Source organism: Lacerta agilis, chromosome 12 (assembly GCF_009819535.1).
Source record: "Lacerta agilis isolate rLacAgi1 chromosome 12, rLacAgi1.pri, whole genome shotgun sequence".
Lineage (NCBI taxonomy): Eukaryota > Metazoa > Chordata > Lepidosauria > Squamata > Lacertidae > Lacerta > Lacerta agilis.
The window spans coordinates 26,730,907-26,875,085 of record NC_046323.1 but is presented as its reverse complement, the minus strand read 5'-3'; positions in this window follow the sequence as shown (position 1 = coordinate 26,875,085).

The following is a 144,179-nucleotide window of genomic DNA, read 5'->3' as shown; positions in this document are numbered from 1 at the left end:
ATGATCAGGGTGTATAATCCTAAATACATTCTCTCAGGCGTAGGTGTGTGAGAGCTGAGATAATTAAATCTCTTACTTTCCGTTAGTACTGAGTCAATGTTGTTTTGGTTTTCTTTTCAGGTTTCCTTGACTAGATTCTTGATCTCATAAACAGTGCTTAGAGTTACCTCATCTGAAGAGATTAAATGTACCAGACTCGATATCTGGCCAGCTGCTTTTGAAAGCAGAATGCTGGACTAGATGCAGCCTGGTTTGAGTCTAGGGCTGGGGAAGAATTTCAATTTAGTTGCATTCGAAGGTAAATTTACCCAATCCACACTTACTTAAACAAGGCACGAACCAAAATTGCAGCCACCACCCGAAATTCACACTTCTCAGGATTATTCAGTGCATTCGCCAGCAAAGTAAAGGTAAAGGGACCCCTGACCATTAGGTCCAGTTGCGGACAACTCTGGGGTTGCGGCGCTCATCTCGCTTTATTGGCCAAGGGAGCCGGCGTACAGCTTCCGGGTCATGTGGCCAGCATGACTAAGCCGCTTCTGGCAAACCAGAGCAGCGCACGGAAACACCGTTTACCTTCCCGCCAGAGCGGTACCTATTTATCTACTTGCACTTTGACGTGCTTTCGAACTGCTAGGTTGGCAGGAGCAGGGACCAAGCGATGGGAGCTCACCCTGTGATGGGGATTTGAACCGCCGACCTTCTGATCGGCAAGCCCTAGGCTCTGTGGTTTAACCCACAGCGTCACCTGCGTCCCAGAGAAGTAAGGTGTACCAAAATGCATATATTTCTATTCCTGTGTCTGGATTTTGTTTTAACTATTTTCAATGCTGAACTTTAAGTTGTGTAACCTGCTTGTGAAACTAGGGTAATAATAACAAATAACAAATATAATGCGAAGTGCTGCACATTAAATATGCATGTATTCATGAATATATAGGGAAATTGCTTTGCAAAAATGTGTATATTAGGAGAAATCCACATTAGAATGCTGATGACTTTTCATGAAGACTTTTTTTTTAATGCAAATTGACATGGAAATGTGAAGAACTGAAGACTGGGAAAACAAAATCAAAAATTCTTTCCAGTAGCACCTCAGAGACCAACTGAGTTTGTTCCTGGTATGAGCTTTCGTGTGCATGCACACTTCTTCAGATACATGCACACGAAAGCTCATACCAGGAACAAACTCAGTTGGTCTCTAAGGTGCTACTGGAAAGAATTTTTGATTTTGTTTTGACTATGGCAGACCAACACGGCCACCCACCTGTAACTGAAGACTGGGAAAATGAGCAACTGAGAGAAACCTAAAATGGCGGATTTGCACATCCCTGTTTGAACCAGCAAGGCAATTATTAACTATTCCTTGCTTTCAGGCCAAATATGGAATAGGTTAGGTTGGATTTCGGTGGCTGATCCACTAGCAAATTTGACCCCAGTTTCTCTCCCTGCCTCTCAACTCAATTTTGGAATTTTGGAAAGTGCATGACTTTGCAGAATGCTTAGCACACAGTGAAAGAAAAGCATGTGCTCCATACCATTGACGTCAGTTAGCCTATATTAAATATATACACAGGGTGTCTACGGCATAGCTTGGGAAACTAGGCCAGGCTGATGCCTGCCTACTCTGGCTTGGCCTATGTGCATGAGAGGGGACTGCATGGAGATATGGAAGCAGGAAACTTCTGATGGGATTGAAGGCTGAGGCAAGGAAAGGTTAGCTGGGCTGCAGAAGTTAGAAGCACTCATTTGAGGGAAAGGAGTGGGGAATGGTTAAAAGAGAGACCACAGCACAAAGACAGAGAAATAATGGAGGGAAATTGCAAAGCTGTTGAATAAACAATGGGAAATTATTTCCTTGACAGTAGAGGTATTGAACTTGAGGGCTGACTAAGGGGACCTGAGAGAAGCCTGAATAAATTGTTGACTGGGGCTAGGCTTGCCAAATAGCAACTCTAGGTAACACTATGTATGGGCTGCTTCAAACTAAGCTACAGTTTAGTGTTTTGAGAAAGAGCCAAGCTTCCTAGGGGCTTGTGCACTCCCTATGCAGCACAGCCATTCGTTTTGCTTCATTTTTTATGTACATCACCAGTCGCCATGTTGTCCAAACTCAATGAACTGTGCTGCATGGTAAACATAGTTTGTTAAAACAAGCCATTTTAAAAGTATAGCTTATGACTTGTTTCAACAAAACTATTTCCAAACCATGACTTATGGTTTGTTTCCCATAATGCTAAACCCATGGTTTGTGTGTGAATCATAACAATGTATCTATGCTGGCTGTTGACAATAGTTCTAGGCAGGTGCTGCACATTAAAAGAAGAATGGAAGGGTTTCTTTCCAATGTTTTCACCAGCCCCTGTTCTTCAGCTTTTTAACATCAGCATGCTCTGCAGTTGTCAGTCAGTAGCAAAAACGATCTTTATGCTCTGAGAGGCTTCCACCTTCTGATTTAGTCAGATTATACTGCTGTTAGAGGCACAAGAACAGGGTGTGCAAGTTTTTGTTGTTGTGCTCTTGATAACTGGGCCCAAGCTAAGTTTTCAGTTTGCAATCTGAACAATACAAACATCCACCAAATGAGAATGCTTGTAAAAGAAAAGGAATAAAACTTGTTTTTCTTACAGATATGGGATATGTTGTGGTCTGTGACTTCAGCAGTTTTAAAAATTCACTAAGTTTTTAAGAGTGCAATCCTTTGTTTCTTCTCAGAGGTAAGTCACACTGAGTTAAATGGGTCAGTATTGGATTTAGGCCCTAGGCTTCCATACACTTTCATGACCTTGAAGACAGCTTAGCAAACACTGAAAGAAGTATACCATATTGGATCCAGTGCGACTTATGTCTGAATCAGCCTGCATAGGATCAGGCTGTCCATAAAGCAGTGCTACTAAGAAGCCTCATGGAAGTCAATACAATTCACTTCTGAGTAAACATGATTGCGGAATGTTAGGCAAACAAAAATGTATCTATGGAAAAGGGAAGACCATCCTGTCATAATGCAACATTGACATGAATTGTGATGGTGTGATTCACACAGGGCTGCCCTTGAAGACAGTTCAGAAACCTCAGATGGTACAGAATGTTGTGGCTCATCATCTGAGTGGAACATGTCATTAGGAACATAGTAGTCATAAAGGTAAAGGGACCCCTTACCGTTAGGTCCAGTCGTGGACGACTCTGGAGTTGCGGCGCTCATCTTGCTTTACTGGCCGAGGGAGCCGGCATACAGCTTCTGGGTCATGTGGCCAGCATGACTAAGCCGCTTCTGGCGAACCAGAACAGCGCACAGAAACGCCGTTTACCTTTCTGCCAGAGCGGTACCTATTTATCTACTTGCACTTTGACGTGTGAAATGGACTGCTTTCCTATTTGTTATGTACTAAGTCTGGATCCTAGAACAATAGGCAGGTAGGATCCTAGAATGCAACAACCCGATTGGCTTGCAGGAGCAGCCCAATCAGATCCCAGGAGGAAGTTAATCAGCCTATTAGGCCAGTAGGACCCTAGATCACAACAACTGCTTGGCCTGCAGTAGCAGCCCAATCAGGCTCCAGGAGGGAAACATAATCAACCAATCAGACGGGACTCATTATGTAAATCATGTATATAAAGCCTGAGGTTTTGGGGAAAATTCATTCACTGTTTTTTGAGCTGCAATAAAGAGCATGAAATCACTACACAACTCCAAGTATATTTCACTATTGAAACCTGGCTTTTTAGGATGGCATTTTGTATTAGCTGAAGGTGTTTGGTATTAACAAATACAATGAGTCTTTAAAACATCCTGAATGTACAATAAAACAAACACAAATAATAATAAGAGTTTGGATTTGATATCCCGCTTTATCACTCCCCAAAGGAGTCTCAAAGCGGCTAACATTCTCCTTTCCCTTCCTCCCCCACAACAAACACTCTGTGAGGTGAGTGGGGCTGAGAGATTTCAAAGAAGTGTGACTAGCCCAAGGTCACCCAGCAGCTGCATGTGGAGGAGCGGAGACGCGAACCCGGTTCACCAGATTACGAGTCTACCGCTCTTAACAACTACGCTACACTGGCTCTCAAAACAGTTAGAACAATACAATCAGAGTTCATCCCAGGGGAATGCATGTGTATACTGTATACTGCTTCAGCAGGACATTACTTTTCTTTTCTTGAATTAGCTATAGGTCTACATAAGGAACCCCCTCGTCCACCACCATCGAAAAATGTTTTACAAGCAGACAAGCTTATAAAATGCCAAAGAAGGGGGAAAGTGTTCTAATAGTACAGCTGATTTCTGAAGAATAAAACACAAAAGCATCCTTATGTCCTTCATAGCCTAAGGCTACCAGGGACATAAACAATAAAATATAACAACATTCTGCAAAAGAAGAATCCCCAAAATTGGTTAGGGTCTCAGGTCATAAGTGAAGTAGCTGCTTCCCCAGGGCAAACGTAGAACTGATCGCTCTTTGATCTTTGCAAGTGGACTACTGTGTTTTGTTCCAGGGCCTTGTCTATTCTATTTTAAAGCAATAAACCAACCGAGCACCTTCTACAAATATAACTTTTGCACCTAATAGGGAAGACAGTTCGACAATACAATGTGATTTTGTATTGCATTGTGCTGCATTGTATGGTGCTGTTCTGTGCTGTCAGAGGCTATACACCTCTGAATGCCAGTTGCTGGGAATCGCAGATGAAGAGAGCACTGTTGCGCTCAGGTCCTGCTTGCAGGGTTCCCGCAGGAATCTGATCGACCACTGTTAAAACAGGATGCTGGACTAGGTGAGCTTTGGGGCTGATGCCATGAGCTTCTTATGTTATTAAATCTCTGAGCATTGGGTTGTTTATTTTGCCAGGGGTATGATTCTAAGTTGGAAAGTGCATTTAGAGCACGATGGAAAGGTGTCACAGCAACACATTAATTGAGAATATTGCTCATGGTCCCATGACTTTTCAGTCCCATTGGCATGTGCTTAACATTTGCTGGATCATTGTTAAATATTCATTTTGATTTTGCTCTGTTTTAAATTCGCCTACTTAACGTTGTGCTGATGAGAGTTTTGAGTTATGGGGAAATACTAGGGATGCATCCAAATGAGATCTACTCAGAGGAGACCTATTAAAATGAACAGCCTAAGTTCGTAATGTTCATTAATTTCAGTGGGTCTACTCTAAGTATGACTAACAGTGGATGCACAATCTACAGAAAGAATAATCTGTGAATTAGAAGAGTAATGCAATAGGCGATCATGTGATGATGGAACTAGCATTTCAGAATGTAAACTATGGGTGAAGACAGATGCCAAATGAAGAGGGTGCTCTCAGTGCATCACTCAGCCTGGCTTCCTCCCAGTTCTGAAAGCGAAATGATAGATGTGAGTCAAATGCTGGATCAGCTGTCAGCCTTGCCCATTCATTCCCCTGTACTGCCTGCCTTTTTAAAAAAGTGTGGCATGAATGTCAATGTGTTTATCAGATCTTTCGTCACCTTATTAATAAATGCACAAAGAAGGGAGGGGAGTTTACTTGGTGACATCACAGAGGGCTTAGCTGATCAACCTTAAAGCTGCACACAAGCAACATCAATCTTTGAGTAGAATATAGGCATTATTGAGCACAGGGAAGGTTCCTACAATGTGGCACCACTGCTGTAAAAATAGCCAGGAAGTTTCACCCAGAAACTCAGTGCACAGTTCTTGGATCAAGAGATGAATCATTGTGCCCAAGCCGCTCATTGGAGCTCTTCATGCATTTTCTCTCTTGAATGTACTGTATGCGCAGAGGTTCCCATCCCAACCTCCCATCCCAAAGCTGCAGGTCCTAATGTGCCTTTGAAGATGTGATAGCAGATGATGGAGTTGGAGAACAGGCAGATATTGTGATGGGGCCAGTGGGTGCCATCCTGCTGCTGTAGCTATTCTCTCTCTCTCTCTCTCTCTCTCTCTCTCTCTCTCTCTCTCTCTCTCTCTCCCCTTCTCTCCCCACCCCCACACTATGCACAGGAAGACCAGACATGAGAAAAGCTCAATTATTGCAATTTTGCTCCCAGCCCTTTCACACTCCTGGTTAGCTTTCATCATTTCAGCAACCAGTTTTTTTTATTTTTTTATTTTTAGGGGAGCGTTATTTTATTGTTGTTGTTGTTAAACAATTGGGAGTCAAACCCCCTTGCTGATCTACTTCAAATGACCCAGAGATCTTCCAGAAGATGCCAGTTTGTTTTCTACCCAACCTCGCACTAAAGGATAAAAAAGTAAGGGTATGCTCTTAAATATAAAATACTAGCAAAAAACTGTTGCCTGGGAATTCTATGGCTTTGGTGCAAATTTGCATTATATTAGGAAATTTTTCTCTGCAGAAAAAGTGTGTGTGTTCACTAGGCATAATTAAAAAAAGTGTTTATTGGGGAAAGTTTGCACTAAATTGCTGATAAATTTTCACAAGGAACAAAAAACAAAAGAGAACTCAAATTGCTGCAGAAATGTGGAGGAACTCATTTTAAGATTAGGAAAACGAGAAACCGAGAGAACCAGAACTGGCAGATCCTTCTATCCCTTACATGGAGATGTTGAAGACTGAACCTGCATTCAAATCAGATGATCTACCACTGAGCTGTGCACCTTTCCCAAACGAATTTATTTATTCTAATGTAAAGTGAGAATGATTTGGCTCTCAGTACAAAATTCTTAATAGCATTGGGGCCAAAGTGTCAGATCTGGAGACTACTTGGCAGAGAAGCCAGCAATTATGTTTACATGAGGGGACTTAGTTTTCTGCTGATGTCCCTCTGTCCCCTAAGCTGCTGAAGCCACACATGCCACATCCCATGCCATCCTTGAAGGCTCACATCACTACTAGAGATGGTTTGGGCAGCATTGGAAGAAGCCGCCCTTTCCAAGTTTGCTAATGCAATGATATCTGTTTTAACTGTCTAGGTAATTTATTCAAGATGAAATGATTTACTTGCTCTGACTTGCTGGCAACTTAAATCTTCGGGGGGGGGGGGGGGTGTTGCAGCAGTGGGGTATGTTGCCAGGTCCAGACTCTAAAGGGCAGGTTCACACACAGTCAAAAATCAGGTGCTCTCCCATTGCATTCAGTCCCAACGCACAGGTTTCCGTGGGAAGAAGAAAAAAAGCCCTTTGGGCACACTGATGGCACACGTGCTCACTCTATGATCATTTCTGCTACCACAGAAGGCTTGTCTACATTTTCAGAAAAGAACATCTTAACAGGTGTGACTTCTACCATCGTGGTGGGAGAAGCTGCACTGGATCAAATTCTTCCTTTGTTGCAACACTTAAAAGGTACAGGAGTCCTCTGAGAGCTAGGAAACCTGGAACACATTCACACCACACATTTCAGGCACCATTATGTCACTTGAACAGAGTTTATTGCTAACAAATTTATTGTTAAATCACTCTGGGAATTGTAGTTTTGTGAGAGGAATAGGGGTCCCATAACAACTCTGAGCACCCTTAGCAAACTACCGTTCCCTAGATTCTTTAGCGGAAGCCATAGCTGTTAAAGTGGTATAATAGTGCTTGAAAGGTAATGAGGCAGATGTGACCCTAGATATTAGTGTTTGTACATAGTGCCTTAGCATCCAAGCAAGAGACCAGCCACATGGATATGAACCTGCTTTGCATTGCATTTTCCACTCCAGTATTGCAGTTTCCCAAAGGGTAAGGTCTTGCTTAGCTCTTTCTACCTAATTCAGTACAGTGGTATCTGAAGAAGTGTGCATGCACACGAAAGCTCATACCAAGAACAAACTTAGTTGGTCTCTAAGGTGCTACTGGAAGAATTTTTTAATTTTGTTTTTACCTAATACCCTGTTCAGGTGGGACCATAAATCAGTGGTGGAGCCCGTGTCTTGTATGGAGAATGCCCAAAGTTAAAAAGATCTGGAAGGAGGTAATGAGAACTACCTCCCCCCACCCCCTGAGACTCTAGCAAGCCACTGCCGGTCAGAGTAGACAATACTGAGCTAGATGAACAAAGGGCTCCTCCAGGCAACCTGTTTGTTCAGCATTCATCCTGATCCACTTGCACAAAGCTCATACAGTGGTTTGACAATGTTTGATCTTTATTGAGTATCCATTCTGATTTATTTACATCCATCCTGCTGTATTCCCATCTAACATTCCTTTATACCATCTTTCTCAGGGCATTTCCCTGCCAACTTCCTAAGCACAGAAAGCCCATTTTCTTTTATTTAAAGAGCAACGGAGTGCTTTACTCCACCTTGACGGCACACACCTACATTATGCCTGAATCCCTCCTGCAAAAAGGTGACATCGTGGAGGCACCCAAAGAGCATGAATGGAGACAGTGGCTCCCATGCTCCTGAATGGAGACAGTGGCATTTAAAAAAAATGAAATTAATTTTTATTTGATTTTCCAAAATATAAACATACAACAAAAACAATTCCAAATGTAATTATCGAGATTACTTGGAATCTCCTAACTTCCCCCCATCCCTTCCATGGGTCCTATTGATTCTATTTTAAATTGCATATCAATACTTCTCCATTTTTACAGCTTCCAAATTTTCTCTACTTTCTGTTACATTACAAGTGTGTTTAAAATCCTGTTTTGATCTGTTTACAATGATTTTGTATATACATTATAAACATTTCCCATTCTTTAAAATAAATAAATTCTGGTCTTCTTGATTCCTGAGCTTCCCAGTTGGTTTTGCCATTTCGGCATGTCCATCAACTTGCCTTAGCCTTAGCCTGGCATTCTTCTCTGGTTGGGGTTGCTTCTTCCTTCCATCTTTGGGCAAGACAGTGGCACTTGAACATATCACCTGCTGCATGCAAAATGTGGTTCCAGCTGTGATGTATGCCCCTCCCCAAATAAACCACTGCTGCTGCCAAAGCCTGATTTGGCACATCAACGTAAGAGTTTATGACTTAAGTGGTGGTGTACAAAATTTGTGCTAGTGGCAAGTGGCTCGGCTGGCCTGTTTGCCCGGTGCCCGGTGCAATCCAGTCCTCTTCTGTTCAGCATACCCGTGTGAAACTGGCACACATTTCCTAAGCAAATAAATCAGCTTTGTTTTTCTGGAGATCCAGTGTAAGGGAGGGCGGAGGGAAGAATCACAATGTGCTCACAGTGCTCCCTAATCAGCTGCTGTTGACGGATTATTTTGCTTCCCAAGACAAATGTTGGTTTTGCTGTTGACTTTGCCCTGAGCGCTGTTGGAAAGGAGAATAACTAAACATGGTAGGTTTGGCCACAATCCCGAGGCAATAGTCTGGCTTGAGTCGCTCAACTTGGGGATCCCTTTAGTAGCTGATATTACCGGTAAATACCAACCTGGGAGACATGTAGCCCCTTGCTGATATTAATATCCACTTGCATGGACCCTGTTCAGTGGGTATTCATTAAAGCAGCAGGTCATTTCCCCTGGAGAGTTAATGTGCTTTGGAACATTTCTGAACTGCATGATCAAAGCGTATACGGTCTTGGCTCAGAATTTTTGCAACGCTAAGACATGTTTATTAAACTACGTCTTGGCACTGCTTCTTTTGCAAAGTGCTGAGTCTGTAAAATGGGGGAGGGGAATATTCCATGTCAGGTGCATGAGTAGGTTCAGTTTCATGCCTCCGTTTGAAACCACCAATGTGAGCATAAAAATGTGCATGAATAATGGACTGTGATGTGGTCTCTTTACAGCTACAGGGGAAATTGAAAGTTACGAGAGAAGCGTCACCTAGGACGCTTGTCTGCATGATTGTGGTTTGTGTGTATTGCTTTGAGTCATCAAAGGTCTGTGGTTTTCTGGCTCTATATCTATATCTATATCTATATCTATAGCTAATCATCTATATTTATATCTAATACACCTCCTAAAATCAATATCCCACTTTGCTCATTTGAAAACTGCCATGTTTCTCTTTTCTGGTGCTTTCTTCCTAATAAAGAACCTGTGCAGTTCGCTTAAGGCGAGAGACAGATCTGGGTAACTGCTGGGTGTTAAGAGTTTCAAACATGGCAGAACCAGCCATTGGCCCAGTTTACATGCCTTAGCATACCATAGCTGAGCAATTGGCAGACTGCCTCCGATACTGGAGGTAATATAGCCATTGTCACCTTTATCCTTCATGGATTTGTCTAATTCCCTTTTAAAGCTGTTCAAGTTGGTAGCCCTCACTACATATTGTGGCGGTGAGTTCCATAGTTTAACTGTGTGATGTGTGAAGAAGAGCTACCTTTAGTCTGTCCTGAATCTCCCACAATTCACATTCATTGGACGACCTTGGGGTTTAGTATTATGAGAGATGGAGGAAAGCCTCTATCCATGTTCCCATGCCGTGCATAATTTTATACATTTCTACAAATGTATAAAATGTGCGCTGCTGTGGTTCGCCAGAAGCGGCTTAGTCATGCTGGCCACATGACCTGGAAGCTGTCTGCAGACAAACGCCAGCTCACTCCCCCCCTTAAATTAACCCCCACCCCATCTATGTGTCCATCTATCTATTATTTCCTGTTACATTGTTTTCAAAAGTTGTTTGTTGTGGTGCTCAGGCCAACAGACAATGCGGGTAGAAACTTGCTTTTAATTTCTGAGCTCTTTGGAGGGAGAGAACAAATAGGCTCAGAAAAGAATAGTGAGGCGTTTGAGGCTTCCCTTGGCCTTAACAAGTTTGCAGATGTCAAAAACGGTCTTCACAGGTGATTCACACAGGCATTGACTCACCAAACCACTTGGGCACATTAAAAGAGGGGGAAGGCAGGCAAACAAGTTGCAGAGACTTGGTGCGAAACTTCTCCTGTCAAAAGCTCAGCATGTGTTGTTTTTGGGGTTTTTTGCTGGAAGTATTAAAAATGAAGGGCAAATTTGCAAATGTGATTCATAGAGCATGAAAACTTCCGACGTGGGCATCGTCTCAGGAGGTGGGATTGGGGGGGGGAGTCATAACAACTCAGTGGCAAGACACAAGCTTTGAATGCAGAAGATTCAGGGCTCAATTGCTGGCAAATCCAAAATGCTTGGGGAGCTGGACAAGATGCCCATGTATGTACCACCATTCCATACACAGAAGCCAATCAAACTGGCAGCTACTCCCCTCTGCCTAATGGCAGGGCCAGCCTAGAGCATATCCAGTTAAAGCAGCAGTAGGCAACGTGGTGCCCTCCAAATTTTGTTGGACTACAATTCTCATCAGTCTCAGCCTACATGGCTAATGGTCAGGGATGATGCAAGTTATGGCACAGCCGTATCTGGAGGAAACAATGCCGGCTACCCCTGAATGAAAAGGATATGGGAGCATTGCTGGGAATGAACTCTGTCTGCACAAGTTCTGGAGAACCACTGCAGGTCATAAGAGTCTGAGTTGCAGCAGCCATTGTGGTGCAGCTTCTCTGGGGAGTGAGATGGTGCTGTTGCACTTCTTCCTTGCCAGAAAACAGCCAGCCCCTTTGTAGCCTGAAAATAGATTGTTTTCATTTATTTGTTATATATATTACCGGTAATTACCAACCCTTCCTCCAAGTAGTTCCAAGTTTTACTCTCACAACAAGCCTGCGAGGTAGGCTGGCTCAGAGTCAGCGGCGGCCCAAGGTAGGTAAACCAAGGGAGCTTCATGTCCGAGTGGGGACAGTGACACTGGCATCAGATCAAAGTAACTCTCTTGTTATCAGTGTGGCCCCACCAGGAATTGTCTTTGTTTTAGTCATTGTTACATTTGTATGCCACTTTTCCTCAAAGGAGTTCTAAGTGGTGCACATGTCTACCTCTCTCTCTGTTTTTCCTCACTCTGGGAGGACCGTGAGGCAATGACACGCAAAACCAGCTGTCTGAGGCAGTTGCCCCAATCTGCCTAACTGTAGGATGAGACTCGACAGAAATTCAGGTCAATGGCCCACCTAATCCAACGTCCTGTTCTCACAGCGGCCACATACCTATGGGGAACCCGCAAGCAGGACTTGCGTCACTACATCTTGTGGGAGCAAATTTCATAGTTTAACTGAAGATAAACTAAAAAGGTTTGCCGTTCCAAGCATGGTTTTCCACACCTGCTCCCAAGCTTGCACAAGCCTTCCTCTGTTTCCAAAGACTCCTTTCTGTCCTATGATTTTCCTAAATCATCTTAGCATCACCTTACCTGACCCTCCACTAACACCTGACTCCCTGTTCCTAATGATGACACAACTCATTTGGCAACCGACCTTTCATTTCACTCTTGTTTTGTTTGTCTACTGTAGATTGTACTGTACTAAATGGGAAGGAATGGGCTCAGTTTCTCAACCACCGACCTTTTTCCTTTTCGTTTGTTTGTAACGCTTCCAACATCCTTAACAAACTACAGTTCCCATTATCATTTAGGAAGAAGTCACATGCTTTAAACATGCAGTGTGTGTGCTTTAAATGCAGGGAAAGATCTATCCTCCGCCTCTTTGCACCTGGTTCTGATTGGTAGATCCTGCGGTTCTCATAAAAAACAACAACCCGCCAAGTAGATCTGGCAATCCTAAACTCTGCCCTCCCAACAGAATTTGGAGAAGTACTGTAATGATTTATTTTACCCCTCCCAAGGGAGTGGTCTGCTGATAAATAAGAAGTGTTCCATTTTCAGAATAATGAGGGCTACATTTCTGCCAATACAGGTATAAGTAATTAAATGAGGTGGAGTTTTTTGTGTTTTTTTTTTAGGAGGAAAGAGGAAGCAGAACTCTAAAGTGTTTGTGAATGCATCCTAGCACACACTGCATGTGTGGGCTTGCTGAATCCTTTTCTGTTTTCCATTCCCCACTGCAATGGAAATAGAGCTCCTAAATGGTCAGTCACACCCTTCTCTCCAGAAATAGCAATTCTGTTTTCTGGGATCGCAATGCAATTCATGAAAGTGCTACACTTGGGAAATGGATCTCCAGATAATGAAGGATGCGCCATCCCTAAATCAAAGAAACCTATAAATAAGCACTAACAAAGAGCTCATTGTCTTGGCAGACCAGGGGGCACCTCGCTCTATTCTGTTGTTTGAGGGAAAGCAATTAGGCACCAGGGATCTTCTTACACTGCCTTTCCCTTCATTGACAGGCTTCCTGGCTGATTTCTATTAGTACAACTTGAGGCATGTTACACCCAGAGAAAATGGTATAGTGCTGGGCACTCTACTCAGCAACCGGATTCCTCCGCCAAGGTGCACCAAGGAGCCTGAATGCCTTGGCTGGCTGGCCAGAGCAGCAGAGACGTAGCCAGACTGCAGCAGAGGGCTATGTGACCATGAAAATGATGCCTCTACCATACAAAATTCAGCTTGCACCTACAAGCTGAAATTTCTGTGTATATGACTAATACTTTGTGGCAGTGAGTTAACAAGCACCAGCCATTCATTGTTGGCTACCAGTAAAAGCACCGCCAATGACCAGAGTGCCATAGAACAATTTATTATTTGTTACCACAGAAAACAAGTGCAACACAGCTACTCTTCTGGAGTAATATAATTGTAGAGTTGGAAAGGGACCCCTAGGACCACCTTGTCCAACCTCCTATGAAGCTATCCCATACAGGGATCGAACCTGCAACCCTTGGCGTTATCAGCAACATGCTTTAAGCAACTGAGCTATCCATGCAATGAAATGGAACTTGATTAGCTTATTTTATTGCCAAGCCAACATACGCTTTGCATTCTGTGCGCAACTCATTGTTTTGTTTATCGTTTTATGACCCCACTTGATTGCATCACCTTTCTAGGCTAAGCAATTATGGGCTTCAAAACAATCCTTGCTGTGGAAGCTCAGGCATGTTGCATGGATCCAAGCCTGTTGTTTTGCTAGCAGTTTTTAACCTACCTATCTGCGTGTGGCATGAAAGACAGGTGAAATTAGGATCCTTACAAAGCCAGAGATGTTTCAATCTTTGGCTTTAGCTGAAACAAAGATTTAACACAGCATCTAAGATAAACGTGTGGAGTCTGTTTACATTGCTGCTGCATTCCAGTACTTTCACAATATTTATGCAATTCAATCTCTTTAATCTCTTTTTATGGAAACGAAGGCATTTTGCAAGAAGAAGAAATGTTCTCACTCCTCTCAACTCTTCCCCCACCTGGTAGATAACCCAAAATGACTAGCTCAAATTTTCAATGCTTTTGGGTTTCTTATGTAACACAGCTTTTACTAGAACCTTTTCTACTTTAATGTTTTTCCCCACTCCTAATTAAAATTTGTAAATCAAAGCCTAATGATACAGCCCATAGCTATGCATACAGTGTGGCAGAGACGGGGAGGAGGAGCAGGAGAGAATAAGGAGTTTGCGTTTGGGATGGGTTGCTGCAAACCCAAATAAAATGCTTTGCAATGGTGGAAAATATCTGCATGGGGGATTTGCTCTGTTGAGATGTATTATCCACAGCCATTTTACACATAATCACTCTTGCTGATTGCATGAGTAGATAGTAAAATAGAGAGGACCATTGCATATTATGAGGAACACTATAGGCGGTATACAAAATATTTAAGTGCATTCCATCAGTTTGCATTGGGGGTGAAACATCTTTTAGTTCACATACTGTCCCATCTGCTGGTAGTTGGGTGTTGTTTTTTTAAGTATGTAGTGGACATCCAATGACAGCTTTCCCTGCTGCTTCTGCTTCAGCACAATAGCACAATAGGGGAGGACTTGGAAAAAAGAAGATACATTGTCTGCTAGGAAACTCTCAGTGGTGCTAGCCAGCAATGGAAGCATGAGCCTGCCTTGGTCCTGCAGTCAACCTGATCAGAATTGTGGGTGGGCAGGAGACTAAGGAAAGCTGAAACTCTCCATGATTGCAATGAATGGTAGTCCAATGCACTAAAAAACACAAGAGAGTACCTTATACTGAGTCAGCAGCAAAGTGCTACCCAGATGTTGTTCTCAGCCAGTATGACCAGTGGTTGGGATGATGAGGGTTATAGTCCAAGAACACCTAAAAACCACTGGAGGTCATTCTGGAGGACCACTACCAGTCAGAGGTTTAGGCAATCTGGTTGGCTGCATTCCCATCCCAGTTTATTCCATAACCCCAACATTCCCCTAACTGTTAATGTCTGCATTATATTTGACCTGTCACGCAATGTAAAAGCCACTTCCAGAAAAAAGAAAGCATGTTTAGCATCCAGTTCCCGGTGGTGGGGGGTGGGAAATGCAACCTCAAAAATTGTGGAAATAAAGTGATGAAATGTGAGGCAGTATGCCAGCATACAGTTCTTTCCTGTTGTTTGCATAGGAGACCAGAAATGTGCACATGTGGAAAGGTTGTGGCAGTAGCCACATTGTTCTATGACATTGGTTGTTGTGTCAGACCACATCCACTGGTTTGAATGAAGTTTTGTGCAACATGTTGATATGTCCACCAGAAATCTACAGTTCCATAAGACATCAGGTACTGCAGTGTGAATAAAAAAAACACATAAAAAATGGGACAGAAGCACTGATATTATAATCAGGAAAACTGATGCAATATTACACACGTCTGAATGCACCCTATTTGTCTCCCAATCTGACTGGCGTAGGTTCTCCAGGTTTGCAGACGTGGGACTTCCCCAGCCATCACTGGAGATGTCAGGGTGCAAACCTTTGCATGGAGAGCTCTACTGCTCAGCTCCATCCAATTCCATTTTGGTTCATGCCAGGTTGGGAAGGAAGGAGATCCAGTCAATTTCCTGGAGCACCTTTGTGGTTCCATGCAATTGTTGTCAAGGGGAGAGCGGTGCCCAAGCAAGGGTTAGTTTGAAAGGGAGGAAGGGAGCCATTCCAGTTGAGTAGACCAGATCAAAAGAAACAGTCTGGCCAGTTCCCGTTTCCCTCCCAAGTTGGCAGATTGCTGGCAATTCTTCTAGGGCCTGATTTACCACCCTCAGAGACAAAAGCTGTAGATTGCAAAGCCCTCCTTGGCACAAATACAGGATGAACAGCCATTGACAATCAACAGGAATGTATGGTTTGCACAACAAAGGGACAGTTATGATCTTTCTAAATATTTGCAATAGCTCCATTCCCAGGCGGTGTGTGTCTGTGTGTGAGAGAGGGGAGGAGGGGGGGGGGCTCATATTTGCAGAGACCATCAGCGCGAAAGCTTGCAGCAGTAAAACTCTGTACATCAAAGATGAGATTCCTCCCTATATAATGTTATTGCGTGTGCCAAAGGAAAACATCTGGCTCCTCTGATATACAGTTTGCAACAAATGCCTTTTCACGGAGGGCCGCCTCTCCCTTTCTAATAAGAGCGAGCCCATTAGTATCATTAAGTGTGGCGTGCGTAATCCCAGCAATCAAAAGAAAAACAAAACAGGTGCAAGAGCAGCTCCAGCAAAATGAAAAGAAGAAGGACATCTGAATTTGTTTTGATTCACTGAACAACAATGCCTCATTTTCTATGCATAGTAAAGAAAAAAGAAAGAAAGAAAGTCGTAATTGTAGTGTTTTAAATGGGAGGCAGGGGTCTTTCCAGAAATCCAGAAATACCAACTTGCTGTTGATTTTGTTGCAAGGGAAGGTTGGGGGGGGGAGGGGAGAGAGGGAGAGAGGTTGCTTTCTTTCCATTCGTTCACAGTTGACTTGCTGTGTTTGAACAAACCATTTTTGGGGCCTGATTTTGAATCTAATCCAAGGAAATGTCTGTCCCTCCCCGGTGCTAATTAACTAATGCAACTTCAATAGGGATTTTGCACTTAAAAGTAAATAATTGTTTTATGGCTGGCTAGGCTCATCCCTTCTGCTTTGATAGTTCCCAATAAAAATCCAATGGGAAATCATGGCGTTCTTCCACCACTGGGGAGAGATTGGCTTTTATCACAGGACTCAATCTGTCTCACGAAATGCAAATATATTCTAGAGTTGAAAGGCACCAAAGATAACAGTTTGCTTTTGCCAACTCCCAGGATTGTTGCACCGAGATCACTGTGCATAGTGTACCTAGTAGGGATTTGATGCATCTGCAAAGTTTGGTTTCTCTTCTTCCCCCCCCCGTTTTTCCAATCTTAATTTTGCACGAAAATTCACGCTCATTTCTTTGTGTGCATTTTTAGATATGTTTTTGCCCAGACAATTTTTGCAAGTAATTTTCAATATATAAAATGCATTTCCATTATGTTATTTTCACCAGCACATGCTTTTTAATGTGCTTTTCACTCATATTCGTAGACACTCTTTGGTTGGAGAAATGCACCGCAAAATTTGGAGAAGTACGAATTTCAAGAGAGCTGAACAAATTTATCACCCATCCCTAGGGGTGGAATTCTTCCTTCCTTCCTTGCTTTGCTTTTCAGTGGGTTTCTCACACTACACTTTGAAGCTGCTGAATCAAGGCTTGTTCCCTGGATTGTTTTGCAATTTCATAACATCGCCTTCGGCTCAAAGTAGCAGTGACATGCCTGACTTGGAATAATGATGACCTTCTTGGCTGTGTCGAGATGAACAAGTCTGAAATGGATGCCAACCAGGTGGGACTGCATGCAAGGCTTCCTCTGATGATATACTCAGGTGCAGAGTGCCAACAGGACTGAAGCCAAAACAGGGCCACTGAAAAACAACCCCTGCATAAGTTGCGGACCTAGTGTATAGTTTTGGTGTGCAAATAGTGCACCACTCTCAATCTTAATTGCTCCAAGGCATTCAATCTGGCCCTGGCTGTCTGATTCCTCCTCCTTATTCTAAATTTTGACCTTGTAGAACGCAGCAGGGAGGGGAAAAACCTATAATTAGTTGTCTCTGACTGACATTAGCTCTGGCTCCACCTACTGTTGGCCTCCCAACCTTCTGCCCTTCAATCCCCATGGGCACCAGCCACCATTGGATGAAATCACATTTTAAAGCATAATCTGTGTCACTTGCTGCACTGTATAAACAACAAATAAAAAAGCAAAAATTCAAAACCTTTGTCTTCAGAGAAATGTGTTTTTTTTTTATAGAAATATTGTAACTTGATCTTGTTCCCAGATCAGCTTTTTCATTGATCACACTCTTGCATAAAACTTTGGTCATAATTAGGTGGATGTGTGGTTTACATCCTATGACCTCAAGCTTGCCACTTACAACTTAAAGGCCAATATCTTTAGGTTTTCTTACTGAAACATGTTCTACCATTTGTGGCAGGTTCTTCAAACTAAAACCCGCAATCCATGGTGTCTGTGTGAATTTTTTTCGTAAAGATATACAAAGCATGAAAGAACGCTTGAAGCAGTTGCTTGCTAACTGGCTAGCACCCCCTTCATTGATATCTATGTGCAGAAAGAAATGCTAGCCCAGGGGTCAGCAAACTTTTTCAGCAGGGGGCCGGTCCACTGTCCCTCAGACCTTGTGGGGGGCCGGACTATTTTTTTTTGGGGGGGGATGAACACATAACCCTAAGGTGCATTTTAAATAAAAGGACACATTCTACTCATGTAAAAACATGCTGATTCCTGGAGCGTCCGCAGGCCGGATTTAGAAGGCAATTGGGCCGGATCCAACCCCAGGCCTTAGTTTGCCTACCCATGTGCTACCCTGTGAGCTACCATGTGCTTCAGTGCTTCTGATTCAAATGCTGCTTACCTCCCAATAATTATCAGCAAGGGTGAATTTTCTCCTTCACCCCTCAATCATATAAACGACATCTCTGGCAGCTGCTGAAATAAGCAGCGCATTTCAAATAACCAACATCAATCTGTCAATAGGTGGTTTGAGTGTGAAACTGTGTGCCTTGTCAAGTTTGCTGATATTGGGTGTTTAAAAATCAGCGTTTATTTGATGGGTGCTCCTCGTGTATGCATATATATATATTTGCAGTGTCCACATGATGACATTGTTATCAATAGGCCAGTCTCTCATTTAAGCCAGATTTACCCTTTCTAGGAAAAATCCAACAAATAATAATAAAAAACAACAACCATAGTGCCATGGCCTATTTGCAACATCTGACTGACCCTTTACAATATTAACCTTCCCCCATTAGGAAGTTCTCGTTACTGTTGCACTTTCAATGCGTTAATTTTTTTGGGGTGCTTTTTGTTATATTACTGATATCATGGTTGTATTTTTCTATTGTGGATTTTAATTGATGCAAGCCACATATTGTAGCATACGTTGATTAGAAGGGTGTGGTATCAATGTGTGCACGCGGATCTCTCTCTCTCTCTAATTATTTAGTGCTAGCCAAAATATCCAACAATATTCAGATTTAATGTATGCCATTTTGCTGAACTGATGCCCATTACAAAATCTATAAGGTCACATTTCCACTATACATTTAAAGTAGTATCATGCCACTCTAAACAGTCATGGCTTTCCCTCAAAGAATCATGGGAACTGTAGTTTGTTAAGGGTGTAAAGAGTTGTTAAGAGATTCCTATTCCCCCACCCTACCCCACTCACCCAGAGATCAATCCCTCTTTCCCAGGAAATTGGGAATGGCCTTGGTCTGGACATCTGCCCCAAAGTCCTGCTCTGATGGTACCACCATTTATTACCAGGCAAGAAAAGGGTCTACTTGTTATCAGACTCAGCCAATCAGTTATTTCATGTGCAAATTACTTGATTAGATCCCGGACACAGCTTTTGTTTCAATATGAAAAATATAAGAGGCCAGAATGAGGCATGTACCCAAGATATGAATGTGCTAAGTGTGACATGAACTTTCCCCCACTTGAGGATGTGAAGGGGCAGATTCTGACATTCTCACAGCTGGCTGACAAAGGATGGCTGTGTTTTTGCAAAGTGGCTGGAATCACAAACGGTGGCGATTTGAATCGAAGAATTAAATTAGGCTGCCCAAAAGCACAGGATATTGCTGACCTCACTATCCAATGAGTGAAATAGTACAACACGCAACGTTGCAGTAGCTCTCCGTTAATGATCCCGTTATTAAGATTTGGCCGGCGTCCTGGAATAAGGACAATGGCTTGGCAATAACAGAATGATTTTGAAACAGCAGGTGTGAGCTGCAGAGTGTGAAAGCCAAGAGGTTGGTTGGGGAATCTAAAAAACAGGCATTGTGAAGCACTGCATATTGACAAGTCTTTAACAGACTGATAAGGTCTTTTTTTTTTTTGTCTTTAGGAAGAAAAAGGCTGTCAAGTATCAGACAAGTGTCGGTCACCAGATGTCGTTCCCATTTCTGTCTTCATCAGCTTTCTTCTGACTATTGATGGGTGGAAAGAAAAACAAACCTTGTGTGTGTGGGTGCTACAAACCTAAGATCCCTCGCTGGAAACCAAACAGGACCACTGCTCATTGTTTACCTTTTTGTGTCTGATTGCTGGTGATCCAATGGAAGCTGAAGGTCGACAGCACCAAAGTAGATTGTGTTAGAAAATAGTTTCCTGTGTAGGGATGTCAGAGAACAGGGATGAAGACAGGAAAGGAAGTGGACATTACTGGAGTTTGTGTCTTCTGTGGTCAGGAACAGAAACCAGTCGAGCAAATACAATTGATATCCATTCACAGCAATGTTTCTAAGCCTGCAAGCGAGATCGTTTTAACATTTCCTTCACATTGAAACAAGTTACGTAAAATTTTATAAGTAGCTATAAATAGCGGACAGTGAGGCAAATAACATAGTTTGGTGGAATCCAAACTGCAGCAGAATAGAAGCATTGCTGATTGCGACAAATACAGTCAGAATGGAATAGAAGCCACTGACTTCTTATGTGTATGGAGTAGCAATGGCTAGCCTAAGTGTAGTTCAGTGTCATTCAGTTTGTTATATTTGGCACGCCAGGTTTTAGCAGTAGAAGGGAGTACTTGTCAAGAATGCCAGCTCTTAAGCGACCTTGCATTTGGATGAAGATGTAGCAACTCCCATCTATGAGATTACTCCCCACAGCCTTCCACGCACAGTTCAATGTGCTTTTAATTGTGTTTTTAACATACCTAAATGGACTGATATATGCAACAAGCATTAAGCCAATGGTCAATATGGCACCCATGCTCCGGCAGAGGTCTTCCCTGGTGCCCACAGGGTCTTTTCACCACCTCTCCCTTCTCTGATAAAAGGAAAGAAGCATTCCTTTGTTGTCACCGTTTCTTTGGTTTGCAGATGTACCCAAAGGCCCAAAAGGTTAGCAATCTATGTGCTAGGCACTGTATAAAAAACAGAAGACACAAGTCCGTGCCTTTAGGTTTACAATCTACCTGTAAAATAAAGATGCAATCAAAGTAGGGAGTTGGAAGGAAGGGAAACTTTACGTAAGATGGAAGCTAATACCAGAAGGAAAAGAGCAATAATTAACCTCAGAATATAAAGAAACAAAGTCAAATATTACCCCAAGAAAGAATGGCAAGAAAGAAAAGATGTCTTATTCAACATCTTCATCAATGACTTGGATGATGGGCTTGAGGGTATCCTGATCAAGTTTGCAGATGACACCAAATTAGGAGGGGTGGCTAATACCCCAGAGGACAGGATCACACTTCAAAATGACCTTAACAGACTAGAGAACTGGGCCAAAGCAAACAAGATGAATTTTAACAGGGAGAAATGTAAAGTACTACACTTGGGCAAAAAAAATGAAAGACACAAATACAGGATGGGTGACACCTGGCTTGAGAGCAGTACATGTGAAAAGGATCTAGGAGTCTTGGTAGACCATAAACTTGACATGAGTCAACAGTGTGATGCAGCAGCTAAAAAAGCCAATGCAATTCTGGGCTGCATCAATAGGAGTATAGCATCTAGATCAAGGGAAGTAATAGTAGCACTATATTCTGCTCTGGTCAGACCTCACCTGGAATACTGTGTACAGTTCTGGGCACCACAGTTCAAGAAGGATACTGACAAGCTGGAACGTGTCCAGAGGAGGGCAACCAAAATGGTCAAAGGCCTGGAAACGATGCCTTATGAGGAACAGCTTAGGGAGCTGGGTATGTTTAGCCTGGAGAAGAGAAGGTTAAGGGGTGATCTGATAGCCATGTTCAAATATATAAAAGGATGTCATATAGAGGAGGGCGAAAGGTTGTTTTCTGCTGCACCAGAGAAGCGGACACGGGGCAATGGATTCAAACTACAAGAAAGAAGATTCCACCTAAACATTAGGAAGAACTTCCTGACAGTAAGAGCTGTTCGACAGTGGAATTTGCTGCCAAGGAGTGTGGTGGAGTCTCCTTCTTTGGAGGTCTTTAAGTAGAGGCTTGACAGCCATCTGTCAGGAATGCTTTGATGGTGTTTCCTGCTTGGCAGGGGGTTGGACTGGATGGCCCTTGTGGTCTCTTCCAACTCTATGATTCTATGATTCTATTCTATGATTCTATGTGCTAGAGCAAGTCACCAGAAATACCCACCATCTGCCTTCCTGCACTTTCTTTGTTTATGGCCTCAGTTTGAAATTCACCCTAGCTTATAAAGACACTTTCAATGACTTTCAAGGATTCTTTCCACTAAGATACTCCAACTCCATGGTCCCTTGGAGACTAAATAGATTATTGTGTGGTAGTCAACAGCCTACTTCATCAGACTAATAGTGTCTGTGCATTTGAGAGATGGAGAAGTGGTGTGGAGCCCAGTGACTGTTGATGTTTCCTTTTGGTATTTTCTTCCTTTACATGCTGGTTTCAAGGGCTTTTTGCTACCTCCCCAGGAAGCAAGCCTACTCAATCATTTATAGTGCTGCTGCTCCCCACAGGTCATCAAGCAGCCTCCTAACAATAAACAGCATCTGTTGCTTCCCTCCTGGAGATTGAGTCAGGTGTTTGCATCCCACCATCATTCTTCTTGTCTGGCCTCTCAAGGACCAAGTTGGTTCCTAAATTAGCTGCTCCAGAGCGGACACTTAGCAATACAGTTGGCCATACAAATAGGCATCTTCAGTAGCAGGAAGGATTCATTTACCCAAATGGCTCCGCTTAGGAAGCTTATGTTGCTTGAGTGCTACTGAGAACCTTAAAGAATAAGCTAAACATTCTTCTTCATGACACTTAATCTCCCACTCAAAAGCACATCTGATCAACAGGAAAAGGGGAAAGACCACTATGGTGTAAATGGTGCTTTAAATCACAAATCTAAAGGATAATTGCAATTAAAGGTGGACAGATCAGTCTACTTATGTTCCACGTCAGTTTCACCTGCGCTTAATCATAGGTTCTGTCTCCTTTTCTATGGATTTGTTTTTTAAAAGCACAAAATTGGTTGGCACCCAACTGTCTCGGGAGACAATGGAAGAGTGCACCCTTGGGGAGTGAACTCAAACCATTGGAGAGTTACAGCACCTGCAGTGGCTGAAGAGCCCAATATAGGAGAGACATTTTTTGTTGCAGCTGGGGCAGATGAAGGCACCTGGTTGTGCTGATGCAGGTGTACCGTGGCGTTTCTTCTTTCTGAGCTCCTCCTAGCAGTCATTCCTCCTCTGGTCACTGCTGTAGATACACAACCTGACTGATTATCTCCAGACACTGCGGTTGTCCGCAAGTGATTCCCACAAAGTGGGGTCGATGCTGCCAGCCTTCATGTCACATTTGCAGACATCTTTATAACACAGAATTGTTGGTCTGCCAAGGGGCCTGGTTCCTTATAACACGGAATCGATCAACTCCCCATAGAAATTGTCCTTGGGGATCCTGCCATCTTCCATTCTGTGCACATGACCAAGCCAGTGTAGATGTTGCTAAGACAGGAGTGCGAACATGCTGGGAATGTGGACTTGGGAAAGCACATCTTTTGTTTCAGATGCTGTCCTGCCATGTGATGCAGTGAGGAGTTGCTCCTGGCAGGTGTATGTTGCTCATGTATCGCAAAATATTGCATTTTATTGTATGCCTTTTATACACATTTCCCTCTTGAGGCACACATTTTTATATGCTTTTCAGTGCGCCTCCCTCCATATAGTAAACATTTTTTTGCATACTTTTCTTTTACATGAAATATGTATTTTTGTACCAAAACTGCATTACAAAATTCAGAGAAGTGTGTCATCCAGTTGATAGCCATGTTCTGATCTGCATGTAAGTCCAGAACAGGTACATCAGGTTGGTTCACTTTAAGAAGTGGACTGAATGAATTTCTCCTCTGTCCCTAAATGCAATGTGGCAAGTTTATGGTTTCAGATCTCGGGAAAGGTTAACGGGAAGGAATGTGTGGAGGCTATGGAATGATGACATAGACAATGGTATCTTTAAAAGGCATTTGAACAACTTGCATTTGTGAAAGGTCACCCGATTGGGTCTGGATTTATGAGGCTATGAATAATTTTAAAAGAGATTATGCTGGAGTTTGTCTGTATAGATTGCGGCCACAGCAGGAACAACAGCTGTGATCATTTATACATGCTATTTTCTCTTCTGGGTGGGAGTTTAAGAGAAATTGGGAAATAGAGGGGTTTTCACTAAGCTTTCATTCCGTACCTGAGATTTCCCCAAGTACTGTGGGTACAACCATAGTTATCCATCTAGGAAGGCACAATGTATCACCAGGATGGGAGACCTTTTGCCGTCTGAGGGCTGCATGCCTCATGGGCAAGTTTCTGGGGGCCAAATGCTATTGGTGGGTGTGGCCACCAGTCATGGCCAATCATGGTACGATTGAATGATGTTTGCTTGGGAAAACTTTAACCACAGTCACAATCACTTTGGACCCCTCCCAGCATCTTTTTTATTGTTCATTCATGATCATTTGTGCTCATGATGGCAGACCCGCCAAGTGTCCCTATTTCCCAGGGGCAGTCCCAGATTTACAGAAGCCATCCTGGTTTCTGATTTGATCCCAGAATGTCCCACTTTTCCTTAGGGCCTCCCTATTTTTATTGGAGAAATGTTGCAACCGCCGAGACAAAGACATAAGTAACTATACAACCTAAAGACATCTGAAGGCAACCCTGTATAGGGTAGTTTAAAAAAAAGTTTAATGTTTTCTTATGCTTTTATATATGTTGGAAGCTACCCAGAGTGGCTGGGGAAACCCAGCCATATGGGTGGGATATAAATAGTGAAATTATCATTATGGAATGGGACATCCCTGTTTTCGTTGGAGGGTATGTGCTGGTATCAGAGTGGTTACACACAATCCCACATTCTATACTGTTTGTGCCTGCAAGAATTTTGGAGTAGAATGCTTCATTTCCTATCAGTTCCTCTCCTGTAACTTCCTACTGAAATCATGTAAGGTTTGATACTGCAAATGTTCTAAGGTAGCTGTTTTCTCTGCTGCCTTTGTTGTGGTGCTGTGCAAGACAGTCCAGACAGCGATGAGGTGATAATGTTGAGAAAGCATTGCAGAACAATAAGAAATGCTCATGCACTATTATTATTTCAATAACATGTCGCAGAAGCACCCATGAAAAGACCGCCAGTCAGGATTGGCCCTTTGTTATTTATAGATTACTTGAAAGCAAGTGTCCCTGCTGTGTCCTGTGAGGACTGGATATGTAGCCACTTGACTTGACAACCATGTGCAAAAGCCAGTATGGCAGAGTGGCTAGCACGCTGGACTAGGACCTGGGAGACCAGAGTTCAAATCCCACTCAGCTTCGTCTGTCACCAGGGCCGTCTTAACCATAGGCACCGGGGGTGTGGGGCACCCAGGTGCCGGGCTCTCAGGGGCACCAGGCCGAGAGTCTGGGACCCAAGAGTCTGTGGCCCGAGAGTTGGAGTCTGCGGAAGAGCCCGCCAGTCGGTCCGAGCGCCACAGCGGACTCTTCTGCTGTGCGTGGCTCAGGGGCGAGCGAGGCGCTGAGGTGGCCAGCCGGCTCCGTCCTCCTGTGTGCTTGGGATTGGCATAGGGCCGTGGAGAGGCCTGCCCAACACACACTGCTTACACCCTAAAAAAAGGTTAACAACTCTGGGCGACCTGGGGGGGAGGGGAATCTTTGCACCCTGGCACCGCATATGCTTAAGATGGCCCTGTCTGTCACTATCAGTCTAAATGGTAGTCTAATCACAGAGTTGTTGTGAGGATAAAACATGGAGCCATGTACACAACGCTGAGTTCCTTGGATGGGATATGGGATATAAATCAAACAAAAAGAATGGAAACGTTGCAGAACTATTGGTGCTGCCAATGCAAACAGCAGCCCCCTGTTGAATTCCTTCTGTTCTGTTGTAAAGTGTTGTTCAACTTGCCTTGCATCCTGTTGACCTGGTGACACTGCTTCCTCGCCCCATTCCACAGCTCTTGCTGCTCTTCTTTAGGGCTGGGGATGGTAAACAGGGCAAGAATTTGAACTGCACATTGCAGACGAGGAGGAGGGGAACTCAGCACTGGGCAAGCACTGGAAAAATGTGTCGTTTTTGTAAGGTGTAGGTCCTGCCCTTACAAGGAAAAATCCTGAGGAACGCTCACCTAACAAGTGAAATCTGTTAGTCTTTAATTCCTGTATTTGCACATTACAAACCATTTTATACCTCTGCTCTGATTGGTAGTGATTCATAGTCAAATTAAACCTTAATACAAAGGATTATCAAGTAATTTAATGACAATTACTATGACAGTGTGAAGATTGAATGCAACGAGTAGCAATTTTATTTCAGCTTGAGATGTGGAGTTCTGCGGAATTGCTCCTATGAATAATGTGACAAGAAGATGAAGAATCTCAACTGGCTGGCATCCGTCTGTCTCAGGAGACAATGAAGGAGTGCCCTTCGGGGGTGAAGTTAAACTTTTGGAACCTGCTGTTGGCTGTAGAGACCAATACAGGAGAGACATGTTTTGTTGCAGCTGGGGCAGATGAAGGTGTCCAGTTGTGCTGTTGCAGATGCACCATGGCATTTCTTCTCTCTCTGCTCTTCCCAGTAGTCATTCCTCCCCTGGTCTCTGCTATGTCTGACAGTGTGCACCTAAGTGACCTCTCCAGGGCACAATTCCTTCCCTGGGGGGGAGGAATTTCCATGCATTGAAAAATGGAAATTGGCATCTTTGAAAGATGTGACTTATTCACCAACTCTCTGTGTCAGCATTTGTTTCATTTAATCAACAATTTTTTGAAACAAAAGTATTTGCAGAATGAACGTAGTGGTTACTAACCAAAGGAAAACAGCATTTAAAAAACAACAACAACAATCCACCCTTGTATTATGAACAAGTGTATGATTGACCTCTGTATAGTATTACTGTAATAATCCACATCACAGAGACTTCATCGCTTCAAATCACTCCAGCATGGCAGACAATTACTTTCAGCTTGAAACTTTCAGAAAGTTTCTTGTGGGAGAGTACTGAAGGGCACTGAAGGAAGTCATTAAATCACCCTGGAAACGTTACACCTTTGATTTATAATGATTTATAATGTCACAGGGAGAGATCAAAGGAAGGCAGGTGCTTTGTGCTACAGAAGTGCTGGTGTGGACTGAGAGATACAAATTTGGAATTTGGGGTGGTGTGAGTTTAGAGGTTATAGGTCTAGCAATCCAATGCAGCAAAGTAGGGTTTTAATTAGCCATTCCTAACTGAGGAAATAATTTTTAAAGTTCAAACAAGATGGCGCCATAGTGCTGTCAATCTCATAATTGAGTTTTTCGATTAAGATGGAAGTCCTATTGAGTAGACACAGTAAAGGCTCCTGTGTAGTTGCCAAGCTGCAAGCTGGAAAATGAGAATTTACCTTTAAGCAGGCTAATAAAGCCAGTGGTGCAGAAACCACGGCTACTCCCAGCTGTTCCTTCCCTTTTGTTCAGCTCAACTGACTTCATTTTGTGTTTGCAGCATTTGCGACTTTTGGGTTTAGGTCAGGGTTGATGAGATTTGTAGTCCAAAAACAGCTGGAGACCCAAGTTTGGGAAACCCTGATTTAGAGAAAAGGCAAGTAAGAAATGACATGACAGAAGTTTGTAAAACTACGCAAGGCATGGAGAAAGTGGCTAAAGGTTAAGTTTCTCTCCTTCTCTCATGACAGAAGAACTTGTGGGCATGGCATGAGACTGAATGATGGGAGATTCAGGATAGATAAAAGAAAGTATTTCTTCACTCAGTGCATAGTTAAGCTATAAAAGTTGCTCCCACAGGAGTTAGTGTTGGCCACCAGCTTGGATGGCTTTAAACGATGATTAGACAAATTAATGCATGACAAGGCTATCAATGGCTATTCGCCACAGTGGCCATGTTCCACCTCTACACTCAGTTGCTGGAAATCTTAGTTGGGAAGAGTGCTGCTGCTGTCAGGCATCAGGTTGGCCACTGGTTGCCGGACCAGCTGGGCCATTGGCCTGATCCAACAAGCTCTTCTCATGTTCTTCTCAGGCCTGAGTGATGGGGCAGGGATATAAGGGGTCAGACAGTCTCCGAAGTATACTGGACCCAATTTGTTATGGGCCTTGTAAATTAACACACACGAGGTTGTTCCAGGGGTGCACACTGCATCTGCCTCCCTCCCGCTGCCCCCATTTTTCATTTCAAACTTTTAAAACAGGGCACCTAGCCACCCACACAGCCTGTGGTACCATGGGGTCTGCTTGCCACTTCACACCTTAAATGCACATACAGCAAGACTACCTGGGAGTGGCAAGTCTTGATGACATCCTGTCACTTTCCAGGGGAATTGTATGGAAAAAGACATGGCTGCAGTCACAGGGGACTTGCTGCATGTGCACACAGTGACCAGGGTACAAAGGTGGACTGGAAATAGCACTCAACCCTCAGACCACCTCGTAAAGGAATCCCCTGGACAGCAGATTCTGAACTGAAGCATTGATCTGATGCAGGTCATGATCCATCTGGATTGAAACAGGTTTTCTTTGAAATCAGAGTAAGGTGGATTCCCCTCCCCTCCATCTTTATTTGCAACCGGGCAAATGTGGAGTCCTGCTGACTAACGCAGGAGGTAGGCAACTTTGGCAGAGGAATGCACCAGGAAACATTTAATATCCAGCTTTATCTGCATAGTTAAAGGTAAACACAACCTACAGATTTTATGGCTCACAACCTGACAACTCTATATAGGAATGTTATTGGTCTGTAAAAAGAATGGATTGCCTGGAATGTCCACTTGAGCAAGGGCTTTGCCCTGTCACATATAAACTGCCTGCACCCCAGCCCTTATTTTGACACCATTTCACTCGACTATAAGTATCCCAGAGCATACAGATTTATTGATTGAGAAGTGGAGTGGAGCCCCAGTCAGAACATGACTGCCAGCATGGAAAAATTAGATATTTGAAGCAGAATCAGTGAATATAAATGGCTTTAGTTATAAGATGTTAGAGTAAAATAGTATATTAGAAGTAATGTTGATGAAAGATGTATGTTTAATTGTGGTAATAAGTTAGGTAATATGAAGTAAGTTAGTTATTTGAAATTGTAATAAGAATAATGATGATAGAAATTAGTTACAAAGTTACTAAAGTAAATTTAAACTGAACGCTGTTAAGAGAACGGGGGAAGTCCCCCAGTTAAGACTTAAACTAGATTCAAGCATTAAGCAATAAGTATTTGAGTGTTTGTGTGTTGGTATGTGTAAGTTTTTATTATTTTTAATTTTTATGTCTATATTTAGTTTGATGTTGTATTTGATGTGTTTTTATTGTGTTTCTATGTTTGTGATTTGTTTAATGTGAAAACCAATAAAATCTTTATATAAAAAAAGAACATGACTGCCAGCATGACCCAATGGTAAGGGTTGATGGGAGCTATAGATGGTTTTTGGAGAAATAATTTGTTTCGCACAAAAATTGGTTTTTGGAGAAATAATTTGTTTCGCACAAAAACCTTAAAAAAATAACTCATGTGAATCCCTGCAGCTTTGAGCAAGGTTCTTTTTCTGTGCTCTGAAACAGGGGCAGGGAACCTGCAGGTCAGACTTCCTCAAACTCAGCCCTCCAGATGTTTTGAGACTACAATTCCCATCATCCCTGACCACTAGTCCTGCTAGCTAGGGATCATGGGAGTTGTAGGCCAAAAAATCTGGAGGGCCGAGTTTGAGGAAACCTGCTCCAGGTGTTACTGCACTTCTCCTTCCATTCAGCCCCAGCCATCATGGCCCATGGCCAGAGGGATGGTGGGAGTTGTAGTCCTGCAACATCTGGAAGCCACCAGGTGTCTGCCTCCTGAACTAAAAGATATGGATTCATATTAAATTATAAATTTATATTATTATGAAATTATAAAAGGTTTGATAAAGGGTTTTTGCATATACTGGGAGCCCAAATGATTTTATTTTTTTAAAAAAGATTCACCAACACCAACGGAGCCAACATTAAAAGAAAATCAAACAGCTCCCCCTTTTCTTTCATGTGACTGCATTATTACCATTGCTTGCCAGAAAAAATGCAGATCAAAGAATCCCAGCTAATTTTGCATTCAGATTCACAGCCGGAATTATAATTCACTCATTGACATTCAATGTGGGTGCCATATGGACTCTCAAGTGTTCCAGCAAGTACAGATTGGTTCAGAAGTAGCAAATGGCATCTTTAAAACGATTACCATAATCAATACCAGTCGGGCCTGCTCAGCACCACTCCCATCCTTACGTGATTCTGATTGCCACCATCTGCAAATCAAAACCTAATTAGGAATACCAATTAAAATGCTGTTTCACAAACAGAGAGGGTAGGTGGCAGGTTAAGAAGGGTTCCAACTCTTATGGGGAAGAGACATGTAGAAATCTCTCTGAATATTACGTTGGAAAAGGGTGGCTGTTTTTCATTCTGCAGACACGTTCATTGGATGGCTTCCTATCTGGCCAGCACAATCCACTAGATAGGTGGAATTTGATGTGGGGAAATAGGGTGGGAGTCCTACCTTGGACACCAGTTTGAAATATAATGTGGGTAATGCTGAGGATGTGGGGTCTGCTGAAGGAGAAATGCATTTGCTGAGTTCTCTCAACTCTGTAAGATCTGTAATTCAAATCCCATCAATGTGTGGCCCCCCCAAGTCCTTCTACCTGGCCCTTGGGAGTCTCCCCAGGTCACACCCCTTTATGGTCATACCCTCACTCTCCAGGCCACACCCACACTTGCCTTACTTCAAACCTTTCTTGATTATTTTTTGCTTGGCTGGGATGTGTCCTTGAATGGTGATAATGATGCTTGGTTGGCCAGATAGTAGAGAGGGGCGAGTGTTTGTGTAGAAAGTAGCCTAGGAGATGTTAAGAAACCCCTATTCCCCTTACAGAGCTGCAATTCCCAGAGCGGTTTAAATCAAATCCTTTTCACAGGGAACTCTTGAGACTTGTAGCTCTGTGAGGGGAATAATGGGCCACATGTCAACTCTCTATACCCTTAACAAACTGCAGCTCCCATAATCCTTTGGGGGAAGCCATGGCTGTTTAACACGGTATCATGGTGCTTTCATGGTGTAGTGGTTAAGAGCGGTAGACTCGTTATCTGGGGAACCGGGTTCGCGTCTCCACTCCTCCACATGCAGCTGCTGGGTGACCTTGGGCTAGTCACACTTCTCTGAAGTCTCTCAGCCCCACTCACCTCACAGAGTGTTTGTTGTGGGGGAGGAAGGGAAAGGAGAATGTTAGCCGCTTTGAGACTCCTTCGGGTAGTGAAAAGCGGGATATCAAATCCAAACTCTTCTTCTTCTTCTTCTTCTTCTTCTTCTTCTTCTTCTTCTTCTTCTTCTTCTTCTTCTTCTTCTTCTTCAATGTATGGTGTGAATATGGCCCTAGACTCTAGTTACTAGATGATTACAAATGTCTTGCATAGATTTTCGTTTGCGATTGGCTACAACTGGGCGCAACTTTGAGTCAAGATGGCGGACCGAACATTTCAAAACTGCACTGATTTTTAAATTGTATTGATTTTTTTTTTTTTGGTTTGTTAGAATTCCCAGTCAACGATGGGTATAAAGTTAAAAGTCAATAATAAACAGGAAGCATGTTGAGAAAATTATTTTCACCCCAGTTCACCTTTCTAGCTTTGATTGAATGGGATGGTTATCTTCGCTGTCTTAAGTTGTGGGCTACTTCCCATCTATTTGAGCAGGCAGGGAACAAGGTATTCTTGAGAGAAGGCACTCCTTTCTTTCTTCCTCTGTCCCCTTGCATGTTCTCAGGGCTTTTAAACAAATAAATGCCATCATGTTGCGCGCAAGAACTGCGAAATCCAAAGGTGCAAGGAGTAAGATGCCATTTTCAGCAAGCAGAACATGATGTACCTAGTAAGGAAAACAAACCCTTATCTTTGAAAAGCAGCCGAGTGTACCCAAAGCAAATATTTTGGAGGTTTGTCAGAGTTCCTGGCTCTCCCCCCCCTCCTCAGATGTAGATGGAGAGAATAACATATTATTTGCTGACAAACCTCCATTTGCCTCCTTTTCTCTCCCAGAGTTCCCCACCCACACAGTGGAGACTGGTCTGTTAAGGCAGATGGGGGACAGCCCCGCTAATCTCAGCCTGCTGTCAGTCAGCCCTCACCTGCCTGCCTTCTTACTTCCAACTAGCTGAGAGAGTGGTGCTGGCTGTCACCTTCTTCTGCCTACAATAATAGAATACACTTAAGGTCACATACACACATTTAAAGCACTATGATACCACTTTAAACAGTCATGGCTTCCCCCAAAGAATCATGGGAGCTGTAGTTTGTTCAGGATGCTGGGAATTGTTAGGAGACCCCTATTCCCCTCACAGGGCTACAGTTCTTTGAGTGGTTCAATGGGCAATCCATCTTCACAGGGAACTCTATCAATTCTAGCTCTCTGTGGGGAACAGGGGCCTCCAGTATCCTGAACAACTCTTAGAATTCCTTGGGGGGGGAACCGTAACTGTTTAAAATGGCACCACAGTGCTTTAAATGTATGATGTGAATGTGGTCTTAGGTGGAAACTACACACATATAAAAAACGTTCTAAAAATGCTTTTTTAAAAAAGTACATTGAATTTTCCATAAGGCTCACCATCGCCATCTAGTGTCCCATTGTACATCGCACTTAAAACACACTTAAAACGTTTTATTGGCAGCTGTATAGCTGAGTCTCAGTGTTTCCCTTGTAGAACTCAGCAGAAGGGAGGATGGGGATAAACCTAGGATTAACTGGTCTGCCTCTCATTTCCTCTATCTCCACATACTCTGAATTTGGCCCTACCTATCTGAATGGGTACCAGCTACCATTGCCACCAACTATGTATGGGGCATCATATTTTTTCACAGGGAAGGCCCTTTTTCAAACTAATTCTGTTTCCACTGCTCAGGATCATTAAATGAAACCGAGAGGCTTTGATATTTTTTTTTTTTAAATGTATGTGTTTCTGCATTCCATCATCATTCCTATATCCTGGCAGAGAGATCAAAGAGATCTATCAAACATCCAGCTTTCTAACTGAGCCAGGAAAAGCCTCAAAAGCAAGCAACATCCGAAGATTTTACATTTTAGATTTACAAAGCGGCTGTTATTTATGTAGGGGAAAACAGAGAAGTCACTCGCTTGATCCTATTTTGAACATTTGTATTAAAATGTTTAAGTGCATCTTTTGAAAAAGAAGCCTTTGGTAGAGATGGTAGATTTATTTGTCCAACTTCTTCATAAGGCATTGAGAGGTTTGGAGGATTTCTCATCGTTGGGGAGAAATCTGGAACAGATAAACATGTACCATATTTTTCCGTGTATAAGACTAGGTTTTTTTCCTTAAAAATAATGTCAAAAATTAGGGGGCATCTTATACAAGGAACCATCTCCCCCCATTTTCTTAAATATGAGTCCCCCAAAATAGGGGGTGTCTTATACATGGGGGTGTCTTATAGACGGAAAAAAATATTAACATCTCAATGGGGACAAACTAAATGTGAGATTAGGAGAACTGCTTGCTTGCTCTTTCCATTATTTTTTTAATTATTTTTCATGATAGTTGCAGCACGAGGAGAATCTGATTTAGACATGCGTGCCAACTTGAATAAAATATTGGGGGGAGCAGGTAAGCCCCACCCCACATAATTGATCACTTGATGCGGTGCGCACACGCCATTTGAATGGCAATGCCCATCAACTTGGGGGGGAGGGGGCTGGCCTCCTCAAATATTTTATGGGGGGGGCGAAGACCCCTCAACCCCTAGGAGTTGACTCCTGTGGTTCAGGGCCAGGGAAAGGACTCAACCTTTGGTCTTGCATGGTTTTCCCAGTGAAAATTACTCTAGTGCAAGCTTCTGCTTAGAAAAACATACAGTAATGGTTACTTGCATATTTTGATTGGCTGGGCAAATTGCACTTGGGGGAAGATATTTACCAGGAAACTGGCAACATGGAACAAGTTAACCCCTACGACCATACCACTAATATTCAGGCTTTTCTGTGCCTGCTGTTAAACTTGTATAAAAGAGGGGAAGATTTGATCGTGGATCTCTCGATCCCATGCCTAGACGCACATCTGGAAACAATGAACACAGAAGCTTTCTGATATGAGGTAGGGTACAAAATGGTTTCCTTTGTTAAAGATGCTTCACAAAACGAAACAACCAACCTGCCGTAGCACACTTATTCCTTTTCAAATCAAAGCCAGCAACATCTGCAGTCACGCTCACTTTGTTTCAGTCTTAACTTTCTGCCAGTCCTTTCCATTTTCTGAAGCCCACGTTTAACATGATAGGGCAAAGGCTGCTGCTCAGTGGTAGAACATCTGCTTTGCATGCAGAAGATCTCAAGTTCAATCATGGGCATTTCCCAGGTAGGACTGGGAGAAATTCCTGCTTGAAATCCTTGCAAGCTGCTTCCAGTCAGTGTAGACAATAGTGAGATAGTTGAAAAGGATGTTTAAAATAACATTTGTAAAAAAAAAAAAGTCCCGGAAGCTTTTCTTTTGGGAATCTTAGGGACAGAACTACCTAAACTGTATAGAAACTTATTCATGTATGCGACTACAGCGGCAAGAATGTTACTTGCCGAAAAATGGAAAGAAGCAGAAGTCCCAGCAAAGGAAGAATGGATACAGAAACTTATGGAATATGCAGAAATTGTGAAACTTACCGGAAGAATAAGAAATCAAGATAACAAACTTTTTAATAAAAGAATGGAAATGGTATATTGAATATTTACAGATAAATTGTAAACAGATAAGAACATTGGCAGGGGCAGTTTAGTAAGAGTATCTATTTAAAGCAGATGAATAAATGAGCAAATTAAGTTAATTTGGATATGCAGAAGATATTAAAAAGAAATTTAAGGAACTGCAGAAAAAAGGGGGAAGGAAGTCAAGTTTTGAAATGTTAAAATGATTGTCAAATTAGTGAAATGTATAGACCTGAAAAGCATAAATAAAATTTTAAAAGAAGACAATACTGAGATAGATGGACCACTTGTCCGACTCAGTATGAGGCAGCTTCCTATGTTCCTGCTGTTTTGTGAATGAGCCTGTTTGTCTGAGCTTTGCTTGATATAACCATCTTTCTGATTCCAGTGTTACAGTTGTCTGTCCCAAATCCCAAGGTCTTGTGCCATAAATCTCATGCCAGCTAGTTAAGGAGAAGAGGTGCCGTTAGGGTGACCGTATGTGAAGGGGGGCATTAGAGCCTGGGAGGCTGTTGCATATTGAGTCAGACCATTGGTCCACCTAGCTAAGTATTGTCTACCCTGACTGGCAGCAGATCTGCAGGATTTTAGATGAGCTCCTTACCTGGGGACTCCAGGGATTGGTCGTGGGACCTTCTACATGCAAAAGAGATGCTCTACCACGGAGCCCTGGTCTCTCCCCAAGATTCCTGCACCTATAATAGTTGTATAGAAGAGGAAATTTCAGCACCTGCAGCTTGCATGGTGTGATGAATCAGGTCATAGTTAGGGGCTGTTTAGAGACCCATGGAGTTTTAAGGGTTAATGGAATCCCCAGTTACAGTGACAGACACCCTTAGGAGGCGGGACATTCCGCTATTTAAAAGGAGGGAGCAGCCGTTGGTTGAGGATGGTGTGAGGGTGTGAGGGGGTTGGAGAGTGGTGACTGAAGAAGGAGGGTGTGGGGCGAGGTTAGGTTTAGGTTAGGTAGGAACGTTAAAGATGTGTTTATGTTTATGAAACGAAGAATATACACTGATAACAACCTAAGCTTATGAACCTATACTGAAACCGCTATGCTTTGTACTAAATAAAGATCTCTTGTTTTTGAGCCAAGTCGTCGTTCTTTTGGTCCAGCAGGTTAGATAAGCTCTTGAGAAGGGGAAGTCAGGTAAAAGGCAAAACTATTCTGAAAGGCGATAGTTTGTGTCTTAGATTTCCCTCAGGAGGGGCTAGTGGGCGAAAAACCTGGGATTGCCACAGAGTTGCTAAGAGGGCTTAGTCAACTGGTATAGTGAGGGGATCTAACTAAGAGAGGCCCCGAACTATAGGCAAAGGAGAGGTTAAACCCCAAAGCCCAGAGCAGTGGAAATAACCGGCCATGGCCGCTGGACAGGAAAACTCCCGTTACTAAGAAATTCCCAGTTTATTAAATAAAGGGAAAGACAATAACAGACGGACCTCAAAGGGACAGGTGGGGTGCATGTTAATTTGACCCAGAACACCTGAGTAAAAACGTAACTTAGTAACAAGGGGAGAGTCTGAGGTGGAGGTTCGTCGCACCTGGCATCCCTGACTAACACACAGGACCAGAGAGACAGGAAAGCCAGAACAGCGCAAAAGTCAGCTTACCTTGTCAACATCAAGGGAAGCTACACAAAATATTTACAAGGAGCCTTGTCTACATTTCTGTTTCACATCTTTAACTCCCTTTGATGTCAGCATCTTCTACCTGTTAAGATGCCTCTGTGTTACTGCAGACATTCGTCTTGTATTTTCATGCTTCCTCGAATGTGCTCAAAGAATCTGTAATGCCTGTGTTTTGTAAATTGGAAGATAATGTGCCGGGAGGAATCTATTCCAGCAAAGTGGCTCATCTGGAAGAATTTATTTTTCTTTTTTCTTCTTTTAATGGTTTGGAAAGTCCACTTTGTGTTTGCTTCCTGTGGATATAAAACCATGGCAGGTCAGCAGGAGTTGTTTCTGGAAGTAGCAATTCCATATCCTTGCTGCTGTACAAGAAAACATTTACATGTGGCTGTAATCTAGAATTTCAACTACCTTTTTTTTGGGGGGGGGTGCTGTCATGGCAGAAAAGGAAGACATCACAAAAATATGGCCTTCTCAGAGAGTTCAACCACCTTGGTATAGTGGTCAGAGTGGTATGTTAGGACTTGGGAGACCAGCGTTCAATTCCCTGCAAACTTAATAATGCAAACACATTGGCATTTGGCAATAACAAAAGTTCCTTTAGAAACACAATTTACGAAGACTCATAATTTTTGGGGGGCCCCCAAGAGAGTGGGGCCCTAAGCTATAGCTTGTTTAGCTTACAGTATACGTAAATCTGGCACTGGATATGAGGCTCACTGAGCGACCTTAGGCCAGTCACTGTCTCTGAGTCTAATTTACCTCACAGGGTTGTGAGGATAAAATGAGGAAGGTAAGAGAGCCACATATCACCTGGAGGAGTTTAATCATCCACAGAACCTTTCAAAATGGGGTGACCCCAAAGCAGCCCTCCTTCAACAATTGCACTGCAGTTGCACAACCTCCAATCATTTTAACTGGGCTTGTATGGGAACACTGACCAATCTTCACTCCAGGCCTGTTAAGCTCTGTGGCATTTCTAACAACAACAACAACAACAATTTATTTATACCCTGCCCATCTGGCTGGGTTTCCCCAGCCACTCTGGCTTGCTTCCAACAAAATATTAAAATACAATAATTCATTAAATATTAAAAGCTTCCCTCAACAGGGCTGCCTTCAGATGTCTTCTAAAAGTCATATAGTTGTTTATTTCTCTGACGCCTGATGGGAGGACATTCCACAGGGCAGGCACCACTACCGAGAAGGCCCTCTGCCTGGTTCCCTATAACTTCGCTTCTCACAGTGAGGGAACTGCCAGAAGGCCCTTGGCACTGGACCTCAGTGTCCGGGCTGAATGATGGGGGTGGAGAAACTCCTTCAGGTATACTGGGCCGAGGCTGTTTAGGGCTTTAAAGGTCACCACCAACACTTTGAATTGTGCACAGAAACATACTGGGAGCCAATGTAGGTCTTTCAGGACCAGTGTTATGTGGTCTCGGTGGCCACTCCCAGTCACTAGTCTAGCTGCCGCATTCTGGATTAGTTGTAGTTTCCAGGTCACATTCAAAGATAGCCCCACGTGGAGCGCATTGCAGTAGTCCAAGCAGGAGATAACCAGAGCATGCACCACTCTGGGAAGATAGTCCATGGGCAGGCAGGGTCTCAGCCTGTGTACCAGATGGAACTGGTAGACAGCTGCCCTGGACACAGAATTGACCTGCACTTCCATGGACAACTGTGTCCCAGGCTCCCAATGATTCCCAGGCTGCGTACCTAGTCTTTCAGAGGCACAGTTACCCCATTCAGGACCAGGGAGTCCTCTACACCCACCCGCCCCCTGTCCCCCCAAAACAGTACTTCTGTCTTGTCAGGATTCAACCTCAATCTATTAGCCGCCATCCATCCTCCAACTACACGTATTATGACCCAATAGGTGCTCATCCTCCTAAGTTTTGATTAAGTGGGGATGATTAGGTATCGGGCCAGTGGGCCATCTACATACAGCTTGGTGGCTCCATTTGACTGTCCTATGCTGCCAGAATGAGTAGACATGGTGCAGGAACAATGTGGTGAGCAGGATTACTCTGCAGATCCCATGAAGTGAATGTGAGGTTGTGCAGCTACAGGGCTTTGAGCAACGTGCCATCGAGTGGGAATTTTTTTTGGGGGGGAAGCACAATTATTGTGGCTTCATAATTTAAAGGTCCAAGATTTAAATGTTCATGAATTCTCCGAAGGAACCTTAACCCATTATTTATTCATAGCATCCCAACAACCTATAAACTCACCAACACATAAGTCTCCAGTTTTATATGGCAATTCAATTGTATATTTGCAGGAAGCGCATGCATAGTTAATGAGGGTGCCAAGTGTTTACGAGTTGGGCGCTCTGCATTTTATTGTTACCTTGATTCTGGACTAATGCATGTCTTTTGTGTGAGGATTTCCTTTAATGTTGGTAAAAGCCTTTTTATGAGATCTTGGTGTGAGATAAAACTTCTGGTGCATAAACAATATACGGCGCTTTGTATTAAATTGCAGGCTTGTGGAAAGAAAGTATAAATATCCAGCTGAAATGACTCCACCTTTTCTCTCTTACTGACTGTTATGCCTGGACCTGCCTACTGGAATGGCTTAATGTGACCAACTCCCTTACTTCCTGCAGAATCTCTCCTCAAACTCACCTGCTCCATAAAGTGTTTGGAACAGCCCCATAGTCCTAATCAGTGCTATTTTTCTAGAAAGAGAGGTGCCGGAACTTGCCACGAACGCCTCCCTTGTTCTCAATGGCAGCCATCTGAGAGGTGCCGGAACTGAGTTCTGGTGAGTTCCGGTTGAAAAACAACAACCCTGGTCCTAGTACTGCAGAGGTGGTGAAACTATGGCCTTCTTTCTGGATGCCATCATCCCTGATCAGGCACGGCAATCTAATGGGAAGGAAGAGCGTCTGTGGTGGAGGTGCACCAGAGCCAGAATTGGCTTTTAAGGTGAACGAGAGTTTTCCTGGCAGAGTGAAGTGAGGCAGCAGAGGGGTCATTGTGGTGCAAATGCACCGGCGGAGCCAAGCTGCTGCTGCTACGTTCGCACTGCACTAACTTCCCAATCATCTTGCCCCTCTCAGTGATTTCTGTGAACAAAGAATTGGCCACATTTTGATCTACAGGATCGACAGTATGAAAGCCCACTAGGGGTTGCTTAAATAGTACATCATTGCCATGAAGGGTGAAGACAAAGGCAATCCTTAGGTTGTATGGGATGTGTACTTTCATTTTTCTTCATTTCATAATTTCCAGTGAAATTGCCATAGTTTATTGTGCCAAGAGACCAACCATAAGGCGAAGGGCTACAGCTCAGTGTTAGAGCATCTCCTTTGCATGACAGAATGTCCCAGGTTCAACCCCTGGCATCTCCAGGCATCTCCCTGTTGAAATCCTGGAGACCTTCTGCCAGTCAGTGTTGACCTTACTGAGCTAGATGAACCCATGATTTAACTCAGTATAAAGGCAGATTCATATGTTTCCGAGCTGCTCTTGCAATTTTTCCAGAATGCTCAGTGCAGCACTTGGAATTCCTTCTGGTCTTTCCGCGGCTGCCAACGATCCTTTTCCAGAGCCCTGTTCCTTTGTCTTAAATCCTTGTGCTTGCCAAGATACGATCACAATAAAATACCTGAAGAGCCTTGTAAAAACAGATCCATATCTTTTCTTGTGCACCGCTGCACTTTCTTTCGGGAGAAACCTGTCAGAGGCAAAAGGAATTGATTTTTGATTCATAGATATGGAAGCTTTACAAAAATGTGTCTGCTTGCATTCAAACGAACCTAAGCCTTGAAACTGAACCATGCCCGTTTTTGGGAAGGAAGGAAGGAAGGAAGGAAAGAAGGAAGGAAGGAAGGAAGGAAGGAAGGAAGGAAGGAAGGAAGGAAGGAAGGAAGGGGGCACTGCTTTCATAGCCATCCTCTTTGAGAAAGGCCAGATTTGCTCGAGCACAAATTGTGACAGGGTCTGAGGATGGAGAGCAGGATGGTGGTGCCATCAGGGCAGGGCTTGGGAGGGGGGCAGACATTTAGCCCCTCCGCCTCAGCAGAATGAGGAGGGAGGTTCACTCACCCCTGGTCATTGTGCTGAATAAAGTGAATAATTATGCATTACCATCTAAAGAGCCCCACGTAAGACTGTTAATTCCAGACTGCAAAAATGACCTGATTACATCACCGGGAACAGAAAAAATAGATTGTGAACCCAACTCTTTGGATCTCCCTTTCTAGGACAATAAGCATGACCACATCATTGCTTGTTTTCAAGACATTTTTTATTCCAGGATGTGTTTGGTTAATTTCAATGTGATGTGCTTTTAAACATTTTGTTACGTCCGTACATTTAAAGCACATGGGTCCCCCCCTCCAAGAGTCACAGGAACTGTAGTTTCCCAGGTTTCTTGGGGAGAAGCCATGTGCTTTAAATGTTTTTAAAGGTATTTTGATTGCTGCTGCTTATATATTAGTAGGGTGAGTGTGTGGATAGGATGTTTGCTTGTAGCAGTAGTTGTTGTGCTATGAACCTCCCTGGGAGAACAGTGTGTCCTGAAAAAGCAGGTTAAAAATGTTTTTTTAAAAAATAAATAAATACAGAAGAGTTATGCTAGGTCTGGCTAAAGGCTCATCCAGTTCAGTATCCTAAACAAGGGGTAGGTGCCCTCCAGATGTTGTTGGACTACAACTCCCATCATCCTTGAATACTGATCACACTGGCTAGGGCTGATGGGAGATCGACTCCAACAACGCATTGGCTGCCTCTGCTCTGAATTGTCCACAACGAGGTCAAAAAGGCAGCTGCCCCCCCCCGTTGGTTGCTGGAGCATCTGGAATCCAGAGATATGTTGCCTCTAAACATGAATGTTCCACTTAGGTATGGTGAGTAATCGCCACTTGATGCACCTGATTTTGTCTAATCTCCGTGGAAAGCCATTTAAGGCAAAGGCCATCACTACATCTTGTGAGACTGAATTCCACTCAATCCCACAAGCCAATTATGCATTGTGCAAAGATAACAGCAGTCGTCTCCCTTCCACCCCATCCTGATTCTGCTTAACCCGGAGATGGCTGCTTTAATCCAGGCTGTTCCTGAGAAGCCTCAACCTCTGTCCTTACACAGATCCCTCTGTCTCATTGATGGGCAACCACACCCAACTGGCCCTTATTTCCCCTTAAATGGCTTTTGCTGATACATCATCATGTAGGGATGGTGGAGAAATTTAACTCAGTTCACATTTAGAGGCAAACCTTCACCAATTTGCACTTTCCAAACCTACATGAGAACCAGAACAAAACTATCCTTTAAATATACACTTGATTTTGCAATGAAATTTTCTAGGCAAGTAATGGATACAAAAATTCATATATCAACACCGATAATCTCAATGATACAAACTGGGGTATAAGGGTTCAGGTGGTCCCTAAGGTACCCTGGACCCAAGCTATTCAGGGCTTTGTAAAATAATACAAGGACCTTGAACCTGGCTCAGTAGTAGGTGTTTTAACAATGGTATCTGGCTGCCACATTCTGCACCAACTGGAATTTGCTATCCAGGCTCAAGGGCAGCCCCACATGGAATACATTGCAGTAATCCAGCCCTGAGGTTATGAATGCATGAACTACAGTGGTCCAGTGGTCAGGCTATCCCTGCCCAGGAGCAGCTGCGGATGAAGACTAAGATGGTAAAAGGCATTCCTGGTCACTGAGGATACTTGGCTGTCAGGCTTCTGTGAATTCCAATCCTTCCCACCCCACCTCACAGCAGACAGCCAAGGAGTATACAAGGAAGCTCTTACCGAGTCTTTATTCAGTATTCACAGCAAGAGGCTCATCTATGCTGCCTCTAAGGTTAATGGTGTTGCTCCGACAGAGCTCCCCACCTCCTAGCAACAGCACTTCCCCTTACAATGGCCGCCAGGGGCTAATTGTCTCTGAGTCCTTTGCTCTTCCACTTTCAATGCATGCTGGGTTCTGGGTCAGAAATTTACCGGTATCTCCAGTGATAACATGTCAACTGGGTGCTCTGTCTCTGTCTCCCCATTCTCTTCTCTCAACACCTCCCAACTCTTCTGTCCGCCTGTCTCTCAGCTGTGACCTTCCTCAAACCACTATTGTAATTCAATTCTGCCTTCCTCTTCTCTGGAAGCTTCAGGAGAAGGGCAGGGGGCAATCACCACCATTCCTCCTCAACCTCGTCCCCTTCAGTCCAGTCCCTGACATTGGCTCTCCTTCAGAGGGAGTTCAAACCCACCCAGAACAGGTAGCTTGCCTAGCTCCCGGACATGGGAACCACCCACCTAAAGAGTCTCCACCTTCCCAGGATTCAAGCACAATTTATTGTCTCGCATCTAGTCCAGCACTGCATTCAGACACCAATCCAGAGGTTTGACAGCTTCTTCTGATTCAGATGTTTCGGAGAAGTAGAGCTGTGTGTCATCAGCCTACTGGTGCCACCTTACTCCAAAACTCCTAATGACCACTCCCTGTGGTCTTAATAGAGCTTAATAGAGTCTAAATTTGCATGCAGTAATGCTTGTAATCCTGATGCAATTTATCCTTCAGTGTACTTGTTTCTGTTTATTCATTATTATATTAAAATTACAAAATTCCATGGGTGAGATCCAACATATCATGAATGGGTGCCTACTTGTGCAATGGAGCTTTTCCTTCTCCTCCTCCCCAACGAAGGCTCCTGCACACATCCCAAATCTGCTTCAATGCATTGGGGGACCCTCCAGAGAAGATTCTGGGGGCACACAGATGGGCTGCAGGGTGCAGAAGAGAAACCAGAAGCCTCGCTGGGCAAGCAGATTTCCATTGCACAAATGGGCATCACTGAATGTTGTGTGCATGCACACACACACACAACTAGTGAGAAGAAATCTTCAATAGTTTGTCCAAGGTCAGGTTATGATTGCCATTGAATGCAACTGCCTTTCAAACAACATGCCTCTTGAGTGTGCTTTTGTGTGTGAAAGTATTCGTGGCAGATAAGAATGATCAACAAGAAAGAGACCCTGCATTGCATCTGTTCATGAGATGCAGGAAACACCTTACACCCTCCTGCATTAATTTTTTCCATCTAAAATGTTTGAGGTGATCTCAATTTTTATTTTTAATCTTTTGCAACTGAACTAAACTTTCATTGAACTTTTGCATTGAGCAAGCTCTCCAAGAAAGGTGTGTGTGTGGGGGGGGGTGTTCACCTGCTTTGGATCACGGTTTGCTTGCTGAAAGCATTTATGTGTTCGCATCTGCCAGATTCCTAAAACATAGGTCAGAAATGATGAGGCATATGTTTGGAGGTCATGTAGGTGAAGAAAAACAACATCGTTTCCCAACCTGCAGCTGCAGATTCAGCAAAACAACCAAAAGATGCAACAGATGATAAACAACACATACGAGAACAAAGTGATCTCTCTGGGGGTGGGTGTGCTCTTGCAGAACACCCATGCAACATGGATTTAATCTCAGCTGGTGCAAACTGCACTAAAACTTGCTGATTCTCTGGGAGTAAAGAAAGGTTGTTTCAGGGCTCTTGATAGAGTTGGAAAACACACTTTTGTTGTTGTTGTTGTTGTTGCTTCCAGTTTGACTAGAATCTTCCTTTCCCATTTGTCCATTCGCAAATTTATTCTGATTTACCACACCAAATAAGACCTGAATTGGGAAGACCACGAACACCCAGTCTTTACTTCTATCTTTTTTGGGGGGAGTAGGGAAAGAGAAGCTGCTGCTTGATCTCGACTACTCTAAGTTCCTGGATTTCTTCATTGTTTCCTATGGGCGCTTATCACTTTTACGCAGCAGGGCAGAAATGAAAACGGCATCAGGAGTAATCAGAAAGTCTGCTCTGCAGACAATGGAATTGCAACTCTAATCTCAACCTGTCATTAGTTCACTGTTTGCAGTGGCCTCAGCTGACAGAGCATCCTAGCTTTCTTTGGGTTTGTACGGCTCTCACTAAATACACAGTCTCATCTAATTTTAATCAGAGCAACAATGAGGAATAGATTTGGATGAGAGGCAACAAGTTCTTCCAAGCATAACAACCTTCTAAAATGCATCGATACCATTGCAAAGGCAGCAACTTGTTTGGAGAGGATATATATGATCGGCAGACCTGTGTGATGTGTCTCTTGTCAGATTATGTCCATCTTGGACTGGCTGGTAAGGACTGGCTGCTTGAATGCTGCTCTGCAAAACAAACAAACAACAAAAAACAACAACACCCAAAACAACAACAACACCGAGTTGTTCATTCATATACATATCTTCCTAGTCAGGCAGGTTATTTTATTTATTTCACAAAAATAAATAAAATAAATAAAAGGCTAGAGACAAAGCCATCACCTCAGTTTTCCTCCTAGGACCTGGTACACGGCCTTTGAAAGTGGTGGTTCTGTTTTAACAATAATCATAGGTGTTGCATCCATGGATTTATATATATTTTTTCTCTTTTCAAAGCCATTAAAAGGGCAGAAATAGATATGGTCAATGTATACAATGGAATGAAGTAATAGAATTGTGAGGTAAGGCAGGGGATACTGCCGTTTTAGATTGTAGAGATGGAAGAGAATTTTTTATTTTTTGCATTTCAATGACAAGCTACGTAACTCCTTTGTAATTCGCACTCCTCTGAATTTTGCCATGCAGTTGTCTAACCGATAATGTGTACAAAATGCATATATTAGGGGAAAGTGTGCATAAAAAATATGCATACATCCAGAAGTCGGTTTTTGTGTGATGGGCCTGTGAGCTCAGCTCTAGCATTGATAAGGAATCCCGGGGCTGAGCATCTGTTCAGAGGTATCCTCTCCTTTATTATTTGTTGCCCCTAATGAAACAAGTTTTCCACCCAGGTCCAGCTGAATGGTCTCAGGATTCATTCTCTCTCTCTTATAATTATAACAATAAAAACAACAACAACAACAACAACAACAATAAAATCAAAGTAGATCCCAAAAGCCTGAACTCTGCCCACCCATGGACTTGTGTGTAACATGACCTCATTGTGCTGCACCAAAACCCTACAATGAGATAGAATAGAGAAGCATACAGCATGATTAGGCCTAATTATGCACTGTGTTAACTTTAGCCATTGGAAATCGGGTTCTACCCTGAGTAAGAGCACGTGTTGCGATCGGGACCTGGCAAGACACATCCCTTCCTGTGGGGGTGGGGCCGGTAGCCGGCCTTAGCAGCTATAGGGCAGTCTAGAGTTACTGGGCAAAAGTAAATGTTGCAACTTGTGATGGACAGCTTAGCATCCTATATAATCCTCTGCACGCAGTGTGAACCTTCTCTTGGCTTCAGCTTCTGATCACCCATCCCGCCCCCCCTCTTTTCGTGGGCCTCTGTGCTTGACCTTGCAACTGCCTGTCATGGGGTCGTCTGCTTTGGGGCAGAGGCCCAGTAGGAATTTGTCCATCTGGCTGATTGGCTGTGCCTTTTGGTTTTGCCTACTGCAGTAGCAACTTGTCACAACTTGTAAGGTTGGCGGTTAGGCATTGGTTCCTGTGTGGATTGCTGGATTGGGCGGTGCCCATCCAGAATCATGATGATGCTGGGAATTCCGTTAAAGGAATCCGGTGACTCTTATGCTTGTCCGAAGCCCCCCGGTGGGGGTTAGGGCCATGGGCCGAGTCCCCGGGACCATGGGGAGAGGGAAGCGTGTTGCCCCCTGTTCCTTAACTCTCCTCAGCGGCATTCTCCCAATCGCTGGTTCTAGGCCAGCCTCTGTCCCGGTAGGACAGTAGTCTGAACCAATGCCTACGCAACCACTCACCGAATTTGTATTTAAATAAAGTTGTGGCCCTAAATTATTTGCCAAAAACCCAAACAAAAATTATGTCTCCTGTGTCAAGTCAATGGGGGGTGGCTTGAGGTCCTCGATACGCAAAAGAGTTGGAGGATAAATTTGTTTTTCGTTTAAGATTGTTAGGTAACTGTTCTTGACTCCTGTCCAAGTGAAAATGAATCAGTCTCAGGAATCTGCTCAATGTTTACTTGACTATGGGAATCTTGAAAATGTGCTCCTTCAAATAAAGTGCAGCTTTATAGCCTAATTCTTCTACCGGGATTTTAAAAGAGCAAGAGTCACTGACTTGCACTGACAGAATTGTTACATAACCTTGAGTCTCACAGCTTAGCCAAGCAATCCTTTGGAGTGAAAAGAAAACAGCGGTATCTTTGATCTTGTTTTCCATTATGCCTTTTGGTCTGTGTGTGCAGAAAAGGCCAGGCAAAGAATGCCAACTTCTGAAAGTTGGTAAAACTCCCAGCATGGTGTATTTTTTAAAAAGGAAGGAAGGAATATTATTATGTTCCTGTGCAAATGGTCAAATTGTGTGTGTGTGTGTGTGTGTGTGTGTGTGTGTGTGTGTGTCGTTGCAGATATTGCCACTTCCCCCTCCTCCCTGCTCATTCCCCCTTTCCACCCATCAACTGGTTTATACCTTAGACCCCAGTTCCCCTTCCCCTCTGTCTTGCACTGAGGAAGGACTGGGGTCCTTCAGAAGAAGGCATTATGGGTAACATAGCCCAGGGGGTTGCATCAATATTCTTTTAAAAATAGAAATTATTCTTCAAAAAATAATAATAGGCCTTTAAGTATTTAAAAACACCTCAGTAACTTTAAATTAAATGTAAAAGAGAATTTCTAGCTTAAAAGAGAATTTCTAGTCTTAGTAAGCCAGTCATTTGTCAAGCCTGCCATATGGTGAGCAGAATTAGATAGCACATTTTCATTTAGTCAGTAATTGGGAAAATCAGGGCATGCATAAGTTGCCTTTATTCACTCTAGATCCACCCCAAATGTCAGGGCCGGTCCAAGACCTTTTTGTTGCTTGAGGAGAAGGGCAAATTTTCTCCACGCCATTCCACATACAGAATTTGACTGGGCTTGCAGTTGAAACTTGTTTCAACACTGGTGATGGGATACCATCTTCCACCATGCCTGAAGACAGCAGGCTAGCTTAGGGAATCTGGGGCATCTGCCACCCGAGGCAGTTTTCACACTCTGCCTAATGGTAGGGCCAACCCTGCCAAATGTCTCACACATCCCAAAGGGAAACCCACTCTGATAAGAAAATGGTTGTTGGGTTGCAAATACTGAATGCAGTTGTGAAATATTGCAAATGCTAAATGCATTGCAAATATCAAATAGACCAGTGAAATTAAATCTGCAAACAAGTTCCTACCTAATAATGAAGCTATGATGCAAACCACGTGGCAGTGGTTCTTTAATCTGCACCAGCTTTTGGGTCTTTGGTGCTACACCTCAAACCAGCAGAAGATTAGAATAGCTGGGTACATTTAACATCATTCAAGCAGCTCAGTTACTGTCCTGTTTCGCTCCAGCCTTTTTCTGCCACGATACAGAGAACCCCATGATACTTCTTAGGTCAAAGACAAGCATTGTGCAAAACAGGAAGCAGGTTACAGTCTGCTCTGCAGTGCAATGTTTATTAATGAATCAGCAGCTGTTCAAAAAAAGCACCAGCTTTTTAACCTGTCTGTGGTTCTGAAGACATAGCATGCCTATCTCGCTGTGAAGTACAACAATTCTTGGAAGGACCATAGCTCAGTGACCGAGCATCTGCCTTGCATTTCCAGAGTGAATCCCTGGTTGAATCCCAAGCATCTCTAGGTAGGGCTGAAAAAGACCCTTTCTTGAAACCCCGAGAAGCTGCTGTTGGTTAGAACTGAATTAGATGGCCCAATGGTTTGGGTGCAAGGCAGCATCCTATGTCAATTACTATTAGCAGCCACCCCAATTATCCTCTTTATATGACTCTGGGGTTACGGCGTTCATCTTGCTTTATTGGCCGAGGGAGCCGGTGTACAGCTTCTGGATCATGTGGCCAGCATGACTAAGCCACTTCTGGTGAACTAGAGCAGTGCACGGAAACGCCGTTTACATTCCTGCTGGAGCTGTACCTATTTATCTACTTGCACTTTGACGTGCTTTTGAACTGCTAGGTTGGTAGAAGCAGGGACCGAGCAACGGGAGCTCATCCCGTCGTGGGGATTCGAACCGCTGACCTTCTGATCGACAAGCCCTCGGCTCTGTGGTTTAACCCACAGCACCACCCACATCCCAAACTGTCAAAGTTTTCCCCAAAGAGTTCTGGGAGATGTAGTGTCTTAAGCATGCTGAGAGCTGTTAGGAGACCCAAATAATCCCCTCACAGAGCAGCAATCACCAGAGCAGGAAATAAGCGCAACTTAGGACTTACAAAATTCCAGAGATATTGCATTTTTCTGTGCTGCTCTTTATATCAGAAAGCAGAGTGATAGCCAGTAATTTTCCACATTTCATGCCCTCACAGTGACCAGTAGCAAGCAAGAGATTAGATTCCTGCCTGTCTCACCCTTCACCTTTACAAAAACAAGAAAGGCCAGAAGGCTTATGAGGAAAGATGAAATCGTTGGATGACATATGTAGCAGCTGTAAGCAACAGACTGCTAGGCTGCTCATTGGAATGGCTGTTTCATTGCTTGAATATGAAGTGACCTTTCCACTGAACTCTTATCTCTCTATGAAAAAGGGGGTTAGAATAACCAAATAAATGCTGGGGCACAGCACCGGATAACCAAAGTGTCCCATGGCACTTTAGTGGCAAGCACATTTTTGTTATAGAAAAAGCTTTTGTGGGCTACAGCAATGGAGGTTGGTCCATTGGGGCAAATGGGGTGCCACCAAAAATCTGCTTTATTTTTTGTTAACGTTCCTATATTTTGGCCACCCATCCATTTCTCACCAGTGATATAGAACATAAGCACTGAACTTAGATTCTGGGAACTACCTGGGCTTGTCCTGAGAGACATACAAGGTTGGCCCAAAACATTTTGCTTCCTGAGACAAAAGACAGAATGTCACTCCTTGCTTGCTTACTTATTTATTTGGTATCTCATCTTTCCTCCTTGAAGTCCAAGGTGATGTACATGGTTCTTCTCACTTAATCTTTGCAACAATTCCGCAAGGTAGATTAAGCTGGGAGAGAGTGTGTCCCCTGCCCACAGGGTGACCCAGAGAACTTCAAGCCCTGGTCTCCCAGCCTGATACTCTAACCACTATACCGCATTGACTCTCCATTCTGTGTACAGAAGTTGACTGGACTGGCAGTTGCATTGTTCACCAGCACTGGTTGGCGGGTTGGCGGGGGGCTAGGCAACACCCAGGCAAATGACAAGAACGTTTCCAGCCTGTCCCTCTCACTGGTCTGCAGCTATAGGGAGTTCCCACAGCCTTCCCCAACGATTTAGAGTTACTCATGCCTTGGAGACACTGAGCACACATCCAGAGTCCAGCGGAGATAAAACGCAGTCAGAGCTAGGCTGGGGTTGTAAGCAGTCAGAGCTAGGCTGGGGTTGTAAGCACTAAGCTATGTTTATTAAGCATAAGGCACAACAAACGAAAACATGTCTCCTCTCTCGTCTTCCTCGGAGAGAAGTCAGAAGTGAAAGCAAAAACAAACGGAAACAGAGTACAGTAAACATCCGCTCCCGTGATTCCAACAGTCGATGCTGGAATGCATAACACAGACATGATATCTGCTCAGTGAGAGGAATAGAAACCCAACACTGGTGATGGGACAACACCTTCAACTGCACCTGAGAGTAGCAGGCTAGCTTAGAGGGCACAGGTAAAAAAGGAAAAAAGGTAAAGGACCCCCGGATGTTTAAGTCCAGTCAAAGGGTTGTGGTGCTCATCTTGCTTTCAGGCCAAGGGAGCCGGTGTTTGTCCACAGACAGCTTTCCGGGTCTTGTGGCCAGCATGAATAAACCACTTCTGGTGCAACAGAATACCATGACGGAAGCCAGAGTGCACAGAAATGCCTTTTACCTTCCCGCCGCAGTGGTACCTATTTATCTACTTGCACTGGCATGCTTTTGAACTGCTAGATTGGCAGGAGCTGGGACAGAGCAATGGGAACTCACCCCATCTCAGGGATTTGAACCGCCAACCTTTTGATCGGCAAATGCTGGAGGCTCAGTGGTTTAGACCACAGCGCCACCCACGTCGGGGGGCGGGGCAACAGGGCAGGTTCCATGGCACACATACCTTTGTGCCCTGCCTCTAGCATCTGCCTCATTTAGCCTAGTCCTAGTGGTACGACTTGCCCTGCTCCTGTGATATGCACACTAATGGTGCAGTATAATTAACAAAAACCACGGTAGCACACCACACAGAGAAATGGAAACAAGGGCCTGCTCTGCCACAAGAGAGGACACTCCTTACAGACGGCAAGCATCAATGAGTGGACTGGTATTGCCTTCTTACAGATCAATATTCTTTAGTCTCAAGCTTCAGTTATTTCAGGAAATAAACTGGCCAGTCATTACCATTCAGCGATGTTTGTATAGCATTGCTCCTTGTGTTGATTTTGTTTTGCTGCTACCCCAAGATCATTTTGAGATTTCATCATGGCAGTCATCCATGCCTGTCCTATTTGTGGGCAGAATCAGGGCAGGATGGATTTTTTACACGTTCCATAATGGAATTATTTTGCACATCTAGTCTGTTTTGTTCCTGAGCCAGCTTTGGTTATGAGAAACAGCAGTTCAGAGCAGAGGTGTATAAATGAGTTTGCTTTTTGTCATTGCTGTTTCTTAATGCGTTCCTGACACCATCTCCACCGTGTGCAACATTTGTGATGGTAGAAGAAAATGCATAATTTGTGCTATAAGTTTTATATGCCTTTTTAAAAAAGGCATTCCTGCAGCTGAGATTACTTTGCTTTTGTGGCCCTTTTAAAGCCAATTAATTTATTCATAATTGCACCTTTTATAGCATAATAGGAAATGTGGTTTGAGCCACAATTTCCCAGAATTGTTTTCTCACTGACACATCTGCTATCCTTATGCCACTCAAGGGATATTGTATAGATTTGCTTGTCTTTTCATTAATAAATCTTCTCGTGCAAATGCTGAAGACACATCTCTTTCTCCTGACCTTTGATGCCTGATATGTGTGTTTTCAAGAACCACCCTATTCCTTCAACTGTAATTGGTTTTAACTGTTTTTAATACTTAATTAAAAATGGTTGTAACCTGTCCTGGGATCTGCTGATGATGAGCAGGTAATAAATTTAATAATATTACTGATAATGCTAATCACCATCATTATCCTACATGGTTATTTTGTTTTGATACTACCATGAGATCATATTGATATTTAATTGTTATGGATAGAACACAGTGCTTTGAGCTGAATACTTGAGTCTGTACTGGATTTATGGCTGGCGATTTCATTGTGTATGTTTCATGTTGGTGAATGTCCTCTTTTTTTATCTTGCTCAGAACAAACTTGAGTCTTCCAGAGGACATCTTAATGTGGGAACCGGCACTATTAACCCTTGTCATTTGAGTGTGCTTTCAAATGATACATTCACCAAGAAAAATAGATGCTGGAAGAAAAAGCAGCCATCTCTTGATGTTAACCAGGCCTCAGTGTAGTTTGGAGACACAAGGGTTGTACTTAGGAGGATAGCTGAGTTCAAATCCTTCCTCTGCCAAATCAGTTTTCAGTACTGTGCTGGTGATGTCACTGAGGTTCCAAATATGAATCTGTGTATGACTTGTTTGGAACTGAGCTTCATTTTCATGAAAATTGATTGTCTGGCTTGGAATGCAAAATAAGCTCTTGCACATGTGTGATAAGTGCTCATGCTGACCAGATTGTTTGTTAGGCAGGTGAGCGCAGGTTCCTTCACATTAGATCCTAATCGTTTTCTTTTTAGACCCCAATTGTCCAGGAAACTCTTTCCCCACAAGATTGCTGGTAGCTTTGATGTCTTTAAAAGAGGACTGGAAAAATTCACAAAGGATAAGGCTATCATTCATTACTAACTGTGATCAATATTTCAGTTACAGGTGGGTAGCCGTGTTGGTCTGCCATAGTCGAAACAAAATAGAAAATTCTTTCCAGTAGCACCTTATAGACCAACTGAGTTTGTTCTTGGTATGAGCTTTGTGCATGCACACGAAAGCTCATACCAAGAACAAACTCAGTTGGTCTATAAGGTGCTACTGGAAAGAATTTTCTATTTTGTGATCAATATGTTCCATATGATCAATATGGGAGGCTATATGAAGGAGCTTCTCCACCCCCATCGTTCGGCCCGGACACTGAGATCCAGCTCCAAGAGCCTTCTATCGGTTCCCTCACTGCGAGAAGCGAGGTTACAGGGAAGCTTCTTGGGAGTGGCGCCCGCCCTGTGGAACGCCTTCCCATCAGATTTCAAGGAAATAAACAACTATCTGACTTTTAGAAGACATCTGAAGGCAGCCCTGTTTAGGGAAGTGTTTAATGTTTGATGTTTTGTCGTATTTTTTATATTCTGTTGGGAGCTGCCCTGAGTGGCTGGGGAAACCCAGCCAAATGGGGTATAAATTTATTATTATTATTATTATTATTATTATTATTATTATTATTATTCTGAATATTATTTGCTGGGTATCACAAGTGAGGGAAATGAAGTTTACCTGCTTGTAAGCTTCCCATAGGCATCTGATTGGCCACTGTGAAATTGGGATGCTTGACTACTCTAATTCTGTTTGTATATATCAGATCTTCCATCGACAGTCTCCCATTTTAGAAACATAACATGATGCTCTCCATACACAGGTGTTTACAGTCCTGACAGGGAACCACTGAACAATGACAAGGAGACACGTCCTTTTAATCACTAATTAGATTAAATAAACACTTTCTCTAGCTAGCAGCTGGGAGTAGCTGGCAGAATTTAATAAGGCTGGGTGACAGAAAGAAAAGGCAAGTGTACTTGGCAAAGTGTTCTGTCAGCTGTAATGCTTCTCTAATGCACCCAGCCTAACTGAGAAAGAAATGTGAAGCATTAGGTCTTCTAAAAAAAAGAGAGACGCCAAGCATTCTTGTACCCATGACAACTACTTAAACTGGGAGTGTTATACTGAGGCAGTGGCTTATAAGATCTGGACCCCAGAAGGTTGCCCACAAAATAATGCAGCTGAAAAAGTCATCACCCCGGTATAAGGAGATGAGTGGCTTATGCCAGAGCACCAGTAACAGCTGCTCTGCTAGGTCCAGGCACCACAGTGAGTGTTCCCTTCAGCATTCTGCTGCCAACATCCTTTATTTCTTCCTTCCCTCTGGATCATGTGATTTACTTCCTCCCTGCTCCCAGATCCACCGCATGCTCCTTATTGAACAGACTTTTGTGGCCTTGCCTCCATTATTTCTCCACTTTAATATCCCGATATGTCTTTGCTCCTCCAGCTCCAGCACCTACAGCCATCCAAACATCTCCTGCTCCCTCAAAACACTCAACCCTTTCTCTATCTAGTGGACAGAGTCCACTGGAAGAGGGAATGAAGAAAAAGAGAATTCAAAGCTGGGGTTCCAGTTATGTCAGGCTCTTCTTTGGAATCATTTGGAGTATACAGGTTCAGAAGCACAAATATAATGAATGGCCAGCTAATTCACAATGTGTTTACACTGAAAGGAAACAATGTGAAAATCCAATTCGAAACATACAAGTAAGGAATCCTAGAATATCAAATCACAGTGAGTCTAAGAGCCCGTCATGTTATGCAGATTAGCACCACAGCAGACCGCTTTTGGTGTGAAATTGAACAAAGTTATGATGCGGAAGAGAAATTTAAAAAGAAGCCTCCATTCAGTTGGGATACCTACAGTTCTGCAAGAAATTGTAAACTCCATTTTTGAAGGGCTACATCTTATACATACTGTATGTCATTCCCTTTTTTTAATCTACCATTTTAAGGAGCTCAGAACATGTGGATCTCATATTTGCCTCATTTGAACATGACGAGGGCCTGCTGGATCAGGCCAATGACAGATCTAGCTCAGCATTCTCCCAGTGGCCAACCAGATGCCTGTGGGAAACACACAAGCAGAAACAGAGCATGAGATCCCTCCCCCCCTCCTGTGGTTTCCAGCAACTGGTGGATAGCAACCCTGTGAGGTAGTTTTAAGCTTAGATTGACTGGTTCAAGTCCATCCATTGACTTTCACTGGTTGGCTAAGAGGGGATTGGAAGTCACATTTTCCGAAGCACAACCCAGTGCTCCAGCCACTATATGCCAGTGAATTGTGAATACAGTGGTACCTCAGGTTAAGAACTTAATTCGTTCTGGAGGTCCATTCTTAACCTGAAACCGTTCTTAACTTGAGATACCACTTTAGCTAATGGGGCCTCCTGCTGCCGCCACACAATTTCTGTTCTCCTCCTGAAGCAAAGTTCTTAACCCGAGGTACTATTTCTGGGTTAGCGGAGTCTGTAACCTGAAGCGTCTGTAACCCGAGGTACCACTGTACTAGGATAATATGAATAAAGTAGCAAAGTTCAGAAGTGAAATGAAACTCCCTGGTAACAGACTTTTTTTGTAATTTTCTGGACGTTTGGGAGATCTTTTTTTTTTAAAGTTCCATGTAGCCCTTTCACTCTTACTGTTACTGCAGATCGAATTTGCATTTGCACTGTTACGATTTTAACAAAGTTGATGAAGCCGCCATGATGGAGCCCAGTGTGTATAATGGAAGCCCATTTGCATTCTCATCTTGTATGTATGACAGCTGGAATCAAGGCGGGAATGTGATGATCCTAACCGAATCTGACAACACTTTCTCTTAGATGCCAATAACAATTTTTTTAACTCCAAGCACCTTTTTCACCCACTCAATTTTTCTCCTATGTCAGTGTGGAAGAGCGAATGCATTTACATAACAAGTTGGAGAAGAGGGGTCAAAGTCATTAAGATTTCAGCAAGCACATTTGAAAGGAGGAAATTTGAAATCAATTTAGAGGAAGACTTTCAGAGATCCAATTTTTTAAGGTCCGGCCCTTTTTTCTTTTCAATTCTCCAATCATTGTAGGCCCTTTTGACATTCTCCATACATACATTAAAGACATGATGACGGCAGGAACCACTGGTTCCAGACACTCATCATCACTTATGTAGCTAGTGTTCTACAAACAGCACATGCACATGTACAGCTTGTGGACCAGCTATGCACAGATAGCTACACCAGTGAAGGCTGGTCCATTAATGAAAGTGGGGCACTGCCGCACCAACCTCAGCCTTCCCTCAGCCAGCCCCCATCTGCGTGGCTTCTTACTTGCATCCAGTACAGGTGATGATGCTTACACAGTGATACTGGACTCAGCTATACAGCTGCAAATCAAACACTTTAAATGTGTTGTACAGTGCAATATACAAATGTGACACCAGATGGCGACAGTGAGCTATGCAAAATTCAATGTATTTTTAAAAACATTTTAAAAAAAAAGCATTTCCACAGCATTTTTTATATGTGTGTAGATTCCACCACTGTCTCTGTTAGCTTCCTCCTCTGTAGTCTCAGTGTTGCCTTCTTAGATATCAGCAAGAAGGAGGATAAGGGCAAAATCATAATTGGTTAGCTCGGCCAGTCACTGGCTCTTGCATTGTCTTTCCATGGGTCTGGTTGCACTACTGTTGGTTCTACCAACATCAGTGGGCACACACCACCACTGCTGCTCACAGAAAGGTGCCCCCTTTACAGACCTTCATCTCTAGAAACCAAGGTCAGGGGTGTGTCCAGCAGTGTGTATAATGCCCAGGGTGGAGCCCGTTGCTTCCATGGTTCCCGTGTGTGAAATGTGCCTGTGGAGAATGTCCGACAAGGCCTAATGTAGCCTTGTCATTAGAGTTGCTACAGAATTTTGCTGAAAGGGAAATTTGAAGCAAAATGAAAGGTTCTATCTGAAGTGAAATGTGGGAAATTTCAAGGAACTTTAAATTGTTTTGACTGGACTCACATTTATCCAAGAGCTCCATCACATCTCCTGCCATGTCCCCAAACTGTGTCACTTTTAAGCTTTCTTGGAATATACCCTGCCAGATTCAGTCTGAGGCAGTCTGACCCTTTTCTCTGCCGGAAAATAGATGTCATTGAGATACATTCCAATTAGTGGACTATCAAGAAGGGCAAAGTGATCTGATACATAGATTGGCTATCAGTAAGGGTCTAATGTCCTCATCAGCGACCAAGCCATAAAATGCTCATGTATGAAAAGAACAGTTTCTCCTCTTTGCCTTACAAAACAACATGACTCAGAACAATATCCAGGCATTTCCCTCCTGTTCAACTCAGCAGTATTATCCTCTTGCACTGACGGAGGAAGAGGAGTGCGGGGGGAGCACACCGCCCCCAGCAGCACGATCCTGGCAGGGTGCCATCGCGGCTGCCCCCCGCTCACGCTGGGTGTCCCGTCCTCACAGGTGGTGTGCCCTGCGCCCCGCCCCCAGGATGCCAGGCCCCCGCCTGCTCTCCGACCCCCGCCCCGGTGCCAGAGCATGAAGCTCCGCCACTGTGCTTTTGTTCAGCTTTCGCTTCCCCACACCCCTGGTATGCTGCCAGAAGATGTTCCAAGAAATGAAACCAAACAATTAAGTGACCAATTTCAGGGTGGGAAATGCTAATCCATGGTTTAGAGCTATGTGGATGAGTGGAAGCAATGAAGCAGAGATCTGCTTCTTGTTTTGAGCTAGCCAGAGTTTATCATTACATCCAAATTGAGGAAAATCTGGTTAATTTAAGATGTGGGTTGTTACTAAGCCTGGATCATAAAGCATTGTTTAGGACTGTTGTAAGAATTTTAAGGTATTTTATTTATATATAATAATTGTTATTAATGTACCAAAACAAATAAGGCCACATGTCTGAAAAACAGCACAGGAAGACAGGCCTCACTCCATTTTGACTCCCAACTGACCAAGTATTTCTTTGTCTCAGGAACAAAGGTTGCCCCTCCAGCTACTCAGCAGCTGTGCTGGCCCCAAGGGTTTGTCCATGAAGCGAGGTCCAAGTCCAGTCCTGGGTCTAGGGGTCCAAAGGAGGTCAATCCGGCGGGGAGCAAGGCAGGGAGCAGGTCAAGGTCCAAGGCGGGTTCAGGCACAAGGTTGCAGGTTGAGCACACGCTTGCAACTAAGTTGCTCACGCAACTTGGGCTGGGTCTGGCTGGCTTTTATCTGGCCCTATGCTTAGGGCGGTCCCGATCCTCCGGAGACTCGCCTCTCCTCCGGGCCTGGAGGCGAGCACTCCTCCTGCAGACACTTAACTCCCTTCGCCTCTCTGCCCTGAGCCTCTGTAGCTCAGGAGAGGCTGGTGGGTTACTAGACCCAGGGGATGCCTCCGCTTCTTCTGAAGAGGCTGGGAGTGGAGCACCTGCAGGCAATGAGTCCTCCCTCCCATCAGGAGCCAGAGCAGACTCTGCTGATGCCTGCACCTGGGGATCCAGCACAGGTGGGGATCCTTCAGGCTCAAGCCCTGGCCCCGGCTCAGCTGGTTCTGGAGGCGGGGAATCCTGTGCAGGCTGGGATCCCTCAGGTTCAGCATCAGAGTCTGACTCCCAGGCCATCACACCATCCCCCCTCCCAGGCCTCCCCCTCAACCGAGGGGCCGGACCAGGCTTGCTGGGGTAAGCTGCATGGAAATCACGGAGGCAGGCAGGTGCGTGGACGTTTCCCGCTGGTTCCCATGAACGATCCTCAGGCCCATACCCCTTCCAGTCGATGAGGTATTGGAGCTTCCCCCTGCGGTATCGTGAGTCGAGAATGCGCTCCACCTCGTACTCAGGCTCCCCCTCAACCAAAACTGGCTGCGGTCGTGGATTGTCTGGGTGGAACTCGTCGGGTGGGGCGACTGGACTAAGTAGGGACCGGTGGAATACTGGGTGAACCTTGAGCGATGGAGGTAACTGGAGGCGAAACGCCACCGGCGACACCTGCGCAGTGATGGTGAATGGGCCGGCAAATCGTGCATCCAGCTTTCGTGAGGGCCGAGAAGGATGCAGGTGACGGGTGGAGAGCCACACCCGATCGCCAACACGGAGTTCTGGCCCCTCCTGACGATGTCGGTCAGCCTGGGCCTTGTATGCGTCCTTGGCTTGGCGCAGTTGCTCCATCAATAATTGTTGCTGGGACTGAAGCTCCTGAAGCCAGTCTGTCACTGCGGGGACCGCGGAAGCTGGCAGCACGTCCGGGAACAAACGTGGATGGTAGCCGTAGGAGGCCTGGAACGGGGTCTGCTGGGTGGAGGCGTTCACTGCATTGTTGTAGGCGAACTCCGCCAATGGCAAGTGATCGACCCAGTCATCCTGCTGAAAGCTGCAGTAGCACCGGAGGTACTGCTCCAACACCGCATTTGCCCGTTCCGTCTGGCCATCGGTCTGCGGGTGGTGGGCCGAAGATAGACAGACCTCCGTCCCAAGGGTCTGGTGCAGGGCTCGCCAGAAGTGGGATGTGAACTGGACGCCGCGGTCAGAAACCACACGCTCGGGCAGGCCATGCAGGCGGAAGATGTGCTGCAAGTACAGCTGCGCCGTTTCCTTAGCTGTGGGTATGGACGGGCAGGGGGCACAGTGCACCATCTTAGTGAAATGGTCCGTGAAAACCAGGAGGCAGGTACAGTGACGAGATGGGGGCAAGTCCACCACAAAGTCCAGCGAGACCGTGTGCCAGGGACGCGGTGGGACTGGTAATGGCTGGAGCAGACCGGGGGGTCGCCCGGTAGGACCCTTGGCCCGCCGGCAGACGTCGCAACCAGCAACATAGCGTGCCACATCAGCCTTCAGGCGGGGCCACCAAAACTCCCGGCTTACCAGATGGGTGGTCCGGTACCGCCCAAAGTGCCCTGCCGCTGGGGCATCGTGGGACATCTGGAGAACCTCAGCCCGCAATGGTCCTGGTGGGATGTATAGACGACCCTGGTGCAGCAGTAGGCCCTGGTGCAGGGCCAGCCCCGGATATCGAGGGCATGACCCGTCAGACAGTTCCCGGAGCCGTTCCTGTGCCCAAGCGTCGACCCGTTGCTGTTCTCGCACCCGAGCCTGCAGCGGCTTGGCCTCCTGAGTGGCCAGGAATGCGGCTGGTGGTAAGATAGTCGTCGGTACTGCCTGCTGTACAGTGTCTACGACGTCCTCAGGTTTCCGGGACAGGGCATCCGCTTTCCGGTTTTGGGAGCTAGGGATGTAGCGGATCCGGAACTGGAACCGGGAGAAAAACAGCGCCCACCGGATCTGCCTTTGGTTCAACTTGCGGGTGGTCTGGAGGTACTCCAGATTCCGGTGGTCCGTTCTCACTTCCACCGGGTGTCGTGCCCCCTCAAGATGATGGCGCCAGACCTCAAAGGCCACCTTGATGGCCAGTAGTTCCCGCTCCCACACGGTATAGTTACGCTCCGCCGGAAGGAGCTGCCGGGAGTAGTAAGCGCAGGGTAACAGTGGCGCATCGGGTCCGTGTTGCTGAGACAGGATGGCACCGAGAGCCGTACTGGAGGCATCAGTCTCCACCACGAAGGGACGAGAGGGATCAGGATGCTGTAAAATCGGCGCCCTCTGGAAACAGGCTTTCAACCCCTGAAATGCCACTTCAGCCTCCTCATCCCAGGAGAAGGGCGTCTTGGGGCGCAGCAGTCGGGTTAATGGGGTGGTGCGATGAGCATAATCTGCAATGAAGGTCCGGTAATAGTTGGCGAACCCTAGGAACCGCTGTAAGTCCTTGCGGTTCCGGGGCGCTGCCCACTCTCGAACCGCAGCCACCTTCCCAGGGTCCATCTGCACCCCGTCAGGGGAGAGTCGGTGTCCAAGGAAGTCCACTGACCGCTGGTGGAACTCGCACTTGCTGAGCTTGGCGTACAGGCGGTGCTCCCGCAAGCGCTGCAACACGGACCGAACATGACTCTCGTGATGGGCTGGGTCACGGGAATAAATCAGAATATCATCTAGGTACACCACCACGTATTTGTCTAGCAAGTCCTGGAACACGTGGTTGATGTACCGTTGAAACACGGCGGGCGCGTTGCATAATCCGAACGGCATAACCAGGTATTCAAATTGCCCATACCGGGTCCCGAATGCAGTCTTCCACTCGTCCCCGGCACGGATCCGAATCAAGTTGTAGGCCCCTCGGAGGTCCAGTTTGGTGAACATCTGCGCCCCCTGCACCCGCTCCAGCAATTCTGCAATAAGGGGCAAGGGGTACCGGTCTGGGATGGTGATCTTATTCAGGGCCCGGTAGTCATGGCAGAGGCGAAGCTCCCCACACTTCTTCTTAACGAAGAGTACAGGAGCGGCAGTGGGTGAGGTAGAGGGTCTAATGAACCCACGTTCCAGGTTCTTGCGAAGGAAGTCCTGCAAAGCTTCACGCTCTGGCTCCGAAAGAGAATATAGGCGGCTCACAGGCAGGGGCGCCCCAGGCTGTAGGTCTATGCCGCAGTCGAAGGACCGATGAGGCGGCAGCTTGTCTGCTCCCTGTTCCTCGAACACGTCTAAATAGTCCTGGTACACGGCAGGGAGCGTTGACACAGCCTGCCCCATGGGGGCAGCTGCTACTAACTCGGACTGAGCACGGGAACCCGGGTCTGGGAAGCGTACAGTCCGATTGACCCAGTCGATCTGAACATTGTGTGACTCCAGCCAGTCCATCCCAAGCACCAGGGGAAACCGGGGCATGGTGGCAATGTCCAGGGTTCGCACCTCCCGGTGCTGCTGGTAGCACAGGACCAAGGGCTGGGTCTCCCGAGTAACAGCGCCCGAGCGTAGGAGCCGTCCGTCAATTGCCTCCACCTGTACTGGTTCCGGCTTGTTCTGAAGCGGCACCTGATGCTGAGTGGCGAAGGCAGAGTCCATATAGGAGCGGGTTGCCCCCGAATCCACCAGAGCGTGGGTGAGAATCCAGGGCCCACCGGGGGGGGTATAGACGCACCGGTATCATGAGGTGTTGCAATTCCACTGGTGAGGGCCCATCATGTGATGCTTGGGTCCCCAGGTAGCCTGGGCCATCGGCTACTGGGGTTGGCAGTTTTCCCTGCGGCTGGCGTTTCTCAGGGCAGGTTCGGGCGTAGTGTCCACTCCCACCGCAGTAGAGACACAGGTTCCCCTCCCGACGCCGAGTCTTTTCCGAGGGGGAGAGGCGAGGCCGCGCTGCCCCGAGCTGCATCGGCTCCTCCAATGACTCAGCTCTGGCCACGGAACTGCAGGGAAGCACCGGCGCCGGGAGCCCGGAGTGCCGGCGGCCCCGGGCCTGGCGACGGTCCTCCAACCGATCGTCTATCTGCAGACTCCGTTGGATGAGGGCATCCAGTGTGGCAGGGCGATCCAATGTGGCCAGCTGATCCAGTATCTCGTCTGAAAGTCCCTCGAGATACTGGTCCCGCAGGGCAGAGTCGTTCCAGGTCAAGTCCTGCGCCAGCAGCCGAAATTCCGTGGCGTAGGTGGCCACTGTGGACTTGCCCTGTTTCAACCGCCGAATTGCCCGATTGGCTTGACTCCCCTTCTGAGGGTTGGCGAACGTGGTTTCCAGATGATTGCAAAACCCCGTATAGTCTGTCAGCAAGGGGGAGTCTTGCCGGAGCAGCGGCAACGCCCACTTGGCCGCCTGGTCCTTCAGCAAGCTGATCAGGAAGTGCACCTTGGTGCGGTCGTCAGGGAAATCCCGAGCTCGCCCCTGAATATACAGCTTGGCCTGGGTGAGAAACATGGGAAAGCTGGCTGGGCACCCATCAAATTTCTCTGGCAGGGCCACTGGGTACTTGCCAGGAGCTGGGGCGGCGGCCCCAGGAGCCGGTAGGGCATCCAAACGCTGCTGAAGCGCTGTAACCGCATTGCTTAGCTGCTGCACGGTGTGGGTCAAGGCCTGGTTCTCCTGGGCCAATGCCACTAGCGCAGCCGCCTGGTCTGCCATGGCTACTAGTTCCTCCCGAACGCACCCCAGCGAAGGGGGAGTGCGGGTGTGGCGTGAGCAAACTGTGCTGGCCCCAAGGGTTTGTCCATGAAGCGAGGTCCAAGTCCAGTCCTGGGTCTAGGGGTCCAAAGGAGGTCAATCCGGCGGGGAGCAAGGCAGGGAGCAGGTCAAGGTCCAAGGCGGGTTCAGGCACAAGGTTGCAGGTTGAGCACACGCTTGCAACTAAGTTGCTCACGCAACTTGGGCTGGGTCTGGCTGGCTTTTATCTGGCCCTATGCTTAGGGCGGTCCCGATCCTCCGGAGACTCGCCTCTCCTCCGGGCCTGGAGGCGAGCACTCCTCCTGCAGACACTTAACTCCCTTCGCCTCTCTGCCCTGAGCCTCTGTAGCTCAGGAGAGGCTGGTGGGTTACTAGACCCAGGGGATGCCTCCGCTTCTTCTGAAGAGGCTGGGAGTGGAGCACCTGCAGGCAATGAGTCCTCCCTCCCATCAGGAGCCAGAGCAGACTCTGCTGATGCCTGCACCTGGGGATCCAGCACAGGTGGGGATCCTTCAGGCTCAAGCCCTGGCCCCGGCTCAGCTGGTTCTGGAGGCGGGGAATCCTGTGCAGGCTGGGATCCCTCAGGTTCAGCATCAGAGTCTGACTCCCAGGCCATCACAGCAGCCCTCTGCCTGAGTGATAATCTCTGGCATCCTGATACCTGAGTGTCAGACAAAAGGGTGTGATTAACTTGGCTGGGATATAGGGAAATGTAAATATCTTTTGTTTCACTTGATGGGTTTTTGGTGGAGGGCAAGCGGAGACATGGGGGCAGGGTCCAAGATGCTCAGATCACTGCTACCAGACCCTCCCATTTTTTGATGTAATTCTGATGTATGGAGGGGTGGTCTTGAGCTGGAGGGGGGCAATTTCAAAAGTCTATATAGGAGCTTGCACGCCTTTGTTCATGGTCTTTGGCTTGCAAAACACCCTGCTGCAGCAGTAACAAATAAAGGGCTATCACCTTGCTTTGGGAGATTCTGTATCGTCTCTATTTATTCATAAGTGCTCCTGAGAGGAGGGGAGCCCTACTAAGGCTCTCCCCCGGGTTCGTGGACTCCCTTCTGGGGTTGAACCTAATTTTTATAACAGGACCATGTTCAAAGCGGACCCTTTGTGATCTGGGTTGAATGTCCGTAATGAAGTGTGGAGCGGAATGTTGCTATCTGCTAAGGAACCCATAAGTCTTAATGCTGAATTTTGCTGATTGATTGGCAGATAACTTGAGCTTCCTTCACAAGCCCTGCTATCCATGCATTTACATGGACATCTGAGGTATGGAAGCCTTTGCGTACAGAGTTCTATGTATGGTGGCTTTCCCAGGTTCTAGAGCACCTGATCTCACAGGGTTCCAGGATCTGGTGAAGTCTATCTATGTGAAGATGGACTTCACCACCCTAGACATCCACAAAAGTGTGGATGGGGCATGTGCAAGTTACTTCACTTCACCATGGGTGACCCTACATGCTGATCTTTGAATAACACATGAAGGATGCTATAGTAGTAGTACAATCCTAGGCATGCCTTCTCACAAGTAAGTGCCAATCTTACATACTTTTAGGAAAGTATGTATATCATTGAATGGCTTATAGTGACTGTGTAGCTGAATAGTCATCTCTCGTTTAAACAAAGCATCCCTATAAGCATAGGAGTGCAAGACTTTGTTTCAATTTTATTCATAAAAATGAAAGGATCACAAGCCCTTCTGGAAGTTTATATATCCGTGAAAGCTACAACCATTTTTAAAAAAAAGTACAAAAGGACTCAGCTACATTAGTAAAGAAACAACGATTTGAACACACTATAAATGTGCAACACCAGAAGGCACCAGAGAGCAAGACATTTTTATATGTGTTTTTCCATAGGGTTATTTTATTTTATTTTGTTATAATGATCTAATTTTTGATTTATTTATAGCCCCCCCCCCCGTGTGTAGATCCACCCAAAGTCTAGTTTCAACCTCTCTTTAATGGTGAAAATCTGTCTGGGCTGCAGTAATTTGGAGTGGAGAGTTAGGGTGATGTAGAGATTTCCCGGGGTGGCAAAAAGATCAGTTGAGCAATAGGTCAGGGAAATACAGAGGTGCCACACATACGTGATGTCTCTGTGCTATTAAACCGAGGGTGGGGAAACTGCTTTCCACCCAAGGGGCACATTCCCTTGTGGAATACCTTCTGAGAGTCACATGCCAGTGGTGGTGAATGGGGTCAGAGACAAAAATGGACAGGGAAACAGATGCAGCTCTTACCTTTGCACAGGAGGTGCCATCAAATAGAGAACTATTTTCCGGCAGTCCTTCCAGCAGGCACCTGTCCTCTGTAAAGTAGGACACTAATAAATAAAGAACCCCATATTGTCATTAGATCCTATAAAAGTGATTGCCCAGGTGTTTGTGCTCAGGATATCTGAAGGTAGTTACACTTTACTTTGGAGCTGACCTTTCAAGCATCTTGGAGAAAACAACAATAATTTTTTTTTAAAAAAAACATCAAGTATGAACATCACAGCAGTAGGGAACAGATTGGGCAATATTTTTTTTTCTGGTAGTGCAGAAAAGCTGTCTAGGGAAAAAGCTCTTGAAACCGTTCCTGAGTTTCTCTTTGGAACGGTTGTTCAAATGACTTACTTTCACACATCTCCAGGCCTGGGCGAGGCACCTACAAACATACCTGTGTGCCTTTTTGAAATGAACGTGAATCGGATCCTGGGGGTTTCCTTTTTGTGGACTTCATATTTCAGTTAAAGCCACGTTGCACTAGCTCCCTCTGGCTGGCGACAGAAGGGAAAAACCATTTTAAGCACCACCAGTTTGGCAAGCCTTGTTTTCCTCAGCCTCCTGCGCAAACGAATCCTGCCTGCCCTTCTCTGATTAAAGCTAGTGATAAATCCACAGCGATAATGAAAAGTTCATGGTGTGCTGATGATAGGTTCACAAATGAGAAACTGTTTTGCAAGTAGGCCCCAGACGCTTTGGGCTGTCTCCACACTAATTTGTAAGAAGTTCCCTTTAACAATTTATTAACTCTTCAATGTAATTCAGGAAGAACCTACCTGAAGAATGAGCTCTGGTGGGCAAATTGATTTTTGTTTTTCTCACTCATTTTAAAATGCCACGGAATTACAGAAGTACGACAGGGAATAAAACATCTGGGAAGCCTTCTATGTGCTACATTTTTTTATATCTGGGAGTTTGATACAACTCACCGCTTCCGCTGAAACTTAACGAAAGGATACCTTGATACACAATGCCGCAAAACCAAATGTGTGCTGTATTTGAACCATACGTGACACTTTCCTTTGCATTCTTAGTGTAGATGATCCAGTTGTTCCCTTCATCATTCTGTTATGCATGCTCAGGCTGGCTTTGAGCACAGACGTCCGTTTATAGGAGGGCTACTGAGAAGAATGTGAGAGAGGAAGAGGTGAGTTACCCAACTTCACTACTGCTGGGCACAATACTATATTAATATTTCACTTTCCGTATCCCCTTCCCTGGTAAAAAGAAGAAGCAAAACTCTCAGATTATTCAGCATGCAAGGGGCCTTGATGCCATGAGACATTTAGTGTAAAGCTCTTAACTCTCTCAGTCTCTCTGTGTGCGCTTCACACCAGTAAGGTTTCCCACTGCCTTCATGTTGAATTGAAAAACTGTTAGTGATGGAAGGATGATTATCAAGTGTCTGTAAACAAACCCTGCTGGTTTGGTGCCGACCTACAGAGGTGATGTCACCACTTCTCTGTAGCTAAAGCTGTGGTGTTACGGGATGCGCTCATTAATTACGGACAGGTGTGTTGTGCTGGGAACTGTGCACCTGCAAGAATGTGGCAACAGCCACCGCATGCACAGACACACATACACACGCAGAGAGAGAATAAAACTGCGATGGGCACCTGCATTTTGTAATGACCGCCAAGTCCCTCATGGCAAAGAAATGAATAAGGGAGTCAACCCTACCAAAAGAAAGACAAAATCCTGAATCAGCTAAAACGAAACTACTTCAAGCGCCACATTCACACCGTACATTAAGAGCGCTCTGGTGTCATTTTAAACCGCCATAGCTTCCTCCAAAAGAATTGTGGGAGCTATACAGTACAATCTCATCTTTGATGTTGTTGTTGTTCAGTCATTCAGTCGTGTCTGACTCTTCGTGACCCCATGGACCAGAGCACGCCAGGCATGCCTATCTTTCACTGCTTCCCGCAGTTTGGCCCAACTCATGCTAGTCGCTTCAAGAACATTGTCCAACCATTTCATTCTCTGTAGTCCCCTTCTCCTTGTGGCCTCCATCTTTCCCAACATCAGGGTCTTTTCTAGGGAGTCTTCTCTTCTCATGAGGTGGCCAAAGTACTGGAGCCTCAACTTTAGGATCTGTCCTTCTCATCTTATGAGCATTTAACTCTCATGATTTCAGCCATAAAGTTGAAGGCTGGCGAGTTAAATCCAAGAAAAGCTCCTTTTGCACCAGGTTTTCCCAGCATGAAAAGAACTTTTAAACTTTTTGCCTTGCTTGGCTGTTAGCAAGCCATCTCTGGGATGCACCTTGTGGGGCTCTCCAAGTTCCCTAGCCTTTCGGAGCCAGTGTGCTGAGTGGGTCTTGCTGAAAGGATGCGTTTGACACTACGTAGCCATGGGTGTGCTAACATTTGTATAATATATGAAACATTAATTTCACTTTCGTTGGCTGTCCAGAATGTGAGCAGCATTATCATTAATACTGTAGTAGTGGATCTTTACAGAAACCCAGTGTGCCTCATCAATACGATGGGCATCCACAATTTATTCGTGGTTCTTGTTTTTGTAGACATCACTTAATCCTAATGCAAGCAGTCCACATGCACCTCCCTGTTGAGCAACTGTGCAAATTCCTACTTTGGAAATTGATACCCATGAATACTGGAAGCCTGTGTGACTCACCCATGCTCATTGTATCCATGCATATCATGAATGTGCAAATTTACTCTATGGCATAATTTAAAAATCTGTTTATGCTCTGAGCATAATTATGGGTCAGCAAATCCCACTGTACTCTGCAGGGCTTACTTCTGAATAAACACGCTTAAGAAATGTGCAGTTGTGTTTTTGCAGTGAAGGCCGGTCTCCCTCCTTCCCTCCATTCCACAGGAGCTACTTACCAAGTGGTGCCATGACAGCAGACCACTGGATTGACTCTGCTGCTGCTGCACCCACACAGACCTGAACTTGCTCTCACCCTGCCCCACACCTGCAGCACCCCAGTGAGCTAGTAGGCAGATCTACACAATACATTTAAAGCACATCCAATGCACACGACTTCCCCCAAAGAATCCCGGGAACTGTAATCCCCCTTCTCCCAAAGCTACCATTCCCCTCGACAAACCTACAGTTCCCAGGATTGTTTGGCGGAAGCCATGTGCGTTGGGTGTGCTTCAAATGCGTGGCTATGCCCAGTAACACCAATGTCAGGAGGGTGGGTGGCCCCCGCTAAGCAATATTTTAGACTTCATCCTTTTAGCTATGCCACCTCTGCTGTTTGCACGACAGAAGCGTCTGAGAAAAATGTCACATCAGCATTTCGTCTTGAAACATTCGAATGGTAATTCTCTCCAGTGGCAGTGATTGATGGGCTGGGGGCAAGTAGTAGTAAATGGGCACCGCTGCTGGATGTCAGCCAAGAGGCAGAAGTCTGTCTGGCCTTAAATTCCCAGTGGGGATTGCATGCTAACAGGATACAAGAGCAGCCCGGTTGCTTCTGCGCAACTGTTGAACGACCAGCAGTGTTCAGCACAAGGCAGTCACACTGGATGCAGGCTGCCTCTCCAACAACCATGTGCCTGCATGCAGAGGCACAGCAAAGTCAGGTGGTACCTGGTGAGAAAATATTCTTTGTCAAACCCCCCCCCCCCCATTGCAATTTTTGGGAACGTTGCCCAGAGTTGTTGAGCTTTTCTGGGGGAGGGTACCCCAAAGTTGTTGAGCTTTTTTTAGGAAGGCTTGGGCGTGAAATCCGACCAACGATCACATGATACTGTATCAGCGCCACCAGCCAGGGGGTGCGAGCACCACCCCCTGGGGGTGCCAGCGCCAATCGCCAATCGCCAAAATCCAACCGCAGATCACATAACGCCCACCAGAGAAGCAAGCGCCACCCGTCGGGGTGTGTGAACGCCACCCGCCGGAGGGTGCCAGGCTGATCACCGGGCATATTTGTTCAATCAGCAGGCGGATTTTCACGATGACAATTGCACCAATCGCGAAAAACTGCCCGCCGGGGGTACGAACGCAACACCAATCCACCCGGGGGGATTTTTTCACACCCCTGTAGGCATGACACCCAGGGCAGACCACACCCCCAGCACCCCCTTGCGACGCCCCTGCCTGCATGATGCTGCTCCAGCATCTGATACAGGCATGGAAAGCCTGCCAATGGCAATGACCAGTTACTACCACCTGCCTCAGTGCACTACTTAGTCTTTCCTTAGCCATGAGCTGAGCTAAAATTACTGGAGTGATGTTTGCTATAGACTCCGACTCCCATCATCCCTGACCATTGCCCATGCTGGCTGGGGCTGATAGGAGTTGGAGTCCAACATCGTCTGAAGGTTCAAGCAGCTACGCTTTTCCTGCTTTTGGACTTGCACAACACCAGTGAAACGTACACAATCGTGCAATTTTTGTAAGATGCGGCAGTTTTAAAATCTACCCTTTTAGTTGTGTGTTTTTTTTTTTTTTAAATAGTTTTTAGGGTTGTAGATTGCATTTGTTTTCTGAGCAGCCCAGAGAATATCTGCTATGAGGTGGCTGTATACATTCAGTTAACAAAATGAATACTGATAAATAGGTGTGCTGGCTCTAGAATCTCCCTGGTGTGTTTTTTTTAATAAAAGGATATCTATAGCTATGGATAAGCCAGAAACATTTATGTAACAGCAACAAAAGAATACTGACAGGCTAACATTCCAGCAACAATGCAAGTTTTAGATGAAAACAAAATTGTCTGGGATTACCTCCTAAAGCTTTGGTTACATAAAAAGCAGAAGAACAACAGGAAATCAAAGGCAAATGAGGTTTCGTTACAAAAAGTAATATACAAAGTTGTACTCGGTGGGTAATCTTCCTGTCTTGTGCTGTCCAAAGGATGTCTGCAGGTCTTTCAATCACAGTCTTCACAGTAATGCCCCTTATTCTGAAATGCAACAAGCAAAAACCCCAACAAATTGGCACTGAAAAGGATTTTAACCCAAATCACATTCAGAGTTGTGTTGCCTTGTTCTCAGGATACCATCTCTCTTCGTTATTTGCTTTTTATTGAGTTTTCGTTCATTATACAGTTACAAATTCACATCCATATTTTCACTTATATTTAATGTATAACAATCCATACCCTGCTTACTTTTTCTTACCCAGTGACTTCCCACCACCACATTGCAGCTTCTTATATTTACATTCCGTTTTCTATTGTGTTATGTATCTTGTTATCACTTTTTCTCCAAATAAATAGCTTGTCTATCTGAGTTTTTATTTTGTGAAGTTTAGTCAATACATACCAAGGGTTTGAATTTGGAACAATGTTTTATCATATATTCTTCTACATTTCCCCATTCTTTTCTAAGTTTCTGGTTTGATTGTTTTCTAATTACCGCTGTCATTGTGTACCTTGTTTTGCCAGTCTGTCTTTGAGGGGACTATGTCCCCTTTCTTTTTTCTTATCATTAGGAATACCAATTGACAAGATTCCTAATAGGAAAGTTTCTGGTTTTTTTCTCAAATGTGATCTTAACCATATTTTTAAGTTTGTCACATACGGTGTTTCAAAACTTTTTGATTTTCTCATATCCCCACCACATGTGAAACATTGTTCCTTCCCCTATGTTGCACCTCCAGCAAGTATTAGATTTTAATTTATAGATTCTAGATAGCTTACTTGGGGTCATGTACCACCTATACATCATCTTCATTAAGGTTTCCCTTCTTGTGTAGCAAGCTGTGAACCTTATATCCTTTCCCCACAATTTTCCCCATATGGATGGGGTGTCTGACATCTTGAGCCCACTTGATCATCACCTCCTTTACCTCCAGTGTGGTGTAGTGGTTAAGAGCGGTAGACTCGTAATCTGGTGAACCAGGTTTGCGTCCCCGCTCCTCCACATACAGCTGCTGGGTGACCTTGGGCTAGTCACACTTCTTTGAAGTCTCTCAGCCCCACTCACCTCACAGAGTGTTTATTGTGGGGGAGGAAGGGGAACGAGAATGTTAGCTGCTTTGAGACTCCCTTGGGTAGTGATAAAGTGGGATATCAAATCCAAACTCCTCCTCCTCCTCCTCCTCCTCCTCCTCCTCCTCCTCCTCCTCCTCCTTTAATTCCCATTCCAATAGCAAATTATATGTTTTTGATAATATAGTGGACACTCGGGTTGCGAATGCGATCCATGCAGGAGGCACGTTCACAACCCGTACTGCTGCATCTGCACACACACGTGACACAATTTGGCGCTTCTGCACATGCACTAGTGCCGAAACCCGAAAGTAACCCGTTCCGTTACTTCTGGGTTCGGCGCAGTGCGCAACCCGAAATCACACAACCTGATGCGGCCATAACCCAAGGTATGAATGTAATTTACCTTTGTTTTGTAATAACTCTTTTTGTAATTTAGATTCTTCTTTTTCAAAGCCCACTTTTTGGTCTATTTTAAATACAGTGGTACCTCAGGTTACATACGCTTCAGGTTACATACGCTTCAGGTTAAGAACTCCACTAACCCAGAAATAATGCTTCAGGTTAAGAACTTTGCTTCAGAATAAGAACAGAAATTGTGCTCTGGTGGCGCAGCGGCAGCGGGAGGCTCCATTGGCTAAAATGGTGCTTCAGGTTAAGAACAGATTCAGGTTAAGAACGGACCTCTGGAACGAATTAAGTTCTTAACCAGAGGTACCAATGTACCTCATTTAGTTGGTGATATTGAAGCCAGCCGGTACAATGTTGCCTAATTTCTTCTATTTTTTTCCAATTTAATTGGGCTGTGTTCTTCTCTTATGAGTTGTTTGTATGTTGTCCAATTCTTTTCCATGTTTCCTTTCTTTATCAAGATGGCTTCCAATGGTGAAAGCCACCATAGTGTTTTGGGCTCCAACAAGTCCTTATATCTTACCCATACTTTATACAGAGAATTTTGAATTACAGTATATGGTTCAAAAACCCTTTATGAACTTAAACTTTATTATATGCCAAATACACATGCCATCCATATCTAAAATCCCAACCTTCAATATCTAGAATATCAGTGTTTTCCAACAACATCTCTCAACCAGCATAAACGTGAAACTTCATTATAGTTTTAAATCTGGCAGAGCGAAACCTCCCCTTTCTTTTTTATGCATTAATAATTTGTATTAATGAGATTTCTTTACCTGCCAAATAAAATTGGATATATCCCTCTGCCAGATTTTTAAACACTCAATTTTCCCTATAATTGGGATCATTTGGAAAAGAAATAGCATTTTAGGTAGAACATTCAATAGTCAAAATTCTTCTCCATAAGGTCAAATGTAATCTCCAGATTTCCATATCTTTTTTATTTCCCTCCATACTTTATTATAATTGTCTTCAAATAAATTAATATTTTTCATAGTTATCCCAATTCCTGAATATTTGACTCTCTTCGCTATTGAGAGACCAGATCTTTGTTGTAATTCATTTTTCTCTTGTTCACCCATATTTTTGACCATTAATTTCATTTTTAATTTGTTCAATTTAAATCCTGAAACTTTGCCAATATACTCATTTTTTCCAGCTTTTTGAAGATACTTTCCTGTGGGTTTTCCACCATTATTACCAAGTCATCTGCAAAAGCCTTTAATTTGAAGGATTTGCTCCCTAATGAAATTCCTTTTATTTCTTGATCATTTCTTATATCTGTATTGAGTACCTCCAAGACCAAGATAAACAGTAGGGGGAAGAGCAAACACCCTTGCCTAGTTCCTTTCTCTCTTTGAAAGGTCTCTGTTAATTCATTGTTGACAATTAGTTTTGCTTTTTGGTTTTTATATACAGTGGTACCTCAGGTTACAAACACTTCGGGTTACAGAATAGCATGTAGTCTGTACTACATGCTAACCCAGAAGTAGTACCTCGGGTTAAGAACTTTACCTCAGGATGAGAACAGAAATCACGTGCCAGCAGCATGGCAGCAGCGGGAGGCCCCATTAGCTAAGGTTAAGAACAATTTCAGGTTAAGAACGGACCTCCGGAATGAATTAAGTACATAACCAGAGGTACCACTGTATTGCTTTTATTCCCCCGCTAAATGACTCCCCTAATCCCATCATATCTATGACTTTACCCATAAACGTCCAGGAGACATTGTCGAATGCCTTTTCTGTGTAAACAAACATTGGGGCTGCTTGTTTGTCCGGTCTCAACTCTAAGTATTCAATGACATTAATCACCATTCTCATATTATCTTTCAATTGCCTTCCTGGCAGGAATCCTGCCTGATCCTCTTTGATGATTTCTTTCATTATATGTTTTAATCTATTGGCTATTATTTTTGTGAATAATTTGTAATCATTAAGAAGTGATATTGGTCAGGCATTTGTTATTACTACTACTACTACTACTACTACTACTACTACTTATTATTATTATTATTATTATTATTATTATTATTATTATTATTATTATTATTATATTTATTTCCCCAGCCACTCTGGGCGGCTTCCAACAGAAGGTTAAAAATACATTAAAACATCAGTCGTTAAAAACTTCCCTAAACATGCTTAAAGATGCTTGGTCTGTTCCTTGTTTTGGAATCAGTGTTATGTGTGCTTCCTGCCAGGTGTCCAGTAATTTCCCCTCCTTCAAAACCTTTTCATTAACATTTTAAGTGGTAATGATAAGACCTCTTTTAGTTTCTTATAATATATTGTTGTCAAACCAACTGGGCCTGGAGTTTTTCCTGACTTAGCTTTCATAATCGCTTACTGTAATTCAGGCATAGGCAAACTCGGCCCTCCAGATGTTTTGGGACTATAATTCCCATCATCCCTGACCACTGGTCCTGTTAGCTAAGGCTCATGGGAGTTGTAGGCCAAAAACATCTGGAGGGCCGAGTTTGCCTATGCCTGCTGTAATTCCATCATCATTATAGGTGAATTAAGTTGTTCAGTTTTCTCGTTTGTTAGTTTCGGAATTTTCCTCTGATTAAGATATTTTGTTATTTCTTCTTCATCTTCTGGTGTTCCCTGATATAAGTCTTTAAAGTATTTTGTGAAACTTTTAAATATTACTTTTCCCTCTTCTACAAGTTTCACAATTATTTTTTCCATTTGTTTTTTCTTTAATTGCCACGCTAGCATTCTGCCTGGCTTATTCTTGAATTCAAAGCTCCTTTGCTTCAGCCATTTTATTTTGTTCTCAATCTCATAATTTAGAAACCTGGAAAGCTGGTTTTGTAATAATTTAATTTTTTGCTTAGCAGTCTCAGGATACCATCTCATTAGTCTTCTACATGCCTGCCTGCAGTACAAGGGAATGAAAAGGTTATCAGATTAGAAACAGACAAGACAAGATACAGACTGCAGAGGAAGCAAATGAAAATATTCTGCACACATACATGGGCACACACTCATATGCACATACACGGTTAACATTTTCTCCCCTTTTAGGCATTTCCCTAGAGAAACTCTGTTTTCTATAGGTTCAAGCCACCTTATTTTGCGGTTGTAAGTTGTTTTAATTTGTTTTTAATGTTGTAACCTGCCCTGGGACCTTAGGGAGAAGGTAGTTAATAAGAATAAGAATATGCTAGGAATTTGAGGGGAGTATGCTTGGCCTGTGGAAAGAGGCAAAATGAATTGAGCTCAGTTAAGGTCACATGGCCCTTTGAACATTGCCTCTACACTCCTATGGTTATCATTTGTCCTGATTTCTCAGATGATCTGTGAAATTCTTAGTACACTACTTTCATGTTCTGAGTACAATTTGATTCCTTTTGGGACAAAAAAAAATCTCCTGCAGTTTAAGCTGAATATAACCCCTCCTCAGACACTCTTATTAACAGTTTTTTTTAAAAAAATATGTGACATGAGGGCGAGCATCATTTTCCCATCACCATTTTTTCCTTTGCCTACAAACACATGGAGTGCAATTGCCTCACTATAGCAAGAAGCCTGCTGCACTTGTTAAGCCTTCCTGTGTGTTTGAGAAAATGCTCCATCATTTTATTTTATTTTAAAAAAGAAAAGTCACTATGAAGAAACCTAGGTTTCAGGGAGAAGGGCTTAGCCTAGTTATTTTCCTCTGACATGTTAATTTTCTTGGTGCAAGGAATATATGTGAGTTTCCACCTGCAGTTTGAAGTGGACATCATGGACGGGAATCCCTTCAGAAGTTCTTGAGCTACAGTTCCTATAATCTCTTACCATTGATTACGGTGGCTTGAGATGGTGGTAGTTGGAGCCAACAGCAATGGAGGACCACAGCTTCCCATCTCTGACTTATGATAAGGTGGTCTTTCTAAAGGTGTCCTCTATCTAAAGGGATGTCTGGTTTAAAGACAAAGAACCAAAAGAAGGAAGAGCAGAAGGCCTTGAAGTTGCCCATCAACAGTGAGTGCTAGGAAGAAGAAGAAGAAGAGTTTGGATTTGATATCCCACTTTATCACTACCCGAAGGAGTCTCAAAGTGGCTAACATTCTCCTTTCCCTTCCTCCCCCACAACAAACACTCTGTGAGGTGAGTGGGGCTGAGAGCCTTCAAAGAAGTGTGACTAGCCCAAGGTCACCCAGCAGCTGCATGTGGAGGAGCGGAGACGCGAACCCAGTTCTCCAGATTACGAGACTGCCGCTCTTAACCACTACACCAGAGCAGGCTGAGCAGCAGCCACAAAGCGGGCTACACTCTTGTTTCCCACTATGATGAGATGTATTGTAGCTCTATTCAAATTGCAGTAATTATTTCTAAATCTGCACCTATACATATATATTAGCCTAGGCAAATGATTTGAAAATCTGCACCCTCTTTCATCCTCTCTCTCTCTCTCTCTCTGGCAATGTCCTTTCCCTTTTAGGGTGATGCCTAGACAGAAGCTCTGAAACAAAAGTAAAAGCTTCCATGGAATGTGCAGTTTGGGAGAGATGTAGCCAAGCAGCACACGAGACATTTGGCATTATGTTATCATCTACAGATACAAACAGAATGTGGATACACCACCAAGGTGTTTTGTGTAAATGTGACCCTGGTAGGGAACAAGAGAGTCATTCTGGAGAGTTTAACTGGGTCAGCATCCAATTTATTTCCCTAACTTTCTCCAGCATCAAGCATTTTCTCAATAATGACTTGCACAGAGGTTCGAAACAACTCATCTTTCAGGTGAGGAAACTTAAGTAGCAGGATTAGATTTTCGATCACATGTCCCTTTCTGGTGCCTCTTCAATGAAGGCCTCTTTCATTTGCTTAATTCAATGGCTACAAGTAACCAGGGATTCAGATTCTCAGATGTGCTTTTTTTTTTTTTTTTGGTTCAAAAGCCTACATTTCTCAAGCAGGGAGGGGGGTTAATTATCAATAGGTAGGCAAGAATATAATATGTAATCCCTAGAGGCTGGTGGTGAGATTCAGTGCATTTCAACAAATCAACACTTCCAATAATTCATAGCGACGGGCATGGACGTGTAGGGAAATTTACATGTGACTGTATTTAATTGCAGTTCAGAGGAGATTTGATCTACCCAGTGACAGATAATTCTGGTTTAAAGACTTTCAAGATTGATTATTGAATTAGTTCACGAATGCATGAAATTTTACATAGTGGTTTAAAGCACTGAAGGGGTGATTCTCACCAGAAATTCCCATAACCAACTGGGGCTCTTACAGAGTAAAGTATGCCATTAGGCTGGAATGTTAAGACAAAAATCTCATCAATCATTCATCTGGATGAAGATTACAGCAATAGATCAGTTTGTACCATTCAGTACATTCTTTCCATCTTCAGAATTAACTTGCCCAAAGCCCTGAAGGATATCCTAGCACTGGAATGGGCTGCACATGGGTTGATAGCACCCTCCCCCCAAAATATTTCAATGTGGACCATAAAGGTCTTGGCAGAATGTTGCGAATCTCAAGATTTATTATGTTTAAATCCCCAGTCTTTACTGATGTCAGGATAGATAATGTGGTTTTAACCTTGTATTTGAAAAGGAGATTGACTTTTCATATCAAACTTGTATCTGGGCTGTATCCATTCAGGGAACATGGGAATCTGAGTCAGACCAGTGGCTCTCCAGAGTTTCTGGAAGTCTCAGGTTCAGTCTCCAGCCTCTCCAGATGTGGCTGCAAATCTCATGTCTGGCACCCAGAAGAACCATGGCTAGGAAGTGTAGATGGACAATTGGCCTGACTTGATGAAATACAACTTCCTTATCCTCTCTCAGGCACTCCTTCAATATGCATATAACATTGAACATTATTATGGATGAAAACGACCCTAGTTTTGTGCATCAGTTTTTAAAAGTGTCCCACAAATTCAATAACAAAATAAATTAATGCAAGCTTTTTATATCATCCAGATCCCCCCCCAAAAAATGTATAATCTACTTTGTGTATACAGTGGTACCTCTGATTATGACCTTAATTCGTTCCGGAGGTCCGTTCTTAACCTGAAACCGTTCTTAACCTGAGGTACCACTTTAGCTAATGGGGTCTCCTGCTGCCGCTAGCACGCGATTTCTGTTCTCATCCTGGGACAAAGTTCTTAACCCAAGGTACTACTTCCGGGTTAGTGGAGTCTGTAACCCGAAGTGTTTGTAACCCGAGGTGTTCGTAACCCGAGGTACCACTGTATTATGGAGAGCTGGTGGCATGAGTTAAGGGTGGTGGAGGAAATGAATTTTTGGGAATTACCGTGCATACAGGTCCTGATCTGCACCTCCTAGAGTCAAGTACAGATCGGAACATAAGTACCCTTCAGGTTTTGCTCCTCTCCAAAATCTGCAGTGTAGTTCTTTCCTCAAAAAAGTACCCAAATGCTGCAAAAATGTTTATTTTATGATAAAATATGTTTAGAAATGCATGGACTGAAATAAACGATGTATTTAAACCCATATGTAGTATTTAAATACACATTTAGTGATAAAGTAGTATTCTTGTGCTGACATATTAATGTACAAACAGCAAAGCACAGACTTATGAATGAACCAATGCAAAACTGACATATACCAGAAACAGACTGATCTATTCATCCCTAATATAAATAAAAGAGCTTTCACTGAGCCCTGTTAATGAACTGCAATCTCCATAGAAACCCATGGCTGAGAGCTGTTGCCTTGCAATATGTGCACAAAGTACCTTAGTTGAAATGCATCAAACTAATATTTTGAATTATGAATCACAATACATCTATGTCTCACATTCCTATATAATGTGTTTCTAGGTGACCTTGATCCCTACCCCCTTTTGTGTGTGAATTTCCCTTACAACTAAGCAAGATGAAACATTATCAGAAGAACTTGAAAAAGGAGATTATAATTTTTTGGCAAGGCCATTTTTTTAACGGCTGCTACTCTATCCAGCCGTACAAAATTTTGTTTCTTCCATGCTCTTCTTAGCCCCTTTCCCAATTGCTTAGCTATGTTTAACCAACTCAGCAATTTTTAAAGAAATATTGATCCCTCAAAATTTAAATGGGTTTCCATAAAGAAAACTATATTGCTAAGGAAGCATCTGCCCCTTTGAGTCACATTTAAACAAAATAGTTCAGCTGTATTCTTATTTTTCTTCAATCCTGCCACTTAGACATTTCCGTTAAACATTTTCGACACTTCAAGGATAAAGCCTAAAAATAAAAAGCACCAATGGCGATGTTGTGGTGCAGATGGTCCCGCTTTCAATTTCTGGCATCCCTGTGCTCCCGCAGGAAGCAAGCCATTCTTGAGATGTGGATGCTCTGAACTCTCTCCACAGTAGGCTCAGGTGTAAATATGTGCAAGTAGACCATAGTTCATAAAGACACTGCAGTCTCCACTGTGCCTGATTTCTAAAGGTAGCGCAAACCCTGGTTGAATGCCAAGACCCCTGGAGGCCAGTAACAATTTTTAAGCTGAACTTAAGAGTGGGAAAATGAGAAGGGAAAAAAAACCAGATTTGCCTTTGTACTGATTCACCCACTGAAGGAAAATGGTCTACTATGGCTGGCAGCAGTTGTCCAAAGTCTAAGGAACAGGAAAGTCTTTCTTATTATCTTATACCTGATCGTTTCATTTATGATATTCTGCCTGGTCATAATGTGCTTTTATTGCTGAGCTTTTAAAAATCATTCTGAAACAGTTAAAACAATCTAAAAATAATTACAGTTAAAATGTCTATATATATATATATATATATATATATATATATATATATATATATATATATCCACTTAAAAACATTATTTCATCCAATGATCTCAGGGTTGCCAGGAGCATGTGTGCAGATGATGAAATATCAGACTTGATCCAACTGAAATTTGAGCACAGTTTGTTATATAAGAAATCAGCACCTGGCTACAGGAAATGTATTTCTTTATTTCACTTCCGTCCAAAAGGTTCTGTCCCCTCCTATTTTATCCTCACAACAACCCTGTGAGGCAGGTTAGGCTAAGAGATAGTAATTGGCACAAGCTCCCAGTGAATATTGATCTGTTTTTCCCCCTTGCATGAGTACTATGTCACTTATAATTTCCCCCCTTATTTCCCCTCCTTTGAACAGCAGCGAGGCAATTTAGACTATTCACACAATGGAGCTTAATATCAGTGGTGTTTTATTTTCCTTTAAGAAAGAAGAGGCACCTGGAAACTACAAAAATGTAACATTGAAATTGTGCTTTTGTGTCGCAGATATGAGCACAATTTAAAAAACAAAACAAAACAAAAACCTCAAGCTGCCTTGTATCCTCCTCCATCACCACTCTGGAAGAGACGGAGGAGGATGTGAGATTTATTGATTAAAAGGGAATACTGTGCCTTTAAAGCTTGTGTTGCTATGAAGGATGGTGAACATTTGTGAGTTCAAAAGCTCCAAGCAACTAATGTGCCAAAGCAGAGATTTCAACTCCACATTAGAATGCAAAACCCACCCACATAACTGAATCCTTTTCACAGCATTCTCAAAATGGTTACAATTTAAGCACCGGCAGAGGCTCAAGGACATGCAGTTGCAGAAATGTGAAGTTACGCTCAGCCTCTATTGCCACCTGTCTGGCATGTTTTTGACTACAAGCAGGATATTCTCCAAGATCAAAATGCAAAAGGATTAATTTCCGTGCTATTAAATCCCACAGCAATCCGTAAACTGAACAGAAATGTGCTTCCCTCCTTGTTAATCTCAGACTGATCCTGGGTGGTCTCAGCAACTTCCAACAGCAAGCAACATTATCCCTGTCCACTGTTGGTTCATATTTAAAGGTCAAACCTTCAAATTTGCACTTTCAGAAGCAACACGTGGACCAACACCAGTCAGCCTTCAAAATTCGCACTTCTCCAAATTTTGCAATATACTAGGGTAAGGTGTGCATATAAATGCATCCATTTCTAAAAATAGCATACAGAATAGCTGCTTACCTGATTCCGGGGCGAGTGGCTGTTGTATCCCACCATGGTGCCTCCACGCATCCATGGAGCCTTGCCATTGCCACTCCCCCCCCCAGCCGCCGCAGAGCATTGTGGGCACTGCCAGGCCCTCTGTTCAAATGCAGCCAACCTGCAGCAGCCGGGGGGGGGGGGCTGGGGAGCAGTCCTGAAGGTTGCAGTCTTCAAATTGCTTTGCAAAAATGTGCAAGTTATGCAAAACTGCATATAAAATGTGTGTACCAGGAGTAATTTTTATGGGGACTTAAAAAGAATCACAACCTGATGTAGAAATGTGGAGAACTGAATTCAGGACTGGTAAAACGATAAATGGAGAGGAGCAGAAATTGGCAAGATTTGCCCATCCCTACCCATCTATCCTAACTGGTTTGGTTAAAAATCCCTAGACATCTTTGCTCCCAGCCTCACATATCTGTGATTCCCAGGGCTCCTTTAGAAGACAGAACCAGTAATAAACCAGTCCAAGGCAGCAATCTTAGAAATGGAAGTAAATACCATTGAGTATAATGGGACTTATGTTCAAGTAAGCTTGCCTAGGATTAGACTGTAGTGTGAAAATGGCCCAAGAACCTATTGATGACAACAGTTTCCTTTGGGCTTGGGCAACTGATGTCCACTGTAAAACATATTTTTAACGAATGCCTGCAAAGTCAGGCCATTTTGTACTCTCGTAAAACACACACAGTGTTGGCTCAGGTCTGGTTTGGAATTGGCCAGTCATTTAACATGCAAGTACAGAAGGCCTGGTGGTGGCAACCGAGCAAAAATTACTTCAGTGGTTCCCTATGGTGAAAAACATACATCTTGCAAATACAATATTGCTAGTTCCGCACCATATTATTAGAGTTAGGGCAGGGACGTTTCAACTGCTTTATCAAAGTAATTCCTACTAACTTATCATTCCCCTACATAATAGCCTTTGTTAATGCTCTTGCAATTAGTCTTTCCCTCTGAATATATACTGCCAATTTTAACTTCTCAGCAGATATAATTATACCACTCCTGGAAAAGGAGGAGGCTTTTTAGATTGCTCAAATTAAAATCATGCACAGAATGGAAGTATGAAACCACAACCGTATCTTTCTAGAGCTACAAAAAAGCCACGCTAAAATCTAACAAAACCCATCTGTTCTTTTCAATCGTTTCTTTTTAATTCAGTCACGCAGCTGCCATTAATATTTATCACCTATATTGCCATTCTAATTTCGCCATGTCCTTTATGGCTTTTATTGCATTTCCCTCCATAACAGCCCCGTGGTACAGCAACACACTAGCCCTCCTCAGCATCCTGCAAAGTTAACTACATGCAGGGGGCAGGCAGTGGAGCTGAGCATGTTAGCTCCTCTCCCTCCATCGCTGGCTCGGCTGCCTTCTAATTGGAAGGTGACAGCATGCATTTCGTATCAAGTGGAGGCTCCATGTGGGATGCTGGGAAATCAGAGTTCCAAAATGAATTGTAGACCTCCGGGGATGCAAGAAGCCCTCCTGCTTCAGTTACTTGCCACAAGTTAATACCGTGTTTCTCATAAAATAAGACGTCCCTATAAAATAAGCCATGGCAGGATTTTCAACCATTCACGAAATGTAAGACATACCCCGAAAATAAGCCGTAGTGCTGGGTGCAGTTCTGGAGGGCGCCAAGGAAGATGCGAGGTTGCCCGCACCTCCGAGCCTCCTTCCCGCTGGAGGAGCCGCCCTCCAGTTGCTGCCCATCTTCTTTACTGCACGGTTGCCGTATGGAGCGAGAGTGACGAGCCGCGGCAGGAGGAGGAGGCGGCCTGCCGGCTCGGCGCCCGGAAGCGGCTGCTGCTGCAGCGCCGAGCGGAGCGCGCCGAGCCCGCAGCCTCGCCTCCGCCTGGCCCGGCCGAGGAGGGATGCCAGCTTGGCGCCCGCAACTGGCTGCTGTTGCAGCGCCGAACGGAGCCCCGAGCCAGCGGGACCCAGCAGCAGAACCCAGGAGCAGCAGCACCGTGCTGCGCGGAGCCCCGAGCCAGATAAGTGGGTATCTCCCCTCCCCCCTCCCATGGCTAAACAGTTTTTAATTTCTGTTTTTTTATTATTTCACCATTTTGACACAACACTTTGGACAGGGGACTTGCTAGGCTTTTCCCTAGGTTCCAGGGGGACCCTATCCTTGTAGGTTAAACTTTTGGGATTGGGACTTAATTACTCCCCCCCCCCAAAAAAATACTTGCCACTGTATTTGTGTTAAAGAAAAAAAAAGTTTAGCAGAGATGTACATAAGCTGTGCAGTCTTGGCAGCCTGCACCCACATTTAGTACTTCTCATGGCTCTCACTTGGTCCGTTTATAAATCTGTGGTAATAAAAATAAGACATCCCCTGAAAATAAGCCATAGTGGGGGGTTTTGAGGAAAAATAAATATAAGACGGTGTCTTATTTTAGGAGAAACACGGTACAGTGGAACCTCTAGTAATGTACTGCTCTGGATACGTACCGGTAACTTTCAAGTTACGAACGCGGCAAACCCGTGTATAATTCCATGTTTCGCTGTGCGCACATGCGCAGAAACGCTCTTCACACCGCATGCGTGCGCAGAAGCGGTGCCTTTGCCTACGGACTTTTCAGGTTGAGGATTTAATTTACCGGTAATTCGTATCTGGAGGGTCCACTGTAATAAGAATTTAATCATTTATAACCCGCCTATCTGGCTGGGTTGCCCCAGCCACTCTGGTCAGCTTCCAACACATATCCAAACAGAATAAAACATCAAACATTTAAAATTGCCCAATACAGGGCTTCCTTCAGATGACTTCTAAAAGTTGTGTAGTTCTTTACCTCCTTGACATCTAATGAGAGGGCATTCCACAGGTAGGGCGCCACTGCTGAGAAGGCCCTCTGCCCAGTTCCCTGTAACTTCAATTCTTGCAGTGAATGAAGGAACTGCCAGAAGGCCCTCGGAGTTAGGTCACATTCACACCATGCGAAGGTATCATCACAATAGCATTGGATGCTGGTTCTTATGTTTGCAAAGTGCAAATAAAGGAAGTTCTTGGCAGATGTGCTCTAGGAAGCCAAAACAACTTATCTGGGTTGAAGTTTGAGTTACAGTACTGCTAACTATATATTTCAGCTCAGTTGGTTGAGCATGAGAGTCTTAATCTTGGGGTTTATGGCTTTGTGTTCCACATTGTGCAAAAGATTCCTGCATTGCAGGGGGTTGGACTAGATGAAACTTGTGGTCCCTTCCAACTCTATGATTTTATAATTTAGATCCCAGCCTTTCTCCAGTGAGCTTTGGGCAGGTACCCATGGTTCTTTCCTGTCTCCTGCTTTATTCCCACAAACAACCCTGTGAGGGATATTAGGCTGACAGACAATGATAGACTCAAGGTCACCCAGGGAGTTTTGTGGCTGGCTGGCTGGATCCGTCTGTCTCATCTTTGTCCAGCAGAGGGCAGGCAGAGGGCTTTCTCAGTAGTGGTGCCCGCCCTGTGGAATGCCCTCCCATCAGATGTCAAAGAAATAAACAACTATCTGCTGTTTAGAAGACATCTGAAGGCAGCCCTGTTTAGGGAAGTTTTTAATGATGGATGTTTTAATGTATTTTTAATCTTTTGTTGGAAGCCGCCCAGAGTGGCTGGGGAAACCCAGCCAGATGGACAGGGTATAAATACATTGTTGTTGTTGTTGTTGTTGTTGTTGTTGTTGTTGTTGTTGTTGTTGTTGTTGTTATTCTAACCATTACACCACACTGGCTCTTATGATCTCCTTTTGCAAGTGGCAGCTAAAAAGGCAGGCTCCCCTTTCTTCTTTAGCCCCACCCCCTTCTTCCTTTTTTTTTTTTTTTGCAAGTCTGGTTCACCAGCCGTTCAGTGTCAGATGAATTAACCTTGCCCCAGGAGCTGATTATGGTCAGTCTGACCGAGCCCACTAACTGTTCTTTCCTAGTTTCCATTTATAAACATCATGAAGTACAGTGTTGTTTTCCTTCCCTGATTGTCTGCTGTGGGTTATTTTTCTGCTGCCCCTTTTATGAAACACTGTGTCAAGAAGACACAAAGGACCTATTTGAGAAAAAACGACGTGACTCATGTAATAGAATACCAGGCATCGGGGCATCACATTAAAGTGAGAAGCATAAGGGAAGCAAGAAAGAAGCCCCAGGTAACTTTAAAAAATAATTACATTGTGCTTGTTCCAAGAGCGATAGTTAAACCTGTTGTTTGCTAGCAACTTGCTGCCACATCTGGAAATACCATGCACCAACTCTTGCATTTAATGTTTGGTGTTATTTATTTTGTGCCACGTGGGTGAGATGCTCAGATTGTTTGTGCAAATATACACCCATTTCCCAATGCTTCAATTAGGCGGCCGATCAATAATTTCCCTTAAAAATTGCACCTAATCACCCTCTTTAGAAACACAGTCTCAATTCATTATGTTAATTGCAGCATAATTTAATACAGAAAATGCCATTTACTCTGACGTGATGTTCTGCGGAGATTTCAGACATAATGGAAGCAAACTGCGGTCTGAAGGCAGTTTATTTTACAAAAGCATAGCAGGGGGAACGCACAGACGTAAACACCGAAGTTCTGCACTGCGGTAGACCCTTGGCCCTCGCCTTTTCATTAACAGAAATGGCTTACAAACTTTTATGACAATGGCATTCAGCACGCTAAAGATTTATACAGCTTGGAAGGATAACTGCTTGAAATAATAGGGCAGTTTTCTTACACCACCTTGTCATAGGAGTGGCAATTTTTTCTGCAAGCCACCTCGAGTCTCTGTCTGGGAAAAAGGTGAAGTATAAATAAATATAACAACGACAACAACAACAACAACAACAACAACAACAACAACAACAACAACAGGTAGAAAAGCCACTGGATCACAAACCCTACTGGGCTTATGCCAACAGGGCAGGAGATACTGGTGGGACAGCATGGCATTTTACCATATTTCCTGCCTTCATGGCAGGTTTTTGGGATTGTGAGAGCTGGCCCATAGATGAGGTAGGGTGAAGCAGCTGCCTCAGGCAGCAGAAACACAAGAGGTGGCACCCCACTGCTCCTGCCGCTGCTGGAATGCCCCACTCTCACCCTTGTCGAATTCCTTCCCTGTGCACCTGGTGGTGAGGAATCGCAGGGGCTTTTTCTCAAGGGGAAACCTTGCCGGGGCAGCAGTGTGGCATTTCCCCTCAGGCATCAAAACACCACAGGCCACCGCTTGGGGTTGCAATGTGAGGAGAAACAGGTATGCCAGCCCCAATGCTGTTGAGCTCATCCCTTCCCCATTCCCAGAACATGTTGAGGGGAATGGAGATAAATCTGAAGCCTCCGTAATTGCTCCCCCCATCATGTCCCTGTAATACCCACATTGGACAAAATCCTACAGCCCATGTGATGCCCTCCCAGGATCACAGGATTAGGCTCTTAGTTGCATTTGTTGTTTCCAAAGGAGGCAATTTCTAACAATTAAAAAGCACTGAACCTTTTTTTTAAAAAGAAAAAGAAAAATTGATGTTTTAGCAGAAAGAAATTAAATTCTTCAACAAGATCTATTATTAGCATGGCAAAATGAGCAAAGTTCTCTGATTATCTTGCAAATGGGGAGGGATTCTATGAAGATTTCAGCAAGTGCATTCAAGAACAGCAACCCAGTCTTCTCAAAGGCAATTATTTCTATTAATTCACAAGGACACTTTTCCATTTTAATCCCAGCAATTAATGAACTATACCAAAAGCAGCACTTTAATCATTATTAGTGATGGAAGAATATAATCTAATAATTAATCATGTTTTCAGATTTAGTAGGGCCTGATGGAACAAATGAGCATGTTAGAGTTTAAGGCTGCCATGTTTCCCCCATCATTAATACTAAGCTTGCAATCCTGCACACATTTACTTGGGAGTAAATCTCACCCCCCCCACCCCCATCCTAATACAGTATATATGTTAGTGGTCATAATTTCTCCCTTTGTTTACACATCTGCTTATTAGTTGCAGTTCTACTTCAAAATACATGCACCTCTCAAAAATCAAGAAAGTTTGAAAACATAGTTCATCCCATTGAAGGCAGCTCTACATGTGACTGGAGCAAGCAGGACGAACCATTCCGTATTACCTTTTCTATAGTTTAATTTGGTCTTCATCAGAAATGCATCCCCCAATGTATCTTTTCTGCATTCTTTCCTTCCAAAATATACTAAGGCTATACTATTTAACACATTATTTGTTTAAAAAGGTGAAGGACCCCTGGATGGTTAGGTCTAGTCAAAGGTGACTATGGGGTACAGTGTTTATCTGTGGAAGAACCACCAATTTGGTTTGGACCCAATTCAGCAATTCAGATTTGGGTTCCAATTAGGTTCAGATCAATTTGGACACAAAATTCAAATCAAGTTTCAGATATCAGAATCTTTGGGACTCTCACTCACTTGCCTTGGAAACCAAAATGGCTATAATGTATTGGTGGTTTTTTCCACATAGGCTCATGAAATTTGGAAACATGGTAATTCCTCAGGGATTTAAGCATACCAGTTTGGAGATCCATGGGTTGTTGGGTTGTTTTTTGTGCTAGTCAGCTTTTTAAATTTGTTGCTGTTTTTCAATCTTTTTTTTTAAAAAAAGCAAAAAGGCCACGATTTTCTTGCTTTCTCGCAAAAAAACCCCCAACAGATTCAGGTTCTTTTCACACCGTGTTCTATGCCACAAACAATTAAGAAATCTATAGCAGCTGCAAGGAAAATACAAAAAGAAAAAAGAAAAGAAATAGCATCCCACTTCTGCTAGTAACTTAAAAAGAAGAAGAGGTTGGTGTGTTTGAAAACCAGCAAGGGGTTGGGAAGGAGAATATATTTTAGGCTTTGGTTCCCATCAAGAATAATTTTAATGATGAAAATGTATTTTTCTAATTCCGTTCATTCTATTTTCACAAACTAGTGCCCATATGGATTTGAGCACTGCTAGTGGATGTGTGCTGCTTCTCAACACGTCCCTTCCTTTCTTTAAACCTCTTTCCCTTCTATGAATACATACAAAGAGGGATGCTAAAATTACTGCATAATGTGCTCATGGGGTGGAACCAATAAGTGATGCTGTTCAAGCATGCAATCAAGTTTATTATGCGTACACACACAATACCCTTGACAAAAGATGTGCTGAGTAAGTAAACTCGGAGGGATCCATTTGGCGCTGTGGATTTTTTTTTTTGCATTTACATCACGTGTGTGTGAGCATGTGTGTGTCCGTAAGTGTGTGCTTTATTTAAACTCTCTTTTGAAACCCTCCTAGAGAAGCCCGCTGTGCTGTTTGACTGGCTAAGTAATTTCTGTTCCCGTATCACACAGTGTAATGACATTTTGGAGCCAATCAGAACAGCAACCGGGTGCTACTCTGCTACCTCTTGTAGCCTCGCAAAATGTCATTTGCATCCTGCTGGGGGGCATTTATGAAGAACAACAACAAGAAAAATGAGACATTCAAATGGCTTGGCTTGTGCTTGTACGGTCTTCTGACTGAATGCTGTCGTAAGTTTAAAATTCAGAAGAAGTGTTTCGTGGCAAGTGCAAGTTTAAAGACAAGACTCTCAGCTGCGGTTTCTAGCAGCTGGTGATGTGACCCATTTGAAGCAACAGGGGTTGAAAAAATAAGCCCTGTGCTATCTTCCACATACTGTTTTCCCCATGGTCTTATTTGCGTGCTTCGTTTATTTGCTCTGGTCAAGTGATTCCTTGTAGGCACTGGAATTTCCCTTTAAAGTGGCATTGTGGTACTTTGAATGTATGGTGTGAGTATGGCCTTGATTTTTCTCCAATTCCCTTTGCTTTTTATCAGAGGGCAATCACATCAAACCCCACCTCCCAGGCAGGAGCTTAGAAACACAGGATCCTGAATCAGATCATTGCTCCATCTAGCTCAATATTGTCTACACCAGGAATGGGGTACCACTTCCCAAGATGTTTGCTGGACTACAGTTCCTTTTATCCCTGAACATTGGCCGTGCCGACTGGTTCTAATGGGAGTTGGAGTCCAACCACATCTCCTGGGCCACAGATCTCACAGCCTTGGCGCACACCAACTAGCTGCATCTACTTAGGGTTCCAGGCAGGGATCCTTTCTGAACCTTCTCTGGAGAAGCTGGAGATGGATTCTGTGACTTGCAACACTTGTGCCCTAATACTGAATTATTACTCTTACCTAAAAAAATCTTCTTCACATTTGAGATCAGATGGAGTATGAGACAAAGATGCTAGTCAGGAAAGGGTCTGCTCTTTTTCAAAACAAAGAAACCAAGGGCTGGCAATGCAACACCAGTGGTGGAATTGTTTGAGTAAAATTGGTTTGTAGAGTGTAATCTTAAGGTACTGGAATAAGAAAAAAGAAACCTCTATGTAGGTGTTCTATCACTAAGATGAAGTGTGGCACTCCATCTCTTTGATGGACAGAGCATGCCTCAGAAATGTAACTGAGAGCATCATGAACATGATTTGTCAACTTTGTCCTCTACTGGTATGAAAACTTACTGAAACAAAAGAGTTTCTGGATGTGGAACACAGTTTTAAATCAGAGTTATTAGGGTCTCTCTTCCTCTACTCCCAACTCCAGCAGGAAACATATATTTCATTTTGAGGCAATTTTCACTCTATAATGTATTCAGCTGGGACAAAATTTGTTTGGAAGAAATGAGAATGTGGCCTTTCCTCTTTCTCTCGAAAGAGCAGAAAGCAATCAATGTCCTGCCTGGGCTGTGAATATATCTGTCTGCCCTCAGATAACTTGACCCCTGTTTCCTTATGAAGGAAGCAGAGAATGCAATAGAATGAGTTGCCCTCATTTCTGCATGCGCCTGTTCTGGATCCACACGACTCAGTTGAGTCAATCCAACAGGAGTAAATCCATGTACATCCCAGCATTTTGCCTCAAGCAAGTGCGGATGAAGATGTAATCACACACACACACACCCCTCATTAAAAAGGCATTGTGGTGGCTGAATTGTTCTAAAAATAAGAAGGAGAGCCTTTAGAGCAGGCATAGGCAAACTCTGGCCCTCCAGATGTTTAGGACTACAATTCCCATCATCCTTGACCACTGGTCCTGTTAGCTAGGGATGATGGGAATTGTAGTCCCAGACACCTGGAGTTTGCCTATGCCTGCTTTAGAGTTATCACTTTTCCTTGTGCTTATCTTCTATGAAGGTCACAACATGCCCAAAGCCTGTCATCATTTGTTGACCTGAGGGATATCAGGCAGGGATTCAGTCTGTGTGCTAAGAAAACAATGTTGAACAAAAGAGAATGTTGCAGGAAGATCAGCCACTTCAGCAAAAGACATCTTCTTGAATTAACAGGCTAGTGTGTGTCAGGTGATCCCTTGAAACAGGAATGGCAAACTTCTACCCTGTGTACCAGATGCTACCTGGGGGACCTCTCCATCCAGTCTGCATTCTCACTCCCTTCTGCCTCATTCTCATGCAGCAATTAGGCTTTCAAAGAGCTTTAATTGATAACTATTTGCTGCTTGGGGGTGCAGTGGAATAGAGCAGTGGTTCCCAAACCACTACACTACAACCGAGTTGGTGGGAGAAGTCCTTAGGCATGTACTATCCACCACTTTCTCAAACAAAGGACATCTCTGTGACAATGCCTAAATGTGAAATTCCTTGCCCAGATATTTTTCTATTGCCTTTTCTGTTTGAGATGGGCCATTGGCCTCATTTTTATGGGAATTAGTATCTTGAAGGGGACTGAGCAAGCTTAGCCTGGAGAAGGCTGATATTTTTGTTGCCAACCAACAGATTGCATTGTACCTGGTAGTTTGCAAGAAACTGAAAATGAAGCCCATTCCCTTAGCTGTCAATGGGTGTAAGTAAGGTTTATGCAATACAGCATCTGTTCTTGAACAGGACCATCTTAGCTTGGGTTGGAATCAAGAGTCCTTGCTCTCCAGGCTTTTTCTAGTGAAAATCAGACTGAAGTGGAGACAGAGGAGAAACTTGACCCACTTTGCATTTAATAGTGGACCTGCCTAATTCACAATTTCACTTACATGAACTGAAGCACAAACGTGAATTGAGATTTGCAGGGCAGTTCTGCAACCATGTAACGTGCACAAAAATGCATATACTAGGATAAAGTGTGCATAAATTTATGTAAATTATTGAAAATAACACACCAACATGCATTATATTAGGGGAAGTTGCTTTGCTAAAAGGTGCACATTAGGGAGAAATTAGAACTAAATGGCTGGTGAATTTCCCTGAGAACTTTTTTTTTTAAAAAAATTGCAAACTGATGATAAAATGCATAGAACTGAATTTGGAACTGGAAAAAAGAGAAACTGAGACAAACCCAAATTGGCAGTTTCTCTTGTCTGTACTGATGAGTACCTGGAACAGGGCTTTTCACTCCATAGACTTTGAAATTCTCTTTCTTGCTACCTCCTTCAAGCCTCCTCTCTGAAAAAGCTTTTGTTCCATGCAGCTTTGTTTATTTGTTTGTTTGTGTACGTGTGCAAGAGAGAGCACAATGTCAGCATGGGCGTAGCCAAGGGGGGCAGGGGGGACAGTTGCCCCCCCAACCAATAAAAACCAATACAAATCTGAGGTTCTGCCCCCTCCCCAAAGCCTGCCCCCCCCAACAAATTTCCTGGCTACACCCATGAATGTCACCTGGGTCTTTGGCACTGTGGTCTGCTAGAGATTATTTGATTATTCATCATGTAAGCTACTTTGGATACATTATATTTTTAAAGGCAAGGTATAAATGATCTTCATAAATTAAGTAAAATAAATAAAATAAAAATAAAAATAAATGAACAGAAAAAGGCACCGCTCCCCTACAGAGAACTAGCATCTTCCCAGCTATGCCATCATATTCCTGATTTCTCATGTGAAACAAGCAAATATATTAAACATCCTTGGTTCTGAACAGTGCCTACCCTGTTTTACATCTTTATATTTCTCTAGTCTGTATTCTGCTCATTGTGTTGTTGTTGTTCAGTCGTGTCCGACTCTTCGTGACTCCATGGACCAGAGCACGCCAGGCACGCCTATCCTTCACTGCCTCTCGCAATTTGGTCAAACTCATGTTAGTAGCTTCGAGAACACTGTCCAACCATCTCATCCTCTGCCGTCCCCTTCTCCTTGTGCCCTCCATCTTTCCCAACATCAGGCTTTTTTCTAGGGAGTCTTCTCTTCTCATGAGGTGGCCAAAGTACTGGAGCCTCAACTTCAGGATATGTCCTTCTAGTGAGCACTCTTGGCTGATTTCTTTAAGAATGGATAGGTTTGATCTTCTTGCAGTCCATGGGACTCTCAAGAGTCTCCTCCAGCACCATAATTCAAAAACATCAATTCTTCGGCGATCAGCCTTCTTATGGTCCAGCTCTCACTTCCATAGATTATTACTGGGAAAACCATAGCTTTAACTATACGGACCTTTGTCGGTAAGGTGATCTGCTCATTGACAATATTGTTATTTCTCCAGGTTAGGCATGGAAGAAATGACAGAATTCATTCTCCAAAACTCACTTGAGGAAAAAGAAAAATTCAAAGCCATGCTTCCTCTTAACTACCAGACCTGATGATTTACTCATGGAAGTTTAATCGTGTGCAAACATGTCATCTAGCAAAGTACACAAGGCATCGTTTTAACAGGCACTCAGAAATACCAAGCTGTCAGCTTGCTGTTGGTTCTGGCCAAAGTTTTAGTACATTTTTGTTACTTTGTTCCCCCCTCTGTTTTGTTTTGGGTTTTTTAAAGATCTTATTTACAGGAGGCCAATACCACAGGGATGTTCACTCAAGCCCCAGTGAATTCAAATGGTGCAGGACTAAAGAGAGCTGTTTCCTGAGTTGCCCTACTTCAGATTGTGGACCTGGAGACCATATAAATATACCAATCATGCAGAAGCGCACACGGAGCAGATGTGCTGTACAACCTGTCAATCAGTGATCCTGTTAACACCACCTTTCTCCTAGTTTTTCAAAGCTTCAGTGCAATTCCATATTAAAATCTCCTTCAGCAATCCTATCCCTGTTGCCATTATTTATCACTTCTCTATCTGTTTCTCAGGGGCAGGCTAGAAAAAGAGTGGTGGTGGTGGGAGGCACCAGCCGGGGAATCCCTAAGGGAAACCCCAGAGGAAGAAGGCGGCAGCTAGACTGGTGACTGGGAGTGGACGCCGAGACCACATAACACCGGTCCTGAAAGACCTACATTGGCTCCCAGTATGTTTCCGAGCACAATTCAAAGTGTTGGTGCTGACATTGAAAGCCCTAAATGGCCTCGGCCCAGTATACCTGAAGGAGCGTCTCAACCCCTGTCATTCAGCCTGGATACTCTGAGGCTCTGAGGGTCTTCTGGCAGTTCCCTCACTGCTAAAAGGAAAGTTACAGGGAACGAGGCAGAGGGCCTTCTCGGTGGTGGCGCCTGCCCTGTGGAACGCCCTCCCACCAGGTGTCAAGGAAATAAACAACTATCTGACTTCTAGAAGCCATCTGAAGTAAAGTTACCAGACATCCCCGTTTCCCGGGGACAGTCCCCAGATTTACAAATCAGTCCCGTGAAAAATTCCTATCATTCCTAATGAAGTTGAAAAGTGTCCCCGGATTCGTTGAAAAAAAATCTTGTAACCTTAATCTGAAGGCTGCCCTGTTTAGGGAAGTTTTAATGTTTGATGTTTTATTGTGTTTTTAATATTCTGTTGGGAGGCGCCCAGGGACTCCGAGGCTGAAGCAGAGAAGGTGGGTGGGTCAAGGGACTGGTGAAGAATCCAGGAAGTCTTTCTCTCCTGCTGTAACAAGCCCCCCCCTGCCCCCCGGTCTCCAAAAACTTGCAGAGTAATGAGAAGAGCAGAACAAGAGGTCAAAGGTGTGCAGAAACAGTTTGAGACAGCTTGGGAAATTTCAAACGTACTTCGTCTCTCTCTCTCTCTCTCTCTCTCTCTCTCTCTCTCTCTCTCTCTGTGTGTGTGTGTGTGAGAGAGAGAGAGAGAGAGAGAGAGAGAGAGAGAGAGAGAGAGAGAGGATGACTTCAAGCTGCCGTTTCATGGTATCATTTGGTCTTAATAGCAGATTTCTGCATTGGAGGTTCTCATGTAGCTTACGGAGCTATCCTTCTGAAAGGCATTCGTTTCATCTCTATGGATCTAGACAGTCAAATGAATTATCTTTAGGCTTCCCTTTGCCTCAGGCCTGTAATTCATAGACTCCATTAACTTTTACAAGACATTAGATATCTCTAAGGGGGATTAAACAACAGCAATAGCTGAGGCTATATTATGATAATTTCTCATGGATTTTACCAGAGTCAGTGTCTGTAGGAATCTGTAGCAAATCCCATCTATTATCATTATTGATTGAAAATAAGCATGGACCCACATGAGTCTGTAGACTCCAGAGTGTTTAAATTATCACCAACTGTATCTATGGAGTTTATATGATAAATTTGTGGTGCTTGATGAATGTGTTGTGTTTTCTGTGGATCACTCTTCCTTAAGAAGATGAAAATTGTTTCAGTGACAGTTTCGTTAGCAAATATTATTTTTCTTTAAAAAAAAGATAGGGGGGAGTCTGTTATTGATTTCTCTTGCATTCATATTTAGAATTTCAATGCACAAGGAGAAAGATGGATTTGTGTGTGTGTTTCCTGGAAAAAAAACACACACACCCCAACACACTGGATTCAGCAACAGCAGGGAAGGATGAAATTCTCAGTTATGGAGAGGCACCAAATGCCTCTGGGATAGAATAAATTTGTTCTTGCTGTATTAATGAGGTTCAAGAGGAGGTCAAGGGGGTCAGACAGGAGGAATAACTGGGGTGGGTCATTTCTAGCAATCAGATTATGTTTCAAGCATGTCTTTGTGTAAGCTGGAGCTTGGGTCACAAAATCAAAAGGCAAGACACTGGATTAATGGAAACAGTTTTACATAAATGTTCCATTTCCAAGGTGGTATTTTGTGATGAAAGATTTTAATTGTGATTGTGTGTGTGTGTGTGCGTGTGCGCGCGCACGCTGTTCAAAATACTGTTTTCCCACAGCAGCTGACAGCATTTTAAACAATCTAAAACATGTGTAGGCAAACTAAGGCCCGGGGGCTGGATCTGGCCCAATCGCCTTCTAAATCTGGCCTGCAGACGGTCCGGGAATCAGCATGTTTTCACATAGTAGAATGTATCCTTTTATTTAAAATGCATCTCTGGGTTATTTGTGGGGCCTGCCTGGTGTTTTTACATGAGTAGAATGTGTCCTTTTATTTAAAATGCATCTCTGGGTTATTTGTGGGGCATAGGAATTTGTTCACCCCCCCCCAAAAAAAAATAGTCCGGCCCCTCACAAGGTCTGAGGGACAGTGGACCGGCCCCCTGCTGAAAAAGTTTGCTGACCCCTGATCTAAAACCATGTAAAAAAATAAGCAACATAAATCAGTCACAATAACTGGTGCAGAATTTTGGCATCCAGGCTGCTCACTGGGCAAGATTGTTTGAGCATATTATACCAATCCTGTTCTGACTGATAAAGCCTTAAACCATTTGGGATGGCAATACCCCAAGGCTTGCCTCTCCCCGGACCCGGACCCTGCAATCAGTCATTTGAGGACTTTCTTCATGTACCTTTTCCATGAGAAGTCCAGAGGGTGGCAACATGAAAAAGGGCCTTTTCTACAGTGGCTCCCCACTTGTGGAATGCTGTCCTTCGGAAGGCTTGCCTGGTACCTTCATTAGGTGCCAGGTGAAAACGTTCCTCTTCAGCCAGGCATTGGGCTGATTCACATTCCTTGGTTTGTTAGATATGTTTGCGGGAGGGACGTTATTGGTTTGCTTTTATTTTATTATGTATTTTGTATTGTCGTTTTGTATTTTTGCTGTTGTGAACTGAAAAATCTTAATTCAAAGGTAGCTCCCAAAATAAGTCCTTGTGATGCAAGAGGTGTGTGTGTTCTTTCTTTCGGCCAGTTTATATGTTCTTTGCCTGTAAAAGAGGAATGGGGTGGGGTGGGGAAAGAGAAAATTGGTTTAAAATTGGTTTATGCTAGCTTTAAGTATTCTATAGAGATGGTTTTTCTTTTATTCTTGGATATCCACAAGCCCCCTGGTTCCACATCGAGCAGTCCCTGGTGGATTGATTATCCTGATATTACTCATGTTGAATTCTGCACCAGAGCTTTGGTGAGCACAGCCAAGCAGAGATGAAGGCTTCCCAGGAGCTTCCTTTGCACTTTGCAAGAAAGGTTCCTGTGGCAAAAGCTGACTTATTTATAGCACCTCCAGTCCACAATGGAGAGGGCAGAGCAGGCTCCCGAGGCGTGAGCTGAGCGGTAACATCTTCATTTCAATAACCTCTTTGCTTTTGCACTGTAACTCTGCAGTGGCCACAGGAGACTAGGAAGATGGAAGGTACACCTTCATGTCAATAGTGCAAAGCTTTGCTGAGCAGATGCATCTTTGAGATTGCCCCCCAGCTCCCGAAAGAGAGCTTTCCTAAGAAAACTAGGGTATTCCGAACCCAGAAGAAGAAAATTCAACATCAGTAAGCGAGGTGGGGACAGATGCAAACCTTCGTTTCCCCTTCCACATTTAACTATGCTGACTCTCTGAAATGTCGTCCACGTTTGTTTGCATCCATTTAAATTTTAAAGGAAACCGTGGCGTTTCGAATGTAAGTTTAAGAGGCCCGGATGGAACAGCCCAGTTTCCCCTCTGAGACTGGCTCGGTGTGGTTTGGTCCCACTGGGTGCAGATCTTGCTTGTTCCATAAAGGCATCTTGGTGCCAGGGGTGGAGCTAGCCGCTCTGACACCTGGAGTGGCGCACACGCTGTGCACCCCTGGGGGTGGGGCTAGCCACCGGCAGGGGTGGGAAGAGCATCCCGTGGGGGGCAGGGTGAGCATCCCAGGGGGGACACCGCCTGTGACAAGCGTCCTGGGAGTCACTGCAGTGATGTCACCCCCCTCAGGGATGACACCCAGGGCAGACCGCACCCACCGCACCCCCTTCCTCTGCCACTGATTGGTGCACGTGGAAGGCTGTGTGAGTTGCTTTGCACCACTGCAAGATAGTTATTAGATGTTGAATGTAATAAAGAGGGATTTCAATTCAACTTTGGCCCTGGAAACAGTTTCTCAGCAAAACATGCACCAGTGAAAATACAGTGGGAAGAGCTGCCCACAGAGGAACAACCTGATTTGATTTTATATGTGTCAGAAGCTGCCCAGAGTTGCTAGGGCAACCCAGCCAGATGGGCGGGGTATATTATTATTATTATTATTATTATTATTATTATTATTAGGCTGTTTACCAATATGCATGTGTTTGCTGAGCTGAGGGCAGATGTCAGGGACTGGGCATCAGAGGAGGAATGGTGAAGATCACCTCCTCCTTCTCCTGAATCTTCCCTAGAAGATTAGGACAGTATAGATTTACAACGGTGGTTTGCAGAGGTCACAGCTCAGAGAGAGAAGAGGGGCAAAGCTTGGAAATAATGGCAGAAGCAGAGCCGGAACAGCTGGCTGACACGTTATCACTAGAAATCATTCCAGACCCCCCTTCTCCCAGAACACGGAGAGCAATGAAAGGAGAACAGAAAGCCCAGAGGTAATTGTCCCTAAGCAGACACCATATGGGGGGTGGGGCTGTTGGTGACTGAGAAGGGAAGTGGGGGAAGAGATTACTCGGAGCAACGTCATTATCCAAGAGATGGCATTTCTACATCTCTCTCTGTGAATATTGAATAAAAGACCTTGGTAAGAGTTTCTTGTCTTTCCATTAATGGCAGCCTGCCGTGAAGGGGGCAGGGTCGGATTCCCTGAAGCCTGACAGCAGGACCTATTGGGGCTTAGAGGTCTGAGTAAAAGGGGGATATTACAAAAACCAACTGGGGGCCATCCATTGATTCAGCTTTTGGGTGTTTTATAAAATGACAACACATAAAACCATGTGTTGCTGTGGGAAATGTCATGGTTTAGACCAGAAGTGGGCCCAGATCCTTTCCTCCCTCAAGCCCCATGGGCCAATCTTGGCAGATGGCACCTATCAGTTATCTAATGTGATAATGATATCAAGTGATAACTTCAAAGGGACTCGCTCTCAGCACCGGACGGCAGATGGTTCCTGACAGCACATCTTCAAAGGCCCTCCTTGAAGTCTCCTTTCGGGCACAGATTGCACTCAATGCAAATGGAGAGGGACAACATCCATCAGCAGGTTGTCAGCCTTTTCTGTGTTTTCACCTGTCACACAGGTAAAGCAGGTGGGCCTGGCTTAGCAAAAGCTGCTTTGCAGGCCAAATGGGGGAGACCTGCCTTCCAGGCCTCATTCATCCCAAGGGCTGGAAAAACCAGGGTGACCCAAGCTCAGCGCAACAATGTGCTCCTTCAGCACAACACTTTCAGCACTCACTTTCCCCCAATAGAAATGGAATAATAATGCTCTGCATCCACGGGACTATGCAGGTAAGAAAGCACTATTTCATTTAAAGCGAGAATATAATCAACTGTACATTACAAAGTGTCTGCTTCCCCCCAACCACAGTAGGCATAGTTAACCTGTTTGCTCTCCTCCTCCTTCTCAGTGCATCAGTCTCAGCCATGTTGTCTTGTAATAAGGAACGATGCAAAATAGAGCTATACTGCCACCCAGAGCACTGAGGAACAGATGGAGGGAAATATTTATATTTGGCGTCACAGACTTAAACAACTTTTATGTAGTAGCTTAAACCTCATTTTTGCTAAGAGCAAGGTAAGCAGGCTTACTCACCCATAACCATTTCAGAGCTGTTTTGGCAAGACTTTTTCTCCAAAGGGCAGACTACTTATTTGTCGTCCCCCCCCCCTAGAATCATAGAGTTGGAAGAGACCACAAGGGCCATCCAGTCCAACCCCCTGCCAAGCAGGAAACACCATCAAAGCATTCCTGACAGATGGTTGTCAAGCCTCTGCTTAAAGACCTCCAAAGAAGGAGACTCCACCACACTCCTTGGTAGCAAATTCTACTGCCGAACAGCTCTCACTGTCAGGAAGTTCTTCCTAATGTTTAGGTGGAATCTTCTTTCTTGTTTTTTTTTCTTATTTTCCCAGAATTACATTCTGGCTGTATCTTGCTCATAATAGATTAGTTCCACCAGAGATTTGTGCAAGCCATTCCCCCATAACAGAACACACTTCTGTACATTGCTTTCATTATGTGATGCATTTTAGCAGGCAAATGGCATTTCTGTGCGCTCTGGCTTCCATCACAGTGTTCCGTTGTGCCAGAAGCGGTTTAGTCATGCTGGCCACATGACCCGGAAAGCTGTCTGTGGACAAACGCCAGCTCTCTCAGCCTGGAAGCAGAGATGAGCGCTGCACCCCATAGTCAAATTCAACTGGACTTAAGTGTCCAGGGGTCCTTGACCTACCTTTACCTTCTCACCAATATTTTGTATACATTCTTTGACCAGAGAATGGCATTGCCAAATTCAGAGAAGTGCAAACCTCAAAGGAGAGCAGTGTTTCATTAATGTATTGCTTCAGGAAGCGTGAATTTGGTAGGTTTCACATTTAAATGAGAACCAAATGAATTTTTCCCCTGTCCCTGGTCCTGACTAACATATCCCAATGATTTCAATGGTACAGAATCCCCTTTTAATGTCAATGCGGTATAGTGGTTAGAGCAACCAGGACCTGGGAGACCTGGCCATGAAGCTCACTGGGTGATCCTGGGTGGCCAGTCTCTCACCTGTTGCAGGAATTTATGTAAAGGTTGGGGGTGGGGTGCCCCTCCAGGAGACATCATACACACACAGCCCGTCTACCAAAGTCAACACAATCACTTCGGCAAATGTCCCCACAAAACACTTCATCACAGTTTCTCCTATCTCTATTCAAAGGGCCTCTGCTGTACATTACTACAGTAAATGTAACAATTCACTGATAAATGTATCTACGTACTGGCTCACTGGAAAAACTTAAGAAAGTTATATAAAATCGCTCCAGTGTGGATTTTCACCATTCCAACTTTGTTCTGTTCAGGAAAGGAATGGCTACCAAGGGGAGAGTCTGGGATGTGGGCAGCCATAATCCCTGAAACCTGGGATCACATACCGTACACAGCAGCCTCTTGCACAAGAGGTAATCACTGGCATCCTGGCAAATGGGTGCCAGACAGCAGTCATCCCATGGACAATGGCAAACCATCCAGGAATGGGATTAGGGTTCTTGGTCGGGACAAAGAGGTGTGATTAACTTGGCCTGGGAAACCAGGAACTTTTGTCTTACTTCATGGGTGTGAGGTGGAGGTCAAGGGAAGGATGGGGACAAACCTGATGCTCAGGTTTCTGTCACCAGACTCTGCCAACCGGTGATGTATTTGTGATGTATGCATGATGTAATTTTGGGGGTGTTGTGGGTATCTTTGTAAAATGGATAAAAGTGGGAGCCATCCTTTGTTCTGGGCTTCTTCCTGCTTCTCCCATGCAGTGGGTGGAAGGCCTGTTGCAACAGTCGTTTGAATAAAGACCAGGCCTACTGGCTGCTGTTTTGCTCCTCTATTCCTGGCTGGTGTCTTTGTTTGGTAATCCAAGTGAGCCCAAGGATTTTCCTATAGCACACTTTAACCTACTTTAGGGGGTTGTTGTGGGGATTAAATGAGGGGACAGACTATCACCTTCCTGGCAATTTTCACCTGATGCCCGCACTGCAGAACAACACCGGCTGCTTCCTCCCTGTGATGCATTATCAATGTCTTTCATTGCACATTTGACTATTTTGGATGGATGGAAAGCCCCTATTAATTCCAGGGAATTAATGGATGCTATCAAAGGAGACATTCCAGGTATGCACCGTCGGATCATAAGTGATTCTAGAAGGAAAGCTGATGAAGTAAATAAATGGTTCCCCCCCCCCGCTTGCTGCAGTACCAGAACCAGTGTAGTTTAGTGGTTAGAGTGTTGGACTAGGACTGTGGGGACCTGGGTTCAAATCCCCATTGGATGTCCTCGGGTTAGTCAGGGTCTCTCAGCTGAACCCACTTCAAAAGCTTGTTGTGAGGATAAAATCAGAAGGAGGATATCCAGGTATGGCACCTTGAAAGAAAGCTGGGATATAAAGATTAATGATTGTAGTAAAAATAACAACACTAAGATCCACAGGGTGGTGACACCATGCATAAAGTGTTGGATAATGAATAGGTTTTTTTAATCTAAACTGGTGGGTAATAAATAATTTATAATTATAATCAAACCATTTGCCAGCTGTGGAACTGCTTTATGCAATTCTCCCCATTGTTATTTGTTATTGTTATTTTTGTAATAAAAGCCAATAAAAACATTACCAAACCACCACCACCCAACAAACAAACAAACAAACCCCCAAGAGGTTTGCATTTTCTGAAAAATGCAGACCAATTGCAGTCGTTAAGAGTCGTCAACAGGTTTTCCACACCCATCAGCTGATCACCCATTCCCACCACCCTTCTGAGTAATACCCCTCCCCACTCCCTCACTATATTTAAGGATCTGGTGACTTCTGTTTCAGTGTATCTGAAGAAGTGTGCATGCACACGAAAGTTCATACCAAGAACAAAATCAGTTGGTCTCTAAGGTGCTACTGGAAGGAATTATTTTATTTTCAGAAAAAGTTAGTTTGGTAACTTCCATTATACAGCCACTAGGTGGCAGAGCTGCATCACAGGTCACAGTTTCCTCAGCAAACAGAGCAGAACTTCTACAGAAGGGAAGAGTTTAAGCCAAGAGTTGCCCAGCTCCTGGTAAGTTTAGCTGCTTATGGTGAAAAGAGATTTTGCATGGTGCATAAGGAAGGCATTGTAGGCAAAAGATTGTGGTTCAAATCCTGACCCCCTACTTAGCCACAAAGCTCAGGGCCTGACTACTAACCCTGCCTGGTGGATATGTCCTGTGTCCTCTGATGGAGGCAGTATCTTTCTGAATGCCAGTTTTTGGAAGCCACCCAGGGAACAGGGTACTGCTGGACTTAGTTTCTGCTTGTGGGCTTCCCACCGGCATACCTGGCTGGTCACTGTGCGAGCAGGGGGCTGGACTCGACTGGCCAACTAATTAAATAGGAAAATACAGCTACGGCAAGTTCTGGCATTAACCAACAGTGGCTATCCAGGGTTACACACAGCTTTCTTTTCGAGCGCTCCCATTAGGTGCCTGGGATTGAACCTGGAGCCTTTGGCACGCAGAGCAAATTCCCTACCTCTGAGCCCTGTTACCTCCTTCAATTTTTGCAACCAAAATATGGAAGGCCATATTTCTGTTGACCTATACAGAGGGTACACTGTTCCTAAGGACAGAAAAGTAATACATGGCATGGATGTAGGCAGGGGGCGCAACAGTCCCTCCCCACAAAATCAAGCAAATTAATAAAATTGCTTAGCTAAAAGTAGAAGTTGTAGAAAGATTTTGACAGGTTTTTCTGAGCACTTGGGGTCAAAAGAAAGTAATTTAAAACAACTGTTGTTGAGACATTTCACTCCAAATCTGCTAGACAGAGTCAGAGGATGATGAAAAATGGGTGTCCTGCCCCCCCCCCAACATAAATCCTGGCTACACCCATGCATAGCACAGTCGTGGGGGATTGTATAAACTCAATACTTTGATCCAAGTTTAATAAATTAGATAATGATGTCAGAAGTGTTTTGATCCTTTTTCAGCTTGGAAATACTGTGGAACCTCGGTTTTTGAACATAATCTGCTCCGGAAGACCGTTCGACTTCCGAAATGTTTGAAAACCAAAAACTCAATAGGGAAGCCTCAATACAATAGGGAAACTTAAAACGGAAGCAAATTCGGCTTCCAAAAATCGTTCGAAAACTGGAGAAGTTACTTCCGGGTTTTTGGTGTTCGAAAGCCGAAACGTTTGACTATGGAGGCGTTCGACAACTGAGGTTCCACTGTATACGGTTCTACATATAGAGGAAGGTTGTAGCACGATGGTAGGACATCTGCTTTGAGTGCAGAAGGTGACCGGTTCAAGCCCTGACACTTCCATGCATGGACTAGGAAGACTGTTCTCCAAAAACGCCGGAGAGTTTCTGCAAGTAAATATACAGAATATTGACATCAATGGACCAATGGAATGACAATAAGGTAGATTCTTATGCCCCTATAGGACAATGCAGATGAATGCAGCAGATGTAAAATCTAGATGCTGAATCTAGATGATGTCTGTATTTTCTCCCTCAAATGCAGCTCTGAAACTTCATAGATCTGTGATGAATTTATGCAGTCTTTCATGATTATAAAAGCTGGGTTATTTTCTGTCCACCTCCCCACATTGCATCCATTTCTTAATGGTTTTCCCTGGCCAGAAAGGAACTCATGAAACAGCCTGTCAGATACTGGATTGTGTGTTCAAAGCGTATTGTAGCCACTGGGTGGAGAACTTGCCTTACAGATTGTCAAAATAAAGTAGGGAAGAAAGCCATTAGACTCAACTGTCCTGGCAAGGCAGAACTTGCCATTGCAGAACATATATTAGGGTTTTCTTTTCCCATGACCAATACAGTTCAGTTTTTGGTGAGGTCAAAATTTGAGCAATAACCTGGTGATCAGCCGAAGAGCATGATATGGCTTACTTAACTAACATCTGGCCAAGTCACGTTTAACTTCATTAGAATTGGAGCACATTTGTAAAAGGGGTAACAGTTGGGAGGGAAGAACTCCCCAAGCCAAATTGGTGAGCAATGCCATGGTAGAGATGACATAAGAAGATGAAGTTTATGAGAAATTATTTTCGTATGCTTATGTTTTCAGATTTGGTCAGATATAGATAGATTGGTTAGCTTTGGTTATTCTCCATTCATCTCTCTCTCTCTCTCTGTCTCCCCCCCCCCCCCCCCGATTTAAGTTCACTTCTTCCCATTTCTACATCATTGCATTTAAAAAAAAATCTGTGGGACAATCAGTACATCTTTGTTTCTTAAATTATTATTGAAAACATTAAGATAGATTATATATATATATATATATATATATACACCTGCTATCCGAATACAGTGGAGTGGAAAGTTAAAGTTCAATGCAATTTGTTACATCAATCTATTGTTGTGGATGAAATTGAAAATGGTCAGCAAAACTCTCTGTTCCAATGAAGAAATGCTCTTTTAAAATGTGTTGGGAAGGGGGGGTTATTGGGTATTTTTTATTACGTATTTCATGTTTTTATATTGTGATTTTATTTATTCATCATCATCATAATGTTTAACAACAACCACCACCACCACTGATGGGATTCTTCTTCATCATTTGCTAATCTCCTCTTGTAGTGTATAGGAGAAAATCTTCTGGGTTTTTTGAGTCTTCAGGAAAATCACGTGAAACCTAAGGTGTCATATTCAGAGCCCTCCCGGGGGGGGGGGGCTCTTGGGAAGTAGGCTCCCACTACTCTTCTTCATCCAACCAGTCTGAGTCCTTCCTGAGGGGCTCTTGGGCTGGTGGCTCCCAGCTCTCTTCCTCAGCCAACCAGGCCCTGACAATCAGGCAGCTAAGTGTCCCGGGCTGGCCCTGACTGACAGAAAATCCAGAAAGAAACAGAGGATGAGTGATTGCCTCCTACCCTGACACCTGTTGCTAGACAGCTACCATCAGCACCATATCTCACACGCGTGTAGTTGTAATCTCATAAGCACTTGGCTGTGTTTTGCCTCCACCTGCTACAAGGTGTTAAAAAATCATCTCTTTAACTTTAAAAAAAATGCACCAAATGTCACTCTGCCTCAGGGTAATCAAAAATGATTAAAACAACAATAATGTTCTCTTCTTGATTTCCAGATGAACAGAATGTACTTCTGCGTGTGTATGTGTATAATACATAGGTAAAGGAAAAGGTACCCCTGACCATTAGATCTAGTCGCAGATGACTCTGGGGTTGAGGCACTCCTCTCGCTCTATAGGCCGAGGGAGCCGGCGTTTGTCCGCAGACAGCTTCCGGGTCATGTGGCCAGCATGACTAAGCCACTACTGGTGAACTAGAGCAGAGCATGGAAACGCCGTTTACCTTCCCTCCGGAACGGTACCTATTTACCTACTTGCACTTTGACATGCTTTCGAACTGCTAGGTGGGCAGGAGCTGGAACCGAACAATGGGAGCTCACCCCGTCAGGTGGATTCAAACCTCCGACCTTCTGATCAGCAAGCCCTAGGTTCAGTGGTTTAGACCACAGCACCACCCGTGTCCCTATAATATAATACATACACATCAATATATATATATATATACAATATGCACTTACAGGCCCCAAATCCATTCTGTCATATGGTCTATCAGTGTTATTGGCACAGTTGCCATTAACTTTTCTAAACACTCCCAACTTTCTTGTAATATTATTTCTGGGGCTGTGATTACTCATGCTCATTCTCCAGGCATCATTCTGAAGTGCAGATTCTTGGAAGGATTAATAAAAATCCCCCCCCCTTCTGAATTTTCAGAATGTAGGAAGAACAAAAGTTTCGCCAGCTGACATTTTCCAGATGGTTTTCAAGTGCTTCAAAACGCCTCAGCTTTTGTGGGCTGGGGGGGGGGGGAGGGAGGGATGACCTATGACTTTCTGAGATTTCTATATTTAACTTTCACATTTCTGTAAATATGTATTTTAAGGAAAAGATCGATAAGGATTATTCATAGATGTCCGATCATTTCTACATTCTGACTGCCTGGCACAAGTCTGGCATATTGAGCTGGTGCAAATTGGCATTGCTCCATTGAAATGCACAAAGCAACGAACACTGTTAATGTTATCCAAGGATCTGGTACAGGGCATCTGGTTGAATTAGTCTTCTGAATACAGGGACCCATATTCATTAAACTCGATTAGGTTAGTTCCCAACACAAATGAAAATAAACTGGATTTTGACCTTAGAAACTGAGAACCAATCGGTCCCTCCCCCCCCCCCTCAGGGAAGGGTATAGCATATAGACGGCACAAAACCTATGGCCCCTGGCAACCTTTAGCATTATGGGTTGAATTTGAAAGTTTTGAAAAAGATATCTCCGTTACTCAGCATTGTATTTCATTTATTACCCCTCTAACCAATGTTTGCTCTAAGGAGTTGATGGTGATGTACCTAGCCCCCTTTATAAGGCTTGATAGAGACATCTGGAGAGTTGCACAGGGTCCTCATAGCTGAGGGGCCCCATCCCTGATGTAGAGCTTCCATGTGTTTTTCTATAAAAAGAAACACTCTTGCAAATGGATTCCCCAACAGAGCATGCCAAATACATCTTGTTCATGGAAGAAGACATGGGAAGAGTTGCCAGGCTGACGAAACTATGCCTGAAGATCAGAACTTCAGGACTGCAATGAGTCAACAATGTAATATATAATTTATTTATGGCTGTCGTCCTGAGAAGCCTTCATGCACAACAGGGCTTTCCTGTTGGCTGTTATGAGAACGGAAAGAGCGCTGTGACACGTGCTCACTGGTTTTCCCTTTCAGAATAACAGTCACTAGAGATTTCAGATATGTGCAGCGCATCACGAGCCATACCTATAATGCACCTTAGCATATCCGAAAGAACACTGCTAGCACCACCACTTGGCTGTTGGAGACCAGCAGTCTTCTTCATAAGCTTCTTCACCGCTAGAGCTCCTGCAGTTTTAAATAGAAACCATGCTAATGTAAATCACGTTTTCATCTCTTGCATAGTGAATAGCAGGTAAGCTGTCAACATCTGAATCAATAAATGACTCCCTCTTGTCAAAATGGAGATGACTCTATAATTGAAATGACAATAAAATCTAATGGGGGCTTCTCGTGGGTTGGTGACATTTGCTACTGTGTATTCCCCTTCATGGATCACTGCCTTGTCGTGGCGAAGGGGCTTGAATTACTCAGGGAAGCTATGGACAGGTCAAGATGGACAGGTCATAGTGGAGAGTTTGGACCAAACGTGATCCACCTGGAGGAGGAACTGGCAACCCACTCCAGTATCCCTGCCAAGAAAACTCCATGGACGCTTAAGGACATCGGCCCTGAGTGCTCACTAGAAGGACAGGTCCTGAAGTTGAGGCTCCAGTACTTTGGCCACCTCATGAGAAGAGAAGACTCCCTGGAAAAGACCCTGATGTTGGGAAAGATGGAGGGCACAAGGAGAAGGGGATGACAGAGGATGAGATGGTTGGACAGTGTTCTTGAAGCTAATAACATGAGTTTGGCCAAACTGCGGGAGGCAGTGAAGGATAGGCGTGCCTGGCGTGCTCTGGTCCATGGGGTCACAAAGAGTCGGACACGACTGAACAACAACAACAAATTCTCCAAAGATGTTACTGCTTTAGAATAGACACTGTCTTTAAAAGACTAGCCTTTAGAAGGCCTTTTTAGCTTTCTAGCCTCAGTTATCTTATGGGTTCTGATTTTCTCTGTCTCTCTCTCTCCCCCCCCCCCAAGTTAAACAAATAGAAATAAATGTGGTGAAATCCTCCATAGGTTTTACCCAATCAGGTAACATTCTCCCGACACTCCTGTGTTGAATCCTTCAAATGGGCTTCAGATGTGACTGAAAGGTATAGTGTATACACAGCCAACTTTCTTGTCAAGTCAGCCATTTGCAAGCAACTAAAATGGAACACATCAAACCAATGGGCCCCCAAAGCCTGAATAACTAAGCTGGCTTTTCAACAAGTGGTGGAAACATTTAGCATCTTGTGTTTTTCTACTTTTTACACCCTTTGCCAATTTAGAGCCACCCTCCCCATTTTTTTAATGTTTCAATGCCATATAGGCTCTGCCTTTCTTTGACACAAATTCAATTTTACCTTTTTAATTGCTTACTGTGCCTTGGGGTTTTCAATCACTTCTTCCTCCATGACACTACATGGCTTGATAACTAAGATAATACAGGTATCAAGAAAGAACACCGCTCTTTTAGAAGAGGATTTGAGGGCATTCTTGCAGCTGGAACAGGTTAATGGCGGCAGAGTAATGATGGGTGGGAGACGGTTGGACCTTTCAATGTGTAAAATGAATGGAGGCAGTGGGCAAGAAGTTTTGATGAAGCTCTACTCTCAGTTCCCCATTCTATACCTCAGCAATGGGGAATACTTCTCAGCCTGAATGCTAGATTCCCTTGTAGGCAATATTCCAGGGGTTCATGCCACTGGTGGGCAGGGCCAGGGGAAAAAGTGGGTGGAGCCATTCTTGCTATCCAAAAACCAGAGGTTTTGAAACATATGCATACTGTTTAGGGAAGTTTTTAATCTGTGACATTTTAATGTATTTTAATATTTGTTGGAAGCCGCCCAGAGTGGCTTGGGGGACCTAGCCAGATGGGTGGGGTACAAATAAAATAACAACAGCAACAACAACAACAACAACAATACTCACCCCTCTCTATCCTCAATCCAGGCAACCAAGAGACCTAACCACAGTTTAAAGGCATGAATCAACCCCTTGAGGCTGTTGAGCAGGTAGTGTGGCCATTTATGCATTGTCAAGAAAAGAGGAAATGAATTTGCATAAAGTGCAATTTCCACTCCAAAGCGTGGAAGCTTCAAGGCCCCTGCTTTCTACATTTCTTTATCTTTAAAGTGATTTGGACCAGGGAGGGACAATTTAGTTATAAATCAACTTCCGGGGAGAGAAATGAATTTTAAATTTAATCTTACTTTTAAAAAGAAAATATGGGGTGCTCAAAAATGTGCAGTCAAATCCAGTTGGTTGTCCCCACTTTAATGAAGAGGCTAGAACTTTAATTTGGGAGTACAAATAAAATCCACAGTCAACAAAAGAGACCAATTTTTCCTTATGAAAAGACCAACAATGAGTGAGGCATCCCATTAGTTTTTAAAATTCACAATAAGAAGCAGATTAAGGTTGAAATCCTAACCCCACTAACCAGAGAATAAGCCTCTTTAAATTCACTGGCATCGACTTCTGAGTAAACTTGGTTAGAAAGGCAATCTTAGTACATAGAGGGTGCCTTTGACAACAAACAGCACTTCAGAAACAAGTAAAGAGGCACCTGTATTAATGAATATGTATATAACGTACACTGCAAAGCAATTGGCGTATCTATTTATATATATCATGCATGCATGCTAAAAAGTTGGTTGTAGAGAACTAATGTGAAAATCTTTCACAGCAACTGTCTATACCACAATGGAGGTTGAATAGGCAGCCATAAGAAAATTCACTTGATGGCATATGGATTATCTTAACCTTACCCGCCCAGTATCTACACCAAAGGAGAATAGGATAGCACTGTTTAGGACTATAGCCTAAATGAGATGAGCACCTTAACAACAACAACAATTTATTTATACCCCACCCATCTGCCTGGGTTTCCCCAGCCACTCTGGGCAGCTTCCAACCAAATATTAAAAACAATACAGCCTCAAACATTAAAAACTTCCCTAAACAGGGCTGCCTTCAGTTGTCTTTAAAAAGTAAAATAGTTGCTTATTTCCTTGACATCTGCTGGGAAGGCATTCCACAGGGCAGGCACCACTACTGAGAAGGCCCTCTGCATGGTTCCCTGTAACCTCACTTCTCGCAGTGAGGGAACCGCCAGAAAGCCCTCGGTGCTGGACCTCAGTGTCCAGGCTAGACGATGGGGGTGGAGATGCTCCTTCAGGTATACAGGACTGAGGCCGTTTAGGGCTTTAAAGGTCAGCACCAACACTTTGAATTGTGCTCGGAAACGTACAGGGAGCCAATGAAGATCTTTCAGAACCAGTGTTATATGGACTTGGCGGCCACTCCCAGTCACCAGTCTAGCTGCCACATTCTGGATTAATTGCAGTTTCCAAGTCACCTTCAAAGGTAGCCCCACGTAGAGCACATTGCAGTGGTCCATGCAGGAGATAACCAGAGCATGCACCACTCTGGGAAGACAGTCTGTGGGCAGGTAGGGTCTCAGCCTGCGTACTAGATGGAGCTGGTAGACAGCCACCCTCGACACAGAATTAACCTGCACCTCCTGGACAGCTGTGAGTCCAAAATGACTCCTAGGCTGCGCACCTGGTCCTTCAGGGGCACAGTTACCCCATTCAGGATCAGGGAGTCCTCCACACCAGCCCGCCCCCTGTCCCCCAAGAACAGTACTTCTGTCTTGTCAGGATCCAACCTCAATGAGATCAGGTCCCATTTTCTTCACTTTTAACTTGCTTTACACACTGATTCATCCCCTTGTGTTAAATTAAGCTAATCAGAGGCTGGTGAAAATTATAAGTTTAATGTTTTGATACAGCTTCAGGACGATCGGTAATATGGAAAAAGTTTAACTTCATTCCAGATTCTCCTATCCAGGTATGGTTTGGTCTTTTGCAACTTTAAGTAGCTAATAAATGGTTTTCATATGGAGTCTGATTTTCCAATACATTCTGTCCAGAGTTCTGGCATATGTGATATAGAGGAATGACATCATATCCATTAAATCTCTGTGCCTTTTATTTAGAAACTTAAGGTTAACAGCTCAGACATCGTTCCAAGGATCTGGTGGTGCAAAGAGGACTATACTGCTCTAATTCACAACGCCTTTAAAACAATGAAAGAATAACCACAAAGTAGGTCACTGAATTTGATATAAACCATCAGTGCTAACAATATCCCAATTTATAATGTGTGTGTGTGTGTGTGTGTGTGTGTGTGCACGCATGCACGCACAATTTCCATTTCTTTTTTTGTTTCCAGGATATGCTCTTGCTCTTTATAACATAACTCTGGAAGGGTCTTTTTTTTGCTCTTTTTTATAAAAAAAATAAAGGCTGTCGATATGACAAGACGTAAATTAAATTAGTATTAAGTCGTATATGTTAACTAACTGACTGATGACAACTGCAGGGCTCTGTACCATTAATATTTCACCTTCAAGCAAGCTATAAAGTCGGAAGGTAGGAAATTAAAATAAAATCAGATACTAAGAGGAGTAACAATGGGGAAAGAATGTTTAAGTTCAAGCCCCCAGAAAACCATTGCACATATAACTCATTATAATCCTGTGCATTCCCATCCATGTGCTATAAGATACTCTTGGACAAAAACTTGAAAGTTAACAGTATATTCTACCGGAAAGCTTCCATATTGTTGCAAGCAAGCCTGATCTCTGAGTGGTGCGAGATTCCAGGGGTTTCAGACGATGAGCCAGGGTTTGTGTTTCCTTTTGGGAATTAAGCCCAGTGGAGACTGTGGTGTCTTTATGATATCTTGTTTATTAGCATACAACCTGAGCCTGCAGTGGACGGATTCACGACATTAACACCACCAAAGTGTCTTGATTCTCCCATAGATTCAAGCAAAGGACAGACCCTCTCTCCAGCTTGTTGCTTTTCTTCTAGGTTACACCACACTCTCTCAATAATCTCTGGCATTATATGTTGAGAAAGGGCCCCCCCACACATTGGCCATCTCTCGCTGAGCCCCTTAATCTCACTTAATGGACCATCACCCAGGCTATCACCTCGCGGGAAGCTATATTGGCTAGATTAGATTCTAATATTACTGGATGCAGGTATTAAAGGGGTTGGGCATCCAGTTTAACCCCCTTAGCCTAGATCAAATTCTAACACTTGCTGGATCCAGGGATTAATTAGAGGGGTCTGGCACTCACAAACCCATAACAATATAAAACAATTTAGCAGTAAAGGTATACTTTGGAAGTTATATATTCTGAATATCACATATTATAGAATTACAAAGGTGTGGTCAATGTTATCTAGAGTCTGGGGATTCAGCTATGTTGGCAAAGAAAAAGCGCTTTATGTGCACTGTATAAGGTAAAGGTAAAAGTAAGGGACCCCATGGATGGTTAAGTCCAGTCAAAGGCGACTATGGGGTTGCGGTGCTCATCTCGCTTCAGGGTGAGGGAGCCAGCATTTGTCCACTGACAGCTTTCTGGGTCATGTGGCCAGCATAACTAAACCGCTTCTGGCGTAATGGGACACTGTGATGGAAGCCAGGGCACACAGAAATGCCATTTACCTTCCCGCTGCAGTGGTACCTATTTATCTACTTGCACTGGTGTGCTTTTGAACTGCTGGGTTGTCAGAAGCTGGGGCAGAGCAACGAGAGCTCACCCCGTTGCAAGGAATCGAACCGCCAACCTTCCGATCAGCAAGCACAAGAGGCTCAGTGGTTTAGAGCACAGCGCCACCCACTCCCTATATGCGTTGTATATGCATTATAACACTGTGACACCAGATGGCACTGTGGAATTCTGTTTTTGCCAACCCTATTATTTCTCGTACAAAGTTTACAACGCATTTAACTGAAACACTTCTTTGATGTGTCTCGATCCACCCTGGGATTTATATCCACAAATACTATTTATGTAAACGGTGTTATTTATTGATTCAAATGCACATTCCCACCTTCTAGCACATAACAAGAGCCCTTGAAGGAGTGTACATAACCCTCTCTCTAGTTCATTGTGCAGGCAATCAAGGAATGAAAGATTGTAAGGGATTTGGAAGGTGGGAAAAAGGCTCCTCTTCCTTATAAGGAACTGGTGTGCTGAATACCTATATATACTTGGTGAGGAAAAACCATGCTCTGTGATGCCTTTTGGAAACTCAGCACATCACAAACCTGGGCAAACCCCAGGGCCTGAATGCAAGTACTTTTAGAGACCTTCCTATACTGGCTTAGAACGATTAACCTCTTTATTCTTATATGTTACACCAACCCTGGTACAAAAGCAATAAAATGCTTTTAAATGTGTAGAGGGTTTTTTTTTGGGGGGGGGAATGATGTTTGCATCATTTAAAACTGAATCCATCCCGTTCCCCCCAATGCTTGCCATTTTAACTCACAAGTGCAACAATTACATCATTAAAAATAGCAGCATTTGGCAAGTTTTGCAAATGGATCAAATCAAACTACAGTTTCCAAATACAGAGTCCTTTGTTCAGTGACTGACTGGGTGGTTATTCAGAAACATAATAGTGTGATTCTATGCTAGTAAACGCTAATGCATGGTATTTTACAGTTCCCATGTTGAGTTGTTGTCTAAAGTCCTTTATCTGTGTATTCTCGTCTATTTATACACCAAAATGCACTCAGTTTTAAACTTTTACTATCCCAGAAATAAAAGACATGCAGAGAGCTTGTCTTAATCTGCCCTGCATGGGCTCCCGGTTCTTTTCTCTCCCCCCTCCCCCCCTCTCTCTCCCTCCCTCCCTCCCTCCCTCCCTCTTTGTACAACTGATATTTTTGCAATGAACTAGCAATATTTTTGCATGCATGCATTTCAAAGGTATTGTATGTATAGAGACGTCACTGTGCTGCACGCTGGCTGTTGGTCACACCGGATTCTGTAACATAGCAAAGAACCGAGGAGCCATTGTGAATCCTGTAGTCTCCAGCCCTTGCCCTGGTTTGACATCCAGATATTTCCAGGGTGGCATTGAGAGAAGCCACAGGGAAATGTCTCCTACAGTGTCTCTCCACTGCCTCTTGGAGGAGTGTTGGGACTTAACCATCCCAGTCTTTGAGCTGTTGTATCTGCAGGTAGTTACTGATTCTGGTGGAAGTCCTTGATCTTGGTGGTGGATGCTAATTCCTTGCATTTTACAGGCAGCATAAGATATTCAAAGAGGATCTGGTGCAGCATGCAACAATAGCTGGGGGGAGGGGGAAATAACATTTCTGTTGCCCACCCATTTGTCATCAATTACTGCACAACTTCAAACTTTCTAAATCTTAGGGGACTTTTCAACTCAAGCACTTGCAGCTTTGAGGCTGAGGGGACTTTTTTTTTTAAAAAAAATCTGATTATTCACAGCTTGCTAATTTGTAATTGGACTTTTGCAACTTGAAAACCTCCCGATTTCAGAAAAACTAATTTATTTTTTTTCCTTGGGTTAATTGTGGTATTCACACTCAAAACACTGCAGTGAGATGAGTTCAAGTGGGCTGTGTGCAGTGTTCTGGAACTAATAAAATATATTATTGATTGCCTAATGAAAAGCACCATGTTCACACAAATTTGCTGTGACTGGGCATGAGTACAACAACTACTTCTGATTCTGGGCGATCACCTGCCATTTTGCTTCTATTGCTGCAGAGCAAGGGTGCTTTTAAATTGAGTCCGGGTTACCTACAGGGCACGATGTTGGGTGGCTCAATTATGGTGCCCTCATACCTGTCCCCCATGCAGGGCTACCTATTGGTTTTAATTTAGCTTAAGATCATCAAAATTAATTATGATTGGAGTGTATTCAAAGTTGGAACAGGCAGCATTAAGAACTTAAACTGTGTTTTGACTGTTATGTGGCCTGAGGGGGCTCCTGTGACTTGCTCCTTTCCTTTTTTTCCACCTCCCTATAATTTAGTTCCCCGCACACTTTCAATATTCTGGATATCCTTCAAATCAAATTTGTCCACCTTATGCAGTCTAACTCCAAATAGTAAGTCTGCATGTGCTAAAATAAAACCAGCCCGTTGCAGTCGAAATAGTGATTGCTGCCTTTTCATGGAACTCATCCTTGTCTTGTCCTAGTTCCCAAGAAAGATATGAGCCCTGTTTGGAAATTCATAAGAACATATGAGGACTCAAAGCTCAGAGGAGAGGTATTACATTGCACCTGGCACCACCAATGCCCCTGTGTGTAGCATGAAGGGAGATTCTAACCCCATTCAGCTCCTCTGTTCCTATGTGTTAAAGGCCACATTCACAATATATATTTAAAGCACTATGATACTACTTTAAATAGTCATGGCTTCTGCCCAGGAATTCTGGGACATGTAGTTGGCTATGGGTGCTGAGAGCTGTTGGGAGATTCCTATTTTCCTCGTAGAGCAACAATTAAACCCAGTGGAGGTCCCATGACAGTCAGTTTCGGGGTGGGGGTGGGGGGGCAGGCTTCACAAATTATCTCCTCATATGTTTTTGAACTTACGACAGGCTAACTCACAGAAAGCTTTGTATCTGGAGGTTTCTCACGCGCTCTTTCTGATTGAACTAAAAAAGCTTGATTGTAATTTTCAATACTATTTTGATCAGCTTGTCATGAGTTCCCCAAAAGGTGTGGGGCCTGTTTGGTAATCCGGCACTGCCTGGTCACAGTTTTCACCACCGTGGTGAGTTATATTGTATTTCTATTTCAATTACAGCAATTATTTCTACGTTTGCGTTGAACCATGTGAAGTAACATGAGCAAATTTTATTCAAACCTGCCTCCTCTTTTTGTAACACATTTCCACTTTTTTATGATGTGCGGGTGGCCCCACTACCTAGGGTACTAACCCTGAAACTCCCGAGTAGATAAAACCATGCGCCTGGCAGGGGTCCGTGTGAATCAGCTCTCCATCTACTCAGCTTGTCTAGCAAGAGGTTGCAGGTGAAGATAGTTGCTGAGAACTGCCAGAACCTCAGCAATTTGGAAGAGCTCTCCTTCAATTTGGCAACTAACGGAGAGATGAGTCCTTCTGAACACCTGGCTATAAAAAGCGTATCATCAAAACTTGAGACACCCTCCCCCCACAGCACACACACTTCTCTATTCCTCCTCTTTCAAGGGGCTGCAAACCACTCCCTTTTCTCATAAAACAAAAACTTTTTCCTGCACGCTTTTGAAATTAGTTTGATTATTCTGGCATTAAAGGGGCTACTTAAAAATGATTGCTTTAGAACATTTTTAGGTTGCAATTTGGAGCAATGAGTTGAGGGAAATCTGCGCCCTCCTCTTCTTTTTCGAAACACCAATCCTCACCCTACATGGCTCCAATTGGGGGGCGATTCCCAGGTGCAAATGTTAAGAGGCCTACCAGACTCTCACTGGGAATACTGAATGGGCCAGAGATGCAACTTCTATGTTGAAAATATTTGGCCTATGGGCTTAGCCACACTTATCTTTGCCCAGCTCTTTCCAGGTGCAAGTCCATACTTATAAACTTCATGTTTGAGTGTTGGATTTTTGTTTTGTTTCTGCCCAGGACTTTCCCCGTGAAAAACACTCTCTTTAGAGCTCAGTCAATTTGAAGAGAGTGTTTTCTGCAGGTTGCAGAGCGGGTTTTCACGGGGAAAGCACTGGGACCAAAAGACAGGCACTTGGGGACAGAGCTTTAAAGTACTGACTGTGCTTGGAAAGAGAAGTGTGGCATAGTCCTATGAGCCAGTGCTGCTTCCTCCCCGCTGACAGCTAGGGGGAGCTGACCACTTTATAGAGAAATGGTGTGTTTAATTTATTAACAGATCCAATAAAAAGTGTTAATAAAACTGGGCTCAGTACTAAATGTGGTCCTAAGCTAAGATAAAATTGGAGTATTTATGTATTATTTACAACCATTAGATAAAAACGTGTGTGCTAAATGCTCTGAGACTCTGCTAATGTACTTCCATTCAGTCAAGGTATAGGAAACATAAAATAAAAGTCAAGCTGGAGAGTTTCCCTTACCTACTAAAACAGATCACACTCCAAATTAGCGAAGGTTGACAGCACATTCCATTTTCTGAGGAGAAGTAATTGAATATATATGCAAAGATGATAGACAGACTGCATGTAGATGATAGGGAGGTGAGAGATGTAATAGATAAATGCAAAAGGAATGGAAAGGGATAGGTATCGAGGGCGACCTCAGGTCACATGCCCAAAAATCACATTGTGAGCCTCTGCGCTTTACTCAGAAGTAAGTCCATGGCAGGCCCTGTCGTGGAGCAAGATGAAGCAACCTGCTTCATGCAGCACCATGGGAGGTGGTGATAAATGAAGGCAGGAATCAGTTTCTGAATGGTGCAGCAAGACTGTTCTAAATGTTGGCCCTAGTAAGAAGTAAAGGGTCCCTTGGACCTACTTTACAGAGCGTGATACTGCTTGAGACGAGGATCCCTGAAAGATCACCTTACCTTCTGCAAGTGAGGGCCTCCTGCAAGATACCATGTTATCAGGAGATCCGTTCCACACAAACAGGATTTGGGGCTTTTATGATGTGGCAATGTCCCTTGGGAATCATTTCCCCCCCCCCCCCGCGACACCTGTAGAAGACCTTCCTCTTCCAATAAGTAAAGGTCTTTCCCAGTCTGTGTCTGAACTGGAATTGTTTTTTGTTTTTGTTTTTTAGATAGGTTAATTTATCATTTGTGTGTTTGCCACCCTGGGCTCCTTTGAGAGGAAGAGTGGGGTATATATTTTCATAACTAAACAAATAAGCCTCAGTTTGTAAACCTATTCCACCCAGAATAATCAACCTAGATACAAAGCAGGATACATTTCTTTAAAAAGTAGAGAAGCTCCCTTCACCAAATTCACCTGTTTCCATATTTGAAGTTCTCAAGGCATTCCCCTCCCCCCCCCAATGTTTATTTGGCTAGAGACCTTGGAGGCATTTCCCGTCTCACGTAGCTTGAGTTACTTGCTTGAGACATCAGCATTTGTTTTGTTTGCAACCATTTCCCTGCAAGACCCTTCCTCTTCACAATTATGTGTGTTCAAGAGGAGTTTTGTAACTGATGGTTGCTTCACATATTACGGTTTGAATGTGCAACATTAAAGCCTTAAAATGGTGGTGGGGGTAGGAGTGTACAAACTAGAAATAATTTTCAGTTGTGAGGCACATGCAGTGTCAGGAGTGCGTGCAGGAGCCAGGCCCTGGGAACAGCAGAGCTTTGCAGGACTGGGGCCCTCTTCAGCTTGTTCTGGAGAGGCAGGGCATGGCCACACAGGTGAGGCTGCTTTATAACTCACTACACCTGGTGGCAAGAGCCGGCAGGGGATATAAGGACAGCTTTTTCCCTCAGCTCTTTGCCACAGCGACGCATTCCCTGCCTCGCTGTGTGCCGCCTTGCCTCTTGACCGTGACCTCGTGCTTCTGGTGCCTCGACCCTCAGACTGTGACTTCGTGCTTCTTGTGTCTTGACCCTCGGACTGCGACTTTGTGTTTCTTGTTTCTTGACCCTCTGACTGTGACTTCTTGCTTCTTGTTCTTCAACCATCGGACTGTGACTTCATACCGCTTGCTTCTCAACCCTCGGACCCCTGCTCTTTGGACTCTTGTTCCTGCCATCTTGCCCCTGGTCCTGACGTGCCTTGCTGGGGCTTTGTTTGCTAGCAGCCCAGACCGTGACATGCAGGCCGCATGCAGGGAATAGTTACATATTAGAAATGTGGAGAAAATGCAGAAAGAAAAGTTCTTTCTCACTCTCTCATAGCACTAGAACTTGTAGATATCCAATGAAACAGAATGAAGACCTCAACCTTCTACAATATTCCTTGTGGGGGGCAACATATTGTTGATTGATAATCAATCTGAGTCAACATTGCTTATCTGCTGCTTACTTTCCCTCCATGGGGAGGGCAGAGAGGTGTCGGCAAACTACAGTTTGAAGGGGCCAACGAAAAGAACGGCTCCTCCAGATGATCTGAATATTGAGCTCGGATCCTGATTTGCATGCAGGAAGCTTGTGTAGAGGCTGTATAACATCAGCTCTGTACGGAGCATTTGTTCTGGATTGTTTGTGGGGAAGGTTATATCATCATCATAATTTAAATCATCATAATTTATTATGGTCAAAGACCAGCTCGAAAAGCACAACTGGGACAGCTTTCACAAGAATAAAATATGCATTTAGAACATTGTACAACAACAGCTTAAAGATTAAAACCTGAGATAAACGCATATACACATAAAGAACTAAAAATTTGGTTTACCATACAAATTGGCCATGCCACCATGGAGGCTGACTTGGACTGTTTTCCTAGTGAACTTTTTTGTTTCAGGGGGTGGTCTGCACCTGCAATATTGCAATATTGCAATAAGCATTCAACCTGCTTTGTTTGCACAGAAGTTATACACATCTCCATCAATCAATTAAAGTCATACACCTTTTAGTGCATTTCCCGATGGCTTTCCTAACTGGGCCAAGGCTAATTCAAATTACCATACTGGACCCGAAAATTGGATCAAGGGGCTGTGCACAGCCCTCACTTTAATTTAATTTCTGGGAGGCAGTTAAATCCTCCCCACAAAATAGTGATACTCTGGAGGCAACCAAGGAAGGATGAATGCCAGGAAAAGGGTGAAAATGAAGATACCCCCCCCCCTTTACCCAGTTTGTAACATAGTTATGATGGAGATGGCAAAGAGCGAATGTATTCAGCTATCCTGGGTTTCAACTGCTGCTAAATATGACTTTTGGCATTCATAAGCATGGATCACACAGAGCCTCCTTTTATTTTGTTTTCCCTCCTTTTTTAAATAGCACAATGGAAACTTTTCCCTTGCATTAATATTTATATATTTATAGCATAAATAAAATAGTGGCATGGTCTAGGAAGAGAGCTATAAATAAAACAGTGGCACAGAAGGAAAGTGCCAAAAGCGATAGCTCTTAATACCAATTCTTTAATTAACACAAAAAAACCTGTGCGGTGCCAACAGAGCTGTGAATTTAAGAGAAGCAAATTTGTGACATCCCTGCAAACAAGGCTCAATTGGATCCAGTGAATGGATTTGACAATTGCATCAGAAGGAGAACGTTACAAAGGGCCCTGCAGGATCAGGCCAGTGGCCCATTTTGCCTTGCATCCTGTTCTCACAATGGCCTCCATTTATGGGGAGCCCACAAGCCAAGACTTGAGGGCAGTAGTGCTCCCCCCAGTTTGCAATTCCCAGCAACTGGTAATCAGAAACGTTGTTCTCAGGAGACAGATGAAGTGATCAGGCACTCCCATTTCTTTAAGAACTAGCCATAGTTTGCTGTGTTTGACACAGTCAAAGGCTTTTGCATAGTCAACGAAGCAGAAGTAGATGTTTTTTTCTGGAACAGAAGCAGAAGTAAATGTTTTTCTGGAATCAGAAACATAGTGGAGACAAAATGTAGTCATTGTTGCTCTTAGCCACTGACAGGGTAATTCTCCACAAATCCTCTTTTCAAGCCATCCAAGCTACTGGCCATCACTCCATTGTGTGGTACGGATTTCTTTCATAAACAGAAGCCTTCTCTTGCCTCCAAAGGTAACCAGAAGGCTCAGCTCAGTGCCAGAGTATTTGCTCTCCCTACCTCAGTTTGAATCCCTCACATCTCCATTTAAAATAATGTGAGGTAATATGGTTGCGAAAGACCTCATTCTTAAGGACAGATGCACACCTCACATTTAAAGCACATCTGACACACATTTAAAGTACATACCTCGCCCAAAAGCAGAGCTTTTTCTCCCAGCCAGAACTCTCCGGAACTCAGTTCCGGCACCTCTCAAGTGGGCACCATTGCCATTATAAGAGAACAAGGTGAGTTCACAGTGAGTTCTGGCACCTCTTTTTCTAGAAAAATAGCACTGCCCAAACAGATAATGATAACTGTAGTTTAAGGGAAATGAGGACTGTAGCTTTGTGAAGGCGAAACAACAGTTGCCAGGATTACTTGGCGGAAGTCATGTGCTTTAAATGTGTGTTGGATGTGCTTTAGATGTGTGGCATGGTTCTGCCCTCAGAGCCTAGAGCACCATTGCCAATCAAGAGATAACCGGCCAATCATCTCACGTGTCATAAAGTAGCTGCCTGCGTTAATTTCTCCGTTCTGAGCAAGCAAAAAATGCTAGATCGATTCCACTAAGAGGGGTTTGGGGAGGGGGTGTAAATTAAAGAAGTGGGAGACAACGTTTGGTATATGGCACTTCCAATCAATGATTTCACCATTTACTATCATAATTTAATTCCAGGGAAAGGAGGAAAAAGAAATGCAAGAACATCCTTTTGCAAGAAAACTAAAAAGAGGGAAACGTGCACCTCCCCACCTCAGAAGGAGGATGGGGAATCCCCAACATAGAAGCATATTACATTGCCAACCAAATACGCCATATAATCCCATATATACTAGAAGATGAGACAAAACAATGGACACACCTAGAGAGGGACACAATTGAAAATACCGGCACCACAGCATACCCTCTCCTCCCAAACAAACTAAGGAAAATTCCCACAACACTTAACAGGTACACACAGACCATGCGCAAAGCATGGAAAACAGTAATAGGCAAACTATCCCCAACCCCATCCCCACTAATTCCCCTGGCGTACCACCCATTATTCCACCACACAGCACAAAACCGCCAGATTAAAACCTGGCAAACCAAAGGCTTATATCAACTAATAGACTTCTATAAAAATAACAAACCTTTGTCAACACAAGAAATACAAGACAAACTAGAAGACACCCAAATGCCCTGGTTAACACATCACCAATTACACACCCTCTTAAACAATCCAGTAGTAAAATTAGCAGCAACCAGGCCCCTGACAACCTTCGAAAACCTCATCCTAACAACAAAGGGACACGACAAAGGGATGGTATCTGCAGTATACAAAATACTACTCCAAAATCCCACGAACTCCCTAGATGCAATCAAAAAACAATGGGAGGATGACATAGGCTATGAGATTAACCCCACTAAATGGACCAGAATGTAGTCTAAACCCCCCTTTAAATCCATATCAACGAAAAGAAAAGAACTCACTCTGAAACTCACCTACAGGTGGTACCTAATGCCAAGAAAATTAGCACTAATACGCCCACGAACCTCACCAAAATGCTGGAGAGGGTGCACCTCCACAGGCACATAGCTCCACATGTGGTGGGAGTGCCCCAAAATCCAACTATTCTGGACAACAACCATACGAGAAATATGTAAAATAATCAAGCAAGTATTAGAAATCACCCCAGAATTGGCCGTACTAAACATCTTCCAAGACAATAATGCCCACTTACAACACAAAGAACTCATAACCCACCTACTTTCAGCAGCCAGAAACACCATAACCAGACACTGGAGAGACCTGTGAGGAGGAATAAGCATGGACCAATGGTACCAAATAGTATGGGAAACAGACTCACTAGAAAAAATAACCAATAAGCTGAAACTGACACGGAGACAAATAGAAGAAGACGCCTTCACCCCGAAATGGCTCCCCTTTATCTCACACACAGCTCAACAAGACAATGACAAAAATCCACCAACAGCATACAAATCAATATGGCTAACCTGATCCAAAACACCCACCCACCCCACTCACACATGAAAACAAAGACCACCACAGCCAACCACAAATGAAAAACCACACCCTAGGCCAACCCCAACCTCTCTCACCATTAAAGGAACACAAGCGAACAACAGAGAACCTGCACAAGCAACGCAGAGGGAGGGAGGGAGGGAGGGAGGGAGAGAGAGAGAGAGAGAGAGAGAGAGAGAGAAACATAGGTAATTCGTTCTACAAAGACCACAACTGCATTTCATTCATCATGGGTGCAAGTTCAATTGACATTAAGAGCAGCCAGCAAGCCTGATTGCCCCCACCTTTATGCTAGCCATGTTTGGTGGAACTACCTTCCCTGTAAAAAGGAAAACCAGAGGAGAATGCTGTTCTATTGCATGTTCCTTTGATGGCACCACTTCCCCCAGGGATGTTCTGCTAGACAACTTAACTATTCTCTGCACTTGTTGGCCTCTGGCTTCCATGGTTGCTTGGTGTGTGGTGTGGTCCTGCCTCCTTTTACCCCGCTATCATGTAACCAGACTGATGGGTGAAACTGATAATTTCAATTTTCCCCTTTTCTCATTTTTTCAGGTCTTAAATTCTTCATATTTCCAAATCTGTTTGTGGGTTGTTGTTTTTTTAAGCCCTCCTGAAAATTCATCAGCATTTGGTTGTGAATTTCTCTTAAAAGACACATATTTTCATGCACTTTTGCCCAATACACAATTTTTTTTGCAGGGCAAATTCCCCTAAAATAAATGCACCTTAGATGTTATCTTCACTAATATACACATTTTTCTGTATTCTTTAGCCCAGCACTTGCATTTTCAAACACATTACTTGGCTAAAGAACTGCATTGCAAAATTCAGAAAAGTGTGAATGTCAAAGGAAGGCTGCATTTCTGTTTCTGTATTATTTTGGAAAGTGCAAATTAGGTAGGTTTGCCTATAGATGGGAACTGAAGCAAATCTCCACCCCACCCATTTCACTACACCCTGTGCAAACAGATAATATTTGAATTGCAGTAAGGAATAGGTAGCGGGTCAACTTTCAACTATGGCTTTCCACACTTTATGTGAGAGAGCAGGGACATGGCCACCACACTCTACCCCATCTTTCCTTACAAATGTCATAATTGAAATTATATGCACCTGGAAAACAGTAAAACAAAAATAAAGCTGAAGAGATGGAAATCGGGTGGGAATTCATTCAGGATTCCACCAGGATCCCTGATGATTTGTATGTTTTCCAAACTGGTGATATAATTTAAGAAATGCATGATATTCATTTCTTAGTACAGAAAGTATTGATCTGTTGCGCAGAGATCTTTCCTATTCTAATTACTTAAAGAGGCTTCTGGAATCTTCTGTGTGTGAAAGAAACAAACAGAAGGTTCATGAAGTTAGGGTTATTCCTTCACAGAAGCTGAGAACAGCTGGCTTAAACTGGTTCTCTTACCTCTTTCTGTCAAGGCCATGCTGTCAAGGCCAGAAGGAGCCTGGGTTTCACACTTTCTTTTTCTATCTCTTTTTATTTTGGTGTGGTGTTCTGTACATAGTATGCTTAATGTTAAGGTTTAGACTTATTTTAAGTTATTGTAAGTTTAAATTAAGTCTGCTGCAACTGGATTTCTTATGGATGGTGCCAATGCTGAATGTATTGGATTTGTGACCATTATGCTCATTTGCCTTCAGTAGCAGTAAAGCTCTGCTGGATGAAATACAATTGCCTCTGGTCTATTTTGGGGGGGTCCTACATCGTGTTTAAGTTGTTACTCTGCTAACTATACATTGAGGTTCTACTCTGGATCAATATTGAGTAGAATTTTATGACAATCGCTATAGAGCTGGAACTGCGGCCTTTTAGATCTTATCAGGACAGATACAGCTCATAATGAAGCTTTGAGAATTCCCAAATTCAATGTCCCACCTCCACTGTCTCTAAGCTTTTGAATGCTGGTTGCTTGGAATTGCAAGTAGGGAAAGTGCTGTTGTGCTCAGGTCCCACCTACAGGCTCCCCATGGGCACCAGGATGTCTACTATAAGAACAGAGCGATGGATTAGATGAGCCTTTGGCCAGATGCAGCAGGACTCTTCAAATCTTCCTAGATGTTGTTAGACTCCTATCACTCCCCAGTCAGCATGGCCAATGATCAAGGGTGAAGGGAAGTGTGGTTCTTCAACACCTGGAGGACCACATATTCCTCACTCTCATTTCCAGCTGTGGTTTGTGAGTTTTGTCCTAATTCTCATGGTAGACTGTTAACATGAATGGCAATTGTAATCTTTTTTTTTTGCAATCATTCATGTAGAAAAAAGATTACTATCATATTTTCCCCCTAGGCCAAGAAAAAGAACTGTCATGTTAGTGTAGATATGGGGCATATTCAGAATGTTTATCTAGAAGTGAACATTCCTACAGCCAACAATCAATCCTCTGAGCTTTCCAGTCTGCTAGTTCTTCATTGCTATAAAGAGAAAAACCTTCTATTAAAGCTTTATAAGCATTCCTCTCTCCCCCCCTCTCTCTGCTTCACTCTGCTCTGTTCCCAAGTTGAACATTACTCTTGAGCTGACAAGAGATGACAGGTATCCACTTACAAGTCAATTGAATCACAAAATAGTGTACTTTAGAGCCATAATGATTCAAAACAATGGTCAGCCTTCACCATAATTTAGTATATGGGCATCCCACGATCCTACCTGCCTTTTGGAGTTAACGTGTCCTTTTGCGTCCCTTGGAGGACATGGTGATGTAATTTGATAAGCTGTGTTATTTTTCCTGAAAAGAAGAGAAAGGGGGGGGGAACCAAGCTGCATGGGGGGGAGGCTTATATCATCTTATATTGTAGTGGAAGTTTAGGTATTTTAAGGCTGAAATCGGCTTTCCAGTTTTTATTGAGTGCAAAATCAGCACCAGTTTATTACTCTTCCATACAGGCTTCTCATGTGCAATGTCAGGAATTATGTAAACATCTGGGACATTTCTGAAAGAAAAGGTTATAATTTAGACTTCGTGGGTTTGCTTCTCGTTGTTCTATTATTTTAGCTGGGATTCTCTAGGCCATGTTGATATATTTTCATAAGGATCTGTCTTATAGAAATGAATTAACTCAAGCCAGGCTGCAAAGACCTGATAGCTGATCTTGCCATTAGTGCTGAATTTAAATTCAGCACGGACCTCAGTCCTTGATTTTGGAAGGAATTTTGGTAGGAATAGGCTGCAGTAGGGAGCTCCCATGCAGCTGAACCCAGTGGGGCTTGAGATCAGCACCGATCAGTTCCTCAGTGCTGACTGCATGTCCCATTTTTAAGGCAGGGTGGGGGTGGGGGGTCTGTACTCATCACTTCTACATGCCCTCCATCTTTGAGCTCTTTGCTCTCCTACTTTCAAGGCTTGCCAGGTTCTGGGAGAGAGGGGAGGGTCTGGAATGCTTTCTAAAGACATCGTGTCCATCAGCTGTTGCCCCCCCTTGCTGCTTCCTCCTCCTCTCCCATTATTTCCCAACGTTCCCCCTCATCTGCCTCTGAGCTGTGACCTCCCTCAAACCCCTGTTGTAAATCTAAACTGTCTTCCACTTCCTCCTCCCTGGAAGGGTCAGGCTGGGGAGGCGGTCTCCACCATTCCTCCTCTGGCAGGTGCCAAATTTGTGGGAATCGGAAATAAATGGTCATGTGACAGGGAGGTCGTCAGCCATGCCAATTATATATTAATCACTACGGTCTTCTTTGGAGACTCCTGCATGTGCTCCACCTGAGGGAGATACAAAAGATGGCCAGACGAGAACCAGCATTTTCAGCAGTAGCCCTCATTTATGGAATGTTTTCCCCAGGGAGATGCACCTGGAACTATTTTTGTCAGTCTTTAGGTGCAAGTCTAAGATTTCTTTGCTTACCCAGGTATTTGGTAAGTAAGATGCCTTCTGCATGTCTCCCTGGGATAGCTCAAGCAGTAGAGCACAAGACTCATAATCTCAGGGCCATGGGTTAGAGCCCCACATTGGGCAAAAGATTCCTGCATTGCAGGGGAGTTGGACTAGATAACCCTCACGGTCTCTTCCAGCTCTACAGTTCTAAGATTTTACAGTGGTGTTCATCTTTTTGTGAGGGGTTAAGACTTGCCCTTATTAATATTTCACTAGATGAGCATTTTACACATTTTGTTTTGTTCATTGTTTTAAAGTTTTTTCTGGTTTTCAAATACTCTTCATTCGTCGTATTTTAATCTATCAAGTCACTGTGAGACTTTTTCTTTTGTATAAAGCAAATGTAAATGCAATAATAATAAGTTTAATGGAAAGTAAAGCATTAGCACTAAACAATGTCTGAACATGTGCTTCCTTTTAAATAATACAGTCTAATTAATGCAGGCTGCACAGATGCAGTCTCTTGCTTTATGCCCTGTGCCAGAGAAGAATTTCTGGTAGGAAATGTAGCGTGCCTGAAAATACATCTGAGCATTACGAGCTGGAGAAGTTTTTAAACTGAAACAGGTTCTTGCAAACTTCAACACCATCTTTGCTAATTACTGCCCAATTCTTTCTGAGTTGACATCCGTGCTTTGAATTGGCTACCTACTCAGATAGTCCCCTGACCATGTACAAGAAGCCTGTCGTGTATGTCACAACTTTTCTGGATTTGTCCATTTCAGAAGCTGCTGGTGGCTCATTTTTAATGGACTGTGTTTCTCTGACATGAACTTCAGCTCTGCTAAGGCAAAGTAAATGTCATAAACTACTCTGTTCTTCAGCAGCCATTGGCAAATAACTGGCATCTGTTTTCTGTTGTCTTGCTGCAGTTGCGCTTTTTCAAAACAGAAGCTTCCATTTTCTCAATTATTTCCTTGTTGATCCAGGTCCCATGGGGAATCAGAAAAACTTCTTCAAGGGAGGAAAAATATGAGAAACATGTTGCTGTTCAGAATATGGAGTGGGGGAGTGGAGAGATCCTAACATTAGTTTAGTATTTGTCTATTTATAATTATATAATTTTTATATCCTGCTTTTCTACCAAAATAGCTACCAAAAGGCTTATAAGAGAGAATGCAGTATTGAACAAGACAGTAAAATATGCATTCATTAGGAGCAATGCACAAAAATAATGAAAACACCAAAACATTAAGAGGCAGCATTACTAAAACTTAATGAATGCATTATGAATGCAGTACGTTTCCGAGCACAATTCAAAGTGTTGGTGCTGACCTTTAAAGCCCTAAACGGCCTCGGTCCTGTATACCTGAAGGAGCGTCTCCACCCCCATCATTCAGCCCGGACACTGAGATCCAGTGCCGAGGGCCTTCTGTCGGTTCCCTCACTGCGAGAAGCAAAACTACAGGGAACCAGGCAGAGGGCCTTCTCGGTAGTGGCGCCCGCCCTGTGGAACGCCCTCCCATCACAGGTCAGGGAAATAAACAACTACCTGACATTCAGAAAAAAACCTGAAGGCAGCCCTTTTTAGGGAAGTTTTTAATGTTTGATATTTTTGTATTTGATTTCTGTTGGAAGCCGCCCAGAGTGGCTGGGGAAATCCGGCCAGATGGGCGGGGTACAAATAATAAATATTATTATTATTATTATTATTATTATTATGAATCAGGAGGTGGCTAATGAAAATGGAGGTCACCGTGCAGGTGCCAATGTGCCCGCCACTATTGCCTATGGCACCTGTAAAAGTTCTCCGTAAATGCCCCTCAAAAATTCATGAGAGACCATTTGTTCTTCTTGCTTAGATTCTGCTTGGACAACCTTGGCCTCATCTGCATTGATACATACTTAACCATGCCCACATTTCACTGGACGCCAGTGACAGATGGCCGTCCAACCTGTCAGGCAAGAATGTCCAAAGTGAGGAATTAACTCTTTATTGTCAAAAGTATACTTTAGAAAAAGTCAAGTCCATCAACTCTACGTCTCTCAGCTACTTCTACGTGTGCACCCAATGAGGCAATGACCACAACAGAGAGGCCCCACCTCCCAGCCTCAGCTTATTTGTCTCCCCCACCTGAGCTGTGTGCAAGTAGGTGAAGACTCTGCCTGTGTGTAACCTTCTGCTCCTCCCTCTTCAACCCTCTTCTGGTCCTGGGGGACAATGGAGCAGGAGAGATCAGAGGAAGAGTAGGAGGGGTGGAAGCCCTTGACTCTACACCAGCCCGACCTATCTCTTCCTCCTCCTGCACCTGCTCTTCACCCTCCAATCTCCTGCAACTGACTCTCATCTCCCGACTGGTTTCCCCAGTTCACTGATCCCTTCTTCCGAGTCAGTCTCCATCCCTCCCTTTACTGGTGCCCACGCATCAGAAGCCAGCCACCACTCCTCAATGTCCAGCCAGTTCCTCTGCTTCAGAACCTCCAAGGAGAGCCCACGACCTCTCGGTGGAGTCTGTTCCACTGTCTAACAGCTTTTACCACCAGAAAGTTCTTCCTGATGTTTAGTTGGAACCTCTCTTCCATTGGTTTGGGTCCTGCCCTCCAGAGTAGGAGAAAACAAGCTTGCTCCGTTTTCCAGGTGACAGCCTTTTAGATATTTGAAGATGGATTTCATCTGGTTTTAGGGGTTTTAGAAGCCAGCACCAATGCTCTAAATTGAGCTCAGAAACAATACTGGCAGTGGACATACCGCTCTTGCAAGTCTTGGAATGTCACTGTCTGGAACGTCTTAAGAAGTCATTTCTGTTGCTTCTAAGTGTTAATATTGCATTTTGGGGAAGGGTTGTGGTTCAGGGGTAAAGCATCTCCTTTGTACAGGTGAAACTCAAAAAATTAGAATATTGTGGAAAGGTTCATTTCTTACAGTAATTCAACTTAAAAGGTGAAACTAATATATGAGATAGACTCATGACATGCAAAGCGAGATATGTCAAGCCTTTATTTGTTATAATTGTGATGATTATGGCGTACAGCTGATGAGAACCCCAAATTAACAATCTCAGCTTTGGGGTTTTCATCAGCTGTATGCCATAATCATCACAATTATAACAAACAAAGGCTTGACATATCTCGCTTTGCATGTCATGAGTCTATCTCATATATTAAACTCCAGTAGCTAATGAAAACAATTGCTTACATAAATGGACTTTTCCATGATATTCTAATTTTTCGAGTTTCACCTGTACATAAAAGGTCCCAGGTTCATCTCCTGGTGGGGCTTGGAGAGACCCCAGTCCAAAATCCTGGAAAGCATTGTCAGTGTAGACAATACTGAACTAGATAACTAGATTGCCCAGTGGCCTAACTTGGCAGCTTTCTGTGTTCCTGTGTTACAATGAAAAGCTACCCAAATGAATCAGTTGGAATGGCTCTATTTTTAATTCAACAATGGCTGTGGTTTGACCTCAGAGTGACACTTTGTGAAACAAATGCTAAGCTTTGTTCATCCGCTGAGTGCAGTTTTCTTCTGTTTTTAATTACACGTTAAATGAAAGCTTAATTAATTAGGACTTGTGTTTGTTTATGAAGCAAAAAAAAGGCCCCCTTGATACTTATTAGAAATATATCAGAATCTGTTTCTAATGTAGAAGATCAGAGAGAGAAAACTGACTTCAAGAATTCTTTTGGCTGTGCACGAGGCCATTAATAGTCATTAGCACACTTTCAAATGTATTGCCAGAGTGGTAATAAAATCAACACCTCCGCATTTTTTATATTGAATCGCTGCCAAAGTGCATTTGGTTTTGTCACTACATAGCAGTGCATGTGATACTTAAGATATCAACAGAAACACTGAATAAAAACATAATTTCTTTATTAAGCAGAGACATGTTGAAATTTGATAAGAAACCAACTTTATTATTCAAATGAGTGAGCAACATAACATAATTCGTAATGAGGGACAGATGTCAGCGTTTTGAAGAGAAAATTCAACTTGATATACAGTCTTGAATTTTATGCTCTGTTTCTAAAGGGAATCATAAATCCTGTATTTTGCTATGTTTTTACTATGTATTTTACAATGTTTTTATATGTGCTGTAAGCTGACCAGACTTGCTGGGGCAACCCTGTCAAATGGGCAAGGTACAAATAAATTATTATTATTATTATTATTATTATTATTATTATTATTATTATTATTGTAATATTATTATTATTGAGGTGTGTGGTTTGTGGATAGGTAGTCTAGCCTATGCAGAGTTCCAAGGACCAGATAGAGAGGTCTGGGGGGCAGCTTTGACCCCAGAGCCTGAGGTTCCTCACCCCTGGGCTAAACACACAATACCTCAGACCCTTTCACTACACCTGCCCTCTTCCCACAAGGGCTCCTTTTACATTCTGATTTCATTGTGGTTCTTCCTTCCTCACATACATATCACCACCACTTTGGACTCTGTTTCCTATTGGACTGCAGTGTGTGGACTGCAGAGTTCCATGGATGAAACTCCATGATGGGATTTCGTCGCCAAAAGAATGTTGAGGCCACATTCACACCATACATTTAAAGCATCATGAGGCCACTTTGAACAGACCTGGCTTCTGCCAAAGAATATTGAGAACGGCAGTTTGCTAAGGGCCCTAAAGTGGTTAGGGTACCCCTACTGCTGCCTCAGAGCTGTGATTCCCAAAGTTCATTCTGAAGAGGGATTGTTTGTCAAAACGCTCCGGAAACTGTAGCTCTGGGAGGGCAGTGGAGTCTCCTAACAACTCTCAGCATCCTTTGCAACCTGCAGCTCCCAGAATTTTTTTGTGGAATTGCAATGCTTCAAGTGTATGGCCTGAATGTGGCCACAACTACCATAGCCCCTAATTTGCAGAACAATGGTGAAGAGCATACTCAACACATATGAATATATTTTCAAGATACTGGCACTGCATAAATTCAGTGACCCTCACTGAACTACCATAGCCCCAACTTTTGCAAAGAGTTGAAGATGGTGTTTGTCATCAATGCGCTCCAGCTTTTCTTTTCTGTCATTTCACAAATAAATGTTCAAAACCCTACCCTAAAGCCAGGAGTGAGTATGCAGCTCATTTACCAAACCTCCAGTGTTTAAACCTGACCTAAGCAGGTGCCATTGCTTGTTAGTTTAATTGAAGGTACACAAACATGTTTAAGAGTTGCTGACCTTTGCTCTGCATTCCGGTTGACTTTCTGATTACGATCCCACTTTGTTCTGACTCTTATCAAGTGTTTGCTCTTTATGAACTCTCTGATTACTTGATTTCTTCCTCTCCCCCTCCTCTGTTTCCTTGTCTCTCCATTTATTGTGTGATATAGCTTATTCTTAAGTCCCTGACATTTCAAGTGAGGGTCACTGAATTTATGCAGTGCCAGTATCTTGAGAATATATTCATATGTGTTGAGTATGCTCTTCACCATTGTTCTGCAAATTAGGTGACATGAAACCAAATAGCGATAATGTGTTGTTATGATTAAGGTTAATAAGCTACTGATTATCTCCATAGAATACAATTGCAGACACATTATTTAAATGCTTTTTTGCTCTGTTAAGCTAAATGATAAAGAAAGCTGACTTATCTGTGTTGATAAATAGCATGCAATGTGTCGCATAAATATTAAACACCACAAAAATACATAGAGGGTGTCGCTTTCCTGCCAGAGTGTGAAGCGTTTGACGACAACCTCGGGGATCCCTTACAGACCCCCTGGCTCTACCCACCAACCTCAGGCTTCATTATTAGAGTTGGTGTTGTAGGATAGTGCCATGGAATCAGCTTGCTGCAAGAAGTAAGCTTTGCTCAAAAGGTTCTCTAAGGATAGAGCCATGCTCAAACTATACCATCTAGTTGATTGCTCTTAGTCATAAGGTGGCCCTGTGTCCTACATTACAAATGACATTTCTCCGTGTCAGAAGTCAACCCTTTATTTTGGTGTTGGGAACTTGTGGCCCTCCAGATTTTTCTGAACTCCAACTCTGAGCTTCTTTGACCACTGGCCAGTGAAGATGCCCAACAGCATCTCGAGGGCCACAGGTTCCCCAGCCCTGGTCTATTTGAAGAAGTCCTCAAGTTAAATGGCTGTCCAGTCCAAATCTAGTTTAAAAAGAAAGAACCATAAGATAGGACAGCAAGGGCCCATCAGCAGTTAGCAGCTGGATATCTAACTGAGCAGGTGTACAGGTTACAGCAGGGGTCCCCAAACTAAGGCCCGGGGGCCGGATGCGGCCCAATCACCTTCTAAATCCGGCCCGCGGACAGTCCGGGAATCAGCATGTTTTTACATGAGTAGAATCCAATGGGGTAACTGTGCCCCTGAAGGACCAGGTGCACAGCCTGGGAGTCATTTTGGACTCACAACTGTCCATGGAGGCACAGGTTAATTCTGTGTCCAGGGCAGCTGTCTACCAGCTCCATCTGGTACGCAGGCTGAGACCCTACCTGCCCGCAATTCTTCTGCATTGGCTCCCAGTACGTTTCCGAGCACAATTCGAAGTGTTGGTGCTGACCTTTAAAGCCCTAAATGGCCTCAGTCCTGTATACCTGAAGGTGCATCTCCACCCCCATCATTCACTGAGGTCCAGCACCAAGGGCCTTCTGGCGGTTCCATCACTGCAAGAAGTGAGGTTACAGGGAGCTAGGCAGAGAGCCTTCTCAGTAGTGGCGCCTGCCCTGTGGAATGCCCTCCCATCAGATGTCAAGGAAACAAACAACTACCTGACTTTTGAAAGACACCTGAAGGCGGCCCTGCTTAGGGAAGTTTTTAATGTTTGATGCTGTATTGTGTTTTTAATGTTTGGTTGGAAGCCGCCCAGAGTGGCTAGGAAAACCAAGCCAGATGGGCGGGGAAGGAAGGAAGGAAGGAAGGAAGGAAGGAAGGAAGGAAGGAAGGAAGGAAGGAATGGCTTCCCAGGGAACCAAAGGATTTGTATGTTTTTCAGCTGTGGTTTGCACTTGCCCTGAAAATGGGAGGGGAGAGAGAGAGAGAAGCCTGTAGCTTCTAAGAAGTGAGAAAATCTTTAATAATATCTTGAAACACAGCTCCACCTGCCAATTTTATAATATGTTGAGAATAAACCTTAACTGCTTCTCTCTCCATGCAAGGTTGCAGATGTTCTCATAATCTGTATTCCCCTGCCCCCTTGCTAATTGATGCAGGCAAGTGAGACTCTCTCTGAAGAGGGTGGAAGGTCAAAGCTGGACTCCAGAGTGTTGCATCACTTAGGGGAGGAAAAACATTTAAATGCTGGGTTGCTTGCCTGATGTTATACACCAAAAAATAACGTGACCAGCTGTTCAATCCATGCATGCTTCTCACAAAATCAACAGAAGGTGTGAGCGATCAGCACCTCAGAAAACCTGGCCAGTTTCACTTATGTGAGTCTTATGGATGTTAGTACCCAATTATAGGAACACAGATTTGATCATTTCTGACCTTGGTCGTCAGCCCTTTGTGAACAGGCATGCATTTATTCATTGCTTTGCAGAAAGAGAGAAAAATGTCAAGTGCTCCAGATTTGCAGCTTTCTAAGAAATGAACTGAGAGCAGGACACGGGTGCCGCTAGGATGTTTTGTCTCTCATTTTCTGTTTGTTAGGGCAAATTATCTCTGCTCCTTGCCTGGAGTTGGTGAAGCCTTTCGCTAAGGGCGATTACGGTGAGGGAGCATCACAAGGAGTCAGAAGTGGGGGCATTATAATTGAGGGAAGATGAATGTAGTGGCACTTCTAATTTATTTAGTATTCAGGATTTTGACTTTAATTAGGATTCTATTGTCACACCATTCATCAAAAGCACTTGAAAGAAATGGAAATGATCACCAAAGTTTTCTGTTGCCTCTGGCACGCTTTTTAAATACTTATTTATTGTTGTTCAGTTCAGCGAAATGGTTTTGCTTGTGAGGATTCATTTAGCTTTCATTTATTTATTTATAAAATGAACACACAAAGCACAAACTCTTTAGAAGTGTTGTTTTGCTCAGGTTGCTAACTGGCACCTTTCAGCATCCCTGTAAGCAGGTAACTTTTCTTCTTGTGGGTTTCCTTGCAAATTTGGAAATCTGTACCATGCAGATCTTTTTAAACAATGAATTGTAGAGGCTGGCCTGCGTCTTTTCACTCTCTTACATTTACATTAGAAAAGAAGGAGAACAGATTTTCTATACCTTGAGAGGGGAAATGGAATTTCGGCAACCTCAAAATGGGCATTTTCTGCTGTTGCCCCTATGCTATAAAATGCCCTCTTCTCTGCCATACATGATGCAGCAACCACCAGTTGCTTCAGATATTTTCTAAATACCTTTTTTTGCCCAGGTTTTCCTGGACCCATAAGATTGGACCCTGTTTTCTGTGTGGATTTTTTTTATCTGCTTTGACAATTTATATACTGCTGTTTTATTAGTTCCAGACTGTATTTTTATTCTAATTATATTGTTTGTTTTTAATATTGTACACCACTTACAGATTTTTAAAATCATTAAGTGGTTTATAAATGCTTTTAAATAAGAATCCTCTCTCCGTGATAAAAACAACCCACTCCACAAGCAATCCCATGCTCCTAGATTTAAGAGCGCAGTAAACTTTTCGAGCGCCCCATTCACTCAACTGTTATCTGTCTCCTTACATTAACTGGAATGTGTTCAAATACCATAGTTTCATTCCCCAAGCATCTCATTCGTTGTACAAACGATTATGTCTCAGACACAGTCATTGGGACTCTGGCTTGGTTCTGAATCTCAGACCAACGAAGGCATAGATTGTTTGCTATTTGCATTGCTGGATTCCAGATTACATTTATGCATACGGCAATACATTACAAGCAGAGAAATCAACCTTTTTGCTCTGATATTACAAACACAAAAACCACCAGTGCAATCGAACATGTATGCACGATGCTGTGCATTCATGAGAACATGCTATCATAATAACCTATTACTGTGAAGAATAAAAGTTTTGGACCAGCATCACATACATCCCCAGATTTTGTGAGTGCCTAAAGCCAGCCCAGACCATAAGCAAATAGCAGCTTTGAGAATATTTTGCACCCCTTACACTTCAGAGCTGTCAGTCAGTATTTTTGATCATTAGCCATCTGTGATTATTTTAATTTTTGCCAGCAGGAAAAGGAACTCTTTTCCACCAGGGAGCTCTGTTATTACAATATAATTTATATGTAAAGAGCTCATTTCATCAGTGAAAAGAAACTTTCATCAGTGAAAAGAAACTTTTAAAAAGCAGTTTCTTACCACGTATAAAGATTTATGGCACTTTACCTGCCCTGCTCTTCTTTATACACAAGTAGCATTTATTTTACTTGTGTCAATGTCTCTTTGCTTATATAATAAGTTTGTACCAAAAAAATACTATATTTCAGTTACACTGAAGGACAAGATCTCTTTTCACCACTGGTTGGTCACAAAGTTGTTTCCAACTGAATCAATAAAACAACGCCAAAACAACAACAACAACAACAACAACAACAACAACAACAACAACCCCACAGTATTCTACAGCTGGTGGTGGAAGGTCATCAAAGTTGTATCCACCCATGCAAGGAGTTTCGCAGCTGCGAAAGGCACTCTCCCTCATCCCCATGCCACGAGCAACTCTTGTGAGGGGAACTGTGAGAAGGGGCCATTTCATCCATCTCAAAACCAATAGTGGCTTGTCTCGATGCCATTCAGTGCCAGCTTGCTGCATCACAAACGAATGGACAGAAAACAGACTCAGCAGCTACATGTACAAGACAACCCAGTGAAGTACCATAGCTCAGTGGCAGAACATCTGTTTTTCATGCAAAAAGTCCCAGGTTCACTCCTTGGCACCTCCACAAAGGGCTTGGAATGTCCTCTGTTTGAAACCCTGGACAGCCACAGTTAGTCAGTGTAGACAATGTTACACTGGATGTACCAATGGTCTAAACCAGGGGTCAGCAAACTTTTTCAGCAGGGGGCCAGTCCACTGTCCCTCAGACCTTGTGGGGGGCTGGACTATATTTTGAAAGAAAAAAAAAAAAGAACGAATTCCTATGCCCCACAAATAACCCAGAGGTGCATTTTAAATAAAAGCACACATTCTACTCATGTAAAAACAAGGTGATTCCCGGACCATCTGCTGGCTGGATTTAGAAGGCAATTGGTCCGCATCCGGCCCCCAGGCCTTAGTTTGGGGACCCCTGGTCTAAACTCAGTGTAATGCATCTTCCTGTGTTGCTATGTGACATGTTGCTGAGGAGCAAGTCATCAGCTGATGATCTGCTTGCTTGAGGAGCAGCCCTATGTGTGCTCCATCAGTTTCTGCAGCAGTTAGTAAATGTCCAATAGAAAGCACAAGAAGTTCAGCAGACAGCGGAAATAGAAAACAGAGCGGTTTGTTCCCTCCCCATGATGGCTGCATGCATGATGGGATTGGACTGAGCCCCATGTTTCTTCAAGGTGGAAAACTAAATACAAAACAGCTTGAAAGAGTGCAACTTCTTACAGAGCATTTTACAATACCTCAGGGTTCCTACCCCCCCCCCACTATCATCATAAACATTGTTGTTGTTGTTCAGTCGTTCAGTCGTGTCCGACTCTTCGTGACCCCATGGACCAGAGCACGCCAGGCACGCCTATCATTCACTGCCTCCCGCAGTTTGGCCAAACTCATGTTAGTAGCTTCGAGAATACTGTCCAACCATCTCATCCTCTGTCGTCCCCTTCTCCTTGTGCCCTCAATCTTTCCCAACATCAGGGTCTTTTCTAAGGAGTCTTCTCTTCTCATGAGGTGGCCAAAGTACTGGAGCCTCAACTTCAGGATCTGTCCTTCTAGTGAGCACTCAGGGCCGATTTCCTTGAGAATGGATAGGTTTGATCTTCTTGCATTCCATGGGACTCTCAAGAGTCTCCTCCAGCACCATAATTCAAAAGCATCAATTCTTCGGCGATCAGCCTTCTTGATGGTCCAGCTCTCACTTCCGTACATTACTACTGGAAAAACCATAGCTTTAACTATACGGACCTTTGTCGGCAAGGTGATGTCTTTGCTTTTTAAGATGCTGTCTAGGTTTGTCATTGCTTTTCTCCCAAGAAGCAGGCGTCTTCTAATTTCGTGACTGCTGTCACCATCTGCAGTGATCATGGAACCCAAGAAAGTGAAATCTCTCACTGCCTCCATTTCTTCCCCTTCTATTTGCCAGGAGGTGATGGGACCAGTGGCCATGATCTTAGTTTTTTTGATGTTGAGCTTCAGACCATATTTTGCGCTTTCCTCTTTCACCCTCATTAAAAGGTTCTTCAATTCCTCCTCACTTTCTGCCATCAAGGTTGTATCATCAGCATATCTGAGGTTGTTGATATTTTTTCCGGCAATCTTAATTCCGGTTTGGGATTCATCCAGCCCAGCCTTTCGCATGATGAATTCTGCATATAAGTTAAATAAGCAGGGGGACAATATACAGCCTTGTCGTACTCCTTTCCCAATTTTGAACCAATCAGTTATTCCACATCCAGTTCTAACTGTAGCTTCTTCATGATCCATGAAGGGGATCATAAACATACACAAAACAAAAACCAACATTTACAATCTATTATATGCATTCCTCTTTTTCATTTACCACAGCAAGCCTAACCATTCTCCGGGGTCGGTTTTCCTAATAGAGTCCTCCTATACTATACTGGACAAATGTCATGTCCCCTGGCTCCATTCATCCACTAATGAAAATAGACCTATTGCCAGCTGCACCTTGCTGATTGCTTCCTACCTGCTGCTAAGGATAATTTGTGCAGTGTAAATGAAGACTTCAGCAGTTGTGGAAACCAGGGAATGTACAAAGTGATAGTGGTGGCAGGGAGAATACTGAGTTGTATCTACATAGGACTGTCCATACTGAAATGGTTTAGGTTATACAAAAAGGCCCAAAGTACTGCAAGGAGCTTTGTGTTCCTGTTATACCAACTAAGGGTTTTCCAGAACCGTATTTGCCAGTAATATAGGTCTGGTCATGAAACAATAAGGTCTCCACTACTCAAATCTTGGCTGATGAGATTTTCTGTTATCCAGGTAAATCTGGGTAGTGACCACACCCACACTTCCTTTTTCCAGCTACTGATAATTGTATGCTTCTAATGTTTCAAATATGTCCTATGCGTAGATGCAGTTGAAACATTCCTATACTGAAAAATGCACACTGATCTGTTGCACCAAATATATCTATATATGTGTGAAGTTTTGCCTAGGCCCACACCACATTCAAGTCCATGGGGTGATGGGGTGCTCTCCAGATATTGTTGGAGTGCAACTTCCATCAAGCCAATGTTGGGGGGTACCCAGGGAGAGTAGAGTAGTGGAAACCCCACTACTCAGGCAGAAGTCCTTGCATATGGCTTCGGCTGAAGGAAGGTGTTAGCTGAATCCCGGCCACTATCTTTTTCTACAAATTGTTCACACTTTGTAGAGTTTTGCTGCGGCATCTCACTATTGATGCACTTTTCATCTATGCTTGCAGGCTGCCTTTGAATTACTTTCAATGATGTTGCTTTCCCACTGCTATCCAGCAGCACTCTACGTCCGTCAGATTAGCACCATGTCACAATTATGAACCTCATACTCATTGTCAGGGACCTGACCTCCAAAACCCTGGGTCAGTGTTCTTGTTGGTTCAGACAGTGCTAAAAACCCAGAGCTGAAACGTAACTCTGTTAGGTAATACAGCTGCCAACATTCCTTAGTCCAACAGCCTGGGGCAGGAGACCTTCCTGAGCCTTAACACTCTGTTTGAGGGTATGAGCATCCTCAGTTTAAGACTGCAATCCTAAAGCAGGACAGCGGATGGAGAGAACCAGAGGCAGATGAACTGGCTCTTCCCAATATATAGCATATATTTACATAAAGTGTCAGCCCCCTGCATCTTTACTGCAAAGAACGGTGTGTGTTTTGTTTGTTGTTTAAATAATAATGAAACTGAATCTGTGAATTTTGACTAGATCAGGAGACAAGGGGCAGAAGCTGTCAGCACGGCTCAGGATAATTTATACATCGTCTGATTTACCCTTCTGGGATTAAAAGGTTGACAAGTTGACACAGGGGTAAAGGTAAATCAGTCTGTTGGATTTCTCTTTTTCTGCTGTGTGCTCTGCCATTAAGTAGTGTGCTTATTGATTGATTTGATTTTTATTTGATTTTTATAGCGATGGGTTGAGTCACAGTGACACAGCCTTAGCTCTCCATTCAGAAGAGATGCTGCTTTGTTGATCAATGGACTAGTATCCTATACTTCATCTTCTCCGGAAGCATTTACCAAGTTTTAATGTAACCACAGTCTTTATTTACTGATATAACCATGTTCTCTGGCTATTCAGAACAGGTATTGTTGACTTTTTGGCTCACTTAAATATTAGCTCCCCCCAAAAAAATTTTTTTAAAAAAATCCTATCGCTCTCTAAGTTTCCAGCTTGCAAAAGTCTAAACTAACTCTCTGAAAGGGCATGATTATTCAAATCACGTTTCAGAAGGACAAAATAATTTGGAACATGCAAGTGTTGACCAAATATCTACTCAGAAATGTTGGCCAGATAATAGTTCGTCATATATTTGGCAGGTTTTCATATGATTTCCTCCCTTTCAAAATCCTTATTTGTTTATGCATTTATTGAAAATATTTAAATTCCACCTCTCAATCAAAGCTGGTTCACGAGGGAGCTAACAATATAAAGACGCCATAATAAACATGAGCAACCATAGGCAACAAAATATGGCAAAGTAAAAACCACCAAAAGTGGTTCAAAAACTGAGGGAAACAGAATAAACTCATGTAAAAAGCTGAGGTAAAGTTAATCTCTTTCTGAAAGTCACTGAGGATGGAGTCTGGTGAACAAAGGGGAATGGCATTTTGCTAAGGGTGTTGAAAGTTGTTAGGAGAGACCCATATTCCCCTCACAGCTAGGGAAGGATTTTTTTTTTTGACTACTCTGAGTTACTGTAGCTCCTCAAGAGAAATACGGTCTCCTAACAACTCCCTGCACTCTTAAAACTATTACAGTGGTACCTCGGGTTACATACACTTCAGGTTACATACATTTCAGGTTACAGACTCCGCTAACCCAGAAATAACACTTCAGGTTAAGAACTTTGCTTCAGGATAAGAACAGAAATCATGCTCTGGTGGCGCAGCAGCAGGTGGCCCCATTAGCTAAAGTGGTGCTTCGGGTTAAGAACAGTTTCAGGTTAAGAACGGACCTCCGGAACGAATTAAGTACTTAACCAGAGGTACCACTGTATTTGGGGGCAGCCATGACCTACACACAGTGTCACTTTTCAGAAAAAATAGGTGCTGGAACTCACCATGAATACATCCCTTGTTCTCTTACAACGGCAATGGCGCCCACCTGAGAGGTGCCGGAACCCAGTTCCTGCAAATTCTGGCTGAAGGAAAGCCCTGGTGTTGTACATGCAGCTTCTTCATCTGCAGAGCAGGCACGGTGACTCAATACTTCTGCAAACCGTTAATGCTCACTAGCTTTCAGTCAACAAAATACAAGGAACTGAATAGTGGTCATGTGTAACTTCTCTACTGAAACTGAAAGGACTTTGATAAAAGGCTTAGGCTTGCCACAATGACCTCTTAAGGTTTTATTTATGCTTATTATTTAATTTACTATGAGATCAATCCTGTTTTCATGTAACACAAATGAAGCTTTCACATTACTTTTAACATACAAAGAAGGCAATGGTCTATGGCTAACGTGTTTGTAAAATGCACTTGTTTGGCCACCCACTCACAACATGATTTTTACCTGTTAGTATTAAACTAATGTAATGTGCAGTTTGTAGGTCCTTTCCCTACTATTCTTGATGCTCTTCTGAGTCAAAAGAATAAGTTAATAATTGGAATCATATTTTGTACAAAAAATATTCATTTCTCACCTCTTTGCCTTGCATTCATTTGCATGATATTTTCAATTTGTAATTAATTTTGTAGTCTATTTTCTCCCCCAAGTACTTCTTAGTTTATTATTCTTATTATTGAATACCGCCTGTGGAACACTGCACCCTGATTAATCGTTGCATGCTTTCTTTTCTCTCTGAAGCATAAACTAGCAAGTATTGTGAATTTGGCACTGTGTAATGTAGCATTTTGCTTGCTGTGCAGCACTAACAAACAACACATCAGTAATCATGCCTAGCTCTCATTTAAATGCAACCTCACACTGCATGTTACAAATATCTGGGAGCTGTGTGATTAGTTAACATCTTGCGCATAACCCTTAAGATTCTAGCAAGTTCTCGGGAGATAATTAGCTATCAGGGTTCCTCCACTGAAATGAACTCTGGCTCCCTGATGCTTAGCACCGAATGTTGTGGCTGGGAGGAACGGCTTTAGGAAGCACACATTGTGGGGTTTTTTAAGATACAAAAAGTTGCTTGAAGACCCTACCCTGCCCATTATTGCATTACTTGAATTCACTCTTGCAACCAAATAAATACATTTATTATTGCTTGCGGGTAGGCTTTCAAAAGGGAATTGAAAAATTCACGGAGGACGAGTCTATCAAGGGCTACTATCCACAAAGGCTAAGTTCTGCCTACACAATTGGCGACAATATGTCTCTGTGTACTAGCTGCTGGGAACCGCATGTGGGGAGAGTGTTGGTTGGCCTGTGTGAGAACAGAATGCTGGGCCAGGTGGTTCTTTGCAAGGTTTTTCTTAAGTTCTTAATTATGTAGCATCACTCTGAATGCCAGTCCCTAGGGGTGGAAAGCAGAAGAGGGCTAATGAACTCCTGCCCTGCTTTCATGCTTCCTGTAGACATCTGTTTGGCCACTATGGGAAACATGATTTTGGAGAAGATAGGCCTATAGACTGATCCAGCAGGGTTCTTCTTATAGTCTTATATTCTCTTTCTCTGCGTCCAACCAATATCTGAGGTCCGAAGAACATGAGAGTGGGCCTTTTAGGACCTGCACCTAATCTTTGGACACAGGTGGCGCTGTGGTCTAAACCACTGAGCCTCTTGGGCTTGCCAATCAGAAGGTCGGCGGTTTGAATCCCTGGGAAGGGGTGAGCTCCCGTTGCTCTGTCCCAGCTCCTGTCAACCTAGACAGGCATAGGCAAACTCGGCCCTCCAGATGTTTTGGGACTACAACTCCCATCATCCCTAGCTAACAGGACCAGTGGTCAGGGATGATGGGAAATGTAGTATCAAAACATCTGGAGGGCTGAGTTTGCCTGTGCCTGACTAGTAGTTCGAAAGCACGCCAGTGCAAGTAGATAAATAGGTACCGCTGCGGTGGGAAGGTAAGCGGTGTTGTGTGGCAATGTCCCTCCCTCCCTGTGGGAAATAATGACACGTGAGATGTAATATAGGTTTAATGGGCAGAAAGGCCACAACTTTATTGTTTATGGATGTTGAGCGGTATTGGCTTAGGCATTGTACCCTAACCAACTATATCCGACCCCAACCCGTGTGTTGGAAGTCCGGGAAGGGTTAACCACCAGGAAGGAGCCCAGTGATGCGTATCTACTGGAGCTCCCCCTGTGATCACCGTTAGGGGCGTGCCTTAGGCCCTAACCTCCCTAGGCTTCGGGCAGGGCCACGCCCCTGGAATCCTTTAACGGAATACCCTTCGAATGAGGGGCAAGTGATGGTGCTACCTCCCCTTCTCACCTCTATTGATGTTTTCCTTTCCCCAATTTTTTTATTGGTTTTTACAGTTTTAAGCACATTACATAACCGTTAAATTTTCCATACTCCCCCCTCTCCCACTGAGGGAAGCAATTATCTAACCCCTCTCTCTCACAGGAGTACCTATTAATACCTTTCAGATTTAACAAAATGACATAAAAAAAACATAATTGCTTAAGCCTGGCCCTTCAATTGATGTTTTCCAATACCTAACCGCCAAACCAAAGTTGTGACAAGTTGCTATGAGGTAGGCGAAAAAACCGCCTTGGCTAATCCAAGTGGAAAAAATCCTACCAGGCCCCTCCCCCCGGCTGGCCGGGTTGGTCGGCCCTTCGGGTGATGCAGCGGAAATCCTTCCAATCGCACAGGGGCTGAGCTCTCAGCCCCTGTCCACATGATCGGGTCGTGAATGCCCGCAATGCCACCTCCTGCGTATGCGCAGAAGTGGTCTTTCCATGCGCTCTTATTTCTGTCACAGTTTCCCATTGCACCAGAAGTGGTTTAGTCATGCTGGCCACATGACTCGGAAAGCTGTCTGTGGACAAACACTGGCTTCCTCGGCCTGAAAGCACGATGGGCTCCACAACCCCATAGTTTGCCTTTTACCTTTACCTTTTACCTTTTGGGCATGTTTAGTCCTCTATGTCTTGGACTTCTGTCTGCAGGCAAAGACTTTCTTCTTTACAAAGGACCTTCTGAGATGACTGTCTGCCTTCAGGCTTTAATCTTTTTTAGAAAAATAAAAAATGGGTGGTTCATCTATTTCTGTTTCTATTTGTGAAGCTTGGGGAGCAATTATGAACCTTGCAAACAGAAACTTTCCAGCTCAGTAAAGAATTGAACTGTCCTATTTTGTTGAGGTTGCACTGCATTCAGGAAGTCTCAAGTTCCATTTCTCAATATTCCCATGTGACATGCTGTAGTCATTGCTTAGTGGGCATAGACAATTTGGAGTTAGATGGACCAGTGGTCTGTGCTGGTATATGGTAGCTTCTTTTAGCAGGGTTTGCTTATAATTTGTTCTCTGGACCAAATGCCTTCCTTTCATTTATTTTTAACATCTAAAATTGCTCATCCTCTAAAATGTATCCTTTCTTTTGGGGAGCTAATATGTACAATACCGTTTTGGCAGAGATTCCAAACTGCATTTGCACCTGCCAGTGACACAACTTTCTTATGAAGTAGATATTCCTAAAAAGTAGTTGTGAATAACATCATCTGTGGCCAGTAGTTTAGCAAAATATATGACTGGTATTCCTAAATAAGTTTTGTGTGCAGGGAGCCAAAGGATTAAGTGTGTAATGCTGCACACATGACACATGATAACCAGCAATATGTAAGTACAGGTTCTTATTTCTCTGGCCATTTATGGATTATCTAGTGTGCTGTGTTTGTATGTGTGTGGTTGAGAGGAGGGGAGCTGTAGCATACCGCGTGCACCAAAATAGTAACCAACTGCTTTGCCAAAATTATGTTTCTGTTGCTGCAATGGAGATGTCAGTTTTGGCCAATGATGTGTAGGAGATGATTCATCACAAAGTACCATTTGCTCCTAAGGATCACCTGTAGTGGAGGACACAAAAATAAAGCTTTGGCGGGAGGGAGGGATGATGAATAAGTACTCTGTGCTGAAACAAAGTTCTCCAGTTACCAAACACTTGTTTTGCTTTGTGGGGAACTCTTATATATACACACACACATTCTCCCAACACATCGGGGTCTCTATAAACTGACATAATTCACACTGTTCTTCAACAGATGACTTTCAGTCTCTCGCCAATCTTCTCCTTTCAAATCTCTGTTCTGTGAGAAATGGGCCCCCTGTCATATTTTTTCTTCTCCTCAGCAATTTTGTTGCAGGCTCCCCCCACCCCTTGTATATTAATGATCTAAGAGATTTATTATTCAGGTTCTTCTCCGCTTTCTTTTTTTGTTGTTTGTTGATCTTTTGTTGTTGTTTTCAGCTTAATTTCTATAAATTACTGTACAGTTTCCCATAAGGTATAATTAAGCAGAATTGCTAAAGTTTTAATTATTGTGTATTATAGATGTTGAAAGCAACATTAGCACTTAGCTTTTTAAAATGTGATAGTATATTTATAAGCAAGCATTTATAAACACATTTACATATAGTTAAGATGAAAAAGGTATTTGAATTGTAGTCATTAGCATTTCTTCAAACATATGGCATACCAGCAGAGGCCATGGGCCATGCCTTCATTAGCTGAACACTGTTTCATCAGGATCGCGGCTTCCTGCTGAGGCATCCTGTGGAGTCCCCTTCTGTCCCTGAGGTTTCAGTGACAAGGGACAATATGTCCCCAAGGTGAAAATCTGGGAAATAAAGCAGATTAGCCCTCAGAGGCGTTCTTATGATTATTTAATCACACTTAGAAAAGAACTACACAGTGCCGCTGAAAAAAAAAAGTCTGCCTAACTGAATTCTCTTTTTCTGTGTTGGTTTCTTCAAAGAGCTATCCCTGAGTGCAACAAAGACAGAGTGTGACAACCACTTTTTATTTTTTTTACTATTACTTCTCCTGCTAGATTTCTTCTCTGCCCTTAACCATATGGTCCCTGAGTGGGTTACAACCATTAAAAAATGCAAGTTTACAGTCTGGGTCCTGAAAAATATGCCTCAGGAGTCAAAGGCCAGAGTAAAGAGGTGTGTCTTCAACATAAGACGAAACCCACATAGTGATGGCGACAGAGGCATCTCTTTGGGAAGGGCACTCTTTTTTTTAATAAAGCTGACCTGATTAAAAATTTGCTAGCATGATGGCCAGAATTTGAACAAGTCCTAATAAGGCAGCACAGGTCAGTTCCTTAGTTTATAATTTTTATTTTTACCTCTCGGATGAAATGTTTCTTAAGGAAGGCATGTGCAGGATTTTCATTTTAGGGTGCTTTTTTAAAAAAGAAAAAGAAATAATAATAAAAAAATCATCAAATA